This window comes from Sciurus vulgaris, assembly GCF_902686455.1.
Source record: "Sciurus vulgaris genome assembly, chromosome: 7".
NCBI lineage: Eukaryota > Metazoa > Chordata > Mammalia > Rodentia > Sciuridae > Sciurus > Sciurus vulgaris.
In genome coordinates, this window is record NC_136467.1 from 122,942,240 (window position 1) to 123,081,169 (window position 138,930).

Sequence of the window (138,930 nt, forward strand, 5' to 3'; positions counted from 1 at the left end):
CTGCCAGCCGACAGCATTTCTTTTTTTAACCCCTGAAAAATATAGCCTGCCCAGCCTTCTGTGACACAGCTGGCGGCGGGTGGGGGCAGGATAATTATGGCCCGAGCGCAGGCAATCCCGCGGCCAGGTTTGGGAGCGTGGCCGTGTTAGTTTGGACTCTTAGTAAACCGTGGCCTGTGTTATTTTCAGTCTCACTAATCCATTCATCCAGCCATTCATTCATTTATTAACAAAAGGATATTGAGGATTATGTTGTGTTAAAAATTGTGGTGGCTCCTGCTCACAGGCACCTGCACGGTGCACGCGTCATTTCACTCCCCCTGGTGAGGAGGGCCAGACCCTAGCCAGCCTCTATGGGACTAACCCCAGAGAAGCAGAAAAGGAACCCCATCTTTTCAGCAGACACGGCCTCAAGAGAGGACTCATCCCTTGTCAAAACCAAGGCAGGCGACTCTCAGCCTCCCTAGGCCCCCTCAACTGGGTGACCCCTTGCAGTGAACGACCCACAGCCCCTCTACTTAACAGTTCTGCTCCGGGCTGAGCGCCACAATCCTTGTTTCACGAGAAGCTGGTTCGGGAACCTGTGCTGGTTCCCAAACTGGTTTGAGCCCAAGAAGACTGTTCCCAAGGACACGGCCTCTCCAGGGATGACCAGTCTCCTGCACGTCCAGAGCAGGGCACATTTGGCTGGGCAGAGCTGCTGGGCAGCAGGAGTTCTCATGTTCTTCTCTCACATCTCCATAAAGAGCTTCCCGTTGAGGTCCAAATGGCCGTGGCGTGCGTTCCTCCAGGACAGAGTCTGTCCTGTGTTTTCCCAGGGCTGTGAATGGGCCAGGATCTCTGTCAGTGTCGATTACACAAAGACAAAAGGTGCAAATGAACGGATAAACAATCTGAGCCCTTCCATGAGAGGCTTCAGACGGATTTGGTAAATGAGACATATATTTGGGTCATTACATGTGACAGCTTTGCCAACAGCTTTCACTCACTGAGCACTCCTCGAGATCACTCTGGCCCAGGTGTGGCACCAGGCACTGCATAAAGGGCAGTGAACAAGGTGTGGTCCCGGCCCACTTAGTGTGGAGGCTGGAGAGGGTGGTCTTGTGGGGAGGAGTGGGCCATTGGTTAAGGGGCAGGGAGGGAGAGGCACTGTCTATTATTCTCAGACTCCCCAGACATTCTTCTGACCTAAAAATGGGGTATCTTTGCAATTAGGGGTTGGGTCGGGAGGGTGGCTGAGCACTCCCAGGCCTGGGCACAGGCAAGCACAAGGTGGTTCTCAGCCCGTCAGCCAGGAGGCCAGAGGTACTGATGGGAAGGGAGGGCCCTGGTCAGCCTCTCCATCTCTGTCACCAGCCACCCTCTTGCCCAGCTCTCTGGCCCTGTGTTGTGCACTCTCTCTGGGACAAGGACAATCACATCATGAGTCTAATTGAAGTCACTTCTGCAGTCTGGGATGAGATGCTCTTGCAATCCTAAAAGGACTGTGTGGCTACCTCCCTTGCTTCCTCCCCGGCCTGCCTGTGGCCAACCCTCTCCTGGGATTTTCCAGAGGCCCCCAGGGAAGGAGGGGAACTGAACTCCAGTTCAGCAGGCTGATGGAATCTTCTCTGGGCTCACTGTGGCCTGTGACCAGGCCACCTGTTACATTCACAAACCAGTGCTGGAAGGAGGCCTTCCTGCCGTGGACCAGCCGGCTGATGTTCCCTTAGTCTGGTAGGGTTCTGAGGTGTTAGGCGGCTCTGTAGGAAGTGCCCCCACCGCAGGATATGAGACCTGGGGCACGTGGAATTGCTTAACTGGGCCTCAGTTTCTCCCCTCGGGCTTGAACCCAGACCAGTGGGGTGTGAAGTCGAACATGCCACATGGGGCATACACCACGTGTACGGATGTGTGAGAAGCTGCCCTGCAGATGGGGCTTCTGGTGACGCAAGGGGTGGCAGTAGCGCTCCCTCTGCTTCGCTATGCTCTGCTGTACTTTTCAGGGTGTGTTGGGAGGGTCTGTTCCCTGACCCTTAACCTCCGGGGTGAGGAGGGGTCTCTGCCTTATCTTTGTAGCTGGTGGCCAGGCACGTGCACGGGAGGTGTGGGGAAAGGGGGCTTCCGGGAGAGGGCGACAGTGGGATGTGGTGGAGGGGGAGCCGTCGGCGGGGCGGGCGTGGAGGGGCGGCGGGGCGCTGCGAGCGTCCCAGCCTTCCGGAGGTGGAGGTGCGGGGTAGGGGGTGGGCTCCCAGGTGCTCTCTCTTTAAAAGGCCGGCGGAAGCGCGGCGCGCTCGGCCCGCACTTGCAGCGCAAACTTGCCGGGCTGGGCTCGCACCTCCTCGGGTGCGGCAGCGGCCGTGGGCGCCAGGGCGAGCGGCTGCGGCCCCCTCGCCGGTTCGCGCTCCCGCCCCTCCCGCAGCCTCCCCTCCGCGTCTTCCTCGCTCTTCCCGTCTCTCTCTCCCTCTCTCGCTCGCTCTCCAGCGCGCTCTCTGGCTTGCTCTCATTTTTTCCCTGCTGCTGTTGCTGCCGCCGCCGCCGCGGCGGCGCCGCTAGGCGCCCGCACCTCCGCCGGCTGCGCTCGCTGGTCTGCTCCCGCTCCGCTCCCTTCCTAGCCCGGAGCCCTTGGCAGAACCCAGCTCCCCGGACCGTCTCGCCCGCGCTCTCGGGCTCGGACTCTGGGCTCCGCGGCAGCGGGAGTCGGGCTCGCCGCTGCTCCCAGCTCGCTCTCTCTCGCCGGAGCTGCCACCGAACGCCGCGCGCTTGGCGGCGGCTCCGGCCGAGCTGCCGCCAGCTCATCCCGCTGCGTCCGGGACTCCGGGCGGCTCCGTGCCCGGCTCGGTCCACAGCGTCAGCGCCGCCCGCCGCGGCCGGGCTCTGGGCACCGCAAGAATCGAGCGTCCGGCCGCCGCCTCCCTGAGCCCCAGGGCAGGCGGGCGCGTACGGGACCCCTCGCCACGGCTTAAACCTCGCCGGCTCGGGGTGAGTTTTGGCCCGAGGGGAACGAGCAGAGGGGACTGTGCCCTCCGGCCTCCTGGGGCGCGGGCTGCGGGGGGACACCGAGGCTTGGGGAGGTGGCCTCCAGCGAGGTCCCGCGCTTGGGGTACCCTTAGGAGAGCCGGCGAACCAAAGCCCTCGAGGACGGAGGGTGCGGGATCCGGACATGAGGGTCTCCCCTCGGGGCTGAGAGCCCCCACTCCGATGTCCCTGAGGGAAGGAAGGGGGCAACGGCTTTTTGAGGGGCTGGGGGAAAGTAGTGTCTCTGTGGACAGAGGCTATGTCAGGTTCCACCGGATGGAGGGTCGTGCCAGCTCTCAGGTGGGGGCGGCGGCATTAGCGCACCGGCTCTGCGGAGAGGCAGGGCAGGCGGGGGCGCGGGGCATTATTTGCACCTCTCCTCCGCGGTCTCCCGGAGGGAGGGCAGCGCCAGCCTCGCGTGCCTCGGCTCCTATGCCAGGTACCGCGTCCGGCTTGGGTGCCCGCCCCAGCGTCGCCTTCGCCACCGGCCGGAGCCCGATAACCGCTGACCCGCAGCCGCGGTGGCTCAGGGCGGCGCTGTAGATCTGGGGTCTCCCCGAGGCCCCGGGACTTCAGGGTCAGGCTCTCTCCGGACACTCAGGACCGTCTCTCCCCGAGACCCTGATGAACCCGAATCTACGCTGCAACCCGGCGAGCGGAGCGACCGTGCGGATCCGTGTGTGCATGTGTGTGCGCGCGCGTGTGTGTGCTGGGGGGCCCTGCTCCAGGGTCGGTCTTCCCCAGCGCCCGCAGGCTGGAGGCGTCACCTCCCCGTGCGGGGGCGGGGCCGGGAGGTGGAAGACCCGACTGCGAGGGGCGCCCCCGCACCCCGGAGGTCTGAATCTGTTTGTGCTGAGATGGGGCAACGGTGGTGGCGACAGGGAGTCCTGAGCCCGAACGTACGAGCGCCCCCTGCCCCTAGGCTGTGATCGACACCCCCCACCCCCGCCCCGCGACTGTCAGTCCTTTTTGGAGGGGTGCCTCATTTCTTTACCTTCTCTCCTCACCATTCCTGCTCTCTGCAAAGGGAGAAAGCTGGCATTTTGGGACACAGACTGAGCTGGGTTTACCGAACTGGAAGACGCATGATTGTCAGAGTGGTGACTACTCCTTGTCAGTCTGGGAGGAAGCTGGAGGTGATGGGGGAAGGCATGGTGTGTGTGTGTGTGTGTGTGTGTTTCCCCATCCTAGACTCACCCCATCTCTTCTGGGGTGAGAGTGGGGTGTAGGGCAGGCAGGGAGGCCAGTGCTGTAAGGGCGGGTGCTGAGCACCTCAGTCCCACAGCACAGTACCCTGCAGTGTTTGCTTCACGTCCCCAGGGCCAGCCCATGGTGGAGGCAAAGAACCTTTGCAGGCCATCTCTCCACTGCTCAGGATGTGGCCTGGGCCTGCCCCACTTTCTCCCTGGCCCAGGCTCTGCATGTGCATGGAGGAAGAGCTTCCTTGAAGAGCTGAGGTCTCCAGGGGCCATTCCTGAGGTTCAGAGAGTGTTGATTCCCCCAGGAGCCAAGAGACTCCTGGGTGGGGCACCCACTGGCCAGAGGCACCTTGTCTGTCCTGGGCAGGCCATGGAGCCTGCAAAAGGGTCTGACTGCAGTGGGGAGGGGATCAGAGCCTTTGTCCCGTTTTCCTGTCCTCCTCCCCTTTACTGAGCCCTGGGATAGACATGCCTGCTCACTTGTGAATGAGGTGCCCCCTGTCTTCACCTCCTCTGGCTTTCACCCTTTTAGACATAAGCTTTCCCCATCTGCCAACACCTTCGCACCTTTTAGGAACAAAATGCCCCCAAAAGTTACCCCTCCCCAGGAGGAAGCCAACAATGCTTAACTCAAAGGCATGCTCTGTGAATGGTGCACATGAGGCGGGTGCAGCTTGTCACACAGAACAGGTCCTGAGCAGGTGGGGGTGGGGGGGCGAGTCAGGAGTTGAGCTGCTTCTCGGCCTCAGTGGCCCGGTGTGGGCAGCTCCTCTTTCCCTCAACCTACCTCCTCCAAAGACCTGTGACTGGGTGGGTTTAGCTACGCTCTGCTGGAGGCGGGACATCTCTGGGAGGGAAGGCAGTGAGCCAGCCTGTGACAGCGTGGTGTGCTAGCTGGAAGGGCCAGGGGACCAGGCCCAGCCTTGGAAGGGCTCTGCAGCCCACCCTTCCTGAGGGGCCCACAACCCAGCCCCCAGGCTGCTTGACCACACTGTACCAGCCCTGCTATAGGGGACAGATGGTAGGAAGAGATGGGAGAAGGACCCATGGACTCCTGAGCTTTTAATTATAGGTAGTAGACACATCCTCTCCCTAGACAAGCGTGGAGCCGGCAGCCCCTAATTACCACCCACCCCAAGACATCTCCCCACCCCTGCTGTCCTCCCCTGCTCAGCCTAGGACCCAACTTTCCAGTGGGCAGGCCCTGCTGGCAGCCTGGGCAGCTGGGCCTGCTGGCTGCTGGCTGGAAGGTTATCTCACTTCTGCAGAGTGGCAGCGGCTGTGGCTCGTGGAGAAGGCTTGAGGGGAGCTGGCATCTGGGCTTGGGACGTGCTCGCTGGGGTTGGCAGAAGGGATCCTGGCTGGACCCACCTGAGGGAGGAAGCAGAGGAGGCTGTGGGGGCTTGTCCGGTTGGCAGCAGGCCTGGGGCAGGGGAACCCCAGGTTCCCGTCACTCCCACCCACTCCTGGGAAGAGTAGGGAAGGCTTATTTCCTTGAGTGCCCTTGTTAGCCTGAACTATCCAAAGCCATCTGAGGAGTTTCTCTCCTTTGGCCCTGGAGCCCTTGGGCTGCCTTTTCTCTTGGTCGTGTGGGCTCTGCCTGGCTCCTCTGTGCACCTCTCGGGTCTCCCTTTGGCCTCTGTCCCTGCTTCTCTCCCTGCCTGGGCTGTGGCTCCTTATTCCTTTGTCCTGCCAGTTAGGTCACAGGCTCTGGCGGCTTCAGTCCCCTACTCCCCTGCCTCTCTCTCCATGCCTGAGCCTGCAGGGAGTGGAACTTGGTTTAGAGAAGTGGCCAGCTCGGCCCACCACCCCCTGCCTCCTCGCCCATGGGCCGAGAGACGTTGTTCCAGCTTGCTCCTGTTTCTCTTGGCTCCTTGGAAAAACGAGCACCACAGGATAGTAAAAATCACCCCTAAATTAGAGCTGATGACTCCCGTCGAAATGTTTTATTGTCAACCTCACCATTGAGCAATCTCATGGCAGCAGTGAGGCATAAATACATGTGTACACACGTACATTAAATAAATTGGGGAACGCAGTGCATAATGACATTATCGGGCCCCCATTCAATTAAGGTAGATATTATCTGCAGTAATTGGGAAATGACAGCCCATAATGACAGCCTATGCCATTTTGGGGCCAAGCAATGTCGGTTTAGTTAAGACACCCAGTTCCCCTGGAGAAGGCCCTGGCCACCCTGGCTGTGAGGAGGCCATCATTTGATGAAACAAGGAGCTCTCCTGGCTTGGTCCACCTGCATGGGGACCAGGAACTCTGGGTACCATCTGGTCCCCCACACCTGGCCTCCCATAACCACCCCTCCAGTCCCTAGGCTAGACCTGCTTTCTGGTTGGGGTGGGACTTCTAGTAAAAACACTGTTCTTGCTACAGGGTTATTTTAGGTTTAAATATAGAAATGGAGATCGGGGACTTGACCTGGATTCTGAAGCTTTTGGTGGGTGATTGATCCTCTGATGTCGCTCACTGCTCCGTCTGGGTGTGTGACTGGTGTGGCCTATGGGCAGGCGTCTCCCTGAACTGTGTTGTATCCTCGGCTGGCCACGCAGGACAGTAGTGTTTGGATGTGGGAGGGGCTGAGTGCTGGCCCAGGTTTCCAGGGTGCTGGGCTTGGAGAGCTCCAGTTGAGGAAGGAGGACAGGAAGAGGGGAGGAGGAGGGAGGAAGTGGACAAGCTCACAAAAGCACCAGCTGCAAACAAAGGCACTTGCCCACTTGAGTTCTGTGTCGGAAAACAAGGGTCACTGGTGGCAGTAAGGGCGGGGGCAGTTGGGGCAGGAAGGAAGGCTGGGGTCTGTGTGGACAAGGAGGCCTGTTGGTGGGTGGAGGCCTGGGCAATGAACTTGGGACCTGGCCCCCTGGCCCTGGGAGTTGAGGACGGTCAGTGCTGTGCTGATAGGAGCAAGGGCCCCTGACTTGGTCACCTCGCTGTGCTCCAGTCACGGGGCAGTGGGCAGGGCTCTCCAACTCCTGTGAGTGGCCATGCCTACACAGGAGGCTGCCTTTTGGGGCCTCAGGTTTCTCCTGTCCCCCTTTGTCACCATGCTCAAAGCCCTCGAGGAGCCCCTGTTTCTTCATCCACACAGGGACCCATAGGGTTTTGCTTGGTCTCAGCTGGGTGGCCTTTCTGACTTTATCCTATCTGCAGTCCTTCTGACTGCCCCCCAGGTACGCCGGACTCCTTGCCGTTTCCTAACCCTGAACGCTAAGCCTACGCCCACCTCATAGCCTTTGAACTTGCTGTTCTCTCTAGCTGGAATGCACTTCTTCCAGGCGTCTGTGGGGCTCATGCATTTTCCTGCCTTCAACTTCTGATCACCTCCTCAGAGAAGCCTTCCCTGATTCTTCTCTTCGGAAGCAGCCCCTCTGGGTCATTCCTTCTCCTGCTTTATTTCCTTTCATATCCCGGATCCCCTGAAGGGCCACACACGGGTTTCTCTTGGGCTCACGCAAGTGTGGGCTGTGTCACCCCCAGAGCAAGGCAGGGTCACACAGAGAGTGCTCAGACCACATTTGAATGGCGGTGGCAGAAGGGATCACCTTCTCCATTCGACCACACCGCAGACTTGTAGGAACTTGCTCGAGGCCCGAGTTCGCCTTGGTGGGTTGGAAATACTGCTGCAGATCCCCTGCCATGGCCCCTGCTGCGCTGGGCAGGAGTTTGACTGTCATTTATTTAGTGTTTTCTGTGTTCTGGGCCTTTAACTAGGCACAGGGAATGCAGAGATGAGGAGGGTTTGGGTCACATGGCCCTTAATGTGTTTCCAGGTCATCAGTGTCAAAAAACAACATGGGAGAGCCTGTGGGGGGCAGGAGGTGAAGGGAATTGGAAAAATCAGAGCAGGCTTCCTGGAGGAGGAGGAAGAGGGATTTCAGCTGCTTTTTGAAAGGAGGGAATCACAGGTTGGGGCACGGCCGGGACAATCGATTTCAAGTTTCTCCCTCTTTAGTTTCCACTGGCTTTAAGCCTCATCCCCACCCTTCCTTCCTTTCTTTCCTTCCATACATATTTTTCCACCAAACATATTTCTGTAGTGCATTTCACCAGGTGCCCAACACAGAACCAGTGACCTCTGTGTCAGGCCCTGTTGTGGCAGAACGGGGAGAGGGTGGCTCCTGAAGTGGATCCTGTGTTTCAGAGCTTGTAAGGGTTCTCGGTCCAGGTGGGGAGTATGAGCAGCCTGTGGGGGCGAGGGAGGGAGGCTGGGGAGCCAGACTCCTCTTGGAGCAGGGCTGCTCTTCAGAACGAGCCCTCGCCAGCCTGGGTGGGTCCAAGGTTTCAGATGCCTCCTTCTTGCCCATCAGTCCTGCGTTTACCTGCCCCAAACCCTGCGCCCAACTCCACCCTTAGAACCTGGCCCCTGTGGTAAAGAATTGTCCTAGAAGAGGGAGCTGAGAGTCCGTCCCTCCCCTCATGTCCCTGGTCCACTTCTCTCAACCCTGCTGGGGGTGCCAGCATGGGTTGTGGGGCATGGCTGGGCTGCTAGTGTTGGAAGGTGCTAGCTGGTCACACAGGTGGGGATCAAACTGGGGGCTTCTTGCTGGGGCAGCTGGGGTGAGGGATGAGGCTCTAGATGACTGGATATGGGCCCTGTCCATTTGGGAGGATACTGTCCAGCAGCAAACCACACCTCTGCCCAGCCAGAGGGTGGCAAAGAGAGCATGGAGAAGGGGAGAGTCCTCCAGTTCCCTCTACTGTCCCCATGAGGCATCTCAACAGCTTGGGACACTCAAACCCCCTCTGCCTGTTTCTACAGTTCCCAGTTTCCTGAGCACCTGGGCAGGGCTGGGCTCTCGGCACAGGAAAGGTGATAGAGATGGAAGGTAGCCTGGGGACAGGGATAAGGTGGCGAGCTGAGACGAAGGGGCCCGGCACCAGCAGGACGGAAGAGCAGGACTCAGGGAGGGGGTGTGGGGAGCGCCCCTGGCCGGCCTGAGAGCACCCTTCCTGTGGGGGTGGCCCTCAGAAGGCCAAGGGCAGGAGCCATGACTGACTCTGGCTCCAACCCTTAGGAGCAAGATACAAAGCTCTTCCCTCTTTATCTGCCTTCATTCTGGTGTTCCGATTTTGTTCTATTTCGTTGGTTTTGGAAGAATAAAAAGCAGCTCAGTGAAAAATAATTGGAGGTTTAGTGAGTCTCGGTGGTTCCCTTCAGATCTAGTTGTTGTTCTGTGGTTTGTGGTTCTGCCTGGCTCGGCTGGCGGGGCAGGGCAGGACGGAGTTGGAACAGCACGCAGCGCCTTTCCTGGAGACGGAGGGGGTCACTGCACAGGCCCTCAGATGCAGGGCCCTCCGCTGGCATGGTGGGGGACTCCCCTGCTCTGACTGTGGTTGAGGGGTAAGGGGCACCTGCAGCTGGTTGCCAGCTCTCCCCATGTCCCCATTCACTGATGAGAATGTTCTGGAAAACACTGTTGACCCGTGAACTGTTTGTGTGGAGAGGGAAGGCTGGCCTCCCCTCCCCTCTGCCCCTGGTTCCTGCTCCTTCTAGGTCCTCATCCTTCAGAGGAGGAACCAGGGAAGAGAGGGAGAGAAAAGAAAAGAGGGAAGAGGCCCCCCTCGGGTGGACTTGGCTTGGTTTCACATGGGGAGCGGCCCCCCACAACTGCCCCAGGTTCGACCTTTCCTGGTTATTTTGGATTTGGCCAGGGGGGTGGAGGAGAGTCTAAGAATTGGGGAAAGGACTTCAAAGAAGGACCCCCTCCAAGCCCAGGCTGCTCCCCTTCCTCTGCTGGTGGAGGCAGCGCCCAGGCAGTGCCGCGGTGGGAAGGAGCCGGGCGCCGCCTCCCCGCCCCACCCCCACCTGCTCTCTGTGGCTCCTTTCACTCGGGGTATTTTTACTTTTCCCTTGTTCCTGTTACATGATCAAAGGCAGGAGGGGAGGCTAAAAGAGGCAGCGGTTTGCCCAGCTCTCTGGAGGAGCTCAGAAAAGGCAGGCCCAGGAGGACGATGGGGGCTGGAGTGAGACCTGCTGTGGGCAGGGGCTGGGACCCAGTCCCCAGGAGGGAGGACTTCAGGGATCTGAGGAGCTTGGGGCAGGGCCTGGGCCTCAGGGCTCTTGATTCTAACTCTGTGGGTGTCTGCCCTTCTCTCCAAGGCCTCCTGCCCGTGGGTCCCTGTGCATACACACTGCTCAGCTCCGATGTACTCAGGCCTCACGGAGAAGCCAGCACCGGGCACCTACCCCCACCCCCGAAGGATCTGGAAGCCCGAGCAGGGCCCGACTGCAGGAAGCCGTGCGCGTTGGCCTCCCAGCCCGAGTCTGCCCTGCTGTGGCACATACTCTGTCACGATGCCAAAAATTCCTGCATTTGAAATTCATGGAAACCAATCACGAACTCACAGGGTGTCAGGGCTGGCGTGGACTGAAGGATCGGCTGGCAGGTCCAGTGCAGGGGGGCAGCAGGCGTGCAGCAGCCTGCACACCCGCCATGTCCCTGGGCTCCCTGTCACTTGAGCGCTCGGTGCAGCGCCTTCCTGGCCTGTGAGATGGGGATAAAAACACACAGCTCACAGGGCACTGAGAGCCGGGCCCTGGATGCAGCTGTGCGTTGCCATTTGCTCTCTAGGCCCTGTCACTGGACAGACAGTGTCTTGAGTAGACTCTCTCCCACCTGCGCAGGAAGCCTAGCATTCTTGAACCTTGCCTGAGTTCTTGATGAGTCTACCATCATTTTGTGACAACTGAAAATATGACCGAGGGGAAGTATAACCCCTAGGCCTAATTTTGCTCCAACTTACCCATTTTACAGATTTTGAAACTAAGGACCAGAGGGGCTGTGCTTTGCCTCCAGCACAGCAGTGGCAGACTATGAGTGGCCTGGGGCTTCTCCAGGTTCTCTTTTCTGAATTGCCTGTTGCTGGCATCAGCAGCCCTGTGCCCGCCTCCTTTCACTCTATCTGGGAAGGAGATCTCAAACTCATCCACAAGGTGTGAGTGACAATGACAGCGCAGCCACAGGTGGCCTCCCCGTCCCCTGTATTTTAGTAGCTCTTAAGCTTTCCTCAAAGCATCGGCCTTCAGCCCTAGGTCACTGGATCCTGGAAAGCGCTGCATTATGAAACCACCTTTGGGTTCCCTGAGTTCCCTCGGTGGCTGAGCTGGCTCCTATACCTGGACTCATTTGTGTTTATTTTTTTGCACTGGGGATTGAATCCAGGGGAGCTGTACAACTGAGCCACACCCCCAACCCTTTTTATTTTTTATTTCAAGACAGGGCCTCGCTAAGTTGCTGAGACAGGCTTGCTATTCTCCTGCCTCAGCCTCAGTAGCTGGGATTACGGGCCTGTGCCACTGCACACCTGCACACATCTTGATTTGCTGTGTGACATTGGAAGAGTCATGTTTTGCATTTGGGCTATTGGCCTGCCCACAGCATGTGGCTAAGGGGATTTAGTAGCCATATTCTTGGCCCCTGAGGAGCTAAAGTGGAGGGACCATTTCAATGAGCGAGGTGAGGATCCCTAGAGCCAGAAGTTCAGGAGCTGAGGCTGGATTCTGGGATGCCACACTCTGTCCTTGCCTCCTCTTGGCCCAGAACTGGAGTGGTCAGGGCTTCTGTTGCAGGGGGATAGTAGGGGGAGGGCTGAATCCAAGACTCCCTCCTGGCCTTGATGGAGGCACCACGTCTCTAGGGAAACCTCCCAAGCCAAATACAAGCTGCTTTTTCAGCTTCCTGGGGAGACTGAGGCACAGAATGGCTAAGAGGCTTCCTGGTCTGCATTTGTCCAACCCCTGCAGAAGGGGGCTTCTGGATGACCTTGACTCTGCTCCTTGAGGCCTCCTGGGTGGAGGGAAGGAGGCTGTTGGCTCTGAACAGGGAGACTGGGCGAGGGAAGGAAGCCCCCGGGGAAATTAGCCCAAATAGCAGTGAGAAGGAGGAGGAGCTGGTGTTCTCTCCTCTACCCTCGCAGATAAATATTTAATCACAACAACAATAATGACGATGATCATAATAATGCGCAGTAGCTCAGGCCGTAACCTGAGCCCCATTCCGGGGTTGGAGAAGAGCGATCCAGAAATGGAGAGAGAAAGTCAGAAAGAGCCCCAGGGACGGGGAAGAGCAAGCCAAAAGGAGACGCTGAATTTTACCCTCCGCCTGGGACAGTTGAACCGCTGGGGTAGAAACGTGGGTGTGGTGGGTCCCCCCTGTATTCCCGGATTCAGGAGGAAAATCCAGAGCCCCACATCCCTCTTCTCCCTGGTCTTCCCTCGGCCTTCAGCCTGAGCAGCTCCAGGCAGGACTCATCTGGCGACCTGCAGCCACCCTGGCTGATTTCTGCATGGGGGCCTTGTTGCCTTCTTGGTTTCTAAGTCCCCAAAGGGTCAACGAGTCTCCGATTCCAGAGCCTGGTGCTTGGAAGCCCGGTGCTTGTCAGTATTCCATTGTCGATTCCGGTGACTTGGGCAGTGCTCTCTCTGGGCCTCAGATTCCCCATCTCTACAATGGGGTTGGACCCAGTGAGACTGGTTTCTTTCTTCTGCTCCTGTGGGCATGTTGGGGAAGGCCCTCTTCCCCAGCCCTTCCTGCAGTTCCTGGGGAGTGTGCTTTCTGATGCCTGGGCCTCTGATAGCCATGGGCACAGGCCCTGGGAAGTCCTCAAATGTGACCTAATTTCTGCCTCAAACTCTCCCATTTCAACCAGAGTTCAGCCGCAGCTTGGAGGAAACCAAGTAGAGGAGATTTATGGAGTCTTTGGCGATAACCTCCAGCATCTCCCTCTCCCAGGCTCCTGATGAGAGATCAGAATAGCTAATGTCTTCTTTGGGCTTGTGTTTGATATTTTCTCTCTCTCTCTCTCCCTTTCTCAGGTTGGTAGGAGGAGAGGATTGGGGCTGTTTTCTCCTTGATGCCAGGATACACCAAGCTAGGCGCGCTCTACCCTGTCCACAGTCGCCCCCGAAGATCAGGCCTGCAGGACGCCGGGACCAGGATCAGAGCGCTCCTGCAGCCCCGGCCACTGCCTGCCGTCTGTGGGCCTGGACTGTGTGGGCCACGGAGCACTGCCCAGGGAGAGGAGGGCAGAGAGAGCTCCAGAATGGTCGGTCCGGCCGGACGCCGCTGGCCGCCCCACTGCTGAAGCAGCACTGCCCATGCGTACCCAGGCCGTAGGACCAGGGGCCTGTCAGGGCTAGGAGTGGGGCCCCGCCGTTCATGGGTCTCTAGGTGTTTCCGAGATGCCTGGAAAGAGAGGCTGGGGCTGGTGGTGGGCCCGGCTGCCCCTTTGCCTGCTCCTCAGCCTTTACGGCCCCTGGGTACCTTCCTCCCTGGGGAAGCCCAAAGGCCACCCCCACATGAACTCCATCCGCATCGATGGGGACATCACACTGGGAGGCCTGTTCCCGGTGCACGGCAGGGGCTCGGAGGGCAAGGCCTGCGGAGAGCTCAAGAAGGAGAAGGGCATCCACCGGTTGGAGGCCATGCTCTTTGCTCTGGATCGCATCAATAATGACCCGGACCTGCTGCCCAACATCACGCTGGGCGCCCGCATTCTGGACACCTGCTCGAGGGACACCCATGCCCTCGAGCAGTCACTGACCTTTGTGCAGGCGCTCATCGAGAAGGACGGCACGGAGGTCCGCTGCGGCAGCGGTGGCCCGCCCGTCATCACCAAGCCCGAGCGCGTGGTGGGCGTCATCGGTGCTTCCGGGAGCTCGGTCTCCATCATGGTGGCCAACATCCTGCGCCTCTTTAAGGTGAGTGTCTGGGGTGGCCTGCAGAGGTGTGTGGGCTTCCGCCAAACCCTGTCCTCCAAACCCAGGCTGCTGGCCAGCCGTTCTCTCTCTTCCCTTCCTGCCTCCTCGGGAGTTTCCCCCGGAGCAGCATCTGAGGATTGGCTTCAAAGTGCTGTCCTGTCCTGTGAACAGAGCGTGGGCACTGCCGCGAGGGACCGGCTTGGTGGTGCTGACCATGGTGCTGAAGCAGCACCGGCCCCTGGCAGCCCGTGATGGACGCCATCCCTCCCTGGGGAACTTGGAACCAGGAGGGGAACAGGGAGCGCGGGAGAACATCAGAAGGGAGGAGGAGATGGGCAGACAGACAGATGAGAAGATAGATGCGTGGATAGAAGGAAGGGCAGGCAGATGAAAAGGGAATGGAAGTAGGAACGCTGGAGATTGCCAGGGAGAAGCAGCAAGACTTTTGTTTTGACATTGTTTTCAAATACTTGCAATTCCCAAGAAAGGTATGTGTTTCTTCTGGGTAGTTGAGGAAGCCCCTAGTGGCCCTCCCTCCCGGCCCATGATTACGGTTAGAAAATGTGTCCTCATTTTTTGGAAGGGGTGTGGGGCTGCTGAGCCTGCAGAGAATGCAGATGAGGCCAGCGGGCCTGGCGGGAGCAGCAGGCTCTGTTTCTGGGCCCCGGGCCCTGCATCAAGCTTCCCTCGCTCAGTTCCTTCCTTCTGTCCTTCCTCCGCACACACCTTTCTCCCTTTCCTTCTGGAACCCCGCCCTGCCCCCTCCGTGCCGCCTCCCTTCCTCTCTTCCTGGGGCAAGAGCTGCTGATTTGCAATTCAATTGGAGCCAAGTGCTTCGCTAAGCTGCTAAAACAACTGAAAGCTACCGGGGAGAGAGAAAAACATTACAAGCATTTTACCAATAATTATGTGCCCGCGTCTCCCTCTCAGCCTGCCTCGTTTGCTCTGCGAGCTCGTGTTGGTGTGAGTGTGTAGGGGAGAGGCTGGTGGAGTGAGGGGGAGAGACGAGAGGAAGCTACCGGGTCCCTCCCTCACGCTGCTGTCAGATCCCGGCCTCTGCGGTGGGCCTTCTCTCCTCAGGCTCCAGAGTTGGCCGAGAACCGGGAGAAGCTGCTTGGTGCCATGCAGGGTGGGAAGAGCTGAGGCTGGTTCCTTCTCCCCCGGACCCTTCCTGGGACCCTTTAACCCAACTCCCATGGTGCATTAGTACCTGGGGGCATCTTAGGGTGTCAGGAAAAGAGGGGTGTTGAACGGAAAGGAAGGTCTCTGTATTGGAGGAGAGGGAGGGGGCTGTGGGGAGATGGGGGGGGTGGGGGGTAGAAAGCAGGCTGAGTTGTCCTGCCACTGGTTCTGGCTGGGGTAGGAGTTAGGCTTAGCCTGCTCTGGGACTCCCCGCCACAGCACACAGCCATCAGGAGTGTCCCCGCAGAGCCATGTGGTCCTCAAGTACTGTCCTTTTTCCTGGACTGTTGGTTTTATTTGATGATCTGGATGAAAACACGATTTTAATTTTAAAACCAATGAATGCATTATGAAGAACGTCAAATGTGCATGTGGTTCAAAGAGGAAGCCAGAGACTGGAAAGAAATTCTGCCCCTGCAGTGGACAGTTTGAACAGTTCCTGGGGATTGTGTTGCCCCTGGTTATCTCTCAGGGTTCCTCAGGGGGCAGTTTGGGAATGGGTGGCTGGACCATCCCTTGGGTGGATGGCAGGTGGAGGAGGGTCAGGACCTGGGGATACTGGGCCGGCTGGGTCAGCACTTCAGCTGCTGGGCCCAGGCCTGGGAGCAGAGGTGGCCTGGGGCATCCAGCAGAGGGGTCAAGGCCTGGACCCGCCATGCTGCTCCTCGTCCGATCTTCCTATTAAAGGCCTTTTCGTGACTCTGAGTCTTTAGGAAGTTGGAAAAACGCTGGGCCTAGGCCCCTCCCCTCTTCCAGAGGGCGAGTGGCCCATTGTACGAGGGGTGGCCAGGCTCAAGGGAGCTAGAGGCCAGGTCACTTGACACCTGCATGAGCTCCCACGGGATCCCTCGGTGTTAGGTGGTAACGTGTGTTCTTGGAACGTAGATGTTTTGGGATGAGGTGCTCAGGGTCCCAGACAGGCAGGGACTGTGACTTCCCTGCCATCTGCCTCCAGGATGGAGAGGGTTGGGTGGGGGAGGGGACGGAACCCCGGGTGTTTTACCAGCCCAGGGCTCATGGGGCTCCTTACCCTTTGTCCATCTGGTCAGCTGTGAAGGTGGCCTGGCCTCCATTGGCCTGTGCTTCCTCAGGTCACAGGGAAGGAGTGTGGGGCAGGGCTCCAGGCCCCCCGGCCGTGCAGGGAGTGAGACTGGACTAGAGGCCTGGGGTGGGGAAGGAACGGGCAGAAGGTCTGCCGGGAGGAGGAGGGGGCAAGGGAGCGCCAGCTGTGGTCTGCATTCCCTGGGTCCCTGGGTCCCTTTTAACAGCCTTAATGTTCCAGGCTGGCGACAAGAGGCCTCCTCAATAATTAAACTGGTAGAAACGAGAGACTGGGTGAGAAACGTAAAAGCCATTTACGAAGCAAAAGATTGAACTCTGGGGAGGGAGGTGGGGGGAGGAGCCCCAGGCGGGTGAGGGGGAGGGCCTGCTCCTCAGGGGTCGGTCTCCCAGGTGTTACTGCCCCTGTCCCTGCCCCAGTCCCGGTGGCAGAGGCGGAGGTTAGCGCCTGCTGGGAGCTTGGCCAGAGGCTGTGACTGCGGCTTTGGATTTTCAGTGCCCGCTCTAGGGGGAGACCTGGGGGGCCCAGGAGAGGATTTCCTGCCAGGAGAATGTTGGGGGGGGCGGGGGCGCAGTCAGGGCCCTGATGTGAGCAAACCTTGCAAGCATCACAAGCATCAGAGCCGGAAGGGGCCAACCCCCTGCTGTACAGATGTGGAGATGAGCCCTGACTAAGTGACTGGGCAGGGCTGCATCCAGGTCCTCTGCTCCCCGCGGGGCTGCTTTCTGCTGAAATGAGATGAGTAAGAAGTGAGACCTGAACCCAGGCTTTCTTTGGGAACCAAAGTCTTGACTCTGGGGACCATAGGTCTGACCGTGTATATCCCTGACCTCCCTGCTCCTGCCCCCTTCCTTCATCCTTGCTTTGCCTTGTTTTCTCAGGACAGGGAGTATTAATGGATATGAAGAATACCGTGCTGCTCGGGTGGTGGCATATGCCTATAATCTCACCTGCTCAGGAGGCTGAGGCAGGAGGATTGCAAATTTGAGGCCAGCCTTAGCAACTTAGAGGAGGCCTGTCTCAGAATAAAAAATAAAAATGGCGGGGTATGTAGCTCAGTGGTTAAGCCAGATGTCACAGTATAGAAATCATTTCTTTAGCCTCTCATATATCTTACAGTGGAGAAAACAGGCTCAGTCCGGAGCATTTGGACTAGGGAGCTAGCTAGCCTGGGGCCTGACTGCCTTGGCGAATGGATTCACTTTCTCTGCCTCAGCTTCCTCATTTGGAAAATGAGGATCACAATGGTCCCAACCTCACAGGCAGGCGTGGGAGGGAAGGGCTCAGGTCTGAGCAGAGCCTAGCACGGTCCCTGGCACACAGTCAGCCTGCAGGAAATGTCACTGCACAGCTTGTAGCTGGGCCTTCAGTCAGCATGAGAGACTCCACTGATGCAGAAGAGGATGCGGCAGGCGGGCAGTGACAGACGGTGACCTTTGAGGCTGATCCTGGAGAGTTCCCCGCCATCTGCTGGGCCTCTCGTGTCTTCCTGCCACGGGCTTCGCACTCGCGCCCTGGGACTCAGCCGCCAGCTTTACTTTTGGATAATGAGAGTTTTCTTGCTGTTGCACCGTGGGGCGTGGGAGGGGAGGGGAGGCAGCCTGGCCCCGGGTTCCCTCGTGGCACGTGGTAGCTCTCTGTGTTGGTGGCTCTTTCAGAGCAGGGTCTGAGAATGACGCTCAGTGCCCAGCCCCAGGCTCCAGGGGACATGTCTGCGGCTCAGACAGCAGATTTTCTGTTGGTGTGGCTCCCGTGCCTCTGAGTACTTCACGGCACCGCCAGGAAACTTGGAGCATCCGCCCACCCCCCTGCGCCCCCTCCTCCCTGAGGACAGCGGGCCTTTGACCCTGTCTTTCCCCTGGCCAGCCAATGCCACAGGCTCCAATTCCGGAGCCCAGGGCTCAGAGTGTGGCTTCCCGAAGGTCAAAGGGCTGAGCTGGGGAGGGCTTGTCAGATGGCAGGGCCACCCTGCCTGGCCCACCCATGCTGGCCCAACCCAGCCTTTGTCACCCACACCTGGTGCGCTGCTTTCCTTCTGTTCCTTGAGGCTGTGCTGTTTTTCAGCCCCGGGCTCTTTGCACTTGCTGTCCTCTCTGTCCGGAATCTCCTTCCCCGCTCTTTGCGGTGGGTCTCTCCCAAACTAAAAGGCCTCTTCAGAGGGACCCGGCCCAGCGCTGGTCATTCCATCTCCTTCAGGGCCGTCATCACGACTGCGCTCATGTACATATTTGTTCCTTTTTCTGTTTGTCCTTGGCTCCCCTTCCAGACCCTGGTTAGCAAAGGACTGCCCGGGGCCCAAACCCGGCCTGTGGCCTGTTTCTGTATAGTCCACGAACTAAGAGAGCTCTTCATGTTTTACTCGATTTGTTTATTTATTTAGAGGTGCTGAGGATGGAACCCAGGGCCTCGCTCATGCCAGGCAAGTGCTCGATCACTGAGCCACATCCCAGCACTATTTTATTATTTTTTTTAAATTTTGAGACCGGGTCTTGCTAAGTTGCTGAGGCCAGCCTTGAACTTGCAACCCTCCTGCCTCAGCCTCCCGTGTAACTGCGATTGTAGGTGTGCACAACCACACCTGGTTCTTTCTATTTCAAATGGTTGAAAAAAAAATCAAAATAAAGTGTCATGACATGAGAAAGTGACACACAATTAAAATGTCCCGGTGAAGTTCCGTGGGAACACGGCGGCCTGGAGCTGCTGTGGGAGCTGGGGCCGCAGCCTCGAGCAGCCACCCCGCTGGGCTCAGCTGCACCTGGGGATGCTGGGCCTCCTGGGTCCTTAGAGCTGTTCCTCTGCAGGAACTCGTTTAGGGACAGGGAACACAGGGAGGCTTGGGCCCCTGCGTCTCAGCAGCAGCAGGGCAGCGGGGTCTTGGGAGCCATTGCGGTGCCTCGTGGGTCGGGTGTGTGCAGTTAGGGCCACCTGACCACAGGGTCAAGCCAGTGCCCACTCTGGTGGCCCAAGTCACTGGGATATGTTTTCTCCCTGGAAACCCCTTCCCAGCAACCCACAGAGGTTAAATTATCCCCATTTATCAGAACTGACAACCGAGGCGCAGAGAAGCTAAGCATTGTGCCCAAGGTCACACAGCTAGTAAGAGCCTGGATGTGGATCCCACCTGTCTGGCGCTAACCCGCCCTCCTCACCACCGTTCTGTCTTGATCAGCACACAGGTGTGGGTTTGGGGCCTGGTCTCATGCTTACTCTCTGTGTGGCCTCTCTGAGCCTCAGTTTGCTCACCTGTGGAACGGGCGTGATGATACTCACCCAGCAGGCGTGGCAGCGTGTGCAGAGCCCTTTGCGTGCTCAGGGGATGTTGGTGGAGCGTGGGCACCTGAGGGATGGGGAGCGAGAGGAAGAGGTGTTGGAAGTGGGTCTCCCTGCGGGTGGCGGCCTCTGTTCTCCAGAGGGTTGACCACTCAGTCCTCTGATGTTACAGTGGCTGGTTTCCGGCCCCAGGGTCCCCAGTGGTGAGAATCTGGGAAGGGGAACCCCAGGACCAAGGCCAGGCCTGCACCTGGGTAGGAGGAGGCAGGAGGGGGAGGAGGCGTGGGAGCACGGTCTCTACGTCCCCAGTGCGTGATGAGACCTGGGCCAGGGCCTGTATTCACACACCCCTTGGAGGCTCTGTTGGCCTCCTCGGTGCTCTGGGCCCACCTGGCTTCTCTGGGGAGTGCCTGCCACCCACAGCCCCTCCATCCCGCCTCCTGCCTCCTCCCGGGAGCACCAGGGGCTGCAGGGGAGATTGGGGTGGAGCCTGGCAGGGGTCCGGCTTGTGCGCAGCAGACAGGCTTATTTCTGTGGAGGCAGGAGGAATGGAGGCCTCGGGGCCTGGGGGAGGTGAGCCTTGGCGGGGGAGCTGGGGCGGCCCCCGGCTCTCTCCCATCAGGTTCCAGTTATCCCGTAAACATCCATTCACATCCGTTCCATGTGATCTGATCACATCGGAGTCCAGCGCTCCTCCAGCTCAGTGAGTTCGAATCACCAGGGAGTTTAAAAATCCTGGCCTCTGGCCCCACCCTAGGGCTTCAGGTTTAATTGGTCTGAGATGGTGCTGGATGTGCTCCCCAGGGTAGAACCACCCCCTTAAGCCTCCCTGGTGGGCTTTCATGTCCTGGGTCAGGGGCTGGCCACGAAAACACATGGATGTCTAATATCAGGGGGAGCAGGGCCCTGCAGAACAGGGCAGGAACGCCAGGAGGGGAGGCTAGAGAGCCCTGAGGGGAAGGGATGTCGACTTGGACAAATGTGTGAAAATCTGAAGAGAGTTGGAAGGGTTGTCCTAAGGATATCTAAGGAAGAGTCCTCAAGGGAGAGGCCACCAGAAGTGCAAAGGCCCTGGGGCAGGACTAGCTTGGCTGTTGATTTGACCCAGCTTGAGAGGGAGACCAAATCAGCCCTGGGGCAGGGAGAGGCGGAATGAGGGGCCTCCAAAATCTACCTTTGGCTCCTTCTTGCTGCAGGGGGTGTTCTGGGAGGAAGAGTTCTGATGACCCTGGGCAAATTACTGGACCTCTCAGGACCTCAGTGTCCTTGTCTATAAAATGGGGACATCTGTGGCTCCTACCTCATGGGGCATTGTGAGGACTGAATGAGGGGTGCATAGGATGTACCCAGAGCAGTGCTGACATGGTGACCCAGGGGAGCCCAGGCTTTGGAGGCAGCTCAAGCAGGGGACCCAGATCCTGGCCCAGATCACTTAGCCTCTGGACCTGGCCCACCAGCTGTGACAGTGGCCAAGGCCTGTGACTCTTTCAGGGTGTGAGGGACAAGGTAGTGGGGAGCTGGTGGTGTGCTGGGCACACAGTAGGGCTTAGAGATGTTGGTTCTTGTCTCCTGCTGACAACACCCAAGGGGTGACCACGGGCAAGAGTTTGGTGATGGGGGGAGGGGCAGCTGCTGGCATTCAGTGAGGGATGATTCTGGTGCGTGTCCCTGAGTCCCCTTGCATCGCCACCTGCCCACCTGGGCCCTCTGTCCTCACCGTGGGCAGCCCTGCTGTGGGGGTGGCGGGTCTCTGGCTCCCCCTGGGGGAGGCTCCGGGTCCTGCTGCCGGTGAAGTCTTCTGGAGCCTGGGGCCCTGCATTCAGGGCCTGGCTTGGCGACAGCCTCGCTGTGACTGAGTAAGGCGCTGCCATCTCTGGACTGGGTGGGCACGGACCCCTCCTCACCTTGTCATGCTCTGTGCTTTCCAGACCTGCCCTGGGCCTCCACCTGGGCCGTGCCCCTCCGGGAGTGGAGTGCCCTTCCTGCTGTCACAGGCCAGCTGGCCAGAGCTGACCTCCGCTTCAAGGCCCTGCTCAGAATCCAGCAGGACTCTACTGACCCTCCAAGGGCCGGCGGGGTCACTCATGGCTGCTGCAGCCCATGAACATGCTCAGGGGCGGGGGTGGGCTGAACCTCCTCCCCAGCCCCCAGTGCTGGCCCAGAGACAGACAGACAGACAGGCAGGCACATCAGGGGAGCCAGCGGCCCTGGGGCTGCAGCCTGTGGGCCAGGCCTCCTGCCTCCCCGCCCGTCCCGTGACCTGTGTGCTTTTCAAGTCCCCAACTTATTGAACTTGCATTTTTATGACCCAGACATGTGGGAAAAGGACAGAAGGCGAGTTCCGCTTCACATTCCAGTTGATCTTCGGCTCCCTCGGGCTGGGCTGCTGAGGTGAGGGGCAGGCGTGGCCTTGTTGCCCCTCCTCCTGGGTGTCCGTCTGTCCCCGGCCCCTCTCATTCTGCCTGCGTCTGTGGCTCCCCCTGCTTCTCACGCCTCCCCCGCCCCTTCCTCCACCTGGGCCCCTCTTTCTGTCTCTGTCTCCAGGGATTGTGGACAGCCTCCTCGCTGGGGACTGAGGTTGGACAGTGCCTTGCCAGGCCTGAGGCCCACCTGTGCCACCCTCCTGCATGTCCCCCTGCCTCCTGCCTGGACGATGGCCTTGGCATCTCAGTGCCACTTCCTGGGCACCCTGACCCTCCTTCCCTGAGCTGGGTGCCCCCTCCCACACAGCCCCGAAACTTCTGGGTGAGTCCCTGGCTGCAGATCCGTGCTGGTGCGGCGCCAGCTCCTGACCGGCCTGCGGGACCGTGAGGGTCGCCTCTGATGTCTCCAGGGACGTGGGTGGTCAGGCTGTTGGCACAGGTGAGGACTTGCTGCAGAAAGGGAAATGGAGATGCGGGGTTTAGGCCGGACACGGGGACCCTCCGGAACCCTGGGCAGCTCCCCTGCCTCCCTCAACGCAGCGCCCAGATCTGTGGGGTGGGCGGTGGGCACCGTGAGTGGACAGCGCAGCCGCCGGCATGGGCGCGCAGGGAGCCTGGCCCTGAGGGGAGGCTGCGCTCTCCCCTGTCCCCTCCTTTTGTTCCTGCATTCCTGGACCTCAGTCTCTGCAGGCCTCTGGTCCCCCTCCAGGCTGCAGGGTGACCCAGGAGAGCTCTCCCTGGAGGCCCGTCCCCAGGGCCCGCCGGGATCTAAGACAGCCTGGCTGAAGTGTCCTGGAGGGAGCCAGCACTGGCCTGGGCTGCGGGTGGACAGGGGCCTAATGGGTCCCCTGGGTCTGGACTGGGCTGCAGCTGTGGAGAGAGCACTGGCCTCCTTCTGTGTCCCTGGGCTGTGGGGGGACGGGAGCCGCGCCTGGGAGCTGGCAGGGCCTCGGGGGGAGTCTCTGCTCCACGCCCCCTTCCCCTGCCAGGAATCCAGGGTGGTCCCCCCGCCAGACCAGGGCTTCACCCCGGGGAGGCCCAGGTGGAGACCCAGCCAGGGCGGCACTGGAGGTTGGGATGGGGTGTGGGTAGGATGGTGGCCTCGGGCCTGTTCCTGTCTAGAGAGGGGCTTTGGCAGGGGTGCAGTGCGCTCAGCAGTCACCGGCTGCCCTTTTGTCATGTTGGAACTGAGTGGCTTCCCAGAGTGGGCTTCTGGGCTTCTCGGGCTTCTGGAAGGCAAGCCTCGCGTGTTTTTATTATTTTACTTTTTTGGGTGGTGGGTTTGAACCCAGAGCCTCGGGAATGCACACAGTTCACCACTGAGCCTCAGCAGTGCCTGCACCTCTATCTGAATGAAGGATCGCAAGCTTGTAGGATTAGGAGAGCCCACCACTGGGCAGTGGGTGGCATCGAGACTTCCTCCCTCCCTCCCTCTTTCTTTCTTTCTTTCTTTCTTTCTTTCTTTCTTTCTTTCTTTCTTTCCTTCCTTCCTTCCTTCCTTCCTTCCTTCCCTCCTCCTCCTCCTCCTCCTCCTCCTCCTCCTCCTCCTCCTCCTCCTCCTTCTTCTTCTTCTTCTCTCTCTCTCTCTCTCTCTCTCTCTCTCTCTCTCTTTCTTCTTTTTCTTCAGTACTGGGGATTGAACCCAGGGCAGCTCTACCTCTGAGCTACATCCCCAGCCCTTTTTATTTTTTTATTTTGAGATAGGATCTTGCTAAGTCATTGAGGCTGGTCTCGAACTTGCAATCCTCCTGCCTCAGCCTCCAAGTTGCTGGGGATACAGATGTGCACCACTGCAACTGGCAAAGCTTGTCTTCATTTTAAGAAAGAAAACTTTGCAAAAATACTGGAAGGCCCCTGGGTGTGCCTCCTTGTCCCTCTCCCTTCTTTTCTTCCTTGAAGCAACTGTTGCCCCATCTTGGATGTATACAATTAAGAAAAAAAAAAAAAAAATTGATAATACTTAGTTCAGTTTTGTGTGTTTTGAGCTTGATAGAAGGGGGAACATCATGTGCTTTCTGCTTGCTATTTTTTTTGCTCATGCCTGTTGCTCTCTGGTTTGCTTTGTCCCTTTTCTTGGCTGCATAGTACTCCACCATGGGACTATGTCCCTGTGGATTTACTCCTTCATTCTCCTATTGTGGTCACCTGGTAGTTTCCAAGGATCTCTCTGGTGTTGCAGACATCTTTGCCAGTGTTCCCCTGTGCAGGGTAAAATCTCCTTGCAGGTCATGCCCAGGAGTGGAATTGCAGGCTCCTGGGGATAAAACCTCCTCCCCAGCGCCTGCCTCCTGGCTCTTTGCTTTCTGCACAGGCTGTCTGCTTTAGAGACCTGCCTTCCTGTTGGAATCCCTCCTGGCGCCTGTTAAAACACGGGTTTTCCCAAGGTGCTGCTGAGTGGGACTCTCTGGGTGTGGAGTCTTCAACCAACGCCCTGGGGTTTCTTAGACTTGAATTGGAGGTGCCAGCATCCTGTCCTTGCCTGTGGCTCTATAGAGAGTCCCTCCCAGCTCATCCTTCACTGGCGGTGGGACTTTGGGGAGGTGCTGGTTTGGGCGAGGTGGGGCGGGTGCAGGGAAGGCCTCCTATGGTGTGACACTCACGGGTCACAGATTAGCCGGTGGAGAGGGAGCTGCCAGCTGTGGAGGGCATTTCAGGGGAGGGGACAGTGACAAGGCCTGGTGGCAGAGAGTGTGATCTGCCTGTGTGTTGGGTCTGGGAGGCTGCTGGGGCCAAGGAGAGCGACAGGCATGTTGGGGACCTGAAGGCACCCACCTCCCTGCAGGGTGGCTCCTGACGCGAGGCCTGGGTCTGCAGCTGGGAGGGGCTTCTGGGCAGTCTGAAGTGTGAGGAATGGTAAGTGCCTTTAAGCACTTTGATTACCTTAATTGCTTAAGTGGTTTCCTAAGATGGTCCTAAGTATCCTGGGGACACAGACACAAAATTAATCAGGGAAGTTCAGCAAACCCGACCAGAGAGAGGCCGGCGCACCTGCTCCACCCTGCCCCTGCCCTGGCCTGGCCGGCCTGGCCCGGCCCCTCCCCAGCTCCGCTGGCTCCTGCAGCCTGCGGTCCTGCTTCTCTCTCAAGCACTGAGGCCTTGCTGGAGAGAGAGGGTGTGGGGGGACTGACAAGGTCATCCGCTTTAAAGATGCCACTCTCCCAATTGGATCTTTAAGCAGCAGCCCTGGGGGTCTGAGCGTCCCCGTAGTGACCTGGCAGGGCTGGGGGATTGTGTCAGTGTGTGAGGCCTTTCCCTGTGAGTGGCTGCATGGCCCTGCCTGTTTCCGGTCTCTTGATGGACCAGGTGGTTCCAGTCTTGTGCTGTGACCACCGAGCCACTGAGGCTGACTTGGCCTCTGTGCGCAGCTCTGGGGCGGGCCGTGACCTGGCGCGAGGTCAGAGTGCAGGTGTGTTTGTCGCTTCTGCAGATGTGGTCACCTTGCCATCCCATCAGTGAGGGTGCGATTGGGCTTGCTGGTGTCCTGCAGCGAGGCCACCACCTCCGCTGCCAGCCTGGCAGGCAGGGCCTGGCCTGGGACAGCCCTGTGGCGGGCCCTGACCTAGTCTCTGTGTGGTGGTGGCCTTGTGTATCACGTCAGGGACGGAATCACCTGTTTCTTTTGTGAATTCCCACAGAACCTAGAGGGAAGAGGTTAAAAAAAAAATGGAAGAGAGAGGCATCCGTGTGTGAAGTCAGTCTCTACTCCCGAAAGAACGCGGCCCAGAGCCGGTGGACATGAGCCATGAGCCCCTCCCTGCTCGCCGAGGAGCAGAGGGTTGGGTTTGCTTTTGTTTGCAGGGTCGTGTCCTTTGGTGAATGTTCGTTGAGAATCCAGCCCAGGCCTCCAGAGGCCCCCTACTTTGCTACTAGACAATGAGGCAGGATTTTCCCTAGTTTTTGGTTTCCTTTTTATTTTTTTCTGGTGCTGGGGATGGAACCCAGGGGCACTTTACCACTGAGCTACACCCCCAGCCCTTTTAATTTTTATTTTGAGACACGGTCTCCCTAAGTTCCCTGATATGGTCTTGAACTTGTCATCCTCCTGACTCAGCCTCCCGAGTTGGTAGGATTATAGGATGCATCCCTGTGCCCAGCTCCAGGTAATTTATAAAGGTCTTTTATGTACACCTTGGGGTTTAGCACCTGAGTGTGGCCCATGGTTTTTAGGACTTTTAGACGTCTCCTGCAGGTGGCTCCTAGGCATTTCTTAGAAACTGTGGTGGGGACACAGGACCTGGCAGAGAATGTCAAGAGGAAACTCAGGTTCAATTCTGATAGTTCACAATTTACAATCTTTTGGTCACTTTTGATCATTCCACAGGATCTACAAAGCAGTCAGTATAGCTATTTTATAGAGGAGGAAACAGGCCCAGAGAAGTCAAGGTGTGGGAGACCAACCGGGGCCGCAGCTATGCTTGGAATCAGGGTCCCAGCCTCCTATCCAGAGCTCTGCCCGCATGCGTACCTGGAAGTCACCAACAGGTCCTTCTGGTTGGCCTTCCCTCTGTCCCTCTGAGCACAGAACAGTCGGCCTTGGGTCCCCACGTGTGAGCATGGCCTGCTGCCCCTGAGTCCTTTCTGTTGTGGTTATAAAAGCCAGTATGTTCGTCGCCGACTTGGAAGTAAACAGAAAACCATAAAGAAGCAAGTAAACACGCTCCATGACCCTGCTCTCCAGGGTGATGCCCTTGGTGTTCATGTTTCCTGCAGCCCTCTGTATAATTTACCAGGGTGACAACGCGTCGTCTGTCCAGTGCTGCAGCCAGTGTTTGTCCACCCGGCTGTCTTGTGAGCGTTTCCCAGTATCCTTAAGCCGTCTCTGGGCTGCGGTGTTTAATGGCTACATAATCCCCCACGGGGGCTCGGCGTCTTTGATGTACCAGGGCCCCCGTGGCTGGGTGGATGTGAGGTCTGGGGGCTCCTTCCCCACCAGTGGCCTCTTTTTCCACCAGGGGACGTGACGGTGCAGCCTCCAGGGCCGGTTGGCGGGGAGCTGGAGGAGGGGGGCCCTGCTAATTGGAGCAGGTCCTGAGGGAGAGACAGGTGCTCAGGTGAGCTCCCTGTGGGGGTGGGTGGGGCGGTGGACATGGCAGGTGGTGCGTAGGAGGCAGAATGAGGTGTCCCTGGCGATGCCACGGGCGTGGGACGTGGGGGCCTGGGGAGACGTGCTCAGCTGAATTACTGGCATGGAGGCTGGCGACTGGGGCGTCACTTCTGCTCAGGAGGAAAACCCCCAAACCCTTAAGCCCAGGGACTCAACTTGAGTATGCTGGCTGAGGAAGGCGACGGGCAGGGGCCAGGCTGGCGGCGGGGGAGATAGCTCCCAGGCTCCTGGGCTGGACAGGTGGCATGTGTGGCAGGTGGGCCTGGGAGGAGGGATTGGGGGCCTCTGGGGCTCCTAGGTTGGCGCTGCTTGGAAGCCCTTTAGGCCTGGCCCCCGTGTCTTGTCACCTCGTCGGCACTCTCTCCCCTGGTCCTGCCACGTTCTGCTCCAGTTCCCTGGACTCCCGGCTCCCCATCTGCTGAACCGCATCTGATATCCCCTCAGAAGATTGCCTGAAGGCTGCTCTGTCTCCCTGTTTTGTTCCTTTACAGTGTAAGAAACTTGAGGTACAAGTTATACCCAGTAAAATATTCACGTTTCGGATGTACTTCCGGATGGGCCCAGGGGCCTTAATGGCTGGGCCACAAGCCCGGCTCTTTTTTTTTTTTTTTTTTTTAAATATTGTATTTGTAGACAGGGTCTCATTGTTTACTTAGGGCCTCGCTAAGTTGCTAAGGCTGGCTATGAACTCGAGATCCTCTTGCCTCAGCCTCCGAGCCGCTGGGATGACAGGCGTGTGCCACCGCGCCCATCCTTGATAAGCTTTTATAAAGGCCTGTGCCTACATAACTTATCAGCATGGAGAACATTTTCAGTGCTCCAGAAAGTTCCCTGGTGCTCCTCCTGGTCAGTACCTCTCCCACCTGGGGGTAATCATAGCCCAACTTCCAACAGCATAGCTTAGCGATGCCTGTGTCTGAGTGTCACTTTAAGGGAAGCAGAGAGTGAGTCTTTCCTGCCTGGTGTCTTTGCTCACATTGCCTGTGAGATCCGTCCGTGGGGCGGGTGTGCTGGTGGTATGCTCTTTTATATTGTTCTGTACTATTCCATTGTGTCATTATGTGGGAAGTTCATACTTTATTTATCCATTCAGCTGCTGCTGGACATTGGGCTGAATCCAGTGTTTGCCCATTATGAATTAAGATGCTCCTCTGAACATTTGTGATTTTTTTTTTTTTTTTTTTTGGTACCAGGGACTGAACCCAGCAGTGCTCTTACCCACTGAGTCACATCCCCAGACCTTTAAAAAAATATTTTGACACAGGGTCTCACTAAGTTACTTAGAACCTTGCTAAATTGCTGAGGTTGGCTTGGAACTTGAAATCCTCCTGCCTCAGCCTCCTTAGGAGGTACTGCCAATCATTATTCACAGAGATTTTACCTTCTCCCCACTTTTCTTTGCTTTGAAAATCCTACCTGTACCTTGGGGCCCATCTCAAATGCTACCTCTTCTATCATCCTTATGGACAACGCTGGCTTGGGGGCTTTAGCGTTCCACAGGCAAGACTGTGTCTTTCTTCCCTGTGCTTGACCACAGCACCTGGAACATAGTAGGTGCTTAATAAAAGACTGTGTCTTTCTTCTTCCCTTCTCTTGACCACAGCACCTGGAACATAGTAGGTGCTTAATAAAAGAAAGCATTGGATTTATATGCTGGCAGGTGCTAGAAGTTTCACAGAGTTATCTAATATATGTGGCCAGCTAGGAAGTCGGTGTCATGGGCCCCATTGTACAGGCTGGGAGACTGAGGCTTCTCCATAAGGCAGTGGAGGCTGCAGCGCTGCCGTCTCCGAAGCCTGTGCTCGTTCTGCAGTCCCAGGCGCCACGCGTCTGGAGTTTCTTGCTCTTTCCCAGCTCGCCCACTTTAATTTCACTAGCCCCATGTTCTAGCCTGGGAGCTGTTGAAGTAAATCTCAGGGGTGACCCAGTTAGCTTGTGGCTTAGCCAACTCCCAAAGTTCTGCCGGCTCCATTGCCATCCTCGGTCTGTGTCCTGAAATGGGGGATGTCCAGGTTGGGCTAGAGGCAGCGAGGCTCCAGAAACCCACTTTTATGCAATTAAAACTCTCTCCTGCTGTGACTGACCTTCGCACCCATTTTGACCTCTTCTAAGTCCCTTTCCATTGATGGTGGCTGTCCCTGGAGGTATCAGCCTGGCTCTGTCTTTTGCATTTTCTGAGTGAAAGACATGTGGCCCCTGTTGGGGGGTGTGGGCCGAGGTTCCTCCTGGACCCTGAAAAGCCCCGGTGGGGATCTGGAGCTCCGGCTCCCAGCCATGTGCTGTGGTGTCCTGGGGAGTCAGGAGCAGGCAGAGGAGTGGGGTTAGCCCCCAAGCCCAGCAGGTTTTGTCCCAGGGCCCTGCGGGAAACTGGAGAGGCCATCTCAGGCCATCAATCTCTAAATGGTCTTTGAGAGGCCTGAAAGGTTTGCAGGGTGTCTTGGGGCCTCAGCCTCTGGATTGAAGTTCACCAGGCTCCTGAGGCAGCTGTCCATGGTCCTGAAACAGGATCCGCCTGGGAGGCAGCGGAGGGGCTGGGTGCACTGGTGGCTGCCTGCAGGTCCTCTCCCGCTAGCTCGTTGTGGTGGGAGCTGGGCATGTGGCTGGGCAGACGGTGCGGGTGCCTTGATATTTTAATTGAAGCCTGGAGACACGGTTGCTCTCTCTACTGCACTAACAATGTACGAAATAAATAATTCAGCGGTGGCTGTGTTGTGGCTGCTGCCCTTGCCCGTGGGGGTGGCCACACGCAGGCTTACCCACGCAGGCTGCTGGGTGGGCCAGGAACTGCTGCTGTGGGCTGGTGGCTGAGTGTGGCTATTTTGACAGGGCCCTGGCCGCCTCTCAACCCTGACAAGTGGGTTTCCTTCCAGGCAATCCCAAAGGAGAGGTGAGCAGAGTGCAGGGCCAGCTTCTCCTGTGTGCTGCGATTAAGTAGCACTAAAAGGTCCACTGGTCCTCAGAGCCCCAAATGCCAGTGGCCCAGAGGAAAGGACCCTCTTAATGGGCACGCTGTGCTTGAACTGGTTCCCTTTGAGTCAGCAAATATTTATAGAGCACCAAGTTGGTGCCAGAAACCAGAGTGGGTGGTAGGAAGGGGAGAGATTGCCAGAGTGAAGCCATCTGGGTCCCTCCTGGATGGGAGGGTGTGACATGCAGGTGATCAGTTACAGCTCAAGTGGGGGCATGGGGGGCTGTGGTGGAGGTGCAGGTGAGGGTCTGGGAGCTCGGGGGAGGAGCTGGCCGTTCGGACCAGGTGTGCATGGGGTGACTCCTGGAGAAGGTGGCAGCAGAGAGGGTGGTGATGACTGGTGTCTGGCCATCGGTGCAACAGGGCCTGTGGCATGCAGAATCAGGTGATGGTCAGTGATCAGGGACTGGGGCAGATGGGGGGAATTGGGGGAGTAAACCGGACCCTGACAGGCAGGGCCCTGCTAGGATTGCGGGGCCGGGACATTCTTTTGAGGGTAGAATGGAGGGTCAGTTGCAGGGTGAGGCTCGAGGCTGTGAGGGTGATCAGGAGGCCGGTTTGGACCAGAAGTGATGGTGCCCAAATGGTGGTCTTCAGCCTGGTGACACTCATTCATTCCATCACCAAAGAGTTGGTAAACATCTTTTATGAGCCAGATGTTGGATAGGTTGTGAATTCAGCAGTGAAAGAAGAACATGGAACTGACCTTCAACAGGGGGGAAAGTCATGATAATTCAACTGGTGACAGGTGACATGGAAGATAATTCCACAGGGCCAGAGTTTCTAAGGTGTTACAGCAGGGGACGTTAAAAAGAAAAAAAGAAAAAAAAAAAAAAAAAAAGGTAGCCAGGGAAGCCCCAGGGAAGGGACATTGAACAGGGACTCAGGTGAGTGAAGAAGGGAGCTGGTGGCTGAATGGTATTTTGGATGAAGGGTATATAACCAGTGTAAAGGCCCTGAGGCAGGGATGTGCTTGACCCTCACAAAATTGCTGCACTTGCCTCAAACTTGTGGTTGTCCTCCTGCTTCAGCCTCCTGAGTTGCTGGGATTACAGGTATGTGTCACTGCACCTGGCCCGACTTATCCTTTGAAAGGCACTCTCTGGCTGCCACATGAGAACCAGATCTATAGCACTGAAGGAGCCTCCAGGTGCATGGAGTTTATTTTTTACCATCTCCCTTCCCCTTCTTTTTCCTTCCTTCCTTCTCCTTCTCACAGGGGATCATCAGCCCCGTACCCTGCTCCACAGAAAGTTCCAGAAGATGAGGCTTCCAGTGGGTCTGGCAGTTCTGCATGCCTGTCCCCTCAAGCTGGGACCTGTAGCCGCTGCTAGATAGACTCTGCCAGGGTCCCCGCTGAGCCTGTTTTCCTCACCCATAACCGGGGTAGTGACACATGTTCCCCTTCGGGGTCTGCGTTGGGAATGCGGGTGGAGGTCGTGAGTGGAAGACACATGATTACTGGTGTCAGAGCCAGAGGAAATGACCCAAGGGAATGGTTGGGGACAGTTGCTGGTGGTAGTTGCCCAGTGACCTGGGACTCTAGAAGGCGGCCCTGTCTGAAAACATACATGGATTCGACAGCAGCAGGGAAGAGAAGTTTGGGGAGGTCCAGGGAGCTCCTGACAAAGCCGGGGCTGTGGCTGCAGCCCTGGCCGAGAGGATGCCAGGCGCCCTGGGCCAGGGACACGGGCGGGGGTCTGTCTCGGCCTCCCCGCCTCGCCAGCACCTTCTTCCCACCAAGAGGTTGAGGGCAGGACAGGGCTTGTGTCTGGAGTGTCCTCACCGGTCAGCATCTGACCCTGGGGTCTGCTGGCCGCCAGCCCCGTGCAGCTTATAGAGCTGTAGCAGGGAGACACTGCCTCCCCGGGGCGGGGAGAGGCGGGAAAGAAGGGCCTCTTTAATTTAATTCTGTGTTTTATCGCTTGTTGGATAAATAACCTTCATTAAGATGGAAGGTGGGGGGATGGACAGGGAGAAGTTTGATTAATTTCGAGCTGGTTTCTCATTTGTTAATTTTCCCCCAGTTCAGCAGGATTATTAAAACAAATTACAAACACTGCTGTCTCCTCCCTGGGCAGGAGCCGGCACTCAGGAAGTAACTCTGGGCCCCCCTCTCCACCACCGGTGCTTACACGCAGCTCAGGGCCGGGAGGACACTCCCCCAACTCCAGGTTTCCGGGAAGGGACTTGCTTCCTGCTGAGGGCCCTGTGTCCCCAGGGACTGATGGAAGATCTAGACATCCAGGAAGTGGAACAGTGGGGTACCACCGGGTACCTGGGTGGGCAGGTGCCTGGGGAGAGGGCAGGCTGGAGCCCAGTCCTGCTGCAGCCACATCTCAGGTCGCTGTTCACCCGGTCACTGTCCACTGTGCACTCAGCCCTCGCCATCAGTTCTCCCCCTGGCTGAACCCAGCCCTGCAGAAAAGCTGTCCCCTGACGGAGAGGGTGTCCACCTGCCCCTGCTCACAGACGCCCCCTTGAGTTCCAGCTCCTCGCTGGGCAGAGGCTGGGCAGATGTAGGGGGTTCTGAACTTGTGTTTTGGGGGGGGTCCCGGGGACTGAACTCGGGGGCCTTGACCACTGAGCCACACCCCCAGCCCTCCTTGTATTTTATTTAGAGACGGGGTCTCACTGAGTTGCTTAGCGCCTCGCCATTGCCGAGGCTGGCTTTGAATTCCAGATGCTCCTGCCTCGGCCTCTGGAGCCGCTGGGATTGTAGGCGTGGGCCACCACGCCTGGCAGCTCCACATTCTTGTGCTCCCCAAAGCGGCTGTCCTGAGGGTGCGTGTGTTGGTGCCGTCGGGAGCCTCTCTCACGGCGAAGCTGCGTGCGGGTCCCAGAGAGCCCACGTGGGGCTCGGGAGTGCCCCAGAGGTGTGCACACACCTGCACAAGCCAGTGTTCCTGTGCGCACGTGGGCGGGTGTCCCAGGTGTCCTGAGTGCCCGAGTGAACGCACCTGCCCTGTGCGTGCCTCTGAGTGTCTCTACGTGTGACTCACTGTTTTCCTGTGTGTGTACCTGGTGTGGGGCTGGGTGTGGGCGAGCACTTGAGTGTGTCAGTGTGTGAGCCTTCAGGACTGCTCCTGGGGACGTGGGCGTGTGTGAGGGCCCTTCCGTGTGGGAGACCGACTCGGACTCCGCTGGCTCCTGGCAGGGCCAGATCCCGACGTGCTGTCCACCTGTGTCTCCTTCCTGGGACCCTGTGGTCACCTCTTGCCCTGAAGCCTGAGATGGGGATGTCTGGAGTGTCTGCTGGCCTGGGCAGCCCCAGGGATGCCCTTGGGGAGAGCCATCTCCATCTGGCTTGCAGCCTTGGGGCCCAGGGCTCCCCACGGCCTCCTGATTCCTCATCCACAGCCTGTCCAGGTGGGCTTCTGGCTACCTCCCCAGCTCCAGGCCTGTGCTGGACAAGGGCTGGTGGGGAGCTCAGGAAGGACAGGTGGCCCAGCAGCCTGGGCCCGGGAGGGCACCATCTTGGCCTCAGCCCCCATAATTCACAGCCCACACCCAGGCACAGAGACAGGGGGCGTGTCACAGAAAGTCGGGGTGAGAAGGGCTGTGGGCAGGGGCAGGGGGAGGGGCTCTGCTTCAAGCTGGATGTTCAGTGTCACCTCTCTGAGGAGGGACATGTGAGCTGAGAGCTGAACGGAGGGACGGGGGCAGGAGCCTGCGGAGCAGAGCCCATACACACCATAGCTATGGCGAGGCAGTGTGGCCAGCGGAGTGAGTGGAGTTGGTGAGAGCCTAGGTCTGTGGGGAGGCAGGGCCACGGGGCCCAGGGCTTGCTTCCAGGTGGGGAGAGTCGCTGTCTTGTGGAGGTGGTCCTGCCTGGGTGGGTGGGTGTGTGGCCACCATGTCCCCTGCATGTACCTGTGTGGATGTGACCACCAGGGAAGGAGGTGGGCCAGGTGGCTGGGCAGGGTGGGAGGCCAGGGCCCTCTTGATGGGCAGCACAGGCTGGATCTCCACAGCTCCAGAGAACAGACCTCAAACCCCTGGAAGGGACAGGGAGGCAGATTTCAGTTCCAAGCCCCCCAAACTCAGAAGCCACTGGAGCTGGACTGGTCTGCTGCACCAAGAGGCAGGCCACCTGTTGCGTGAGGCCCCTGTCAGGGACACACAGGGGACATCCCGACCTGTGTGAGGCTCTGAGGCTACAGGATGCCTTCCAGACGTGGGTGGGTTGACCTCAGCAGCTGGGTTTTGGACCCGGCAGCCGGTGTCGGGAGGGCCATGGGGGACTCCTCTGTGAGTGTGCCCTGCCTGCTGGATTGGGGGGCCCCTTCCAGGCCACCCCGTAGGAACCCACTGGGCCTGGGTTCATTGCGGCAAGGCTTGGTCAATTCTTTGACTTTTGTGGAGATTCAGCGGCAGGGGCCTGGCATGGTGGTGGGACAGGGTGGAGGGGCTTCCCTCGAAAGGTGTCAGCTTAGATCTTCAGTAGCTGGGAACTGGACGCATGGAGCCTGGGCGGGGGAGCCTGGGGCCCCTCCTGCCTCCCCGCTCATTGGACAGTGCCCAGACGTGCCGTAGCCCTTGCAGCAGGCCTGGAGCAGCTGGGCAGCAGGGGCGCGTTTCTGCCTTTGGTGTGCTTGGGCTTGGATTTTAATCAGTGGCTGAGCAATGGAAGGGCGTGCCCTTTTTGGGGTTAATGGGGTGAGACGGTGCTGGGCAGCACGTGGCAGGGCAGGGCAGGGTCCGGGGCATACCTGAGATGAGGACCGTGGCACCTCACCTGGGCGGTGACCCCAGGAGGAGAAGTAAGGACGGGGAGGGAGCTGGAACCTATGGAGCAGGCATCTCTGCTGCCAGGGCCAGAGCCACTGGAGACCTTCTCGGTACCAGCAGGGACTGTCCTGTCCCTCGCCATGTCCCAGCATCTGGCACACAGATGGAATGGGACCACGGAACATCCAGAGGTTTCTGTAGAAGGTGGGAGAAGCAGGAGGTCCTGGGCAGACCTCCGCCCCAGGTCCTAGCTGGCGTCCTTCAGGAGAAGCTGGGCCCTCCTGGCCAGGGGCAGGGCTTCTGGGCTGAGGTCCCTAGGAGCAGCCACAGGGTTCCAGGCCGATTCAGACCCGTCCTGTTTCCTCTGTGGAGGCCCCGTAGCATGCTGGCTGCCAGAGCCCAGCTCTGAGGCCGTGGCCCCAGGCCAGACACTGCACCTGAGTATCTTGGGAAGGTGCCTCACCTGTAGGCTGGGCCAGGTGTCCTACCTGTGCATGGCTGGTTTCTGTTGAAGGCTAGATAAATTCACACACAAGTTGCCAAGAGCAGAGCCAGGCACATAGTAGGTGCTCACTAAATGTGTGTGACTGTTAGAGTTGTTGTGATCATCAGGTGAGAGGCCTGGGGTGCAGAAGGATCTCGTCAGAGATCTTGTCAGAGGTCAGGTGATGAGCGAGTGGCAGACCAGCCTTCAGGTTCTTTCCAAGGTGGCAAGCCCGCAGAGCTGTGGAAGGCACAGCAATGGTGTGAGAGGACCGGGTGCCCTCTGCTCTGGGTTGGTTCCCTGGCCCCCTCCTCATCCTGGGGAGCTGAGGAGCCCTCTGGAGTCTGTTTATCTTGAAGATGAGCAGGGAGTGGGGACAGGCAGCTAGCCCTGGAGGACTTCATAGTTTAGCAAGGGTTCACTAAGTATTTGCCACAGGGCAGAGGCACTTAGGACTCAGAGGGCTTGTGGGGAGGGGCCTACTTCTCCCCATCTCTGTGGATCTCCCTAGTCCAGGCCACCGGCACCTCTCAACTGGACTGTTGCCTCCTGGGACCCCATCTTGCCCTCAGATCTGTTTTCTGTTCAGCCTCGTCTCACGCTGCGTCTTCCTCCTTTCTGTTTTTGCATTACAGTGGGCTTGAATCTGTGGCTGTTGGCCTCAGGGCCTTTGCACTAGCTGCCCATTCTGCACAGGATGCTTTTTATCTCCTCTTCACTGGGGTACTGCCCACATCCTTCGGATGGTAGCTCCATGTTTCCTTCTTGGCCACCCCGGTCAGATTTGGGCCCTTATTCAGGCCTTCGAAGCTCCAGCACTTCCTGGATGTAGTGCATGTGTATCTGTCCCACTGGACATGAAGACAGGGGTTTGTCAGCTTTTGCTTGCTATGACACCCTAGTGCCACTATGGCCCCAGATGCATGGGGCCACTCCATAAGTATGTTTCCAGGGCATGTGCGATGGGGTGGGGGCCGCATCGCCGCTCTTGCCGGTGTCCGGAAGCCCTCATTCTGCAGAGATGGGGCTTCTATAGTGTCCCCAAGGTGGGAGGGAGCTGCCGTGAGTGTGCCCACACTGAGCCCCTTCCTGAGGGCACCCACAGAGCAAGGGACTTCTAGCACCTCAGGACGGTGGAAGGGGCCCCCGGACAAGAGAGCCACTGGGCTTCCTCCTGGCCTCAGGGGCCAGCTCTGCCCTGGGGCCACTAAGGCAGTGCCTCGAGGATGAGAGGGACAGAGACCAGCTCCAGGCTGGGCAGCGGCGTCTCACCGCGGTCTGCTGACTCGCTGCGCCTGGCAGAGCTGTTCTCTGTTGCTTGCTCTGGACGCAGTCAGTGGTTTCAAACATTAGAAGCACCAGCTTTTCTCCCACAGAATTGTGTTGAGAAACCCACTGTGGGAATCAGGTAGCAGACTGCTGCTTGGGTTCACCAGGTCACAGTTATCATTCATCTTTACGGGCAGGGCCTTCACAATGAGGGTGGTGGCACTGGACACGGTCCTGAGTCCTGGGGCTGTAGGAGTGGGACTGATTTTCCATGCTGTCCTTGGTCTGACATTCTAGTGGGGAGGCAGACAACCAATAGGGTATGTGAATGAAAACTGCTGTTGCAAAGGCCCTGGGGCCAGCTCCTGCCTGGTCAGTTGGGAGGAACAGCATGAAGTCAGGGAAGGTAGCAGGAGGTAAGGTCATGGCCTCAGCGGCCATGCGGGGGGTCATGAGCACTGACAGACCTTGACTTTCAGCCCGGATGAGATGGGAGCCTTTTGAGGAGCGGAGAGACTGATCTAACTCAGGTTTTACCAGTCCTTATGGCTGCCACGTGGGGATGACTGTGTGTGTGGGGGGGTTGTGTGGGAGGCAGGAGGCTAGCGAGGAGCCACGGAGCTGCGTACCAGCCCAGCCAGAGGCGCTGGAGCCGGGTCTGGGCGGTGCTGGCGGAGTCCGAGAGTCGTGCCTGGATTCCGATCCATTTTCCAAGTACAGCCAATGACATTTGCTGACAAATCAGATTTGGGCAAGTGGGAAAGAGGACTCGAGGACGCGGCCAGCACTCTGGCTGGAGCAGCTGGAAGGATGCGGCAGCAGCTGCCTGGCGGGAAAGGCTTCCCGAGGACCTGGGGCTCAGCGACCTGCAACGTCCCAGACACTCTTTAGGTGGCCAAAGTGGACAGGAGTCTGGAGGGTAGTCAGGAGGGCACCCCGGAGGGAATCTGGGCTGTAGGTGGCCAGCGAGGCTGGTAGAAGCACGCCATTCCCCAGGGAGCCAGTGGAGAGATGAAGAGAGGGCAGCAGGCACTGAGCCCTGGGGTTGCTGGGTCCAGTCTGGAAGGGAGGCAGGGCCAGCAGAGGCGGCCCAGGAGGAGTTGCCCAGAGCAGGAGGACTGGAACCCAGGCAAGGAAGTGCTGCATGGGTCACCAGCTCTGCAGGGCCTATGGGGGGTGGGGTCTCCAGAACACAGCTGGCACCTGGGGGGATCACCTGGTCTTGCCTGGCTGGCTGCACCCCTTTGAGCTGGTTTGGGCTCCCCTCCCCCACCCAGAGCTCAGGTCCCCTTTCCCCGTGGAAGCCCCCAGAGCCCCAGCGGGACATCCTCCCAGCTCTCCTGGGCACCTGCTGGGCTCTGGCGTGGCCATGCCATACATCATGGCAAGTGAGGGTGATGTGACTTTTATTGGCTCATGTGTTCAATAATGTTAATACATCCCATCGTATCATATTACCTTAACACAGCGCCGTATATCACACGCGCAGCACATTAGCTGGCTTGGCCAGACTGGGCGGACGCTGTGGTAATTTTCTCTGGGTAGGCCACACCCCTGTGGCTGGCACTCCTTGTGTGAATGGTCATAGGGCAGAGTGACAGCTGCCCTGCTGCCAGGCCTCGGACCTCCCAGCCCTGCCCCTCTGTCTTGCAGCCTGTGGGTGGAGCCTTGGATTTTGTGGAAGAGGCGCTGTTTTTTTTTTTTTTTTGGCACTGGGGAGTGAACCCAGGGGTGCTTAACCACTGAGCTACATCCCCAGCCCTTCTTATATTTTATTTAGAGACAGGGTCTCACTGAGTTGCTTAGCGCCTTGCTAAATTGCTGAGGCTGGCTTTGAACTTGCGATCCTCCTGCCTCAGCCTCCTGAGCCACTGGGATCACAGGTGTGTGCCACCCTGCTGGGCTGGAAGAGGCTTTTGCAGGTGTGTCCCACTTGTGGGGGCCTCTCCCTCTGTCCTTACCTGGGCATCAGCAGGAGCTCATCAGCTCCCACTGATCAGATGCAGAAGCTGAAGCAGAGACTTGAAGAGCCTTGTGTCCAGGAATAAGCTGGGGAAAGGCCAGCAGGGGGACTCCTGCCGGCCCACCCTGGCTGCTTCCTGGGGGTGGATGAACGCCGGCGGAGCTGGGCAGGGAGTGGAGGTGTACCACTCAGGTGCTGGTGCAGACAGCCCCGAGTTCGAGTCCCACCTTGCCCTGGCGGTGCACCCTTGCTTGTTTTCTTGGTCCTCCGTGTTCTTGTCTGGAGAATGCAGGTAAGGAACAGTGCCTACACCCGGGCTCGTGTGAGGAGTGAGAGAACCACAGGAAGCGCTGGGCACGGAGTGGGTGCTCCTTACACGGCAGCTACCAATCCTGCTGGGATCACCCCCACCCGAGCTGCCTCTCGCCTGCTGCCTCCCGCATGGCCTCCTCAGCCTGGGCCCCGGTGCTGAAGCCTCCTGGGCTGGTGCCCAGCCTCCCAGCTCTTGGTCCTCTGGGTGCACAAGGGCAGGCACAGCTTTGCCGTCAGAGGGTCTGGGTGACCCCGGAAGTTCCTCTGCTCTCTGTGAGGCAGCTCCTCATCTGTAAGTTGGGTGAAGGCTTCCTACCTGGGACCATGGTGAGGATCGGCGAAAGCGAGCCTGTCTTGGCCGACCCTGGCCCCCGCCTGCGCATGGAACATGGTGACAGCAGCTCGGCCCTCTTGTGCATTTCCTAACATCCACTCTCCCACGTGACCCTCACAGTGAACTCCACAAAGCCCAGAGTCTCGTCATGGTGCCCGCTTGACAGATGAGGAGCCTGTGGCCCAGAAGGTCGCTGACTTGCCCCAGTCCCACAGTGGCTGCTCCTCAGCTCTGGAGCCTGGGCTTTGAGCCCTCCTTGGACAAGGGCGCAGGAGCGGCGGCCCTTGGGGCTGCCCTGTGGCCCCAGAGCCTTCCGCCCGCCCGGGTGTGGGCTCCTCCCGCTGGCTCCCTGCGTGTATGGCTCTTGACAAGGTGCCGGAGTCAGCATGTAAAACCTGCAAAAGTGAGTGTAATTTATTGATCTACATTTCGCTTATGAAATAGGACAAGTGCTGATTTGAGGATCTTGTTTGCTGGCTCCCTGGCGCCGCTCCCCCGCCCGCCAGCTCTTATCTGCCGTCCTGCCTCTGCGCCTGCCTGGCCGGCTCCTTTGTCAGCCGGAGCAGCTCCCCGCCCTCCAGCTCCTCCAGCTCCCACCGCGGGGCTGGGGCGCGGGCCCTTTCCTGGGCTCCTAAGGAAACAGACTGTGGCCAGGGGTGAGCTGAGGACTGGGTGGCAGCGTGGGGGTCGTGCAGAGCCCTGTGCCTGTTCTGCTGGTTCTGTCCTGGAAAACACGATTCAGAACAGGCCTGGAGATTCATCCACGTGTCTGCTCCTCTCCTGATAAGAGGCTGGAGGGCGCGGGACGGTCCCCAGTGGTCGCTGTCAGGGGCCCTCCGAGGGATGCCTGCTGTCTGGGGGCCGAGATCTCAGAAGTCACCCGTGTGCTGGTGCTGCTGGGGGGGTGTGGCCCACGTACTGCAGAGCCATGCCCCAACCCGCCAGGCAGAGCTGCACACCACGGAGGGTTGGCCCAGTGTGCCCGGGAATTTCCAGCTTCGGATCTCTGGGGAAGGGAAGCCTGCGGGAATGGCTGAGTGAAGGCCTGGTGTGCGGGGGTGGTCCTGGGTGGCAGGAGCCCTCAGAGGAGGCAGGGTGGCGTGGGCGGACGTGAGGTCAGAGGTGAAGACGGTCTGTTAAGGTGTCAAGTGTCAGTGGTTTTGATGGACCGCCCTGAGCGGAACTACTGGAGAGGGCCCTTCATTAGCGCCTGTCAGGGGCTCCCCAGAGAAGGCTGGTCTGAATTTTAGGGAGGAGGTTATGGCTCCTGTCCCTTGCCTACCTCAGGTGTCCTGCGGTCCTGGCTGCAGGTACTGCAAGTGCTTCCCAAACTGTTTCCCCACAGTGGTGTCAAGAGAACAGAAAGGCCACTCACGACTCGGAGGCCATGGTGTAGGGACAGGGGACAGGGAAGGGGCCCAGCGAGGGGCGCTGGCTGTGCTGGAGTGTCCGCACATCCCCGCCAGGCCCAGATCCTCAGGGGGTGAGTCAGGGGCCACCAGCCCTCCCTGGCAGCCTAGGGTGAGGTTGGTGATCCTAATTAAAACCTTGGATCCAAAGGCTCGGTGATGGGATTTCTAATTAAATCAATTTCATCTCGTCTGGGAGACAGAGGTTTGCATACGATAAGCATGAAATTAATAATTATGTTTATAAATTAGCTGTTGCTCAAAGCAGAGCCTTTCTACAACCCTCCGGGGCCCCTGGCCCCCAGCCTTGCTCAATCCTTTGGGTTGGAGACAGATGGGCCACTTTAGCCAGGATGACAGCCGAGTGGAGCTGGGGTCTGAGCAAGGAGAGGAAGTCAGGCAGAATCCCTGCTGTGACCATAAGGATCTACCTCTTAGGGTAGGAGAGGTGGGCTGCCCCTCCTCAATGGAGGCTGTTGGCCTCACCCTCAGCCTCTACTTGTGTACATGCACTTGTGTGCGTGTGTGTGGGCCCATCTGTGGAAGAGGGGACTGAGGTTTCTCATGAAAGTTAGTATCTTGGGCTCTGGAGTGAGTCCCCTTGGGTTCAAATCCTGACTGAGCTGTGTGGCCTTGGGCAAGTTACTTAACCTCTCTTCTCCAGTTACAGAAAAATGGGGAGAACAAGAAGGCCTACTTAATAGGGTTATTATAGTATTGGAGGTGTTAAAGTGTATAAAATCACTTAGGATAGTTCTTGGCACATAGCAAGCATTTACTGAAAGTTATGATGTGGATGCTGATGGTGTGTGTGTGTGTGTGTGTGTGTGTGTGTGTGTGAATTTAACTCAATTTGATTCATGCCCAGCCACCCTGCAATGAATACCAACCAGGGTCTGAGGTGGAAATAAATTAGAGTCATCCCTGGCTGTCCCAGAGCTGCAGCACCATGTCATTTCTGGCTGTCTGTCAGCACAGGTGAGGTGATGCTGCTGTAACAACCATGTGCAAACCTCTGTGGCTCATAAGAACATAAACTTGGTACTTACTGCTGCCTGAGTGCTCCAACCCTGTTTCCTCAGGGACCCAGGTTGGTGCTTGAACCTTGCTGGTGACAGTAGCAGGAAGAAGGTGTAGTCTGCAGGGTCTTGCACCTGCGGTTGAAGGTTCTAGCTCAGAAATGACATGCATTTCCTGCTCCCAGCTCCCTGCTGAGGACTCATCGTGTGGCTGTGGCAGACCACAGCATGTGCCAGGAAGGCGGAGAGCTGGAAATGCTCTCCAATGCTCGAATAACCAGAGCTCACCATCTCTCACGTGTGCATTCAATTCTTATTGATGGTCTCTGCCTTTAAAAAATCAGCTCCACCAAGTAGGGTTTTTGGCGCTGTGCTCATCCCTGTGCCTGAGAGAGTGCAAAGCACATAGTAGGTGCTCAGTAAGCCATTACTGACTGAATCCATGAACGGGCTACAGGGCTGCTGAGCAGTGTGGGAGTTTGCCAAGAGTGTGAGCAAGGGGTTGGCAGCCCACGGGAGCAGCTGAGGTGAAGGGACCACATGGGTCTTGTGGGCACAGTTTATTGTCCCTTATGATGTGTTGGCAGTCTGGACATCGATGTGCCCTCTTGGTCACAGTGGTCACTCTGCAAGCCTGGGGTGAGAGAAGGGGCCTGTGTGATGGGGCACTGGTGACAGGGGCAGAGGAGAGCCAGGGTCCCCTCTGGACCAGGCTGAGTGGAGGCTCAGCCTCTAGATCTGGGGAAGGGCAGGCAGGGAAGGTTCCCTGCCCCAGGGAGGTGACAGCACCAGGCCCCAGCAAGAAGGCCGAAGCAGTGCTGGCTCTGGTGGGCCTGGGCCGCCTGAGCGATGGTGCTGGTCACAGCTGCCAGCCCAGGGCCAGGCAGTGACACGTGCCAGACCCAGAGTGGCCAGAGGCTTGGGCTGGGAGTCCTCCGCTGGTCGACATCCACAGAGCAGAGTAATAGGTCTGATTAATGATGGCCAGGTCCTGAGTGTGCCACCCAGGCTGGCCTGACACGAATGCCCGGGACTGTGGGGAAGTGGCTGGTGCCCCTTGGATGGCGCCAGCGGGTATGGGGGCATGGCTGTTGGAGGGGAGAGGCCCCCAGCGTCCGGCCCTGGAGGAGGCCCTGGGCAGACAGTCTCCCCAGGAGGGGCCTGTCCTGCTGTTTCCCGAGACCACCCCTCTGCAAGGGTGCCCCCACCCCCGGGCTGGGAAGTCCACTCCCGTCTTCTTCCACGAGTGTGCGAGACCCCCTTGGGCTGGTCCCAGGCTGCGCGTGTCACCCTTGCTTTCCATGCTTGAGCTCCACGTCTGAGATGGCTATCCCCTGTACCCTCTCTGCTGTGTCCCTCTCTCTCTGTGGCTGCCCTTCCCAGTGCCCATGCTGGTCCCTCGCTGCCCATGCCTGGCCCTCTTCAGTGTGAGCACTCCGCTCTGGAGACCGCTGCTTGGCCTCCCCTGCTCTCTGGCTCCCTCTGGCCCTCCGGCTGCTCCCCAGGCCCCGGCACCCAGTCCTCAATCGTGAGTGCCCCCGGGCTCCACCCCTGCGGCCCCTGAGGCACTGTGGCCTCCTACCTGCCCCCACCACTGTCCCCTGTTCCCGTTACTGTAGACCTCTGGCTCCTGTTGCCTCCAGTCAGCCTCGCTCCCCGGGCACCTCAGAAACATCCCGGGATCCTCCCTTGTCTCCCCATCCTGCCTGTCCCCCCCGGACTCTGTCTCAGGCCTGTTTCCACTGTCCAGGTCCGAAGTCCAGACTAGGGCTCGCCTTAGCCCTTCCCACATGTACACGCTCCCGGATGCGGTGAGCCTCCCTCCAGCGGCCTCCTGATCTGCCTGTCTTACCTCAGCGCCCTGCTGTGGTCTCCAGGGTGCCATGACCCCTGCCAGGTGGTCCCTCCACACTCTCCCCACTGGAGGCCAAGGGCCGGTTCTGACCACCTGTGCCGGCTCGGCAGCCCCCCAGGTCCCCAGGCTCCCGGCCCCTTCCTCTCACTGGCCCCTGCCCTGCGACGGCCCCCCGCCTCCCTTGTCCCTGGACTACCTTTGTCCACAGCACACCAGTCTGACTTCCCTCTAGGCTAGTTCTCTGAAGCTATTTAAATCCGTGTGCTCAGAGCGCCAGCGGGGTGCTCCGGGGCAGGCGGAGGGGACAGTCTCCTGCCCGCCCTGCTGGGCTTTAGGTGAGGTGGCCCATGTGGCGGCAGGAGGGCAGCAGGGTGCTGACAGCTCTGAGTGAGCCCCTCTGGGTCCCCCGGGGGGACGCAGGACTCGGCGGGTGGGGGCTGCGGGGTGGGCCGCGGGCGGCAGGGCGTGGGGACACTGGCCTCTCCTGCTCTCCGCGGCTGCTCTGAACCAGGCATTGCTGCCGCCCTGGCTTTCAAGTACCTGAAAGCGTTGCTGCCTTTTATCTGTGAGGAAAATAGCTGTGCTGAGAGCCAGGCAGGCGAGGCCTGCGCAGCAGGGTCAGCAGGGCGGAGTGGCAGCCACCGCCGGGCCTGGGCCAGCCCATGAAGGGTCCCCACTCCCCGAGAGAGGGGCTGCAGCTTGGGGATGGGGTTCCCAAGGCCAGCTTGGGTCCTGGGTGGGCCAGGCTGGTTCGGAGGCTAGGGGTGGTGGCAGGACCCTGGGCTCATTCCGTGGCTGCCTGGCCTGGCCTTTGGGCAGAAGGGGAAGCACAGTCAGTGTGAGTGGGCAGGGCTGGGCCAGGTCCAGGGAGGCAGGTGGAGCAGCCAAGAACCGAGGCCTCGCCCATGCCAGGCAGTCGCTCTCCCACTGAGCACCTTGCTTCTGCTTCTCTGGGTTGGGATACTGAGCTCTCTGTCATCTCTCTGAGCCTCAGTTTCCTCATCTGTGAAACGGGCAGAAGATCTAGCATTTGCCCGGGGGGCCCAGGTGCCAGGCAGCGCTCTGGGCCCCGTTGGTGTGTCCGACACACAGTCCTCTGACGTGATTGCCTTATGGGGAGAACACTAAGGCCCAGAGGTCACCCACTTGCTCTGGTTGCACAAGCAAATAGCAAGCCTAGGTTGCCACTTGGGCAGGCTGCAGAGCGTGCTGGAGGCTCAGGTACTGTGCCGAGCACTGGGGAGGCGGGAAGGGCAGGTGCTGTGCGCATGCGGGTTCGCGGGGAGAACAGGGTGGTTTCTGAAGTGTTCATCGGGCAAGGGCCTGGGTGTTGGGTCACGTGGCTCTGGGGCCTCCAAGTCTTGTGGAACTCTGGGTGAGGGTTCGCTCTCTACTGCTCCAGATGCTTTCATCGAGAGCCCCAGCCTTCAGAGACCCTGGGGACCCTGTGCCCGCCCCTTCTCAGCCTCCCCTTCTGTGTGGACTCTGCTCCTGACAGGCCTCAGATTCTGCTGCTCCAGGAACCAATGGCCAGAGCCTGAGCTGGCCCTGCCTGTGTGCTGCCCCTGTTCCTTGCTTGGGGTGGGGGGCTACCGGCCAGGCCGGGCAGCCTGAGCACGGATCTAGTACTAAGCACATGTGTTCACGCAGCCTGTTCACGCACGGTGTGCACGTGCAGGCCTTGGCACAGCTCCTCCTGAGCCGACACTCTCCCTCAAGCACCCACGTGGCTCCCCCTCTCCCTCCTGGAATCCAGAGGGGCCTTGCTGATCTCTCACCCTACCTTAATTTTTCCCTGGCACCAAATTCTTGCCCAAGCCTTCTGGATCTCCTTGTTTGCCCCTCCCTGGCCTGGGCTAGACGGGAGTCCCTGGTGGGCAGGTGTCCATGGGGCCGCAGGCAGGCCTGCGGTGCCAGGGACCATCGCGGAAGGAAGGAAGGGAGGGAGGGAGGGAGGGAGGAAGGAATGTGCCGTGTACCCATGCACCTGGCACACGCTCCGACACGTGCTCACGCACAGACGTGCACACGGATGCACTGGGAACCCATCTTCACTGCTGCTGAAGCTTGAAAGCAGTTTTTGTCTTTCCCCATGTGCAGGGACCTGTCACTCCAGATGAGGGAGGGGAAGAGGGAGAGAGAGGAGAGAGAGGGAGAGGGAGAGAGAGGGAGAGATGGAGAGAGAGGAGAGAGATGGAGAGGGAGAGAGAGAGAGGGAGAGATGGAGATAGAGAGGAGAGAGAGGGAGAGAGAGGGAGAGAGGGAGAGAGAGAGAGAGAGGGGGAGAGAGAGAGAGAGAGAGAGAGAGAGATGGAGATAGAGAGGAGAGAGAGAGAGAGAGAGGGAGAGAGGGAGAAAGGGAGAGAGAGGGAGAGAGAGGGAGAAAGAGGGAGAGAGGGAGAGAGAGGAGAGAGAGGAGAGAGATGGAGAAAGAGAGGGAGAGAGAGGGAGAAAGAGGGAGAGAGGGAGAGAGGAGAGAGATGGAGAGAGAGGGGGAGAGAGGGGGAGAAAGAGACGGGGGAGGGGGGAGAGAGAGAGAGGGAGGGAGAGGGAGAGGAGAGCGTCTGTGTCCTCTCCTCGGCCCCCTCACCAGCCCCTCCTCAGCCCCTCCTTGGAATCTGACCCCTCCCCTGAGGGGCCCCAGCCCACAGGGCTCTTCGCACAAGCACTTCCAGCCCCTGTGCTGGCATCCCCCAGGATGCAGTGGGGTGGGATGAGTCCAGTTCACCTCTGCGTCTGCCAGTGTGGCCCTGCCCTGCAGGACGGGGACCTCAGAAGTCCTGTTGGATAGACAATGGAGCCGCGGCTGCACCTGGTGTTCCCTGGGATCTGTGGTGTGGTGGGAGGCCAAGTGGACCCAAGGGGACAGGGCCAGGGGGACTCCTGGAGGTGGCGGCTTCCGAGCTGGGTCTGGAGCGCAGGAGGATTTGTGTGTGGGGAGATGAGGTTGTGGGCTTGGGGGCGGAGGGTGACAGTCAGAGGGGAGAGGAGCAGACAGACAGGAGGACGTAGGGCAGGACGCCTGTGGTGGGCAGGCGCTGCCAGCCTCTGGGCCCAGGAGAGCGTGCCGTGAGTGATGGGGTCCTTGGCACCCAGAAGAGCAGCCTGCACGCAGTGGGTGCTCACTGTGGGGCTGGGGAAGGAGCAGCTGGTGTGGGGTGGGTACCCCTGCCTCCTGCCCTCAGGCACTGCCGTCCTGAGAAGAGGGGAGGTTCTGGGAGGAGAGCGTAGGTGGGGCGTACCCTCCCTGTCCAGCTGGGCTACAAGACATGGTGGTGCCCCACGCAGCCCAGCTTGTCCCTGTCACCTGCTTGCTCCAGACCCTCAGGCAGGGCCGTCCCTGCCTCACTCCAGGCTGGGTGAGGGGTGAGGAGGGAGCCCTGGAGATTCTTCCACATTCCCAGGATGTCCCCATGGCTATGTGGAGACAGCTGGGTGGGGAGGGCAGGTCCTGGGAGGAAAGAGGTCTGGAGAGGTGGAGGACAGTGCAAGAGGCTGGGTGGAGGCGCACCCAGGAGCGGGTGTCCTCGAGTGCTGCTGCCCAGGGGTGTCCCGGGCGATCCTCACAGCCTCGAGCCACAGCTACTGAATCAACCCACTTGCAGCTGGAGAGACTGAGGCCTGGGGAGGTGAAGACACTTACTGTTTTCCACCTGGTGAATGGCGGGGCGAGTGGTTTAGTTCCTGCACCGTGGCTTGAAACACCTCCCCAGGAAGTGGGGGAGATGAGGGAGACTGGGGTGCCGGGCGGAGGAGCAAGCAGCGAGGATAAGGAGGAGGTTGTCTCGCCCTGTGGACTCTGCTTAGGAGCCTGTGGTTCCTGCCCACAGGGCCCCGACCGGGGCAGGCCGTCCCATTCCAGGGCCTCAGGTATTGCTGGGCAGTAGAGCCCCACTTTCCCACAGGCCAGCAGGTGGACCCCCATGTGGGGCTCCCATCCTGTGTGGGAATTGGGGCACATGGGGGAGGCAGTATGCCCAGGTCCTCTCTGGGCGTGGGCCTGGATCTGAAGCTGCTGACAGAGGCTGGACCCAGACATCCCGCTGTCCATTATGGATGCTGGTAGCTTGACCAGAAGAGGGAGGCAGCTTGGAAAGAGGGATGTGGTGTGAGTGAGAAGCAGCAGCCTCGTTGGAAAGGGGCGATCTGGGAGACTTGGGTCCAGTCCAGACGCCTGAGCGGCCTCCCGCCCCTCCACGTACCTGCCACTCGTTGGTGGAAGCCCTCAGAGGTGGGACAGGCTTCCATCAGGAAGCCTGTGGAGACCTGGGCGTGTGCTCATCACTGCTCGTGAGGACGAGGCAGAGAGTAAATGCTCAACATGTTGGCCCAGCAGGGTCCATGTGGAAGAGGCTGGGGGCACGTCTGGTCTTTTCCATCTCCACCACTGTCTCCAGCTTCAGCTCCAAATTCAGAACATTCTGTTGTGAGGGGCAAGCCAGGGGTGGTATTTGTTTTGTTCGGTTCTGTTTAAAAAGTCTTTGTTAAAAAAATGGACATTTTGGGCTGGGGATATGGTTCAGCCGGTAGAGTGCTTGCCTCGCACAAGGCCCTGGGTTCAATCCCCAGCACCGCAAAAAAAAAAAAAAAAAAAAAAAAAAAGAACATTTCTTCAGGGCGTGGTGGCACACACTTGTAATCCCAGTGACTTTGGAACTGAGGCAGGAGGATTGCAAGTTTGAGGTCATCTCAAAAGTTTGAGGTCCCATCTGGGGATGGGACTCAGTGGTGGGGTGCCCTTGGCCTCAGGCAATACTCTGTACAAAAATAAAGACATTTCAGACATGTCCAGAAGTTCAGTAGAGCCACGAGCCACCCACATGAGCCACCGCGCCCGCCACTGAGCACGGCCAGCCCTTGGCCAGTGGTCTTGTCCACCCGCCCCCAGCCCACACCCTGGTCCCTGTGAGGCGGATCCAGGCACCAGCATGTCCCTGCCCCTCATGTTTCAGCACACAGCTCTGAAACATGGGCCTCAACAGGGGACAGTTTTGTCCCCTCTCGGCATCATTGGGCAGCCTGGAGACATTTCCAGCTGTCACAGCCGGGGAGGGTGGCACTGTCACCTAGTGAGTGGGCGGAGGCCCAGGATGCTGCTGAACATCCCACAGGGCACAGGACAGCCCCAGACCAGGATGACCCTCCCCTCAGGTGCCAGCAGTGTGGCGGTGGAAGGCCCTGCTCTAAAAGGCAGGCTCCCCGAGAACAGAGAAGCCTGCTGCACTCTCCCCTCCTCACCCCCACCACCCACAGTAGCTTTTGCATTGATCATGGAGCCTCTGGTCAAGTCGCACCTCACAGGGTGCTGTTTCCATACGAGTGTCCTTGGGGCCGGGCTCTCCACACAGGTGACGCGTGTGTGGCATTACATTCTAAGAGACACGGGTGGGGTGAGGTGCATGGTCCACTCAACCCTGCACCCAGCCACCTGGCATCCTCCCCTGGCAACCTAGCCTTTGTTGCAGGGCAGAGTGTGAGTACATACCCCTCCCCTCAGACCCAGTGAACACCTGGTTTCCTCTCTGCCATTGTTTTTACCCTGTCATGCCTTGAAGAACCATCCAGAGCGGCACAGGGAAACCTGTCTCCTCCTTTTTCACGGCTATGTAGTATTCCTTGTGTGGCTGTGATTTCTTTAAAGATCCCCTCTTGATGAACATGTACGTTGTTTCCAGTGTCATGTAGACCACAAGAGCTCTAAGGAGAGGCCTCAGGAGTTAACCGTCAGTTGCTCAGGAAACCTCCCCAAACTAATCAACTTTTCCCCACCCCAGTCCAGTCTCCTCCCTGAAGGGCCCAGGGATCTAGGCCTTTCCCACTAGGGTGTGTGAGGGAGGCAGTGGGGCCCGCAGGGCCAACAGGGGGGCATTTCAGGGGGCTACTGGGCCATGCCCTTTGGGTGATGGGCAGCCTCAGTGCAAGATGGATCCTGTTCTTTCCTTTAGTCATTTGTCCCTTTTAAAAAAATGACTGTTAGACCTACTGTGTGTTGATGCTTCCCTTCCTGCTTTGCTCCAGTTGCCCCGGCCTCTCACCCCACTGCCCACTGGGCACCTGCCACTCCCTGACAGGCACGCCTTCCTCAGCCTCGAGGGGGCCAGCTCAGCTCCGCTCTCGCCTCCCCCTTGCTTCCTGCACCCCAGCCGCCTGGTCCTCTGTGCCTTTACGGGGCTGCCTTGCTATGGAAGCTGTCAGGTTTTGGTTGTTGCTGTCCCCAGCACTCAGGACATAACGGGTGCTTGTTGAGGTGAATGCAGTGGGGTGGCTGGACGTGGAGTGGGGTCCTAGGTCCAGCACAGCCTCTGCTTGCCCCCTGACAGAGGGGGACCTGGGGACAGGGACGCCCTGGGCATTGGCCAGGTGGACAGCCATTGGTGCAGGGTCAATTGCTTGCCCTGGAATACTCCCTGCTCTCGGTTTCCCAGGACCCCAGGTTTCGTGGCCAGGACTGGATCCTAATGATTTCTTCAGGGGTGAGGTCTTAGATGCAGCAGGAGCACAGATCAGTGTGGCCACTCCCTCCACCCTGTCACCTGGACAGCTAAGAGTAGGGCAGCGGGCACAGGACTTGGGAGTATTGACCTGGGCTGGGGAGGGAATGGAGACCCAGGCCGCTGACTGGCCCTGTCACCAGTGGGCCTTGTCACCAGTGGGCTGGGGCCTCTGGGCCGCTGGGGCCGAGGAAGGTGGAGGGATGGGGTGGTGTGAGAGCATGGTCCACACTGCCCCTCCTGTGTCCTTGGGGGATATTGGCCACAACTAAAAAGGCAAGGGCTCCTGAAGGGGCCTGAGTCTCCCCCTGCCTGGGGAGTGCCCAGGTGAGGTGGTGGGGCTGGAGGGTGCTCTGTGGCTGGCGGGGCTCTGGCTGGGGACAGGAGGCCTGGGCCTGCCCTGCAGTTGGTTGAGAGGCAGGCCTTTGCCGTCCTGGGCCCTGCATCCAGGCTGTGGAGAGAAGGGACTTTGTGGAAGTCCCCCTGCCCTGGCGGCCTGGGCTTCCTCCTGTGGGGGTGGGGCTCCTGGGCTCCATCTCCTCTGAGCTGGGCAGGGGAAGGAGCTTGAGCTGAGGGAGCTGTGGGGACAGTCCGATGGGTGGTGGCCAGAGAGACTGCCTGGGGACAGGGGATGGACCAAATGACCCCTCAGGGGCCCTGGGACACCCACATCCCCACCCTTAGGGCTACATCATCTCACCCACTGGGCACTTCCGGGGTTGGGATCATCTAGTATGTAGGTGCCCAGGGCGTGTGTGCATGCATGTGCATGCGTGGGTGCGTGGCCATTTGGCAGGATGCGTGTGTGTGTGTGTGTGTGTGTCTTTGGGACCGTCAGTCCCAGCATCCCCGAAGGCCAGCCGGGAGACCTTCTGGGGAAGGAGCTTGGTGCAGCTGCGGGAGCCCCTCTCACCGGGGGTGGACAGGATCCCATGAGACACGCAGGAGGCTGCAGCCACAGGCAGGGCCAGCCATGCGCTGGCACAGCCTCTCTGGGCCTGCTTCCCCTCCATCGAGTGGGTCCCCTCCTGGGCAAGAGGAGGCAGAGCCCGTGGTGCTGGGGCGGGTTCAGGGGCTGCGGGTGGGAGCAGGGTGCCAGCGCACCCCATCAGCAGTCCCTCTTGCCCCCAGATACCCCAGATCAGCTACGCCTCCACAGCCCCCGACCTGAGCGACAACAGCCGCTACGACTTCTTCTCCCGCGTGGTGCCCTCGGACACATACCAGGCCCAGGCCATGGTGGACATCGTCCGCGCCCTCAAGTGGAACTACGTGTCCACGCTGGCCTCGGAGGGCAGCTATGGCGAGAGCGGAGTGGAGGCCTTCATCCAGAAGTCCCGCGAGGACGGTGAGTTGTGCCTGACTGCAGGGTCACGTGCAGGGAATGCGGGATGCATGGCACAGTGTGACTGAGCCCTGCTGAGAGCCGGCTGTGGCCCTGGTGTGACCTCTGGCTGCCCTGGCCACTGCCCTGGTGGCCTCGGTCTCGGGAGTGCCTGGGTTTGGGGGCTTCCCTGTGGTGGGTGACATGGCCGTGCTGATGAAGGACTGTGCGTTCCTGGTGTGGACAGTGGGACAGCTGCTGTCCTCACAGGCAAAGACAGGAGAGTGGGGCGTGGAAGGTCTTGTTTAATCAGGTATCAGGGACCCAGGAGCTGGCAGCCCGCAGGTGGCTCTGGAAGCAGGGGCGTCGGAGGGGTGGGGAATTTGGAGACTCTAAAACTGAGCTGCCTTGGTGCAGTGCTGTGCTGGTTTGGGCCTCAGTGACAGTGATGTCCCCCTGGGCAAGTGCTTTGCTCCACACGACACCACCTCCCCCATTAAGCTCAATGCATCACCTGAATGGCTGTCCTCACGGGCTGTGACAGAGCTGTCAGGAAGCCCCAGCCTTAGGTCAGCAGCTGAGATAACAAGGGCGCCGCCTTGGTGGCCCCCAGCCGGGACCCCTGACCCGCTCTGAGCTGACTGGGGCACTGAGTGGGCTGCCTGTGGGGCTGGGGTGGCAGGCAGGCCCCTGGGTTGGGATGAGCCAAGGACAGGACGGCTGGCTCCTTGAGGCTGCCCTGAGGAGCGTGGTGCCTGTGGCTTCCATGGGTCCCTGTGGGGAGCAGAGAGCCCTTCCCTCCTGGCAGCCCAGGGCCCTGAGGGAGGGCACTCTGCCGCTCCCGGCCTCTCCCAAGGCCCTGTCTCTAAATAGCTCACCTGGCGCTCTTGACCTTGGACGCTGGTGTCTGTACATTTATACCCGCGTGGCCCCAGGACTCTGATTGCTTTTCCCAAGGACCAGGAGTGTCTGAAGGCTGGCGCTGGCAACACCCTGCGGGCATAATCCCCCTATAAATCTCGGCTAAGCCCCTCTAATTGCATGGCTGAGGTTTCCTGGGTGCCTGTGACCTGGTGGGGGGAGTGGGGGACGAGGGGCAGCGTCGATGGATGGCCTGCTCCAGGCCACTCCCACCCCACACAGACAGAGGGACGCAGGGTGCAGGGCCCCACTCCCACCTCCAGGTGGACTGGTGGTCGGCACACTTCCCACCCTGCCCCCGCTGTTCCTCTGTTGCTGGCCTGGGGCTCTGGCCTCCCTCTGGCCGCTGCCCTGTGCTGAAGGTTCCTGCCCCCTCCCAACGCTGGGATTCTTCCCCAGACACGCCCACCGCCTCCTGTTTGAGGGGCGACCTCTACAGTAGTTGGAGACAGAGGCACTGGGTACAGGGACGGAGGGCCCAGAGTCTTAGTGGTTGGCCATGTTCGGTTCCTGCCTCAGGAGACCTAGAGGCCACCCTGGGACTCAGTAGCCTGCGCCCCCACTCCTCACATGCCTGACACCTGCTGTCCTGGATGGTCCTTCAAGGTAGGCACTGCTCACACGATTGGTAGCAGAGGAAGTCACAGGGCCACAGAGAAATCACCTAATAACTAGCACCAAGTGACACAGCACATTAGAGGTGAAGAGGGATTTGACCCCAGGCTGCAGGGCCGGAGGGCTCAAGTGGTTTCGTATCCTCGTCTGCTCCGTCTTCCGCCTCCACTGTCCCCATGTGTACCAGCCGGGTGTGAGTGCTGGGGCACGCCAGGGACACACACACTCCAGGCAGGGGTGGGAGCACTATGGACAGGGTTGGGGTCTGGGCACTGTGTTTTGGCTAAAGGTGAGACGGCTTGAATTTCTTTTTCTTTTTTGTACTGGGAATTGACAGGGTGCTTTATCACTGAGCCCCCTCCCCAGTCCTTTCTAATTTTTATTTCAAGACAGGGTCTCGCTAAGTTGCTTAGGAACTCGAGAAGTTGCTGAGGCTGGCCTTGTGGTCCTCCTCCTTCGGCCTCTCGAGTTACTGGAATTACAGGTGTGCCCCACCGTACCTGCCGTTGTTTGAATTTTTTATAAGCATCTAATCAGGTGCCAGGGAGTTAGAAAAAATAAAGCCCACTCAAGAGTTTCACAAAGGACCTGGCATCCAAGATGAATTATAGAGAGCGAGCTACCAGGCCAGCCAGCGCTGAGGAGCCCCTGCAGGGGCTGCCGCCGCCGTGTGACACTTGCCCCTTGCCAAGGTCTGTTTTCCCACCTGGCGGGGCCTCCCATGTCCTCAGACCCTCCTCTGCTCCCTGTGCCAGGGTGAGTAATCCCTGGAGCCTGGCTGGGCCTGGCCCTGTGTATGGACATGCGGGGCCCCTGACCCCACCTGCTAAATGAAATTTGATTTGAAAGCAAGTCTTTGGGCGGGTGAAAGGAAAAGGAGAGGAAGCGGCGCTCCGGCTGGCCAAACTGAAATCAGCATTGAGGGCTGGTGGAAAGAGGCCGCTGCACCTTGTAGCCTAATCCCTGCGAAAGATTAAAGATGTCTTTGGCCGCATACTGTATTGATTCGTCCTCTGAAGTATAAATCATCTGTGAGTTGCTCAGAGGAACATGGGGAGGGGCGGGGAGATGGGGAGGGCGCGTTCATGGGCTGGGCATGCACATCAGAGTGGTGGTGAGCAAGTCCCAGGCGCCTACTCTGGGCTGGGCTCTGGGTGTCTCAGAGGAGCATATTTATGATCATCTTGTAGGTGAGGAAATAGACAGAGAGGGCAAGTGGTTTTCCCAAGGCCACACAGCCAGAGTATGGAGGATCTGGAACAGGAACCTAGCTTTGTCCTGTGGGTGACCCCCGGGATGGCCCAGTGCTGACTGGGACATTTGCACAGTGCTTGGAAGAGGTCCAGCCCCCTCAGCATCACGTGCTCTCACCCTACTCACGCGCTCAGGCTCTGGGTGGTCCTGTGGCCTTTGAGCTGTTCCTGAACCAGAGCCACCGTCCCCCGACCTGTCATGACCTGGTGCCAGACCCGTTCATCCCTGTGTTTATTTCCATTTCATAGTTGGGCAACAGAGGCTCAGAGCAGTGAGGTCCAGAGCAGGGCTTTGAGCCAGGTTGTCAGACCCTGGCCCTTGACCTCGCTCTGCCTCCCCAACTTGAGTCACAGAGGCCACAGCACCTGGGGGTTCGGGCTCCCTGGACAGGCCTGGGCTCCAGGGCAGCTTCTCATTGGCTGTGTGGTCCTGGGAAAATAACTTAGCCTCTCTGAGCTCAGTTTTATCCTCCGTAATATGGGGCTAGGTTGTCAGAATGAAATGAACACCTGGCACCTGGGATGGGAACTCGGGGATGTGTCCGGAGCTTGGTTTCCAGGGTCCGATTCCCTGGGTCCCAGCCTGTCTGCTGGAACCCGTGGGGCGAGGGGGTCACCCAAGGGGGCCGTGTGGGACTCTGACCACGGAGGCACACATGGCCAGGGATGGAGCTGGGGACAAAACCACAGGAGCAGGGGCAGACCAGGGCTTACTGGAAGGCTGCTCTGGTGGCAGGAGGGCAGTGACGTTAGTTTCAAGGTTGGGCAGGGCGGGATGTGTGTGAGTGTGTTTGGGGCGTGTTGGGGAGCGTGCCCACATGTGCATTTCTGGACTTGTGACCGGGGTCTGTGGGCACGGCCGTGTGCGCCTGCGTGTGTGGCGTGAGGGTCTGTGGGGGCTGGAGCTCCTGAGGCAGGTGCAGCGCGGCTCCCCAGCCGCAGCCAGGACTCCCTCTTCCCTGCAGGCCCAGGCTGCCTGGGAGAGGCCGGGCACCTGCCCTTCCCGGCTCCTCCGCAGCACTATGGCTGGGGCTGGGATTAGACATGCAGAGCAGCCCCGCCTGGGCTCCTGAGATAAGGCCAGTGAGTCACTGGCAGAGGGACAGACAGGCGGAGAGGGGGCGGTACAGACGTGGCCCTGTCCTGGCGCCTCCTACCTGGGCACCTCCAGGGGTGGGTCTGGAGCATACATTCGAGCCCTCAAGCCTTTCCACACCCCCGGGCCTCGTGCGGGCCCCCGTTTACCTGCTCCGGTGCCCCCATTTCACAAAGGAGGAGAACCAAGGCTCAGGGATGCCAAGGTCACATGGAAGCATGAGTGTCAGAGCCCAGGGCTCCTGTGTGGGTGTGGGTGGCCCGGGAATTGGTGTGTGTGTGGGAGCCTCCTGTGGCCCAGGCCCTGTGGACCTGCTTCAGAGCCGTTCACGCACTAGTGCTCAAGATAGCCCCGTTATCCAGAGGACCACACTGAGGCTCAGACAGGCTCAGTAACTCCTCCAGGACACACAGCTGGAGGGTAGAAGGGACAGGATTTTGATCTCGCTGATGGTCTCCCAGCCAGTGATCTGTCCCACCTCTGGTGCATGTGATGGGAAGGACGCGGTGTTCCCACGTCCGCCATTGGTATTCTGGAGACGCTGGTGAGTCAGGCTGCCGCTGCTCTGACCTCCAGCTCCAGCTCCCGGCCCGCGGCAGGCCGGTGGCACACTTGCATTTCGATGGCCTCCGTCAGCCAGAGCAGCAGCGAACGGGGCTGCAGCCCGCTCGGAGCCTGTGTGCTCTGGCTGCAGGAGGCCGGGGCGGGCTACTCCTGGCTTTGGCTCTCCGGCTGTAAATGGAAGGCCGCCTGTTGAGGCTCCTGGATGAGCGGGGGAGCTTGGCTGGCTGGGAGCCTCTGGGCGCCCCTAGCATCCAGAAGTCCCTAAGGGTGGACACTTAGAGCCCCTGCTCTTCCTGCTGCCTCACCCTCTGTCTCTGCTGTACACACCAGCTTCCCCGATGTTGCTGGGGTGCCGGGTGCAAGCCCACCCCAGGGCCTTTGCTTGGTCTCTCCCTGCACATCCGGGTGGCCCACACCTTAGAGCATTCAGTCCCCTCCTGGAGAGGCCTCTGAGCCTTTCCCCAGCCCGTTACTCTCCACTCCTGTACCCTGCTCTCTTTTTCTCTCTAGCACCAAACTAATAACTTTTTGTCTGTTTATAACTCGTAAGGGCAAAGATTTATGCCTGTTTCGTTCTCTGCTGCATCCCCAGCTTCTAGCACATAGTAATTGCTCAATAATTGTTGAATGGATGATTGATCACAAGATCTGGCGCCCACCACTCACTTCTTCAGCCCTCCTCCCACCCCGGGGCCTCAGTGCTCTCCTAGACCATGGAGGGACAGACTGAGGCTGGCGGTGCCCTGGGTCAGGTCAGGCTGTCCTGGGACCCCAGCCTCCTCCCCTGCTGGGCTCTCCCACTGTCCCCCACCCTCTGCTGACTCATCAAGGACAGAAATCCTTCCCTAGCAGCAGAAGGCGGGGTGTGAGGACTCCGGCCTCTCAGTAGCTGTGGCAGGGGTCTCTTGTTTGAAACACGGGGCTTGCGTTCCTCTCCTTTCTCACTACTGGGCCTGCACAGGCGCTTTGTCCTGAGGTGCTGCTGTCCTCGGGGCAGGGGAGGAGGAGGTGCAGCCCTCCATGGCTCTAGTCTCCCAGTGACCTGGCTTCGTGGGTTTAGGTAGCACCTGCTCGGTGCCCAGCCCCTGTGTGAGGGGCACAGGCCATGGGCATCACTCTCAGGCCTCCTCAGGGCTGTGGGTGAGCACAGCAGAGCTCAGGAGAGCCTTCATAAAGGGAGGTGACAGTCCCCCTGTTGAAGTGAGTAAGCACCATTCCAGGCTGCGGGCCCCACCGGGCAAGATGGCGGTCCTGGGGGCTGGAGGAGGGCTCCTTGGAAAGGCAGAGGGAGGAGAAGGTGGGCCAGCGAGGGAAACAGCCTGAGCAAGGGCCTGGAGGTAGGAAAGAGCAGGGCAGAGAGGACCTGACGAGGGACCTGGCCGGTGCTGGTGACCCCAGGACAGGCTCCCAGGTGGTGGGGCTGAGGGGGCCTCTTCAGGCCAGCCCTGCATTTTGAAATTTTTTGGGCCTCGGGGTGCTGTCCGCTTGGCGGGAGTGTATCAGCCCACGACAGCGGCACCCCCGCGCCCAGCGCCCTCCGGGCAGACTCCCCCTGCCCTCTGATGCTCCCCTGGCGGAGCAGGCTGGTGGGAGGACTCTCCTCAGGCTCACTGTCACATCTGCCCCCGTGTCTGCCCGACCTCCCCGCTGCCTCATCCCCTGACTCTGGGCTCCCGCGGCCAGGGAGAGACAGGACCCCGCTCATCCCTGTGCCCCCACCTTCCTGTGCACACAGCGGGCCTCTGTAGATGTTGGTGGTGTGGACGGATGACCAGTGCCCTTCCTTTGGGCATGTGGCTCCCTCTGTGGCAGGTGTGGGTGGGTCAGTTCATCCCCAGGCTGGCTGGCCTGGGGCAGGACGTGGCCTCACAGTCGGAGGCCTGGGCTCCAGGCTGCCTTCCCATAGGCAAAGGCTCCTCTTGGCTCGTTCCCCACAATTTTGGTTCATCCAAACGACGCCTTCAGATAGTTAAGCTGAAAATGTTTATTTAGGACACTTCTCCCAGGGGGTGCTGGGAAAGGAAATGCCCGGCAAGGCCCATGGAGGGGGCATCCCAGGGCGCCACTTCAGGGCTGTGCGTTTTGGTTCTGGAATGTGGGAGGCAGTTGCATGGGGACAGTGCCTGGAGAGCCACAGTGTCCTGCCCCAGGACTCTGGCTGAGATTGGCTCAGGCAGGGGGCGGGGGAGGCAGGAGAGTGCTGCTGGCAGGTTTGGCTTGGTGTGTCTGCCTCCCGGAGTCACAGGGGCCGAGGCCCAGATGCTCTGCCCTCTGATCCTGCCTCCAGCACATCCTGGGCCCCGCCGCACGGCCAGGCCCCACCATTCCAGGGCCTCCACTGGGCCGCCCAGCACGTGTCTTCCCTACCCTTCCTGCCACCTGTCAATCTGCCACGGGCAGAAATTAAGTGGACCTGGCCCCGGCGCCCCCTGCCAAACCACTAGGCCCACCAGGCGTGGCTGGGCCTCCTTGCAGGGGCTTGGAGATTGGCAGGGTGCTGTTGTTAATGTGACTGTGCAGTGATTGCCAGGTCAATCCTGTCCCTTTATGAAGATGAACCCCTGCGCTGGCCTGGCCTGCCTCCGGGACTTCGCCTGTCTGCTCTGATTTCTCTGCCGCTCTGGCCTGTGGCAGAGCGCTGACACCTCTGTGCTTTGTGAGTCCCCAGGGCTGGGTGTCACTGGGCCCTGCCGCACAGCACCTTTTCCGGCACTCTGTGCCTCGTCTTTGATGAGTGTGTCCCGCTGGGGACACGCTCCCTCCGCCTTTGCCTCCAAGCTTGGTAGGAGTGGCAAGAGGGAGCTGTCAGAGGCTGAGCAGTTTTTTGCTCTGAATTTGCATCTTTCCCTCCTAGATGGGAAACAGCAGATTCTTTCGCTGACCTCCTTTGTGAGACGCGTTCCATTTCCTTTGGGGTTTAAAAACTGTCCCTTAGCGGGTTACAGCCCCATTGCAGCTGCGGCCTTTGGAATTGGTCCTTCTGGTAGAGTGAGTGGTTCAGAGCCCAGACAATGGGCCAACGGACAGCGGGGTCGAATCTGGACTCTGCCACCAGGAGACGTGCCACCACAGACAGCACCTCACGCTGCATGCCCCTTTCCACCTAATGGGTGGCTCTGAGGTAGGCTGAGTTGACGTCGTGTGTAGTACTTAGCACAGGGCTGGCACTACTTTAAACTCCAAGTGTTCCCAAAGGTGTCAGTTGTTATCATTATTAACCAGAGTAGAGTGAGGGCCCTGAGCTGGAAGGGGAGCAAGTTCTAGTCCTTACTCTGGCTCTGAGTAACTGTGTGACTCTGGGCTGGTAACTTTCCCTCTCTGAGCCTCAACTTCTTCACTGATGTGAAGGTGCTGGATCAGAGGACCTTGAGCTTCCATGGGGGCGGTCTTTGCCTTTCTTGGATTTCTCTCTCTCTCACTGATGGGGGTCCAGGCACCTTGGGTTGTCCCTGGCTCCCTGTCTGTCTCTTGCTCTTGGGCCCAGACTTGAGGCCACAGAGTAGAGGTCTCCTTGACCCCTTCCGCTCTTTGGGGTCTTTACTTCTGACCTTTTGGGCCTATTCTGAACCCCATGTTCTTCAAGTCCATTTTAGTGCTTTCCTTCCTCTTCATCCTTACCTGAGTGTGTTGGGCTGTCTCCCAGGCTCTCTTGGGACAGGGCCCCTTCTAACTCCTTCCGTGTTAAAGAGCATCTGGTGAAGGCCTCTGGCCTGCTCACCCCAGTGCCGGCTGGGCCTTGACCTCTGGGGAGCCCTCTCCACCGGTTTGCTGACTTGCCTCTCTGGGGCAAGGTCCCTGGCTCCCAAGTCCCTGTCCTGAGCCCCTTGGAGCTGTGGCAGAAGCAAGTCCCCTCTGCCTTACGTGCTGAGGCTCTGGAAAGAGCCTGTGGCCTCGCCGTGTCTGTCCTTGCCTCTCCTTCTCCCTCCGGGCTTCCTGCCGGGAGGTGTGCATGGGTCTACCCTCGGCCTGGGAGGGGCGGGTCCCCAGCAGCGGTGCCTGTACCTCAGTGAGACCCTCAATTCCAGGACCTCCAGTTCCACACCTGCAAGGCCAGGAAGGGGGCTCTGTGGCTTCCTCAGTGGCTCATGCGCTGGACACACGGACCCCGCAGCCTCTCTGCCTCCACCCCTCCTCCTCCCCATGCCAGCCACTCTGCTCAGGGCCAGAGAGGAGAGGCTGCTGGGCGGTCATAGGGGTCATGGGGGGAGCTGTGGTTTCACGTCTCAGCTGAAGACTCTGGCATTGAAGGGGAGTGTGTGTGTGTGTGTGTGTGTGTACGCGCGTGTGTGCACGCACATGTGCGTGAGACAGAGAGGTTTTGCAGAGAATATCCACACGATCTCTCTGCCTACAGCAGAGGTGGGTCAGGAAACACCAAGCCATGTATGGCTCTCACGTGGCTGTTCCTCCAGCCCCCCACTCATGGTCCTGGGATCTCGGGGCTCAGAAGGTTGGAATCTGGGTCTTCCAGTCACATGGAAGGGGCGGAGGATCTCTCTCTCCTGTTCTTCAGCCCTCTCACCCCTCCCCTTTGCACAGTTATTCATGTGCAGAATAAGTAACCATGGAGCACTCACGGTAAGCCAGGCATTGGTCAGGATCCTGGGGTGCTGTGGTGGACTCAACAAGACCTTTGGCCTTGTGCTTCACATCCAGGGAGAAGGCCAGAGGCCTCTTAGGATCGACAAGTCAGGACAGCGCTGTTTACTATAACCTCAGCTAGGAGCTGTAGAACTTCTGTGAAGGAGGATAAGCAGGGTTAGTGGACAGAAGGCCACTTTCTGCAGAATTGGCATTCAGCGGAGTCCCCAGTGCAATGAGAGGTGAGCCAAGTGGAGATCTGTGGGAAGAGTCTGTGGGTCCAGACCAAGCACCAGCAAGTGCAAAGGCCCTGAGGTGCAGCCTGCCTGGCATTTAGGGAATAGCCAAGAGCCAGGAGCAGGATGAGTGAGGAGAGAGAAGGAGCAGAGAAGGGGCAGATCATGTGGGGCTTTGGGGGCCACTGTGAAAACTGGTTTTCACTCTTGAGAGATGCGGGAGCCATTGGAGGGTTGTGAGCAGAGGAAGGACATGAACAGACTAGAGTTTAATAGGCCCCTCTGGCTCTTGTTTGGGGAGTAGCCTGGGGCCTGGGCCACTCGGGAGGTTACTATGGCCATCCAGGCAAGAGGTGACCACTTGGATCAGGGGTGAAGGCATGAGAAGGCACATATTTGGGGTGCATTTGTGGCTTGAACCCATAGGGCTTGCTCTGGGGGTTACACACGGGCAGGCAAAGTCCTGGACTCCTGTTCAGCACCATGGACAGCAGGCGGTTGGACCCTCAGGGTAGCGCTGGTTGGCTCCAGCCCCTTGGGTCAACCCATGGCTGCTGAGCGGAACCTCAGCTATAAAGCACAGGTTCCTTCCCCTGTGTTTTGTTATCAGCTTATTTTTTATTCACATATGATTATGTCCGGGCACTGCCGTGAACCCTTTTGGGGACAAGGCAGGTCTGAATGCAGTTCTGAAGCTGGGATGAAAGGCCAGAAGCAATTATCTCCGACAGTCCCACGTCTCTGGCTGACCCAGAGGCATAGGGGGGAGCCGGGGTGGGGGGCTTCCTCGAGGAGTGGGGAGGCCTGTCCCCCGGGACAGGGAGTCCAGGGGAGGGGACCTGCGACTATCTTCTGAGAGTGAGGCTGGACAGCATCTTCCTGAGCAGCAGGTCCCTGAGGTGGGCCGCCCAGGTGGAGTGCTGTCCCTAGGCCTGCCAGACTTGCTTAGTGTCCTCCAACAGGCCACAGGTCCTCCTGGGCTTCTGGCTTCTCTGTCTGTAAAGTGGAGATAACTGTCGTCTTCGCTGGTTATTGCAAGAATGGCCGGAGCAGGGGAATTAGCTTCAGGAAGGCCCAGCGAGGGCTGAGGCAGGGTAGGGCTGCCTCCCAGGCCTCAGACCCCAGGGTGGGTGAGCACACAGCCTCTTCCTGGTCAGGGTCCTCCCTCCTCGCCCGCAACCGTCCTCCCCTCCCTTCCAGACTCCCATCCTGCATCATCTCCGTGTCCCATTTTGTGGTAGACAGAATGATCATATGGATATTCTATGCAAATTCTCATTTTTAATGAGCCAGAGGAAAGCTAACGATGTCTTGGGGCTCAAGGGAGGCCTTGGGATGGGGGAAGGAAGCAGGACAAAGTGACAAGCAGGAGGAGTGGGGAGGAGGGAGGAGAGGCGCCCAGGGAGTACGGGAGGGGCCTCTGCCTTTTCCCTGCCCTGCCTGTGTTTACAGAGTCAGAGAGGAGGCCGCTTCCTGGGTCACCCAGGAAGGTGGAACAGAAAAGGAACAGAGAGATGTGGGAAGGTGGGGAGGTGGGAGAAGCTGGCTGGAGAAAGGGCAGCTGGGACCAGGCTCTGGCACATGGGGCTTGGTTTCCCTGGATGCAAAACGGTCAAGATACCCAGGACGTGGTTGGCTGGGAGGAGCTAGCGTTCAACCATGCAGTGCCCGGTGATCATGAGGGACAAATGCAGGAGGGGAGAGGGAGAGGAGGCAGGGGACAGGCAGGGACGTGAGCAGGGAAGACAGGAAGAGTGGGGCTGGAGCTGGCCCAGAGGCTGCTGGACGCCAGCCTTATGAAGTCACCAAGTCCTTTGCTCTTAGATTCGTTCTTTGGCTCTTTGGCATCTGCCTGTACTTCCTGGGTAGACGTGAGTCCCACGGGGGCAGGGTGCTTGTCTGTCCTCTTCCTGGCTATCCCCACATCTAGGACTGCTCCTTGCCCTGGGGTGCTGATGAATTGTTGCTGAACCAGGGGCTGTGGTGCGGGCAGTGCCCGTGGCTGGCCATGCCATCTCCCCAAACCCAGAGGCTCTTGTGCACAGAGGCACCAAGTCCAAAAATTTCCATTAGCAGATGGAGGTGCAGTGAGAGAGGTGTGGGGATTGTTCTGCTGCTGCCACCTAGGGGAGGAGGCGCCTGGGGACACCGGGAAGGCTTCCTGGAGGAGGCGGGTCAGAGCTAAATCCTTGAGGGCAGATGGGAGGTGCCTGCCGAGCAGAGGAGTCTGGAAGGGGAATTAGACATCAAAGGTGGAACCAACAGTGAGAACAAAGGCCCGGAGGTGGCGCACCTGGTATGTTGGAAACCGGGTGCTGCGGGAGTGGGTGATGGGGCTGAGCTGGAGAGTGGCTGGAGTCAGTCCTGCAGGGCCTCAGGACAGGCCAAGGAGTTGAGACTTGGTACAGAGGGAGCAGGTGGGACTGGGTTCCGGGGAGTTGGAGGGCCAGGCTGGCCAAGCTGAGGTTTGCAGGCCAGCCTGGAGCTCTGGGTGTGTGGGGTCAGGCCCTGGTGAGGCAGGACCTCCCTGGGCACTGAGCTCCCGCTGCTCCTGGGCCGGCCTGGAGAGGGCCTGGTAAGTGGGCCTGAGGGCCTTGGGCAGGTCGCTGTCCTCCCTGGTTCCTGGCTTAGGTCGGAAAGGAGCTGTTATCACTGAGCAGTCCTACCCTGCCCTAGGGACACTTGAGATTATTATCACAACTTGGGTCCCTACTGATATTCAGTGCCCAGATTCCCAGGATGTCCCTTGTATTGCATATGGACAGTTCCACAGTAGGAAAAATCGCGCCACCCCAAATGCCTGTGGAGAGAACCTGGAAGAGGCCCCCAACCCCTCCCCGCTCCCCAGCTGTGTGGTCAGGAAGGGGCCATGCCCCCACCTCGGCCCTGCTCCGGATGCCCTCCTGAGGCCCACCCAGGACTGAGGCCTGGATCCCCGCCCCCTGTCCAGTCTCCGTCGTGTCCCTGCTCCCAGGACTGGCTAAGCTTTGTGTCTCAAGCTTGTTCCCAACAAGGCTGTGGGAACCCTGAGCGTTGGGGCAGGGGTGGGCATTCCTCCAGCTCAATGCCCATGCCTGGGCCTGAGCCCCTGACCTTGGTCCATCAGCTCTACTAACCTGAGTCCCAGGCAGCCCAGGGTCTCCAGAGGGTCTCCCCTGGTCCCTGGGCTGGGCAGCTTCTTCTGCTCTCCTGCCTGCAGACGGGTGTCACCCTGGTCACCCAAGTGGGTTGGGGGACCCTGCTCCATCCTGGTGGCTCCATCCTCCATCACCGGCGTGGGTGGCAGCGCCATGGTCGGACCGAGGAAGCTGGTGTTAGTGGGGCGAAGGGTTCACCCCGTTACACAGGGGCCATGGCTCCACCCAGGCCCCAGCTGCTGCTCTTCGCCACCCTTCCCTCTGTGCGGGCGGGTGTGGGAGAGGGTCAGAGGGCTTGTCACCCACTGCCACGGGGGGACAGGTTGGGGGTGGCAGGGAGACCTCCGTGGCCTGCCTGTCCTTCTGCTGTCAGTCGCCACTTCCTGGGGATGTCAGCTCCTAGATATTTCATCCTGGCTGCAGCCGCACGCTCCTCTCTGGCCAGACCGCAGGCCTAGCTGCTGGCGCCTAACCTCAGCTCCTCCCCACCTGCCTGAGCCTGCACTCCTGCTGGGACAAGCTGGCCAGGGGTCATCTTCCCCGGCCCCGCCCCCACACTGAGGTCTCCACGACCAGTCCAGCCTGGCCCTTCTCCCAGGTGTCTGGGTGAAGGGACAGACGGACAACGTGGCTGGAGTTTAGGATCAGCTCAGCTAACACTGACCGAGCATCTCCTGTGTGCCCGGCACTCTGCTGGAACCTGGGGAGTTGGAAATGAGAAGGACACAGTGTCCCCTTGAAAGGGCTCATAGGCTGATGGAGGGCACCTACAATAATGTGATAAGAGCAAGCACTTACTGAGTACTCACATGGCAGGAACTGGTCTAAACGTCTTGTGTGTATTGGCTCATTGTCATACTCTCTTATGAGGAGACAAGATCCAGAGTGGTTAAGCAACTTGTCCACAGTCACACAGCAAAGAAGAGGCAGAGCTGGGGGTTTGAACCCTGGCCACCTGCCTCCAGCCTGAAGCAGGTGAGTTATGGAACTGACCACAGCAAGGGTGGAGGATGGCAGGTGCCCTCAGAGGGGAGCCGAGGGATGTGAAGCGAGCCCAGTGGGCAGCCAGGCATCCTGACTGTGGGGAGAAGCTGGGCTGTTTTGCAGGCGGGGGGAGAAATCACAATCCTAGGCAGGTGGGGTTGGGCCGAGGCTTTTCTGGCAGAGGGACCTGAGGGTGGGGAAGTTCCAGCTGGGTTGGAGAAAGCAGTCCTGTCATGGCAGGGGTGAGGCTGCAGGAAGGGGACCGGAAGCCCATGCGTGACCTCGCGGCCAGGTGTGTCACGGGGAGAGAGCGGAGTTCTGTTCCGAAGTGGCTTCCTGAGCATGGCCGAGGCAGGGCGGAGCCGGGTTCAGGCTGAGACCCTGCCCACCCAGCCCCACCTCGGCTGCCTGGGGCTGGGTGGGCCTCAGGCAAGTCCTCTTCCTCCTCTGAAGGGAGCCTGAGAAGTGGGTGGGCTCCCTCTGCCAGCTGAGTGTGGCCGCCGAGGCCAGGGACTGGCTGGGCCGGGCCTGGGGTGGGAGTGCGCCTGGACCCGGCATCTTCCTGTGCCTGGCCCTCCGTCCCCTCCTGCCACCAGCGCCTCCAAACGCTTCCCTCCACGTCCCTTTTCTATTTTTTTCTGCCTTTCTCACTTCAAAGGTGTTTTGCCTAAATGGGTTTGTGTTAAGATATTAGGTCGATCACTCAGCAAATTTCCCTCTGCTCAGAGTCTAGCGCCATGAATAATGCAACTCCCAGCAAAGCCGCCCGCGTGGCCTGGCAGCCTCCCGGCAAGGGGACGACAGGCCTCACTGAGGCGCTGGGCCCCCACTGCTGCCCTGGCGGGTGCCCCGGGGCCTACATCTTCCTGAAACCCCCAAGAGAGTCCCCAGGGCCAGCTTGCCTTCACCTCTGCCCTGCGGTTTGGAAGAGGGTCATGGAGGCTGGCCACTGGGCTCAGTAAGCAGCTGAGATGGGGCCTGGGGCCCGACTGTGTGAACTCCACCTCTGGTGTCACACCAGACCAGCTCTCTGTTACCTGTGTCCCCCTCCTTGTCCCCCCCCAGCACCCCCAGATCCAGCCTCGTTCTTACCACATGGACAGGACTGGGCCTGGGGCAGAGGGAGGGCCAGGGGAAGGTGAGGACTTCTCAGTGCAGGGCCACGGTTGGTGTCTGCAGCGGCCAGGCCTGGCCCCTCCTGTCAGCCTGGAACCCTGCCCAAGAGGTGGTGTGACCCCAGGTTCCGCCGGCCCTGCTGGCTGGGGGAGCATGGGGCCTGCGTGTGAGGGGAAGTCAGGAACAGGGGGCGTCCCCGGGGGGCTCGGGCTGAGGGGTGCTCTGTGCACATGGGGTGAAAATGGGGGACCCCAGGAGGCCGGTGGCAGGAGTGGGCTGCTGTGTGGTGTGCGTGACCCTGTGCCGTGTGTGGCTGGGTCGCTGCTGGAGTCATGGCGGGGCACAGGTGTGGTGGGTAGGCTGTCTCGGCCACTGTTGTGTGTGCAAGGTGTGTGTCTGTGCGGGCGTGTGGGGTCTGTGGCTGGGGGCTGTGTGGTTGCCGTGTGAGCTTGGGGGCCAAGGGATTGTGAGGTGTGACTGTGTCAGTGTCGGCGTGTGGCCCTGTGTGTGGGGCCTCTGGTGTGCGTGCCGGGATGGCTGTGGTGGGCGGCATGGGGAGTGTGTCCGAGGGTTTGTGACAGACTGTGTGCAGCTGTGGTGCTGTGCAGTGATCCTGTGAGGGTGTTGCTGTGTGTGTGTGTGTGTGTGTGTGTGTGTGTGTGTGTGTGTGTCTGCACACACACGTGCATGCGGGCTGGGCCGGGCGCTGAACAAGAGGAGGTGTGCACTGCCCTGACAGCCCCTGGGCCTCTGGGCTGTGGGAGTGCGCCTGGACCCGGCATCTTCCTGTGCCTGGCCCTCCGTCCATGCCCAGCACCCTGTTTCCAGGACAGTGCATGGTTGAGCCCAGAGCTGCTGGTCTCCAGAACCGTGGACCTCAGCAGCCTGGGCCTCTGACCCAGCTGAGCCACAAGGTCCCTGTCCTCCCAGCTCCTGCTGGGCCTGACCTGTTTCCCAGAGGCCTTTGCCTCGTGGGCAGACGCAGGCCCTCACAAGCACATCTTTGACCTTCACACCTTCCCCACCAGGTGGAGTTTAAGTCCTTCCCTGCTTTATGGATGGGAGGCCTGACATTCAGAGAGGCCAAGTAACTTATCCAAAGTCACCCAGCAGTGGGTCTGGCTTTCCTCCCCTTGCTTCAGGCTGAATGGGCCAGGGGAACTGGACACAGGTACAATATTCACGTTTTGTGATATTTATACTAAACCCACAGGGTTGCATCAGGATCCTCCAGGTAGGAAACTGGGGTGACTGACCCCTCTCATTGTCCCTCAGCACCTGGGTCTTCCTGGTACCTGCTGAATCTCTCTCCAGGGGACCCACTGTCTGTCATGGGCTGGAGTCACCAACAGCAGGGAGAGGACCATTCTACCTCATGCCCTTCTCTGCTGGTCGGCTGTCCCGAGGCTGGTCCTGTGGGACGGGCCGGCTTGTGTGGCCTGCTTGCCCTGGTCTTCAAGGTCCTCCCTCTGCAAGCCTACTTTTTGAGCACTCATCGCAAGGGCTTGATCTGGGTGGGAAAGTGACCGCCAACAGAAGGCAGGCCTGAGGAAGACCCGCCTGTGGCCAAGCTCACAAGGACCCAGGAGGGCAGCACCGCACGTGGGTTATGGTTGTGGCCTGGAGCCCCGTGCCAAGTAGGCGCCAGGCACTGGTGAGTGCCCAGTGCCCGTGCGTGTGACAGGTGGGAGCTCAGAGAGGGGTCAGAGTGGAGAGTGGGGCCGGGGCAGGAGCCCACCGGCGGGACGGAAACCAGGCCTCGCACCCTCTGGACCGCCTTGAGCTCTCAACAGACCCGGACCCAGCTAGAGCTGGGACCACCCTTCCTGTGAACGCACCCCAGCCTTGGAGAAAGGGCATTGGTCAGGGCCTGGGTGTCCTCCTCACCCGTGGGGACCCACCGCCCTGCTGCCTGGGGCCCGTCGTCACAGCCATCTGTTTAGGGCAAGGCTCGCCCCAGCCGCAAACACCAGCAGGTCTTCTCAGCCACCCGCCCGCAGTGAGGCTGATGTGGTCCCTGTTCTGAGAGCTGGTTTGGGGAAGGGGTCGGCCAGAGCTTGGCTTTGAGGGTAGGAGGGAAGGAGGTGGCGCCCAGAGTCCCTCGTCTCTGCAGGAACCCTGGGGAGCCTGGGGACCCCTCTCCGCCGAGGGTCTCCCACTCCCACTTCCCAGCCACCCTCAGGGTTTTGCCTTAATGTAGATTTCCCCCCCTGCTTTCTTGGGGTTTGTCTTTTCATTACTTTTCTCCACTTTTACTTTTTAAATTTATTTTTTATTTTTCAGTCCTGGGAATTAACCACTGAACCACATCTGCAGCCTTTTATTATAGTTTATTTAGAGACAGGGTCTCGCCCAGCTGCTAAGGGCCCCAGTTGCTTAGGGCCTCGCTAAGTTGCTGAGGCTGGCTTTGAACTCTCTATCCTCTTGTCTCAGCCTCCATTTTTAAATTCGAAAAGATTTTAAAGAAGATCGTGAGGGCGAGATGCCTCTCTGCAGGTCTCCAGGGCCAGCTGGCTGGGCTGCCGGGGTCCAGGCTGCACCTTGCAGTTGGAGGCAGAGAGTGCTGGGAAATAGATCGGTGCCCTGCAGGATTTCTGTCCTTCCTTGTCTGGAGTCCAGTGTCCAAGATGTCACCTGGGACTGAGCAAGCAGGCTGGGGGTCAGAGTGCGATCCCTGGGACTGGAGCAAGAGAGGGTGGGGCCCAGGCAGAGTGGGGGCTCAGAGGGTCCTGCCTGCTTCAGGCTGGAGGGGAGATGGACCTGTGTGCAGGACAGTCACACTGAGAGCTTGAGGGAGAAGCCCCAGGCATGGATAATCCCAAGTAGTGGAGAAGAGAAAAATGAATTCACTTTAGCAGAGTCTTCCCTTGAAGATGGGATTAAGAAGTCGCAAAACTGTTTCCATTTCCTTGGTCCTGACAAGGCAGGAGCTCCTACAGAAAAGTCAGGGTTGAGTTCAGGTGCAGCCCCTGCCCCTTCAATCACGTGACCCAGTTCCAGCCTCCCTGTCCTGTGGGAGAAATCCTGGTAGACAGGGTGCAGCCTGCAGCCTCCTGCGCACTATGAAGCTTCTTTCCTGCTCTGCTCCTGTTCGGGGGTATTTACCCATCACTCGCACCCTGGGGTGTTTGCTGGTAGGAGCAGAGAGTCTATCCTCTCGGCTGTGTCCCAGTGTCCAGCACTGTCCCAGGCTCGTAATAGATGCTCAGTGAACACTTGCTGGCTCAATGAAGGGAAGGGAATGGTGGCATCGCTCTCCCTTCTGGTCTTGCTTCCCCAACCATGAGCTCCTGAAGAAGGCTCTTACTCGCTATCGTTTCTTAAGGACTAACTGCCAGGAACAGAGCAGAGCGCTTTCGAAAGGAAAACAAAAGGAAGAATGAAAGAATAAATGGATACGCAGACCCAGCTGTGTCCTTGGGGATGTGACTGGAGGCAGACACTGACCCAGACACGTCAGTGGGACTGGAGAACACCGGGAAGGGTCACCTGACCACAGAAGGAAAGGGCGCAGAGACCACAAAAATGCAAGAGGAAACCGAAGCGGGCTTCACTAGCGGATTGTCTGTATCATGTTAGTGTCAGGGCGGCGCCAGGAGCTGGGTCCAGAGCCAGGGGCTCCCGCTTTGGGCAGGGGAGGGCGACCAGTCAAGAGCCATCCTCAGGGAAGATGGGATTTCAGGAGCCAGATGTCTGGGAGTGGGGACAGTCCAGGCAGACCTGGAGGAAGGTGCACTGTAGGTGCCCCTCTGCCAAAGTGACCGTGCGGTCCCTTCCCCGGATGAACAGGTGATGGGGCACCCCGGGAGACCCCATCAGGCAGTACTGCTCAAGGACCCGGTGCCCTTGCGGTCACCTGTTTCTAAGTTTCCTTGGGAGTGTGGCTCAAGGTTAGAGCACTGGCCTCACACGCCCGAGGCCTGGGATCAGCCCAGCGTTGTAAAATCAAGAGATGGGGGCTGGGGCGGGGGCTCGGCAGTGGGGCGCTTGCCTTGCACGGGCGAGGCCGGGCTTCCATCTCAGCGCTGCATAAAAATCGATAAATAAGATGGAGGTGTGGTGCCCATCTACAACTAAAAAAATATTAAAAAGAAACAAAGATTCTGCCCAGGCCGGTCAGGGCCCGGGTCTGAATATTTTCAGAAGGAAGTGAAACATCGGGGGCTGAGTGGAAGCCCCCCCAGGAGCCCTGCTCAGTTCTCTTCCTTTCCTTTCCTGCCTTGAGGTCACCGCGGTTCTGAAGCGGTGGCTTCCCTTCGTGTCTTTGTGTAGCTATTCGACAAGCATTTGTGAGCACCCACTGTATGCCAAGCAATGTCTGAGCACCGGTGAGAACGCCGGGGGCGCCGAGACGAGTCGCCTGCCTTAGGCAGCTTTCCCCATTTGTAGACACGCCTGTGTCCCCAGAAATGATCACTATGAGACGCGGCCTTCAGATGTCACATAAATGGGGCAGGTCAAGCTGCAACGGGCATATTTGGTCCATTTTATGTTTTGGAGGCTGGTCAGGCTGCTGCACGGAGCCACTTTAGTCATGACATCCTGCTGGGGACGTACCTGTTTGCCCCTTCTGTCGTTGAACATTTAGGTAGTTTCCATTCCCTTCACAGGCCCGGAGAATGCGACAGTGAGTGTCTTTGTGTGTGTCCCACGCCACCTGCCAGAGTCTCCCTGGGACTGAATGGGGATGGGGGGCTGGTGGGCTCGCAGCACACGTGAGATATCACAAGACCCTCCAAAGTGCTCTGACACACACTCTTTGATCAGATGTCCAGTTGAGGGATGGGACCAAGGACCAGTCAACGGCTCAGGGAGAAGGGGGAGGTGTTGGGGCGGGCAGGCTCTGGGTCCATGGGGTGGAGCTGGAGAGCAGGCAGCTCCCATGGCCTGGACCTAAATCTCCTGGGCAGTGCTCACCACCTCCTCTGGAGGTAGGCTCTGCCCAGCTGCTGTGTGCCCCCAGGTAAGGTAGAATACCTCTCTGGCCTCGTCTCTTAGCTCTCCATCCAGCTTGGCAGACGGGTCACCGAGATCCATAGCCTTCACGTGCTCAACTGTCCTTGGCAGGTAGCTGTGGCTTCCTGCCTCTGGCCCAGCAGGCAGAGGCCATGGCTTGGCTGGGATGGCAGGGCTGGCAGCTGGCATATGGCAGGTGGGTTCTGGTCAGGGGGCCAAATGGCCAGGGTCCTGGCAACAAGCTTGGCAGGGGCGGGGAATTGGTGCAAGGGGCTCCCCAGGGGGACCAGGAGGGAACCAGTCCAGACTCCTGCACCCCCACGGTCCGGTGCCTGTGCTGAGTTGGCGGTGGATGGTTCCCCAGGGCGCGGTGGGTTTTGACCTGCTGGTTTTGCTGCGGCTGGACTCCTGGGTTCCTGCTGCATTGTGGGAGCCTGGCGGGTGAACGGGGGAGCCTGGCGGGCGAGCGGGGGTGGGGGCCGGCTTTGGAGGGGGCGTCCCAGGGAGTGTCGCGTGGTTCCAATGGCGACGCTCCTGGGCGCAGGAGCACTGGGGGCTGGTGTGTGGCTTGTGGCCTGCAGCCGTGTGGGCTGTGTGTGGTCACGATCACGCGTGTTGGCAGGCGCTGGTGTGCGCAGCGGCGCTCGTGCGTGCCCAGGCATGTGCACACACCACCTACACAGCAGAGGCTGTGGAAGAGGCCTGGCCTGGGAGTGCTGCCCTTTGGTTGTTGTGGACGCGGTGGAGGGATTTTCACAGCTGAGGGGCTGTCTGGGGCAGGGGACTTTCCAGCGGTGGGGAGGGGCTGCAGGAGCTGGGGCCTGTCTGCCTGATCAGGGAGGCGCTGGACTCGGACAGGGATCACCATCTTGCTTACTGGCAGTGTGACCTTGGTCAGGCTGTTTGGCCCCTCCGAACCTCAGTTTCCACATCTGTGAGTTGGGGACATCAGCACCTGCCTGTGGGGGTGGGTGAGGACTCCTTGAGACTGGCTCAGAGTGGTGCCAGGCATGTGGTGGCTGCCCAGTCAATGCTGTCCCTCAGGGGTCACCCCAGTCCTCTCTGGTGGCAGGGAACCACAGGAGCAGTGGAGGCAGAGACTGTGCCATACCAGGAGCTTGTATCCCCCAGGATTGTCCCTGGTGAGCCATCCCTTGGTCCCCACTCACCTGAGCAGCCATGCGGATGTTGGGCAGAGGGGCAAGTGTTTATCCTGGGGGCAGTGACACCCATCTGGGTGCCCATGCTCCAGGCCCCATGGGTTCCCTTGACCCTGCACCCTGTCCCTTCCCCACAGGACAGGCTGAAAGGGGACCCTGGAGCCAGATAGCCTGAGTTCCAGCCCTGGCTCTGCCCGTCTTCATGACCTTGGGGAGGCCTCTCAACCTCCGTGTGCCTGTAAACTGGGATGTGGGTGTGGCTCCAGCTTCAGATCCCTGAATCCAGGTACAGTCTGCAGACCCGCGTCCACCCTGCATTGAAGGCTTCGCCAGCGAGCATGGCGTCCCGAGCTCTGCACCGACGCCCCCGCCCTCCAGGACCCCTCGCATAGCTGCGAGAACAGGGGACCCTCCTCAGACCCCACGTGTCTCAGCACTTGGGGACCCACGCACGCCCTCCTTGCCCGGCTGTGGTCAGCTAACCCTCTTGTGAGCAAAACGAAGCACACGCCACGTGCCCGGAGGGGCCAAGTGGGACCAGCACTCGGCTCCTCTGAGAGACGCGTCACCCAGAAACGACTTAACCTGACAGTTTCTCCCTGTTTGAGAGCAATTAACTCCCGTCCCCTGCCTCCCTCCCCTCGGCACCTCCTCCCTCCTGGAGCCAGGTGGCCGGCCTCCCTCTCCCGCCCCTCTAGTCCAGCCTCTTCCTGTTGTCCATCTGTCTCCCAGATGGGGGGAGCGATGTCGCAGTTGGCCCACTTTCTAACTGGAAAGAAACCATATGGAGGGGTTAGCTGGGAGCCCAGAGTGGGGCTGCTGCCATCAGCACATGGCCAGGGCCACAGGCAGCAGGCTACTCCCCTGGCTTCCTGTGGCCGGGACTGAGGGGCTGCAGACCTGCCTGAGGACCTGGCTCCTTCTCCCCTGCCCAGGACCTCCTGCCGACCATGCTCCTCTCTGGTGTTCCGGACTTTTTGGGGTGTCTAGGAGAGACCCAGGGTGTGCATGTGTGTGTGTGTGTGTGTGAGAGAGAGAGAGAGAGAGAGAGAGAGAGAGAGCGAGAGAGAGGGATAGGGAGAGAGAGAGCGTGCAAGGGCATGTGTGGCCTGGGATCCAACAGGGCGTGGCACAGAACAGCGCCCCCCTAGGGCTCTCCCTGGAGTGCCCCACCTGGCTGCTTCCTCCCTCCTAAGGCTCAGCTTGGCGTGGTTGCCTTCCTTGGTACCACCTCCCTGTCACAGTGGAGTCCCTCCATGAGTGGAGCTGGGTGCCACTTTCCTTGTGGGGCTGGTGGGGGTTGGTGTCCCCTCTGTGAGCCTCACAGCCCAGCCACCTGCACAGAGATGCCTGGGGTGGGGGGCATGGAGTCTGTGCTGAGGGCTCAGGGGGAGGCCCAGTGGCAGCTGGGGTGGTAGCTGGGACCCAGCCGAGGTGGGTGGTTGGAGCATTGGCTGGGCCTGGAACCAACCTGGTTTGAGAGGGACCCAGAGGAGGGAAGAGATGCATCCTGTGTACTCTTCCACGACAGTCCTGATGACACATCAGGCCTCAATCTTATTCTCAGAGGTGCCCACCCCTGGACCCAGTAGGGGAGGGTACCGTTCAGCCCTTCTCTGACTCCAGCTCTCCTCACCTGTCAGAGGCAGCGTGACACATGGTGTCCACAAATGCTTTTTTACCAGGGGGTCAGGTGGGATTTAAATACGAGTGACACCCACCCTCGGCCACACTTGAGTCTCGTCCGAGGCTGGGAATCACCTGGTGTGGACTCTGGTGAGACAGGATGGGCTCCAGCCTGTGGACGGGCAGGGCCTCAGGACAGGAGCCCGTGAGGTGTGTGGATGTGCATGTGGGGCACTGGGGGCGCAGGTGGCTCTCATCTCAGATGGTCCTCTATAACCTCTTTCTGAGGTGGTTCCAGTAATAATAACCAACATCTGCCAAGCACTCCCTCTGTACTAGACGTTACTGTATTTACATGTATTAGCTCATTTATTTTATAACGATCCAGTGAAGTAAATAATCTTATTATCTTCACTTTATAAGTGATGTGTCTTAAGTACATCACCCAGCTGAGGTCCCACAGCAGGAAGTAGCAGAGTGGGGATTTTTCTTTTCTTGGTACTGGGGATTGAACTGAGGGTCACTTTACCACTGAGCTACATCCCCAGTCCTTTTTATTATTTTTATTTGAGACAGGGTCTCACTAAGTGGCTGAGACTGGCCTCAAATTTGCGATCCTCCTGTCTCAGCCTCCTGAGTGACTGAGGTTACAGGGGTGGCCACTGTGCCTGGCCAGAGTTGAGATTTGAACCCAGGCAGTCTGGCTCTTGCACGTGCTTCTAACTGCTGGGTGGGGAAACTGAGGCAGAGTATTTAAGTGACACATCCCGGATCACCAGCTGGGGAGTGGAGCCGATATCTGCCCGGTGGCTGCTCTGATTGGATGGCTGGGGTCCAGAGACTGGGACCTGGGGGCTGGGAGGCAGGCTGGGGACCTTGGGCACCCTCGACCATCTCCTGGTTTGCGTGTGTGGAGGGGACAGTGGGGAGACTTGGGCTCCCCCTCCCACCCCAGCTGATCGCAGACTGTACCGTAGGGGGTGTGTGTATTGCCCAGTCAGTGAAGATACCGCGGGAGCCCAAGTCCGGAGAGTTTGACAAGATCATCCGGCGGCTCCTGGAGACCTCCAACGCCAGAGGCGTCATCATCTTTGCCAACGAAGATGACATCAGGTGAGTGCAGGCGGCAGTGGGGTGGGCACTGGGAGCCAGGCAGGGGCGAGCTGCGGTCTGGTCCATTGAGCCTTCCTAAGCAAGCCTGACCCCACCGGGGGTCATAGAGGTGGGAGTGGAGCTTTTGGGCGGGGGCCCAAGCTACTGCTAATGGGCCACGCTTCCCTCCCTACCCCGTTTCCTGCATCCATTCTGCCTTCCAGGGATGGCAAGCAGGGTACTTTAGTGGGGGGGTCAGAGGCTATAGGCTTGGGGCCAGACTACCTAGGTTCTCATCCTACCTAGTAGCTGGGTGACCCCATGTGACTTTAACCTCTTAACCTCTCTGGGCCACTTTGCTGCTAAAAATGTGACCTATTGATGCCTGCCTGAGAGTGCTGGAGAGCAGGATGCAGGACTGTGCATAAATGGCATGAAGGAGGTGCCCAGTACACACTGGCCACCTCACAGTCCCTCCCTTGTTTCCTTGGAGCTCAGGAAAGGGAAGAGTCTGGGCCAGGGTTCCAGGAATGGCTTGGGCACATAATCACTGTGGGCAGGATGGTCCCCTCCATGGACCTCAGTCTCTGCATCTGCAGACTGGGAGCAGGGGGGCTGTGGGTGCCCAGGTATCCAGGACAGAGACCCTTGACTGGTCCCTCTGCAGGTTCTCCCCTGGGTAGGGGGTGGCCTTAGTAGATGACACTGGCTGCCCCTCCTAACCTTCTTCCCTTCCTCCTGATTTTCCTTTAATCCCTCTTCCCTGAAACTGGGGATCAGGTCACACTGGGTCAGACCCCAGAAATTCCCTGTTTGGGGTGGGGAGACACAGATAGCCAGGAAGTGGTAAGGGAGGCAGGTCCCTGCCTTCAGAGAGGAGGGTGAGCCCACTGGTCCTTCAGCCTCTGCAGTCATGCCCTGGAAGGCTGCCTGGTCTGCAGCTCCCTCCCATTCCTAACCTGGGAACCACCGCCCCCTAATTTTTTGGCAGTGCTGGGGCTGGAACCCAGGGCCTGCTGCCTGCTAGCAAACACTCGACCACTGAGCCACATGCCCGGCTCTGGACCTTTTTCTTTCTCACTTGGTAGAGACCTCATTCTGGACTCCTGAGTTGCAACAACACAGAAACCCCCGAGGACAATTTCCAGGTCCTGGGAAAGCTGGATAGAGAAGGGAGTTCTGGAAGATCACTGAGGCCTCAAGCCAAAAGGACCATTCTGATGGGTTTCTCAGGCAGGGAAGGTGGGGATGTCCTCAGAGCCCCATTCTGACATCCTCTGAGTTTCACAGAGGCAGCTCCTTAAGGCAAACAGGTCCCCTAACTTCTGGCTCTGGATGTTACTGATGCTCACAGCCTTGCCTGCAGTAGGGGCCCCTTTTGTTTTTTTTTTTTTTTTTGTGGTGCTGGGGATTGAACTCAGGGCCTTGTGCATATAAGGCTAGCACTCTACCAACTGAGCTATATCTCCAGCCCCTAGGTGGGCCTTCTGAAGCACTGGTCCCTGTTCCCTGCTGCCACCATCCCCCAAAGCCAGTCACTACTCACTTCAGGTACCCCCCAGCTGTGCACCCTGCTGCAGGCTTCCTGCTTCAGCTCAGATAGACCCTCACACTGGGAGGGGAGGACGGAGGCTCGGGTTCTTTGTCCTAGAGAAGAGGCCCCTAAGGGAGGGACCCAAAGGAACTTAGATTGGCTCCAGAGCTGGCTGTGGGCGGTGTGGTGGGAGGAGGGTCATTTCTGGAAATCCACATGCATTTCCAGAAGCAAACAGAAGTAAAAATAAACCCAGGTGGCTTTGCAGGGACGATGGCTGGGAGCTCTGGTCACATGGGCTGACCAGATGCAGGTGGTATTAACAGGCTGTGGGCAGCCTGGGCTGGGGGCTGCCTGGTGAGGGACCGGAAGTGTCTGAAGTAGGGAGAGGATGGGGGAGGATGGGCCACAAGGCCAGCCCAGGTGCAGGAATTTCTGGAAGCCCCTGGGGCTTCTGCTTAGCTGGCACAGATCCAGCACCAACCCAATCCCTGGAGCTTGTGCCTGATCCTCCCCAGTGGGAAGGGCGGAGACAGTTATTGCCTCCTCTCTGCTCCAGACCCTCTGGTGGGGGAGCTGGCTTAGGGGCATTCTGCCCCCTCCTCCCTATTTTTCTCCTCCCAGATGTCTTAGCAGGGGCCACTCAATCCCTGCACTCAGTAAGCCCTGGTGGACTACTGAGGGCTCCTTGGTCCTGTGCTAGGCTCAGTCCCTGGTTTAAAAGCATCGTCGATGACGATCAGGGGTGGGGGCGAGCACCTGGTGGCCCTCCCCACATCTATCTGGGCAGGGTGAGGGGAGCCCTCTTTGAAGGACCTGGAGTTTGGGCACAAAAGGTGGTGGATGGAGAGGGCACTGCTGGCAGGGGGCACTGTGTGCAGAGGGGTGATAAGGGTGTGGAGGCAGGGTGCCTGGGTGACAATGGGTATGATGTGAGGATAGGCTAAGGGACATGGGGTGGCATCCTGCCAGGAAGGCATGAGTATGTGGGGACAGGGGCTGGCAGGCATAGTTCTGGAATTGAATCAGGTGTGGGGCAGGTGTGGACCTGGGGAGTCAGGTGTGGGACAGGGTTGGGGGATTCGTGGGCCTGTGGGTACAGGTTCAGGGGGTCATGGGCAGGGCATAGCCTGGGGGACAGCATGGGCTGTGGGAGGGCATGGTGTGGGCTGTGGCCATGGGTGGGGCAGTTGTGTGGCCAGACACGGGTGGGCTGGGCTGGCGTGTGCTCCGCAGGCGTGTGCTGGAAGCGGCTCGGAAGGCCAACCAGACAGGCCACTTCTTCTGGATGGGCTCCGACAGCTGGGGCTCCAAGATCGCACCTGTGCTGCACCTGGAGGAGGTGGCTGAGGGGGCCGTCACTATCCTCCCCAAGAGGATGTCCGTGCGAGGTAGGCATGCAGGCCACCACACTGAGCCTGCCAGCCGTCCCATCACCCCAGACCGTACCTCCTGTCCCTCCTCTACGTCCTTCTGTCTTTTGTCTTATGTCTTCCTATATCTTTTCTTTCCTCCTCCTTGGCCCACAGCCTCCTGTGTACAAGGGTGCTGGGCTGGGACGCCTCTTGGCCACACTCAGCACCGAGAATTCAACTGCAGATTCAGGACCTTTCTTCTTCTTCTCTCAGATACTTCTGGGTGTGGGAGGCGTGTGGCACGCACAGGAGGCTCCTCTCCCAAGGGTTCTCCTTCCCCCCATAGAATTCCACCCCTTCTCCCATCTGGGAGAGTCCTCTGCCAGCAGGGTGCGAGCTACAGCAGGCTGTGGGAGGCGGTGCCTCCAGAGCCTGCCTAGTCTGGCCGGCCCGACAGCCCTGGGCAGGGACAAACTGCTCTGGGTAGAGCCTTGCAGGGGGCTAGGTGTGAAGCTCCCATTAATGGCCTGATTTGGCAGGGACCTTGCGCTCTCTCGCCATGGGGGAGGCGGGCTCCTGGCTTCCTCCTTTGCTGCCCCCTCTGTTCAGTAGAACCCAGCGGGGATGGAGCACACATCTGGCTCTCCGTCAAACTTTCCAAGAGACTGAGGCCTGCGAAGAGGACAAACTCAAGGTCATGTAGCAGTGTCCTCTCTTCACCCTGAGGCAGAGCATGCACAGGCAACGGAAGTTTCCACACCACCCCTCTCAACCCAAACCTTAATAAGCACAAAATGACAACAGCCCTGACTTACTGGTGCCTACAAATGCCAGAACCCTTCCAGACATCACATGGAGTCTTCCCAGAAGCCCCATGATGCCCTCTTACCCACTTTACTGAGGGGATACAGCAATGCTCAGGGAGATTAACGCCTTTGGGCAGTGAGTGGCAGAGCTGGTATTTGAACACAGGACTTGCTGAAGTACCTTTTCTCTCTGGGACATTAGAGAAGCTTTTAGAACAGTGGTTCTCATCTGGGGGTGATTTTGCCCCCCAGAAGACATTTGGCAATGTCTGGAGAAATTTTTGGTTGTCACGATTAGGGGGCAATGCTACTGGCATCTAGTGGGTCGAACCAGGGATGCTGTTCAATAATCCTACAGTGCACAGGACAGTCCCCCACAACCTGACCCAAAGGGTCCCAGCACAGAGGCGGAGCAGCCCAGCTGCAGGCCAAACTTCACCATCCCTCAGGGGTATTTCTGCCGTAGCTCTGATAGTCGGGAGCTTCCGTTTAGACCTTTCCATGGACAGGGTGCTCAGCCCTTGATTGGGTGCCATTGAACTCCAGCCTGTCTAAAGCAGTTCAGCCACCTGTGCACAGGAGTCAGTGTGGCACAGGCATCCGGGAGAGGGGAGAGGGCACCACTCACCACCAGCAGCCTGCTTGGGCTGGAGCAGAGCTGTGGGTCTAGCAGAGCATGAGAAGACTGCACCTGACCCCAAAGGGGACATTCTGGACCTGAAGGGGAAGATCCAGGTCCTGGCCTTGCAATGTGCCCTGGGTGAACCCTCCCTTCTCTAGCCAGGGCACCTCTTCAGTTGCTCGCAGGCTGGCCATCCCCACCCGCCTCTCTGGCCTCATCTCAGGACCCCCAGGCGGCTCCTTCTCCGAGGCCTGCCGTTAGCATTTTGGTAGTTCTCGGCTGCAGAAGCGTCCTCATCAGTGTGCTTCGCCCCCATAAAAGCAGCAGCGTAGATTACACATGCTTCCCCTGGGACTTAATCCAGCTCTTTTCATTTTGAATGAAATGAAATGTTCCCCGTTTTGCTTTGACGGCTGGGCCCTGAATCAGAGGATGTGCCCGTCCCTCCCTCCCTTGGCCTGGGCCATCTCTAAGTCTGGGGCACGCGGGGGAGAGCGGGGCACCAGGCCCTGACGCCTCCATTCCCTGCTAGGTTTCGACCGCTACTTCTCCAGCCGCACGCTGGACAACAACCGGCGCAACATCTGGTTTGCGGAGTTCTGGGAGGACAACTTCCATTGCAAGCTGAGCCGCCATGCGCTCAAGAAGGGAAGCCACGTCAAGAAGTGCACCAGTGAGCACGTGCCCGGGGTGGGGCCTGCGGGGGCGGGGCTTGCTGGGCAGGGCCGGGGAGGGGCCAAAGGGCCCGGGAATTGCCTTCTCAGCCTGGCGGGAAAGAGTCAAGGGGGTCCAAGAGCAGATGGCCCCAGGGTGCGGGGTGATGGGTAAGTCTCAGTCTCCTGGCGGGAGGTGGCAGGTGTGGAGAAGAGGGAGAAGCTGGGGGCGGAGTTGGGAGCCCAGGGGCAGGGCCTGAAGGCGAGCCACAACCAGGTTAGGGTGCTGTGGAGGGCTTAGGTCTGAGGAAACCACGTGTCCTCAGCGGACAAGGGTCAGAGGAGCTCCTAAGTCTCGACAGGGGCACCATCCGGCCTCTGCTTTGGGTTTCATCTGCACTTCTCTAGCGCTAGTCGGGTGGGACTGAACTGACCCGACCGGCCCTGTGTCCAGTCCTGGCAGGCAGTGATCGGGACCCTACAGAAAACACTCTAACCTCTTGGGCTTCTCTCAGTCTTTCAACAAACACCAGTTTGACTCCCAGGATGACCTGGCCTTGTGTTAATCATATGGATATAGTAGAGAATGGAAGAGTCAAAATTCTCCTGGAATTTTTATTCTAATGAAGAGGCAGATGATAAACAAGATAAATAAATGATAGAATATGTCAGAAGGGAAATGTGCAGGAAAAGCAAAACAGATAAGAATGGGAAGCTGCAGAGGGAGGGAAACTGCATCTTTAAAATGGCCTGGGAAGCCCTCTCTGCAGAGGAGACATCTGAGGCCTGAAAAAAAGAAAGAAAAAGGCCCAAGGGGGCAATGATGGTCATTTTTTGAATGGGAAAAGGGACTCCCAGACGAGGTAAGTAAAGGGACCTGAATTCCCAAAGATGGGAGATGGTAGAGCAGGACTTGAAGCCAGGTCTGAACTCTAGGCCTTCAGCACTTAAAGTAGCAAGCTTGCTGTTCACTGTGGGTACATTTGGGTGTGGGTGCATGTGCCCCCTGGGTATGGGCAGCTCTGCAGTAGGCCCCCTCAGTGGTGGGGAGGGGGGGACTCTGGGTGCCTCTCAGCCTGAGCGGTACCCAAGTGAGGATGAGGATTCCATCCTCTGTCCTTCCAGACTGACCATGCAGCTTGGGCAGAGGCTTGGGTGGGACATTCTTGGAATCTTTGACAGATGCTGGTCCACCAAGGCCAGTGGAGGAGGGAGCCAGATGAGGTGGATGGGTAGTCAGGTGGAGAGTGTGCTGCCCCCTGGTGGCTACAGCTCAAGGGGCTCATAGCCTCCGGACCAGGTGGGGATCCCCTGGGGACCCAGTCAAGCTCACCTTGTCTATCTACAGAGCGAATGTGGGTGCGGAGTGGCTGACTGGCAGTGTGTGTGTGTGCACACTTGTGTGTGTTCTGAGCCAGAAGGGATGTGTAAATGTGTGTATGGGTCTAACCTGGAGGCTTCCTTGTTCCTGAGTAAACCAATGACCATAAGCACCACTGTTTCTTATGCATCTACTATGTCTAGATGCTTTAAAGACATTGGCTCATTTCACCCTCACAGCAACTCTTAAGAACCCTTACAATTGAGATGCAGCATGGAGAGTCAGAGAGGCCAAGCAACCTACCCAAGGCTGCACAGTGAATGCCTTAATCAGGCAGTAATCACACTAGAGGCTTAAGAGGTACAAGCATGCCCAGACAATGGAGGCTGAGCCTCAGGGGCAGCGTGACCACTCCTGTTCCCTCCTGTCCTGCTGTCATTACTGAGAACATCCCCTTTTATTTTCAAAATGCTTCCAATGGGGTGAAAAATTGTGCAGGCCCCCCTCCTGGGTCATCAGAGCTGGTTTGCAGATGGGAATGGGATGGGGAGTCTGGCAGTGGGGCCTCCTGACCCCTGCCGAAGTCACCTTCTCGTGTGTGGGGGGAACGGAAGGGAGGAGGTCCCTGTCAGCTCCAGGCAGACCTGGGTCAGGTTTGGAACCCTTTGTAGCTGCCCAACAGGGAGGTGCTGGGTCCGGACCATCAGAACAGGTAGGGGAAGGAGCATCCGAGCTGGTTTCTGAAGAGTGTGGTTTTGTCATGAGCCCACGGCAAGCTCTGTGACCCTCTTGGGCCTTTGCTTGCTCATCTGAGAAATGGGGTTGATGGCGAGCCAGCCCAGGGGTGTCTCTGGAAGGAAGGGAACATTAATGGAGGTACTTGCTGAACTGTAAAATGGTAGCTCTCAAGCCTGGCTGTGCTTCAAAATTGCCTGGGGAGCTTTTAAACTGCACAGGGCCCCACGCCCAGGCCAACTGAGCCAGAACCTGGGGCAGGCCTGGGCTGCAGGTGTTCTTTTTTAAGCTCCCTAGGTGATTTTAATGGTATTCAGGGCTGGAGCGGTGGTCCCAAGCCTTTTCTACATTGCATCAACTGGGGACCTTTTAAAACAATGGACCCCTGACTTCTACCCTGAACATTCTGATTTAATTTGTACTGGGTGTATCTCAACAGCAGGGTTTTTCTTCAGAGGAACCCCAGGTGGTTCTTCTGTGCAGAAAATTGGGGATTCTCTGACTCAGAGGAGAGCTGAGGGGTGGAGGGAGGACAGAGGCACCCCAGGCCCCAAGGGTGCTACAGAGGGGTGGAGACACAAGAGAACAAGGGCGGGTGGCCAGCACCTGACAGCTGACCCGAATCCTTCCTGCTGCATGTGGAACCTAGGCTGTGCAGGTCCCGTGCCACTGGGAGCTGGTGCCCCATGACCCTGCCCAGGGGTGAGCTGGAAGAGGACAGGAGGTACCCTGGTGCTGGTTTGGGACGTGGGAGGAGGGGCAGGGGAAGGACCCTATCCTGAGTCCAGATCCAGCCCTGTCTTCTCCCTGCTGTGTGACCTTGGGCAAGTTATTGAACTTCTCTGTCCCAGATGCGAGTCTGTAGAACAGGGACGTCACCTCCCATCCCTGAGGGCGATTGTGAGGCTAAAGCCTGTAAAGAGGCTGGCTGGCACGCTGTGCTTGGCAGGTGCTGACGGAGGGGTTATCCATATAGACAGGCGGTGGGGGACTGGAATCTAGACAGGCAGGTGGGTCATTCAGTCGCCCGTCTGTCTGCTCTGGGAACCTGGAAGAGGGACTGGGCCTCCTGGGCTGTTATGGGAGTGGCATGCATTTTACAGAGGAGGAAACTGAGGCAACTCGTGAGTGTCACTTGCTAGGAAGTTGGCTGGATTCTCAGGGCCCCTGCCCTCCCTGCCTGGTCGCTCCGCCTCCCTTCTCTGCCTTCCTCTGCTCTACTCCAGGCCTGGAGTCCCTGACCCCTGGGGTTCCCCACCGCCCCACCAGGTGTACAGTGCGGCTCCTGCAGACCCTCTCCTGGCCCCCGTGTCCCCTTCTGCGTTGGCCACTCTGCCTTCTTGGTGCCTGCGGGGTCCACAGTCTGCCTCTGCCTGCTCGGTCCCCGAGGGAGCGGGTGCCATTCCTGCACTTCTCCTTCGCTCTGCCAAATCCTCCCTTCTCACCTCTGTCCACAGATGGGCCTGGTGACCTTCTGAGAGGGAGGGAAGGTCTGTCTCATCCTGCAGGCTGACGCTCGGGGAGACTCCGTCCATCCTGCAGGGCTGCTTCCAGAGGCTGCCCCTGGGACAGGCTTCAAGGAGAAGCCATTTATTTGGGAAGGGATCCCAGGAGCGAGCAGAGGAGGCAGCAGTAACCGTGACATCGAGCAGGTTACTGCTGGGAACGCCTGGGCTCACCCCCCTGGGGATCGGGGATGCAGGGGAGCGAGCCCCATCCTCCCACCGGGCCTTGGGAGCTGGGGTTTGTGAGCCACTGCCCCTCACTGAGTGGTGCAGGACGCTCCCGGAGGCCGCGGGGTCCCCGGTACCTTAGCCTGCCCACGGCTGTGGGGAACGGGCCACGGGACTGGAGAAAGCCTAGGAGGAGCTGCAGGTGCCACGGTGTGTGAACTGGACCAGACCTGGCTGTGAATCCGGGTGCTGCCACTTCCTAGCCGTGAGGCCCTCGTCGCCCCTTTGGTAACAAGAATCCTGTCACCCCTGCCCAGCACCTTCAGGACCACGTCCCCACAGGGTGCTCCCTTGCCTGTGGCTTCCCAGAGAGAGGGGTGCTGCTCTGCAGGGGTGCTCGCCCCTGAACCACCCACAGCTGTGCGAGAGCGGGGTCGCCGTGAGGGGCGGCTCTGCAGCTGTGGAGCCCGTGGGAGGGCAGCGCCTGCCTCCCTCCTCTCCCAGCCCCTCCCTGGGAGCCCGCAGAGCAGGGTTTGGGAATTAAAGTCATAAACAAGGCAGATGTGGCATCCGTCTTTTTGACAGCACTGCCAGCCAGGTGATGGCTGAGCGGAGGAAGGCACAGTTTATGAGGAGACAGGAAAAATCTACTGCCGGCTGCTCCCAGGGGCGGGGAGCTGGGAGAGGGCGGGCAGCGCAGGATGGCTGGGGATGTGCAGGAGATGCCAGTCACCCGCCTGTGCTAACAGCCACAATAACAACAATGATGAAAATGGAAGAATAAGAACAGCTAATATTTACATAGCACTTACTAATTCTCAAGCTCCGTTGTAGGGTTTTGCAGTTTATCTTTACAACAACCCATTTTGCAGATGAGTAAACTAAGGCACCAAGAGGTTAAGGACTTGCCCCAGGTAGTAAGCAGCAGAGCTGGGATTTGAACCCAGAGCTATCTGGCTCCAGAGGTCTCCTGTCTCAGGCCAGCTGGTGTCCCAGCTCCAGGCCACTCCAGATTTCTCTGCAGAATCTTCCCAGCTCCACATCTCCAGAGGAACCAAGGGAGCCTCCCTCCTGGGGACAGGAAGGGAGCCCAACATTTGGGAGCACTACTGTGCACCCACTGAGCACTATTTGAAGAACTTGCAGTCACTTGAACCTTTAGCCACATGGTGGGGAGAGGGATGCTGGCCCTGCCCCTCGGTGCTCCTTCTCCTGTGTTTACCCAGGAGACCAGCCAGCATCGATGAAGAGGCTGACCGTGTGCCCAGCCTACACTAGGCTCTGTCAAGGGGACAGACCTGCCTTGGAGCGCCACCCCCTACCCTGCCCTGCAAATAACCTGGCCTTGCAGACAGGGTGTCTGAGGGTGGGTGGTCCGGCAGTCAGTGTCCTGGGCTCCAGGGCAGGCCTGTCCGTGAGGCCGAGAAGGCAGAGCAGGAAGCTGGGAGGTAAATGGAGTGCTGAGGCCAGGCACATTGCACCTTCAAGTCAGAAGGTCTCGCTGAAAAGGTCTTGTGGAGACAAGGAGGCAGTGGAAGGACGAGGCGTGGGAATCCAGGAGCGAGCACGCCAGGCAGAGGACAGACAGCACATGCCAAGGCCCTGAGGTGGGCTCATGCTCAGCAAGTCTGGGGAGCAGTGAGGAAGGACATGTGATGGGAGCAGAGCAACAGTGGGCACGGGAGGTCAGAGAGGTGGGGAGAATCAGGAAGGCCGTGTGGGCAGTTTGTAAGGACTTCGTCTCTTGGGCAGGATGAGACAAGCGCTGCCGGGTTTGCGAGGATGGAGGGCCCAGGTTTATATTCCAGTTGCTCGCCCTGGCTGCTGCCTGGGGAGCAGGTGGGGCTCAAGGACAGAGGGGAAGACAGTGAGGACACGGGCGCTATGACCCAGGTGGGAGGTGCTGGGGCCCGAGGCAGGGCTGCGTGGAGTTTGCTGAAGAATGTAAGGGGAGAGAAAGATAGGAAGTCAAGGGGTCCAAGGTCCAGGCCCAGCATGGAGATGGAGTGGTCAGTGTGTACCTGGAATGAGCCGTGGGAGGAGGGGCAGGCTGGGAACTTGGCCTCGGACCTGTGGGGAGGTGTCAGAGCACAGAGGGACCTGTCGGGAGCACCCAGGAGGGAGCACCGTTAGGAGCCTGGACATGGGAATGTGGGGGGCAGGGCGGAGAAGCAGGGGCAGCAGGCACCTGACCGTGGCCTTCCGGAAGTGCAGGGAGCACCAGGGAGGCGGTGCACCCTCTGATGCGTGCTGTCCAGGAGCCAAGCCAGGGGAGGACTGGGGCTGGCCCATTGGACTCGGCCATTTGGGGTCCTCGGTGATCTCCATGGGCTCAGTGTCCTTGGAGAGGTGGACGCAAACTCCAGAGCTGGTCAGGAGAAAATGGAGCAGAGAAATCGCTGCCAGTGAACTGACGCAGCCTGGGAGAGGGACACATCTGAGAGGGCTCGGGGCTGCTGCTGCCTGGGGTGTCCTGTGGGGAGAGGCTCTGGGGCTGAGGCAGATGAGAGGTCTCAGAATCAGGGTGGGGCTGGGGACCATCTTTCCTGGGCACTGGCCTGGGTGGGTGTCAGGTGTGGCCTCTGACACAGGTATGACCTGGTGGCCCCAGGTGCCAGCTTTGCTTCATAGACAAGGACACTGATGCTCAGAGATGCTGGGGGACTCGCCAAACCCAGCCAGAGGTGGATAGAGGGGGTTCCAGCTGGTTCCAGGGTGCTTATGTCCTGCTTCTCGAACTGGGGTCTGTGGGCATCTAGGGACATATTCTTGAGGTTAGACTCTTCAGGGACTCGGGTGTTTCATGAGGATCCTTTTCATTTGCATTTTGATGGTATCCGGAAGTGACTTCTCTCAGCTCCAAAGTCACCACTTCCTTGCTGAAGTGATCATTTGGAAGTCACTGTCCGAGCTGGGACTTCGGCTTTGGAAGCCATCCCGGGCCCTATTTGTGGGAGTCTGCCAGAGTCGTTTAAATCCTAAAGGAACTTGCAGCCAGCTCAAGGTTGATGAGTGCCCGCTCCACCCCACAGATCTCTGGGGGTGTGATGATGAACCCTGAGAGGGCTGGGGACTGGTCTCCACCGGGTATATCAATTCAGCTCCCTGAGCTTTGGTTTCCTCATCCCTGAGACGGTAACCCTCTATGTTCCAGCTGTCCCCCCAAACACTGGGGTGCAGCATCCTCTGGGACAGGAAGGAGTAGGTATAGAGCTGAGGCTGAGTTTGGGGGTACAGAGCCGGGGATAAAGGAGACAGGGCTGAATAGCTTGGAGATACCCCAGGCTGGAAAGCAGATGGCTGGCTGGTGTCAAGGGGAGGGACCTGCGGAAACCATGGTGTTACTGAGAGCAGGAGAGTGACTGGCAGGGGAGCCCTGGCTGGGGACTTCTAGGAATTCTGGGTAGGATCGGGCGACGGTGATCGTGGCCTTGGGCAGGACTGGAGGGCCCTCAGAATGCCCTGGTGCGTCAGGGAGGACACTCAGCTGCAGCGGGAGGGTGGTGAAGAAGAGGGAGCCAGCCTGGGGGCAGCTGAGTCTGTCCCCTCTCTGTGCAGCCCACCCAGCTGGCCTGGAGGCCTGGTCCGTGGGCATTGGGCATCTGTGCCATCTCATGTCAGCCTGCGTGGGTTCAGCACTAAAGCCAGCCCGCGCCAGCCGCACAGGCAGGGGGTGGGGGAGCCACCATAGGGGGCAGGCGGCAGGGGCCGGGCATCTCCCAACAGAGGAGTGTTGGGCGGACGGGGAAGCTGGAGGCCACCTGTGCCAAGGTGTGGTTCTAGGGGGCCACTTCCTCATCTCGTTCAGTGCCCAGCAATCCCCCAAGGCCAGTGTTACCAGTCAGCCTCACGTCCTTGGAGGGGACGGAGGCTTCAGGAGACTATGCTACTTGGCCAGGGTCACATAGCTGGTCCCTGGGCCAGCTGTGCTTACTCTCCCCCACGCATCCTGGGACCCGCTGAACCTGCTCTCTGAAAGTTTGCTCAAGGGACAGAAACTGGTGTTTGTGTTTGTTTATTTGTATGTAAGTGCAGCTTCATACGTGTGGACGTGTGTGGCATGTACATCATCTACATTTGTTCTCACTCGGGAACATGTGTGTTTATGCAGATGCTGTCAGACCCTGGCCACTGTCCCCAGGCCACCAGCACTCACCACCCTGTGGGTGCCAGTGGACTTAATGCCCCTGGGGGCATTCCCAGCCTGAGACTGACCAGATGGGGCGACCCCAGGCGCCCTCTGTACAGTCTCTTGGAGGTCCCCAGCGGGACTGACCGCCACCTTCCTGGCCCATCTTACCTCCCTCTCCTCATTAGTGCATCTGTCATCTCTTCCTGAATAAGACACCTCCCTGTTGTTCTCGTCAGGACCAGCTGAGGGGCTGCCCAGCCTAAGCTGGTGGGCAGCTGGATGACCCCGTTTGTTTCGGGCTGGGTCAAGTGTGCTGCTGTGTGCGCGTCACATGTGTGTGTAGGGATGCCTGTGTCTGGCCATGTTGTGTGTATGGACTTCTGTAACTGTGTGCAGGTTTGCACATTTGCTACTGTGTGTGCGTAGATGTGCAGACGTGTATCTGTGTGGTTGTTTTGTGTACCTGGCGCGAGGCAGCTGCTTGGTCTGTGCTTGTGTGTACACAAGCAGACACCGGGCTGGGGGAGTTGTGGAGAGGTGAGGGGGAGACGGGAGGACTCTGATTATTTCAACCTTGAAAACTCATTTCAATTACAATTTACAACCTGCAGACAAAGGCTGCAGTCACCGTAGTAACCACAGCTCCAGGGTTTGACGGAGAAAATCCTCCCCGATGGTTCCCTGCTTGCTGTCACCTGTGGCGGAGCCAAACGCATCTCTGCCTCACTGTGCCCCGGGACACAATTAGGACATCTCCAAACTGTTGCTGCTGTCACCACCGCCATGTGTCTGGAATTTATCTCCTTCAATAGCTCTCAGACATGCGTGTCTTGCTGGATCCTAGAGCTGAGGGTCCAGGCCCCAGGACCCCATCCATCCATGGGAGAGAGTGTTCTGGGCTCCTTCCCTCCACTGCTGCCTACCATCTCTGGACCCGCAGTTGGGTCGTATTTCACCCCTGCTGACTCCTGGCCAGACAGTTGGGAGCAGGCCTGGACTCCCGGGGAAGGGGCCTGTTCAGGATATGGCGACTCTTTTGGAGTCAAGAGATTTGGGTTCAAATTCCCCCCACCCGGGAGTGCGCTGTAGCCTGACACTGTTGTCCTATACGGTGCAGCTGGGGGGCCCTGGGCCTGGAGTCCAGGGCTACAATTGGATTGAGAGAGAGAGAGAGAGAGAGAGAGAGAGAGAGAGAGAGAGAGAGAAGGGCATGCTCATGGCTTGGTGTCCCTTCGCAGGGCACTCACTCACCGGGTTGTCTCATGTGACCGGGCTAGCCTTGAGACAAAGTCAGGTCAAGGTGGGCAGGTGTGGAGGTCTCCAGAGTCCCTGGCAGGCACTAAAACAATGGGTTGGACCATCAGGAGGGCAGGCACCAGGCTGCTAAGGGCCCGCAGGACCCTTTCTGAGGAGCCACCTGGGGGGGGGGGGAGCATTTCCTTGGCAAGAATGTCCCTATGGGATGTCCACCCTTTAGCAGCACCCTGGTGGCTCTGTGAGCCCAGAAAGAGCTCTCGGAGGGACCCAGGAATGGATGCTTCAGCAGGGCCCTCTGAGGAGGGAGGAGAGCCTACTGCCAGCTTAGTGGGGGAACTGCGTCTCCCCAGAGGGGCAGTCAGCCTCTGTCACCTGAGGTGTCCTTGGCCTTTGGAGAGTGCTGCCTTCTGCCTGCAGTGGACGCAGGCTCCGCTCTGTCCCTGCTTAATTATTGATCTCTCTTCCAGCTGAGTCGGGTGTGGTGGGAGCTGTGGAGGAGCCGAGTGCCAGCCCCGGGGGTCAGGCCTGGGCCACGGAGCGGCCCTGGCTCCAGGCACTGCTTTCCAGGTGGCCCTGCCCTTTGGGCACAGGATCGCCCCCTCTTTCCCTCCGGCTCTCAGAACCTTGTGATCAGAGGCCTTGGACGAAAGGCAGGATGTGAGGCTGGAGGGTTTGTTTCATGTCGTCCCTTCTGTTCGTGCTTGACCTAGAAACAGCGCTGCAAAGCGAGAAGCATCACATCAGATGAGGGGTCTAGGTCAGAGGCCGTCCCAGGGGAGGCAGGGTGGTGTCCGGAAGCTGGGAGCCCTCGCCCAGTCGCCACAGGCCCCGCTCCCGGCTGTGTGACCTGGGCTTCCCTCTCCAGGCTGAGTTTCCTCATGCGTACGATGTCGGGGGAACAGATGACCCTGCCTCCCTAGCGTGGTGATGCCATGATTGATTTACGTGTCTGTTTATTTTGTGCAGAATGGGAAGTGGAACCCAGGGGTGCTCAACCAGCTGAGCCACACCCCCAGCCTTTTTATGTTTTTATTTTGAGACAGGGCCTTGCTGGGTCGCTCAGGCTGGCCTTGTACTTTCTGTCTTCCTGTCTCAGTCCCGGGGAGCTGGGAGTACCGGTGCCATTCCGCGATTTCTAACATCCACTTGGCAATCTGCGAATATCTAGCCTGAGCTTGGCTGAGCCTGGTGTGGGCTCCTGGCCGGCAGGTTAAACAGAGTGATCAGGCTAGCCAAAGGGTGACATGCCACAGCCCAGTCAGGTGGGGTAGTTTCGAGGGCAAGGCAGCAAGATGCCCAGCACCCGGGTCTGCCTCAGAGATGTCCAAGGCAGGGGATGGACACAGTGATTTCTGCCAACGCAGCCCAACCTGGTCCCCCCGTGGGAGTCTGGGAGGGGGGCTTATGAAGGTCAATTTCCTTCTCCTGTCCCTGAGAGGAGGCTGTGAGCTGTGCCGTGTGCAGAAGCTGTGGCCTTGGGAGTGAAGCCAGGCTTCTCCAGGGCTCTGTCCATCCTCTCTTGTCTTCCTGCCCCCATTTGCTCTCCTTGGGGACCCCAGCCTTCCTCTCCTCCTCTCCTCACTTGCCTGCCCACCCTTGCTGTCTGGTGTAGCAGTGCCTGAGTCCAGATCATGCTCTGCAAGGTCCTGCAGTGTTGCTCAGCTTTTCTGAGCCTCGGTTTCTCCATCTCTACAATGGATCGATGACTCAGTTCATTGTTGTGAGGATTCAATGAGTTAAAGCCTGTGGAGACTCAGCACAGGCCTGGCACATGGCTGGTGCTCATTAGGAGTTGGAAGTGGGAGTTGTTTATTATCACTATTATGCAGGGCCCCTGCTGGAACCGCCTCCTTCTCCAGGAAGGCTTCCTGGGCTGCTCCAGCCCAGGGACCCCTGTGGCCACCTCAGCAGCCTCCCTTCTGACCACTTGCACACAGCAGGACATGGTCACCCACTCTGCGCCCAGCGTTTCTGTGACTTGCCCCTCTGCAGCCTCGCCCTCGTTGGGGCAGTTATGATCCCCTTTCTACTGACAAGGATGCTGAGGCCTCTGGCAGCCCAGAGCTTCACACAGCCACAGAGCAGAGTTTGGGTGGGCACCAAGGCTGGGAGGCCAGAGCCCTGAGGCCCCAGGGGACCGTGGCAGGTGACAGTGAGGGTGTCACAGTGAGGTGGCCCCCTGTTTTGCCAAGTTCTCCCACCCTGGCTACTAGGGGCAGGTTGTTACTGAGGTGGGGAAGGAGTGGCCTGGGGTAATGGTGACTTCCGGTGTTCGGAGTGACTGGAAGCCACTGAGGCACCAGGAGACCAAACTCTCGGTCTCCCTAGGCCTCAGTTTCCCCACCATAGGGGAGCTTGGCATGCTCGGGCTGGAGCGGCTGTCCATGGTGAGCTGCTTTAGGGGTACTGCTACCCTCATGACAGGCAGTCCTGCCCAGGCTGTCCCCAGGTCTGAGAGGTGCAGCTGCTCCACAGCCATGGGGTGGCCAGTGACAAGGGCTGCCCTGGCTGTTCCGGGGTCTTGGAACCCCGGGCATCCTTGGTGCAGTGGCAGAAGAGTGGAGCCTCTCCTCTCCTTGGTACCTCTACAGGGCCAGCCCCGGGAGCGGAGCGCGCCTGGTGTGCCTGGACTAGCTGGTCACCCCTCCCGGCCCCAGCGGGCAGCTCTGGTTCCCGCTGGACCACTTCGAGGATGGGGGCGGTTATGGGGGCTCACGGGAGCCCTGCCCGGTGTCTCCTTGCAGATCGGGAGCGCATCGGGCAGGACTCGGCCTACGAGCAGGAGGGGAAGGTGCAGTTTGTGATCGACGCCGTCTACGCCATGGGCCATGCGCTGCACGCCATGCACCGGGACCTGTGCCCGGGTCGCGTGGGACTCTGCCCCCGCATGGACCCCGTGGACGGCACCCAGCTGCTCAAGTACATCCGGAACGTCAACTTCTCAGGTGGGGGCCTGCTGCAGGCGCTGCTCGAGGCTGGGTGTCCTGGGCCGTGGAGTCGGGGCAGGCATCCTGGGGCTCGGCGGGTTGGGAACGGGAGCCTCTTCAGATGCCTCCCAGAGGCGGGACCCCGAGGTGCTCCCTGGGGGGCAGGGCCTCCCAGAGATGTCTGCCCGAGTCCGTGACACCTCCTGCCTCTGCGTAGAGGCTCAGCAAGACACCCCACCCCCAGGCATCGCGGGAAACCCCGTGACCTTCAACGAGAATGGAGACGCGCCCGGGCGCTATGACATCTACCAGTACCAGCTGCGCAACGGCTCTGCCGAGTACAAGGTCATCGGCTCCTGGACTGACCACCTGCACCTCAGAGTAAGTGGGGGGCTGCAGGGCTCAGGCCATCCCAGCCTGTGGGTGGGGACCAAAGAGAGCAAGAGCAGTTGAATAACCCCGATGTGGGACCACGGCTGCCAAGCCCGGCCTCCTTCCCAGGGCCCCTCCTGGACCTGCACCCCAAAACAGAACAGGGTACCTGGAGTTCTGCTGCCCTTTCTGGGCTCTGTCCTCTCCCACAGTCTGGATGTTCCAGCCTGCTACCCAAGGGGATTCGGGGGTCCTGGACAGGCAGATTCACATGAACCGAAATGGCCAGAGGCTTGGTTGCAGGGGAGCATGGGGGAAGGTTGCGCCTGGACAGAGATGGTCTCAAGGCAGGGGCACAGGAGGGGCGCTGGGTTTCTGGCATTGACTTGGCCAGGGAGTGAGTCCACATCCCCTCAAGCAGTCATTTTTTCTGGGTGCTCCTAGTCACACGTTCCCAGCTCACAGAATGTCCCAGGGATGCGGTGGGTTTCCCTCTAGCCCTCAGTGTCCCTACCTGTGAAATAGAGATGCGTCTGGGAAGAGAAAGTGCCTGCAGTTCCTTCCTTAGGGACACCCTGTGGACTCTGTCTCTGCTCTGCAAGGGTAAAGGAGTGAGCTGTGCTCTGGTGGGCACAGTGTGACATCTTAAAGGGCCAGACTCAGGAGACTGGGTCCTAACCCGGCCTCAGCCCTTTCTTTCAGGATGCTGGGAGAGCTTCATCGTGTCCCCCTGTACCCTTCTGTGACACTCTTTTCCAGCTGGGAGCCCCCAGCCCGCAAAGCATCATGTAGTCCCTTCTAGGCCAGAGGAAAACCAGCCCCCGGGAGGCAAAGAAGCTGGCCACACAGCAGGCCACACAGCAGGGCAGGAACAGAGCCCCTTCCTGTAGGGAGGCTCCTGGGATGTGAGCAGAGGTGGAGCAGGGTGGTGGGCACCCGGGCAAGACGGCCTGAGCAAGGCCGTGGAGGTGTGTCTCCGTGGGTGCAGCGGGTTTCGTGAGCACCGCTGTGCACCAGAGGTTGTTCTGAGCATGGTGCTTCCCTGCACAGACAGCAGCTCTGAGGTAGGCACTGTCATTGTCCCCATTGACCAGGTTGGTAGCTGAAGGCAGAGGTAGGTGTGTGGGGGGTGGCTCTGGACTTCTCCCAGAGTATGAGGCCCCTCCTCTCAGCCTGGCCATCTCCATGGCCTAGCCCGGCGCAGCCCATAATGCCCTCCTGGTTCTCCGTTCTCCGCTTGCGTGTAGCCCGGATGGTGGTGAGGTGGTGGAGCTGATGGGCTGGCCTGGGCCCGGCCTGCTTTCTCCTTGAGTGGCTTTGCTTGGGCTGCGCTGTGGGCCCTCTGGGAGCCAAGGGGGAGGTGTCTGCTACCTGGCACTGCCTTCCTGCAGGGCCTGAGTGAGGGCCTCTCGTTATACTCCTTATAGTGCCTGAGCCTCACTGCCCAGTGTTGTTATCTTGCCACCCAGCCAGGGCAATAAATGCCAAGTCCTGTCCCCCCAGGGCTGGTATTTTCATGAAATGTTGAAATTACCCCATGATGACCCCCAAGGAGTCCTCTTAAGTAACAAGGGCAAGGTGCCACCCTACCTGCTACCACTGGGGTCAGATGGGAAAATGAAGGCCCCAGAGGCCAAGGTCTTACTCTGGGGTGCAAAGCCCCCCAGCCACAGAACGTGATCGCAGGACTTGACTGCCTTTGCCCTGGAGCCACAGGGTTTTCCAGAGCGTCCACCATCATCCTGTGAGCTGGGAGGAAGGTCTTCCCCTGAGGGGAACTCCAGTGAGCAGGGATTAGAGGGCTCTTCACGCCTACGGGGCTGCTGTGCTGGTCACTGCTGTCCCTCTGGCTGCTAGGATGACACATTTTATAATGCCCAGAGCCAGGGAACAAACTTCTTATTGAGATTTTCTTCCTGCTTGCCATGAGGCTGGCTGTGGCTTCCCTGCTACCCAGCCCTGCTGCTTTTCTCCACTTGGAAACCCTCTGGGCAGCCCTCAAACAACTGGTGACATTTCTCTGGGAAGGAGCCCCGGGCACAATGCAGCATCGGGCCAGCTGGGCTGCCCTGGGAAGTGGCTCCACCCACGGCTGATTCTCCGTGCATCAGGCTCCCGCGCAGTCAGGCTCCTTCCACCCAGTGCGGCCGCTCTGTGGGGCCACTTGCCTACTTTCCAGAACGTTGTAGCACATTCAGTAGGGTGTGACAACATTCTTGTGACTTCTTTGCTCCCAGCGTTTTCTCTCCAGAGACGTGGAATGTGAGTGGTGCTCATTTAGAGCAGGATGTAAAGAAACGCTAACCCCTGGGTGCAGTTCTGTGTCCTCTGATAAGATCTTGGTTCCTCGCTGCTCAGCACACTCCCTCTGCTGCGACAGAGGCTCCACAGGCTGAGCTACGGGGGCAGCGCACCTTCTGCCCTGATGTGCGCCCCGTCAAGGGGTGGGGGTCTTGCTGGAATCCAGAGGCCAGGTTAGGAGGCCTGGGGTGGGGCTGAAACGTGCATTTCCCACAAGCTCCTGGAAGGTGCTGCTGCTGCTGGCAAGGCCTAGGGTGCTGGGTATCAGGATCCTGAGTTCTCTGCCCTGCTCTCGAGGCTCTGCATGACACTCGTTGGTCACTGCTGCTCTCTGGGCTCAGTTTCCCCATAGGAGTTTTGGAATCATGTGGGAGGGATATCCCCTAGGTCAGTAGTGTCTGAGTCCCGCTCGGAGCTTGTGTAAATCCAGCTGTCAGATCCAGTAAGTTCCGGTGGGATCCAGGCAGCTGCACTGCCAACTAACTGACTGATGTAGGTGTGGGGCAGCCCTCCGTGGGGTGGGTGGGACGCTGGGTGGCCTGTCCTGAGGTCCGCTCTGCGGTGCTGTCATTGCCAGACAGAGCGGATGCACTGGCCGGGGAGTGGGCAGCAGCTGCCCCGCTCCATCTGCAGCCTGCCCTGCCAGCCGGGCGAGCGGAAGAAGACAGTGAAGGGCATGCCCTGCTGCTGGCACTGCGAGCCCTGCACAGGCTACCAGTACCAGGTGGACCGCTACACCTGCAAGACGTGTCCCTACGACATGAGGCCCACAGAGAACCGCACGGGCTGCCGGCCCATCCCCATCATCAAGCTGGAGTGGGACTCGCCCTGGGCGGTGCTGCCCCTCTTCCTGGCCGTGGTGGGCATCGCTGCCACACTGTTTGTGGTGGTCACCTTCGTGCGCTACAATGACACGCCCATCGTCAAGGCCTCGGGCCGCGAGCTGAGCTACGTGCTGCTGGCGGGCATCTTCCTGTGCTACGCCACCACCTTCCTGATGATCGCCGAGCCGGACCTGGGCACCTGCTCCCTGCGCCGAATCTTCCTGGGGCTCGGCATGAGCATCAGCTACGCCGCCCTGCTCACCAAGACCAACCGCATCTACCGCATCTTCGAGCAGGGCAAGCGGTCGGTCAGCGCCCCGAGGTTCATCAGCCCCGCCTCGCAGCTGGCCATCACCTTCAGCCTCATCTCCCTGCAGCTGCTGGGCATCTGTGTGTGGTTTGTGGTGGACCCCTCCCACTCGGTGGTGGACTTCCAGGACCAGCGGACGCTCGACCCCCGCTTCGCCAGGGGTGTGCTCAAGTGCGACATCTCCGACCTGTCGCTCATCTGCCTGCTGGGCTACAGCATGCTGCTCATGGTCACGTGCACCGTGTATGCCATCAAGACGCGTGGCGTGCCCGAGACCTTCAACGAGGCCAAGCCCATCGGCTTCACCATGTACACCACCTGCATCGTCTGGCTGGCCTTCATCCCCATCTTCTTTGGCACCTCGCAGTCCGCGGACAAGGTGCGTGTGGGGGCTGGGGAATGGGGGAGGCTGCCCCTGCTCGCTGGTGCCTCCTGCTGCCCTCTTCCCCTGGTTCTGGGTTTTCCTCCTCTCTTCCCCTTCCCTTCCCCTCCCTCCATGCCTGCCTGGCCCCTCCCCTCCATCAGCCTGGGGTGCTGCATCCCCTTCTGCCTTCTTTCTAGACCCTTCCCTCCCTTCCCTTTGTGACCAGCCCTGTCTTCTCTGGGCCTGCTGCTCCCTTCTCCCTCCTCCATCCACCTCACACATGATTCCTGTGGGTCTTGGAGGTGACATGTCTCAGGGATTCGTGTCCTCTCTAGCTGGCCCCAGGCTGCCCTGTGGTGCAGGAGTCTGGGCCCTGGCAGTGCCAGCTGAGGACTGTTTGCCTGGCCCAAGGTTGGCACACCCGAGGGTCCTGTGAGCTCCGCCCACACCCAACCCCGGCACTGCCTGGGTAACTGGGGAAGGCGCGTCATCTTGAGGGGTTGGGAGTCGCCGGGAGTGGCTGAGGCCAGGCATCATGGTGGATCCAGGCTCCCGACCTGGGCTCTGGTCTAACTGTGGGCTCTGGGCAAGCCAGCTGGCCTCCCTGGCTGGCTTTGTCATCATAGGTTGGGACCATGGTCCTTCTCCCAGGTGCTGTCACAATCGTGGGACATAGTGAGTGCCAAAGCAGTGCACACTCTCTAAGGAGTGGGAGCCGGGGACGCAGGGAGGGTGAGGGACCCAGCTCCTGTGTGAGCAAGACGAGGGCCCTGCAGGGAGGGCGCACCTGGACCAGGGTTGGGAGGATCCGCTGGCTGCGGTGAGCCCTGCGCCAGGTGAGGCAGGAGCAGGGGGCTGGAGGAGGTCACTGTTGTGATGGGGACAGGAGGTGCTGGCAGCAGAGGTGGTGAGAAGCAGGGGAGTCTGGGTGTCTGGAGATGGGGCCGTCGGCCTCTGAAGGACTGTGCCTGAGGAGCCCAGGGAGTCTGGGTTCTGGTCTGAGTGATGCAGAGGAAGGAGTTCCAGTGGACTGAGAAGGGGAAGGTGAAGGAGGCTGTGGGGCAGGAGCTGAGGTCTTTTGGACGTGCTGAATTTGGGACACCCACAGATGTCGAAGTGTAGCTGTCACATCAGCTGTGGGGAGGGAGGTGAGGTTCAGTGGGCACATACCTGGGGAGGAGCATTTAAAGCTGGGGGCCCAGGGCTGAGCTCCTGGGGATCCCTGGCCTTTAGAGAGGCAGCTGCAAAACTGCCATGGATGGGGTGCCTGTCATGTGCCAGAAACTAAACTTAATGGCCACCAGGCCCTAGAGCAGCCAGCAAGAGTAAGTATCACCATCACCACTTATAGACGAGGACACAGGCACAGAGAGGTAAAGTGACTTGCCCAAGATCACACAGCCAGTAGATGGCACAACTCTTTTTTTTTAAATTTATTTTTATTGTAAACAAATGGGATGCATGTTTCAGTTTGTAGATGGAGTAACAGCATACCATTTGCATATTCATATATTTACATAGAGTAATGATGTTTGATTCATTCCGTTATATTTTTCCTTCCTCCCCACCCCTCCCACCTCTCTTTTTCCTCTATACAGTCCCTCCTTCCTCCATTCTTGTCCCACTCCCACCCCCCATTAAGTGTCATCATCCGCTTATCAGTGAGATCATTCGTCTTTTGGATTTTTGAGATTGGCTTATCTCACTTAACATGATATTCTCCAATTTCATCCATTTGCCTGCAAATGCCATAATTTTATTATTATTTATAGCTGAGTAATATTCCATTGTATATATATACCACAGTTTCTTTATCCATTCATCAATTGAAGGGCATCTAGGTTGGTTCCACAGTCTGGCTATTGTGAATTGAGCAGCTATGAACATTGATGTGACTGTATCTCTGTAGTGTGCTGATTTTAAGTCCTTTGGGTATAGGCCGAGGAGAGGGATAGCTGGGTCAAATGGTGGTTCCATTCCAAGTTTTCTGAGGAATCTCCACACTGCTTTCCAGAGTGGCTGCACTAATTTGCAGTCCCACCAGCAATGTATGAGTGTACCTTTCTCCCCACATCCTCTCCAACACCTGTCGTTGCTTGTATTCTTGTTGATCGCCATTCTAATTGGGGTGAGATGGAATCTTAGGGTAGTTTTGATTAGCATTTCTCTTATTACTAAAGATGGTGAACATTTTTTCATATATCTGTTGATTGCTTGTACATCTTCTTCTATGGCACAACTCTTGATCTCTGTCTAGCTCAGGACTGTCCCACCCCCAACCCCCGCTGCCCCTGCACTGCAGCTCTGGACGCTTTCACCTGCCCTGAGACATCCTTGGTAGGTGCCCACTTTTTTCCCTCAAAGGCAGGAGCTGCGCCCTTCACCCTGAATCCCTGGGCTTGGCTCAGGCAAGCCTGTGCTGTGTCTTCCAGTGGTGGGTCTGGGAACTGGAGCGCTCCAAGACAGACTTCGGGGCTGTAGCGAGTGGCCTGAGGTCTGAGGCCAGGCCTGGCTTCCAACCCCATGCCTGAGCCAAATTGCTACCTCCCCAGCTCACGGCGGGATCCAGGTCTGTGGCCCCCACTGTGGGAGGCCCTCCTTGCTAAGGGCAGGTGTAGGCAGAGGCCCCATGTGCCTCCGTGCCCACCAGGCCTGTGGAGCTGGCTGGGTAGGTGGTCCCACCCGCCAGGAGGCTGGCAGCTTGAGAAGCATCCTGGGCAACACCGAGCGGCCCCTTCCTGTCCCCTAGACAAGCCAGGTCTGTGGCTGGCAGGGAGCAGCCTGGTGGGTAAGCCCCTTTCTCCACCTGGATCCCCTCTGGCTGCCTGCTGCACCCCTCCTCAGTGGGGTTCCTGTCATCCTAAGTATCAGGACCCCTCACCTCCAGGTGGTGGGCCTGGCCTCCCGGCCTGGCCTCCCTCCCCACCTGCCTCTGCTGTCTCTTCCTCAGGAGGCTGCCTCAGCACTGAGATGAAAGGAGCCCAGAATGATCCCTTCACAGACCCAGAGCAGGACAGACTTGCTCCAGGCCACGCAGCAGGCTGGACCACCCAGCTCTGTCCTTGAGGGTGTGGGCTGCCGTACCCGCCCTCTCCCTCTCTGAGCCTCTGGATGGCACAGTGGTGGAGATGCGCTTTGAAGTCCAGTTTAGAGGACTTCTTAGAGGCTCCTCTGGGCTGTGTCACTTGCACCAAAGCTAGAAAATGCCCCAGTGCAAGCTGCAGGTGTGGCTGCCGCGTGCATAGCCTTGTGCACATAGGTCAGTGGGGGTGGGCGGTCCTCAGGAGTTGTGGCATGGCTACAGAGGTGTGTGTGGACAGTCTGAAAGTGCCGAGCGGTTCCTAGCTGCTGGTGTGCAGACAGGTGTGCAGATGGAGTGTGTATTTACACAGTGTGCAGGCGTGTGGGTGTGGGCGTTAGCGAGTGTATGGGGGGGACTGCGCGCAGGTGTGTTTGGGTGCATCTGTGTGGAGTGTGCTGAATGAGGAACGAGTGTGCACCTGTGAGTTCAGGTGTGCACGTGTATACAGGGGCGTGTGAGGAGCTTCGTGTGTGCCTGGGGTGCCTGTGAGCTGTGTTCGTCCCCGGAGTGCAGGCGCTGGTGCGGAGTAGAGCTGTCTGTGCCGCTCTGCTGAGCAGGCGGATGGATTTCCCAGCATTAGCCTGGATTTCCAGGGCTGAACGCGGCAGCCCCGTGGCATTACCCGGCAGAGCCGTCCTGAGCGGGCTTTCTCCACTGCGTGGGGGACTGCTCAGCCAGGTTTGGGCAGGAGGTGGCCACGAAGGCCAACCAGGGTGTGGGGGCGTTCATTGTCTGGTTTGTACAGATTCTAAGAATCTGTGTCCCGGGGGGGTGGCCTGGGAAGAAGCAGAGAGAGGCAGAGCTCAGCCCCTCGCCCAGCGCCCAGCCCCTCACACCCTGTGCCCACCAGGCTACTATGATCCACACAGATGGCTGCTGCTTTCTGTGTCCCTGTCCTCCATCAAGCCCAGTGTGGACGACCTCCTTCACTCTGGGAGCCCGCGTCTGGTGAGGCTCAGGCAGGGCTCCTCATGGAAGGTGGAGTGTGACCGGGTCGTGGCCCACTGGAAGCAGGGCGGGAGATGAGCCATGGGAGAGGGTGAGGTCACCGCCCTCTAGTGGTCGCCTCTCATTCTGCCTGCCCTAGGACCCTCCTGGTGCCCGGGTGCAGCCCCTCAGGGGTGGCTGCTGGTTCTTGGGACCATTGCCTCCTGGCGGCCATGTGCACCTTCTCACAGGGATGTGGGAAACGGTGCAGGAGCCAGAGGCGGGCTCCAGGGACCTGGGGGAGGGCAGCCCTTCTGCTGCGCACAGTGTGGGGGTGGCTAATGGAGCCTCCAGGGCTCATGGTGGTGCCCAGCAGGTTAGAGGGTGCCTTCGCTCTAGTTTGGTCCATTTGTGCCCTTCCTGTGTTTTGTCTTCAGAAAAGCTCTTGTGCTGGAAAACAGCAGTGCCGAGGACTATGACAGGCTCGGGGTTAGCGCCACCATTTTCAGGGCCCTTTGGGCAGAAATGATTCAGAATTCAAAATGGCGGCAGCAGGGCATTTAAAACCACTTGTGGGCCCTTCCAAGCAACAGTCCCCATGACGTCAAATCTGCCTGTTAAGGTGGGGACTGCTGTGTCCTGAGAGGGGAGGAGACTTGCCCAGCACCCACTATGGGCCAGGACAGAGTGGCACCTGGAACCCAGCCCCTGACCTCTAACACAGAGCGTGTTCACTGCAGGGGTCACTCTGCCCAGAGAGGCCTCTATCCCAACGCCATACGGGCTCAGGTGCAAGCCATTGTCGCATCAGCAAGGTGCAGGCAAGGATGTAAGATAGTTACCTGGCCTGGAACACACCACCTATATATACCCAAGAACCCTCGGTGTGAAAGCAGAGCCAGCCCCTGCCCTCAGGGAACCTCTAATTCAATAAGGGAGACCTCCCAGTCTGGAGGTAAAGACCCAGATGACAAGCCAGTTCTCAATTGGCCCAGCCTGCCAGCCTGTGCTCCAAGGGTCTGTGATGCTACTCAGGAATCCGTCCCCCAGGACTACCTGGCACCTCCGCCCACTGCCTGTCCTGCTGGGAGAGGAGCTATGTGTCTGAGTGAGCACAGGTTGTGTTTGAGGACTTGGACGGGCCTGTCTGTGTCGGGGGGCACCTGCTTACCGGGGGACAGACAAATTTCCCCTGGGCCTATGACTTTGTCCAGAACAGTGGAACAGCCTCTCCATACCTGCAGCCTCCCTGATGGAACTTGGATCTATCTGGGCTGCGCCAGCTTGGAGGACTGCCCTCTCCTGGGCTTGGGAGCATGGTGGCTGTGTGCCATGCCTGCAGGTCTCACCTGTTTCAGTTCAGCACCTGTAACCACTGAAAGCAGGTTCCATGTGGCCTTGCCATTTGTGCTTGGGTAACATCATAGTTTGGGTAGGGGCTATCACCCCAGTGCACAGATGGAAAAACTGAGGTCTGGAAAGGACGGACTCGTCTCTCAGACCCTAGAACTTCCAGGGACTAGTGGCTGGGAATTCAGGCCTTCTGCTCCAGTGTCATTAGGCACTTGTGAGGCTGGGGCAGGACACAGGGAGGAGTATAACAATGGGACATCTGGCCCCTACTTCAGGGGGGCCACCGATGGGGCCAGGGCCCATGACCTCAGGAAGCCAGTCCAGAGCTGTGTCCTGCACTGCTAGTCTGGGTACACGTGAAGGATGTCACTGAGGGATCAGGGAAGCCTTCCTGGAGGAGGCAGCACATCAGCCAGCCCCTTAGGGGCCCATCTGATGGGAGGGTGGGGCACTTTGGGCTCCTCCCCACCCTGACCTGGGAGGCACAGCTTCAAAGCTTTGGTCTTCCCTGGCCCCAGCCTGGCTGAGGGAGGCCAGAAAGGCAGGCAAGGCCTGCAGGCCCTGGAGGGAAGGGTGGGCAAGGGAGCCCCAGGTGGGGGCAGTGGGGATTGCGGGGCCCCTGCCTAGAAAGCGCCACTATTGAAGAATGGATTATCTGACACCTAGATTAATGGGCTTTCATTTTACTAAACATCTGTCACCGTTAGCGCTGGCGCACGAGCGTGAAATGAGCTTTGACTGTGCTGCCACTGCTGTATTGTGCCCGGTGCTGTGGGTCCCATGCCAAGGGCCGGCTCTGCACAGGCTGGCTCGTGGGGAGGAAGACAGTCACTGAACGAGGGGCTGGTCTGAGGGTGGTGGCACGGCCACTGGGAGTCATTTGAAGGTACCAACGTGTGCTCCTCTCACCCTTGGCCCTGTGTGGGGGACCACTGCTGAGAAGGTCAGCTGTGGTCCCATGAGAGGCCCCTTCAAGGATGTCCCCCCAGTTAGAATACAGCCACGGCAGACGCTGGCATGGCGCTCCGGTGCCAGACAGCGTTCCCACGCTCTTAGCATTAGCTCAGGTGGTTCTCCCAGCAGCCCCATGGGGTGAGTGCTGTGATTATGGTGTCCCATACCGCACATGAGGAAACCCAGGCACAAGGACATGCCTTGTCCAGGATCACAGCTGGAGCTGCGATTTGCATCCAGGAACTCTGGTCCAAAGTGCCAGTTCCATACATGACTCCCAGCTGCCTGAAGCCAGCAGACGCAGACTCGGGGTGGGTTCTGGGCAGGGTCGGGGCCCATGAGATCTGGGCGGAGCTGGCTCTGACGCCGCCAACCGGCCACCTGCAGTTGTACATCCAGACGACCACGCTGACGGTCTCGGTGAGTCTGAGCGCCTCGGTGTCCCTGGGAATGCTCTACATGCCCAAGGTCTACATCATCCTCTTCCACCCGGAGCAGAACGTGCCCAAGCGCAAGCGCAGCCTCAAAGCTGTCGTCACCGCCGCCACCATGTCCAACAAGTTCACGCAGAAGGGCAACTTCCGTCCCAACGGGGAGGCCAAGTCAGAGCTCTGCGAGAACCTGGAGGCCCCGGGTGAGTGTTGGCCCCGCCCCTCGGGCCTGCCCCGCCCCTTCTGGGGAGTTGCACTCCCAGCCACGCCCCCTCGCTGCTGGTCTGGGGGCGGGGGACACCTGGAGAACCCCAGGGCCACAGGTGAGCAGCACTCCAGAGGGAGCTCAGGGAGAGCTTGGGCATCAAGTTAGAGCCGGTTCTGTCCCGCTCCCTCCTGGTGGCCTCGAGAGAGCCCGAGTCTCCCCAAACCCAGAACTGCCCACACCCTTCTGCCTTGGTCTTGCAAGAGGCCATGGAGGCATCTGGTAATGTGGGGTGTGAGATCCCGAAATTTCCCTGTCCCGGGTCCACGTCTCAGCCTGTGCCCTTCCAGCCCTTTGGGGAGGACGGGTTGTCTCAGGGGTCCCCACCACTGGCCGTTTGGTAACCTGGGAGGGGCTCTGGTGCCAGAACAGCTGTAACACCCCGCTTGGCTTTGTCCAGCAGCCCCCTAGCAGGGCCCTGAGAGATGGGGACCCAGGACATGGGCCGGCCAGGACAGGTGAGTGAGGGGTGGGCTGGGGCTTTGGGACCTACAGAGGCTGAGGTTCTCAGGTGGCAGCATGTCCCCAGGGGTTTGTTAGGAGGCTCAGCAGAGGAAGATGATGCTTTGGGAGGGGGTGAGCTTTTCTCCAGGATGAGAAGCCTCAGCAGCAGAACCCTCCCGCAGACCCAGAATGACCAAGATGGAAGCAAGTGGAGACCTCATGAGGGGTGGGCCCAGGGTGAAGGACTGCGCCAGGGAGGCAGCAGGGCCCGCCTTGGCCAACTTCACTCTCCCCACTGGAGCCAGCCCCGCTGGGTGTGAGGAGTTGAGGCAGCCAGGAGGCGGGGCAGGGTTCGAGGACCAGGCAGGACAGGGCCCAGTAATCATGGCTGCCAGTTCTGCAGCCCCTGCAACGGGGCCACACCTACTCCCTGCTGCTTCCATCCTGCAAACACCCCGAAGGCGGGGCTTCATATTGTGCAAAAAGTGAGTCAGATGAGGACCAGAAGGAGGTGAGGGACTCCCGTGTCACAGAGCCACCTGCTGCCTCTGCCTTCTCAGACAGGTGGGGTCCTCCGTCCCGGGCAGCCGCGGGGCCTCACCGGGCCTCACTCCCAGCTGCTCTGGGGTCGGTGGAACAGAGGGGTGGCTGTGGTCACCCAGACCCACTGCAGGTCTTGGGTCCCTCCCTGGACCCAGATGGCTCAAATGGCAGCTCCTCCTGCATCCTCCCCCCACTCAAGTCATGAGAGGCTTCTGTTAGGCCGGGGTGAAGAGCCCCTTCCTCAGAAGTTTCCACCTTGAGGGGCCTGGGAAGGAAAACTGCTTCCTCCCTCTAGGGCTGGGCAAAGTCCAGAAATGGACTTTTTTTTTTGGTGTGGGGATTGAATCGGGGGGTGCTTAACCACGAAGCCACATCCCCAGTCCCTTGTATTTTAAGTTTTGAGGCACTGTCTCGCTAAGTTGCTTAGGGCCCTGCTAAATTGCCGTGGCTGGCTTTGAACTTGTGATCCTCCTGCCTCAGCCTCCAGCCCCTGGGATGAAATGGACATTTTTGATGGCTGCAGGGCAGGTATGGGCTGGACCACAGGGAGGCCCTTGGTTGGTCATTCACCTCGCAGTCAGGAGAAACAGGAGACTTTTCTCCCCAGGCTGTCTGGGTGGGGCAGCACCTCCTGCCTGGCCCATCCTGTGACCTTGGATGAAGCATCTTCCTTTCCTTCTTGACCATGTTTAGTGTGTTGTCAGAATAAACTGTAACTGAAAAGGAGGCAAGTCTCTTCCCACTTCCAAATGGGACTTTTCACCGTTCAGAGTCCTTCCCCCTACTGAGTGATCTTCACAGCAGTCCTCAGAGGCCCTCGTTTTGGGGGTTTGATTCTGAGTTGAGGCTCAGACAGGGTGAGTGCCTCTCCTGAAGTCACACAGCAAGATTGTGACTAGCTGACCCCACCATGGTGTCTTTTCCCTGGCTCTGACTCACGTGGCCTTCCTCTGGCGGTCCCCACCTTCTATGTGGAGCAGTATACCTGGCTTCTGACACCCCACCCCCCTTTAACTGATACTCTCGTGAGTCTAAGCTACTGAACCCTGGTTCCCTCTGGTCCTCCCCTCCTCACCCCACTATGACCCTGGCCCTGCATACTAAGATGGTAAGGGGCAGAGGGTGCTCACAGGACTCCCACTCCGGCTGCTCTTGTCTACCTGGGTGTCCAGAATCCCCAGGGAAGACCTGGCCAAGCCTTTCTATGCTAGCAGGGACCCCCTTCCTGCACTCCGTCTGTTTCCCTCCTTCCCGTGGGGACTTGTGCATCCCAGGCCTTTCCCGTGGGGGGGCGGGGGCAGATCGGCTCTGGGCTTGGGCTTTACCCCAGGGCTCCTGAGGACTGCATCAGCCCCTCCCAGAGGGGGACAAATGGTGCTGAGACGGGCCAGAGGGACCCTCAGGGCAGGGCCTTCACGGGGCTGTCAGGGCCCACAGGACGTCGTCCCCTGTGTCTGGCAGTGGGCGCAGCATCCCAGCCCTTGCTCCTCCGAGGGCAGGCTGAGCGCTGGCACCTGCAGAGGAGGCCGAGGTGCCCCAGCCCCCACTGTCTCTCAGGGCCATGGAGGCACCGAGTGAGGGATTCCCAGGACAGCCAGGCGGGGAGTTTAGGCAGGAGTGGGGAGGTGTCACTTCTGTGGAGCAGGGACATTTCTCACTCTGTCACTAGCAGGCCACGTATCTTTAAACAAACAACAAAATAAATAATTGAGGGGCCTGATTGCAGGCAGATCGGGCTCAGGGACACGGCAACAAATGGGGACTGTCAGCTTGTGCCTTGTGCCACCGGCTAATTGTTATCTGAGCCTCCAGTTCCTGGAAGCCAGCGAAGAGGCCTGTCATCAGCAAGGGGTGACTGGGGGCCTCTGCCACACTCCTGCCCTTCCACTCTACGGAGGCTCTCCCCCAGGCTCACTGTCCCCGTCTTGTCCTTGTCCATGTAGTAACTTCAGCCGCCCTCTGCCCAGTGTTTTGTAGGGATTAGAGGGTTTTTCTTCACCCTTGGTTGGGAGCCAGCTGCAGGGTTTATTGTCACCCATTTATAGATGAGCAGAGTGCACCCCTGAGAGGGTCACTTTGTTGGACAGTCTATGGCAGATGCTAGCAGTGAGGCCAGGGCTCCAGCTCCTGGGTGGAGTCTTGATTTGAGCTTCACGTGTTGCTCAGGGGGCCCCAGGGAGACTCACTGCTCCCATTTTCTGAATGGTGAGACTGAGGCTCGCCTGAAGAACTTGGGGCCCTGGCTTGTAGCTGAGGGCTGAGTGGCCTCCGGGCTCCAGAGCCTGTGAACTGGCCTTTCTAGAGGAGACCATGGTGGGTTTAGGGGAGAAGGCCCAACTGTCCCCGTCCTGTGTGCTGTCCTGGTGTGACAGCCTGGGCTGGCATCCCCTGCAACAGGGGGTCTGGCTCCTGTTGAGCTTTTCTTCCGCCTCTGAGCTGGACCTGCTGGAAGGTTTTACAGGCTTGGAAACTCCATTTTTCAGCTCCCCCAGGGGTGCTGGAGCCCTGGGGTGCAGCTTCTCAGAGCGGGGCCCACAGGCAGCCATTAGCAGAGCCAGCTGCAGGCTCTTTCTGGTTGTGGGGATTGGGTGTGTGAAGGTGGAGGGGGTGTTGACAGCCCCTCAGGAAAAGAAGCCAAAGGGGCCATGCTACTCGCTCTTGCTACAGGCAGGGAACAGGCCCAGCCAAGGAGGGGGGCGGGCCTGCAGGAGGGTGACTGACTGCAGGACAGTGACTGACTGCCCATCCTCTGCTTGAATACTGCTGCGTGGAGGGAGCGCGGGCCCAGCTCTGGCCAGGAGAGAGTTGTTCCTCCAGCCAAGCTGAACTCCGGTCCTCCTGCCTCCCCGCTGCCCCCGACCCCACTCGCCCTTCCCCTTGAGTCTGCTTCCTGCATATGTGATGGACCCCATGGGATACAGCAGTCTTGCCTGTACTTGTTTGGTTATGCTGCTGTGACAAAGACGTCCCAGACAGAACAGAGGCTCAAGTCAGACAGATGTCTGCTTCTCTGTGCCCTAAGTGTGCCTGATGGTGGGCAGGGGTGGGGCCCAGGTTCCTCCCATCTTGTTCTGTCAGCCCCAGGGGGTTGAGGCTGGCTTACCTGTGTCCATTCTAGGAAGGGAAAAGAGGAAGTACAGGGGACACACTGTGCTTTAATTAAACCTCGGAATTTGCACAAAGTCCCCTCACTCATCTCATTAGCAAGGCAGTAGCCTTCGGAGGCCCCACTTAGCTGCAAGGGATGCTGGGTAGTGTAGTCCTCCATTTGGCAGTCTTGTGCCCAGTGAAAGTGGGCAAGAGCCCCGGGGACATCTTGCAGACCAGCACACTGGTCTCCCAGCTTCCTCTTCTCTAGGCCAGATGCTCCCTTCTGGGTCAGCTGATGTGCTTCCTTTTCTAAGCTGACAGGACCCCAGCAGAAGATCAGGGCAGCTTCCTCCCTCTGAACCTGCAGACTGGCCCCTGGCAGGCAGGAGTGTGGCCTTTGCTTACTGACCACTCAGGACAGACCCTACACCCTGGCAGGACAGGACAGTGCCAAAGGTCTGGCCAGACCCTCATTCCTCTGGCTGTGGTTCCTCAACTGTCAAATGGGGCAGCACCTCTTTGGCTGTCTCACAAGCTGCTTTGAGTTCTGTACTCCAGTGTGGCAGGGGACACTCCTGTGAGCTGATGTCAACATCTGGCTTTAGCGCTGACACTGGGCTGGGCCCTGTGGGAAAGGGCCCCAAGAGGCTGTGCCCAGGACACAGGGGATTCCCAGAGGTTCCAGCCCATCCCCAGTTGTGGGTTAGAAGTCAGAAGTGATGACGCGCAGATAAGGAGGTCTCAAGACTTGGGGGTGGGGGGGCAGGAGCACCAAGAAATGGAAGGGCACATGCTCAGAGCTGTGGGGGCCAGGGGACTGTGGTTCCCTTGGGCAGAGGGCCACATCAGTCCTGCGCCCCAGTTTCTCCTGGAGCAAGGCCCCTCTGGCTTTCATTGTTTCCTCTGTCCCTGTTCCCGCTTGTTCCCTGGCCACCGTCCTAGTGTGCTTAATGCATATTCCTCACACGCTCTTCCCAAACGTTTGCAGTTGAACTTCTGAGAGACTTCCCTTTGACACGGCTTAAGGTTATATAGCTATATCACAAACAAAAATAATCACTTTAGTGTGCGATGGAGTTAGGCAGGGGCAGTGGCTCTGGCCTTCAGAGGAACTGGGGTGTTAAGGGCGGGGTCATCTCTGGATGGCAGAGTGGAGCAGGAGGGTCCTCCAGGACAGCAGCCCGGGCGGGGAAAGGGTGTGGAGGTGGAGACCCCGTGTGGGGAGAGTGGAACAGGAGCTGGGAGCAGGGACAGGGTCAGCAGGAGAAGCCGAGGTCAGCTGGGTGGAGCTGGCATGGGGCCTGGGCATGTGGGTGGGCTGGGTGCCATGGGTGGCGGAGGCACGGGTCTTGTGCAGGGGGCGCCCGTGTGGAAGGATGGCTTGAAGAAGGCAGCCCCTGACTCCTGGCTCCTCCTGGTCTCTCTCCTTCCAGCTCTGGCCACCAAACAGACCTACGTCACCTACACCAACCATGCGATCTAGCTAGGCCGCTGGAGCCAAGCGGATGAGGAGGAACCACGCCCCCTGTGGATGGTGCACCGGGCCAGGGCCGCTCCTGAGGGCCCAGCAGATGTCCTGCCTGCCCGTGGGTGCCCACGGATGTGGCTTGGTGCTGAGGACAGTGGAGGCCCCGGCCATGATTACTGGGCAGCCTGGGCAAGCTGGGTGGGCAACCGGAGGAGGCGGTGGGGCTGGGGCAGCCTCAGGCCACCGTGACAGCCTGTGTCTTGGATCATTGCCCCTCCCGGCCCTGAAGCACAGGGGCTCAGATGGTGGGCCCGGCGCTGTTCTCTCCCTCCGTCTGTCTGTCCCGTTGGCGACCTTCTCAGTCTGCCTCCATCCCGTCTCTGCTTTCTCTTCTGCCACCGTCTCTTCCCTCTGCCGTCCCAGTCTTCTGAGTTCTCAGCTGCCTCTCTGCCTTCTCTTTCTGCTCCCCCATCTGCTCTGTCCCACTCCTGCTTCCCTCCTGGTCCTCCATGTCACTTACACATTTTTCTTTCCTGTCCCTCTCATCTTCCTCCGGTCTTCCCTCCTCTCTGCCACCCTTTTCTGAGCCACGAAATCTTCCATGTCACAAAAGAGAAAAAAGGAAAAAAAAAAAAAAAATCAAAACGCAAAAAAGCCAAAACAAAAACAAATCTCGAGTGTGTTGCAAAGTGCTGCGTCCTCCTGGTGGCCTCTGTGTGTGTCCCTGTGGCCCGCAGCTTGCCCGCCTGCCCCCGCCCGTCTGCCACGTGTCCTGCCCGCCTGCCCGCCTGCCCCTCCTGCCGACGACACGGAGTTCAGTGCCTGGGTGTCTGGTGACGGTTATTGATGACAATGTGTAGCGCATGATTGTTTTTATACCGAGAACATTTCTAATAAAAATAAACACATGGTTTTGCACCTGGGCTCCATCCGCTAAGGGCCCGCGGTGGGACTACTGGCTCAAGCCACAGCAGCAGGCCGGAGTTAGGAGGTACTGGGGGAGGGAAATGCAGGGCCCCGGGGCTGCGAGAGGCTGCTCCCCGGGGTGGGGGTGGAACCCGGGGTGCTGCGCAGAGCCTTGGGTGTGGAAGGGCCGGGGTTCCAAATGAGGAACAGGGACATTGCAGGAAATTCCTGAAATTGGCACCTGGTGGTCCCCTAGTTAAGGGGGATGCTCTGTCCCCTGCCCCATAGCCCTATGAGGATGCTGCCTCTGTCTCCTCCTGTGCCTCCTGCCCTCACCCTGGGACCCCTGACCAGCCCACAGTCTGAACCTCTCCTCTTCCTCCTTTTGCCCTGGAGGAACCAGTCCTAGGGCTGCGGGTCCCAGCCCTGAGCGATGCATCCGAGGCCTGCCTGTGGCATGTGTGCGGACCCTGGGCACACGATCGGGTGTGGTGCGAGGCTCACCCCAGTTGTGTCTGTCTGTTCCAGTCACACCTCGTGTGTGCTCCTGGGCCCTCCTGTTTTGAGCTCCCGAATATGGGGTGCAGGGTGCTGGTTTCTGTGTCTGTTTAGACCCGAGAGGGTGTGAGTCTGCATCATGCCCACATCTTGAGGACGCCTGTCCCAGGGTGGTGGTACGCAGGCTGGTTTGTGTCGCTGCGGCTCGCTCCTCAGCAGGTTGGGAGGTAGGGAATAGGGGTGGCTTAGGGGCTGGGCTCTGCCAGCAGAAATTAGAGCCAGCGACACAATGAGGCCACAGCCAGCAGCTGGAGCCCAGGGTGCCTGTGCTGCCCCCTCCCTCCTCCATAGCCAGCTATGGCCACGGGACTGGAAGAACCTGGGCAGGGACCAGGGCAGGGACCAAGTAGCTGTGAGGCTGGGACACTGATGGCGCCAGGTGTTACTGCCCCTCGATGAGGTTGCCCTTAGTCCAGGGGTCTCACACAGCTGTGCTCAGGAAAATTCTCGAACCACAGGGTCTGTGCACTTTGCACATGCTGTCAGTGTCTGTGCAAGGGCGGGGAGGGGGTGTCTGCGGATCATCTTGCTTGTGCAGGATTGTCCCTGAGACCTCAACCCCGAAGAGTCCCCCAGTGCTGCGGCCCAGGCAGTGAGAACAGGTTGCCAGATCAAGGTATTTGCCAGAAGCTTTCAGGGTAGTCTTTGCAATGGCAGGGGGAGGAGGGGTTGGACACAGAAGGGCAGTGACCAGCTTTATCCCGGGATTCCCTGTAGCACCCAGGTCTGGGTGCCTTGTCCCTCTGTCCACGCCCCTCGTGAGGTGACTGATGCTCTGAGGCTCAAGGCTAGGTAGGCAGGGATCTGGTGCAGCCACGGATGTGATTAGCCCAGGAATGCCCCCCTCTGAGGGGCCCACATCTAGGTTCCAGGGGAGAATCAGGGGTGCTGCCCATGGGCTCCCTCAGCGCTCGGTGGGCAGGGAGACTGAGAAGGAAGCCGAGGCCAGCACCCACAGTCTCTCCCAGAGGGAGCCTATGGAGGACCTGGTGGCGTGGTGGGGCCTAGCGGTGGGGGTCAGAGAAGGTGGGGGCAGCTAGGCCCAAGGGGCTTCAGTCCTCTGTCAGCCGGGAGAAACAGCCCTGCCCTCAGGGGGCTACCCATCTAAGTAAGGAGGCAGTCCCCAGGAAGCCACTCTGAGTGGAGAAAGGCTGATGTCCCAAAGCCAAGTCAGTACGGCAACAAGGTGGGTTAAGTAGGAAAGCCTTGGGGGGTGGGTTTTGAGTCCCCAAATATGGGGTGCAGGGAGTGTACAGGCTCCATGGCTGAGGACAGGGACCCGGCAAGTCAGCCCTGCTCAGCAGGACAAGAGCGGGGGGCGGCCCCGCCCGTTGTCTGGAAGGCACAGCCGGTGGAGCCGAGGCTGGGCTGAGGTGGGCGGGGGTACCCGCTCCAATGCTGTGGTGGGAGTCCTGTGGGTGCTTCCTGGGCCAGGTGGCTGCTCCCATTCTAAATTACTCATGCCCAGTCTCACAAAGGACACCCAAAGAGGTGGACAGTTCTCAGGGTCTTTAGGACTTTATATTTCAATAAAATGGGGATTGAAAGATGGACAGGAGCCGGCAGCACCCAGAGATCTTTGCTCTGTTCCAGAGGCGGGGAGTCCCTCTGGGCTCAGTGCGCTCTCCTCCCCAGGGGCCGTGGGGCTCCATAAGCCAAAAGGATTGGGCTGGTGGGAATTCTACTTCACGGTGCACTTTCTTTTCTTTCTTTCTTTTTTGGTAGTGGGTACTGGGGATTGAACCCAAGGGTGCTCAACCACTGAGCTACATTCCCAGTCCTTTTTATTTTTAATTTTGAGTCAGAGCCTCATTAAATTTCTGAGGTTGGTCTTGAACGTGCAGTCCTCCTGCCTCGGCCTCCCGAGTGGCTGGGATTTCAGGCCGCACCGCCACGCTCGACCTTTGCAGTGTACTTTCTGACACGTGGGGAACGTTTAGGCAGTATGAATGCAGGGGTCTCCCCAGGACAACACATCTGGACCCCCATGGGTGCCAGTGAGCATGCTCTCAAAGCTCCCCAGGGAACGGACTGTGTGCCCAAGTGGGCCGGGTGGGGGCCAGACCTCAGGGTTTGTGAAGACAAGGAAGGAACACCAATGTCCCCTCACCAGCTTGTCTGGGACTTACCCCCAAGACTGGACTGCTAGCAGTTCAAGCACAAGCCCATAAGCTGCAGACCACTGGCACCCAGGACACCTGTGCAGATCTCCTGGGATCCTGGGGCAGAAGCAGTGGAAGAGCTGGAGACCCAGGTCCCTTCCAGCCCACCTGGACTGGTTCTGGGTTCTCATGTCTGTGGTCTGTCCCTCCTATGCTGCCTTCTGAAGCCCTGGAGGTAGAGGCAATGTGGGATGGAGGCCTGGAGCCAGCCTCTCTCTGTGTATCAGCACCATGCCTGGCCTCCAACCCCACCAAGGGGTTGGAAGGCTCCAGGCAGAAGCTCAGCCTGTGCTCCCGGTGGCCTCCCGGCCCCTCCTCCCAGTCCCTGGCTCCATCTTCCCACCAAGCACTGATGGGAAACTGAGGCACCCTCGTAGAAACCGAGAGCTCCTCCTGCCTTTCTGTCCTGTACCACCCTGGCTGCCCCCGGGGCTTGGCCCTGACACTCGGAGCCTCCTAGGGCTCGGGTCTCCCCTGGACAACCCAGCACCAAATGGCACTCAGCGCCCCAATCTCCCTTCAGTTGGCAAAAGCAGCAATTAGCATCTAATGAGGTTTCTTGCTTTATTTTTAGGGAGCCTCCGAGGCCCTGCCCGTGTAACTCAGCCCGCCTCGCTCGGCAGATAATTAAAGCATGTCACCATAATTTGCCTCTATTTTTTTTTTTTTTATAAAGCCCCGTAATTATGTTTTTATTGCAAGTGAGGTGGTGGGGGGATGGGAGAAAGGAAACAAAGAGAGGTGGAGGGGCAGGAAGTGGCGCTGGGCTCCTGAACAGGCGTCGCCCCTCCATCTACAGCCAGGACTCCTCTTCCCCGCATGCATCCGGGTGCAGCAACGTAGGAGCTACTTAACCCTCAGGGTTCCAGGGAACTTCTTGCCCAATTCCCTCCTTGTGACTTCTCCACCCATAACTTCCGCCCCTTTTCTCATAAAACCAGTCCTGGGTGCTTCAGTGAGAACGGGCAGGGAGGGGACAGCGGAAACGGCAGTGGCCATAACTTGATTCTTGAGCTGGGAACGGGCACATGGGAATTCTTTATACTACCCTCCTTCTGCTTATGCTGGGAAATTTCCATGACAAAAAGTTAAATAAAACTCCACTCCCAGGCAGGGCTGCTGACCGTGGCTGTGGTGTCTGCACTCTGATCCCTCGTTCTCTCTCTCTGGTGAAAAGCTCTCTTTATGGACCAGAAAATGCATTTCTGTCATTCATTTGGTGCTGGTGAGTAATGAGGGCCATCCCTCCTGGGGCGTCCAAAAACAGCCTCTCCAAACCCACACCAGGGGAAACTGCTGACTTGGTTTGTGGGGGGGAGGGGGCCCTGCCTCCAAACATCTTTCCCCACTGCCAGCTTTGGTGCCTTAAATTCTGTGGTAAAAGCCTCAGGCTTCTGCGCTGAGCACTGTCACCCAAAGCACATCAACCACCTGGCAAGAGTATTGGAGTCAGATGTGAACAGGTGGCCTGAAGGTGAGGGATGGGGACAAGTGAGTTTTGAAAGAGCTCCTTAGATTACCCTGACCCAGTGGCAGCCCAGACTGCTTTATGAATACCACCTTACCCTAGACGTCATGTCACACTCGACCTGTGTGTGCTCATTGTTTGTCCCCTACCAGAATGCCAGCCCCACCAGGATAGGGACTTTAGTCTGTTTAATCATAGCTGAATCCCAGGGCCTAGAACAGACTGGTGCCTGGTGGGCATACAGTAAATGCCTGTTGAGTGAATGAATTGGGTGAGGGCAGCTGGACTGGGCACCTAGAGAGCTGCACCCCTGGCCCCAGCACTCATCTCATCTCTGAGTCTCTGCCCCATACTTAATGGGTCATTACTTCTCTTGAGTTTGCCAGGCCTCTTCCCCAGAGGCCTGGGGAGAGGATGGCTATAGCATGCTGGTCACTGGGTAGGAAATGGCTCCCATCCTGAGGAGGGGAATCAGAAAATTCCTAGATTCTAGGTAAGACTCCATCATCAATTTTGCTGTGTGCCCCTTGGGCAAATTACTTTCCCTCTCTGGGCCTGTTTCTTCAGCCTTAAAATGAGGTATTGAGTTCTCAGTTCAGAGTCTGAGTAAGCAGCCAGCATTCCAGCAATACTGAAAAGGGGAGGTGACTTCAGAGAAGTCTTTTGGAGCCAGTTGCCATGGCAACTATGTCCATAAGGGGTGGGGGAAGAGCAAGAGTATGCAAATCAGACCCTTCCTTTGGTGTCCCCCCACCCCAGCCCCACTGTCTCTGAGGAGGAAGAGGCTTTGCTAATGTCATGGAGCAGTGGAAGAGGAGGGAAGGGGAGGGAGGAGGGAACAAGAGGGGTCCTCTGCACACTGCAACACCTTCCCTTACAGTGAAGAAAGCAGAGGTGAACTGTCTTAAGCTGGATGGGGCCCTACAGACCATCCTCTGTCCCCAACACAGACACACGTGAACAGCGGAGGAAACCGAGGACCAGAGAGTTAAAAGGCTTGTTCAAACTTGAGAGGCTTCAGAAAGATCCTCCTTGCATCCTGGTTGGCTGCCCTTGCCTCCCCCTCCCTCGCACTGATCGTTAAGGGTTTATGGTGTTCCTGGGCCCGGAAAGCCTCTCCCTGAGAAGCTTACAAGTTGCTCTAGGAAAAGTAGAGAGAAGAGCCTGGGGGCAAGGAGCGGAGATCACCTGCCCCAAGCACCTGCTGGGCGTGGCAGGAATGCGGCAAACAGAAGCAACCCCCAGAGATCTGGGGCTAGAGACTCTGGCTTAGGTCTGCTGCGGTTCTGTCCTGGCCATCTGAACTTCACTTTCTGCATCTGTGAAACAGATTCTCATATCTCGGGGAAGTGATCTTAAAACCATAAATATCGCTGTGAGAGCCAGGCGCGGTGGCGCACCCCTGTTATCACTCAGGAGGCTGAGGCAGGAGGATCGCGAGTTCAAAGCCAGCCTCAGCAACTCTGCGAGACCCTGTCTCAAAAATAAAAAAAGGGCTGGGATGTGGTTCGGTGGTTAAGTGCCCCTGGGTTCAATCCCTGGTACCAGAAACTGAAAATTAAAAAAAAAAAAAAAAAAATCTCCGAGAGACCAGAAGAGGACAGGTGCCTACCCTGGAGTCTGGTTGCCTCGCCTTCCAGGACAGATGCTGCCCACGTTCCTCGCCCGTGGTTCTGTGCTTCCCTCATTCCACCCACTCCCCAAAGTCTACGCCCACTGTGGGGCCGCAGGCCTGTGTCCGTCCACTCTATTCGTCCACTACAAAACTTCCTGGCCCTTCACTGAAGCGCATGGCTCGGGAACCTCGCCCTGTCTTCCGGATCCTCCCAGACAATTCCCAGCCTCCCCCGCGGCTGTGTCGTGGCCACGTGACTCTGCGGTCCAATGAGGTATGGGCGGAAGTGCCGCGAGGGTGCCTCCTCCCGCTGTGCGCGCTGGAATCATGTGGCCACGGTGGCACGTGGACGGAGGACTTGGGCCCCGCCTCGCGGTGGAGAGAGCCGCTGCCAACCCAGGAAGGGCTTTTTTTGAGCAAGAATCAACGCCTAGGCCCAGACGCCGAGATCTCAGGGGTTCTTGGAGCGACACCTTTTCCGATCCTAACACAGCATCAGAAGGGTGTCAAATTTACACCACTGCCATCCTCGGCCTCCCCGCACTCCGCCGGCCGCGCAGACTTGTCCACGGGGACCCATAGTCTCCTCCCTACGCTGTGCTTCTTCCTGTGCCCCGTGTCCCCCATCTGCGAGATCAGCAGCCAACTCACCGGAAACCTGCACACCGCCCAGACCCCCTCGGCCTGGCATCGGCCACTACTTAGTCGCGCTATTCTGTCCTCTGGTGGATTCACGTCCTGCCCACGTCCCTCCCCTGGCCCCTGACGCCGTCCGGTCTTCCTTTCAGTACTTTAGACGGTTGCTCCCTCTTCTCAACTGCGCTGTCTCCAAGGACCGCCTTTATCTTTGCGGTCAGATCTCTGACCTCTGTGTAGGAGGTGTCTCTCCCCTGCGGCTCCTCAGAGGGCTCTTTCTCACTAGTTTTAAACAATTTGATCACCATGTACCTCGGTGTAGTTTTCTTGTACTTGGATTTTGTTGAGCCTCTTGAATCTCCGGGTTTATAGTTTTTATTATATTTGGAAAATTTGGGGCCATTATTTCTTCAAAATTGTTTCCGTCTTCCCTTGGTCTCCCCTCCACCGGAGACTTTATTACACACATATCAGGCCTCAAAATTGTCCGGCAGGCAGCTCATTGATGCTCTCTTTTGGGGGGTGTTTCTGTGTTTCATTTTGTATTGTTTCTATTGCTATCTTCAATTTCACTAACCCTTTCTTCTGTGCCACCAGCCTGCTGTTGATTGTAACCAGGGCATTTTTTTTTAAGCTCAGCATTGTAGCTTTGATCGTTAGAAGCTTCATTGAGTCTTTTTAATATCTTCCACAGCTCTACTGAAAATGCTCATTCCCCCTACTTTCTTGAACATATGGAATACAATTATCATAACCATTTGAATATCCTTTTCTACTAATTCTGCACCTGTGTCATTTCTGGGTAGTTTCGATTGATTGATTTCTTTTCTCATTAAGTCCTTAGCTTCCTCCTCCTTTGTATACCTGGTAATTTTGTTTTTAATTTTTTTTTTTTTTTTTTTGTAGTTAGATGGACAGCATGCCTTTATTTTACATGTTTATTTTTATATGTGGTGCTAAGGATGGAACCCAGTGCCTCACACACTGTATGCAAGTGCTCTGCCACTGAGCTCCAGCTCCAGCCCCTACCTGGTAATTTTTTATCAGATGCCAGACATTGTGAATTTTACTTCATTGGATGCTATTTATTATTGGGTACAAAGAAATCTTGAGCTCTGACCAGAGTGTGGTTGTTAGTGCGAAATAGTTGGATCCTCTCTGCTCTTGTTTTTCAACTTTGTAGGGATCTGAGTGGCTTGTCCTCCAGGGCTCATTGCTGGTAGGGAGGACCTTTTGCCTACTCAAGGCTATGCCCGATGAGTTAGGAGGTTGCCCCTGTGGCTTGTGGATTGCGGGAGCTGTAGGAATTATTCCCTCCCATCAGCCTCTACTCATTTCCTTTTTGGAACCAGACACATTGATCAGTGTTCAGAGGAACATATGAGGGGACTCTCTTTAGTTCACTTCTCTCTGGACTTTGACCATGATGCCTGGCCACTTCTTCAGCCTTTCTGGACTCTAACTTTGGCTCCTTTGCCTGGGTCCCTGCTCCTGTGCCACTGGCTGGGAACTCCCTGACCACTAAGGGGGACAACAATTGTAGGCTTACTTCCTTTGTTTTCCTATCTCTTAGGGCTCATGATCATTTGTAGCTTAAAGTCTAATATCTTGAGAATGATAATCTCATGTTTTTTATCTTTTTTTTTTTTTTTTTTTTTTTTTTTAGTTGTTTCAGACAGGAAGGTAACCTGGCGCCTTTTTAGGGACTGAATGTGTCCCCCCAACATTCATATGTGGAAACTATCACTCCAAACCATTGGTGTTAGGGAGTGGAGTTTGGGGAAGGTATTAATTAGTTAATTAGATGAGGTCATGAGGTCTGGGTCTTTAAAAGTGAGACTAGTGCCCTTGTGAGAATCCCGAGAGACCTTGCTTCTGTCTCTAACGTGTGAGGATACAACATGGGAAGACGGCCCTCACCACAACCTGACTGTGCTGCCCCTGACCTCTGACTTCCAGACTCCAGAACTAGAACAAATAAATTTCTGTTGTTATAAGCCAACCAGTCTGTTTATCACAGCAGTGGGCATTGATGAAGACAGCCCGCTACCCCATTTCAGTTGGAAGTGGAAAGCATTCTCCTGCCCTAAGATGCAGCTCTGATCAGGCCATCCCTTGCTCAGTTCATCTGAGGTTCCTCGCTGCCCTTGGCCTATGACAAGAAGGGCTAACTCAGAGTCAAGTACTATTCTAAGTTTTACACGCATTGAGTCATTTATGACTAAATGAGGGAAATACTCTTTTTGTTCCCATTTTATAAATGGAGACTCAGAGAGGCTAAGTAACTTAATCAAGTACACACAGCCAGGAGCTCTGTTCTCCACCCTCAGCCTCCACTCCATGCTGCCTCTTTAAGACACGCTGGGCATCTTCTGCCTCTACCACGCCTTTCTCCGTTCAGTTGTTCTTAAGCACTGCTGGGTGCCCAGGACACGTGGCAGGAGTTTGAAGGAGTCATTTTGAAATATGGAGTGGAATGGTCCACACCAGGAGCTCAGAGAAGGGTCCCTGAGTCCATTTCCTGAAGGGTGTCCTGAACTGACCCCCCAGGCTGAGGGGTTATATGGTGGAGGCAGGGAAGGGTTTCAGGGATGGGCAAGGGACACAAGTGATAAACGACATATTTGGGGAAAGAGACCAAGTAGGGATATTGGGAGGAGAAAGATGGGCACTGCAGTGGGGAGAGATGAACTGGACAGGTGGCCAAGAAGTGGGGAGGTGCCATGTCCAGTGGCCTGGAATTTCTTCTAAGGAGGGAGTGGCCTGGCTGGAGCTGTAAATTGGGTTGGTCACTCCATGTGCCCTGGATTGGAAGGGTCTGGCCTGGAGACTGGGGCCCCTGTTAGGAGGCTGCTGCCGTGGCGTGGTGAGAGGCGAGGACCAGGAGAGGAGGCCCTTGATTGGATGAGAGGATCACCAAGGGGACAGAGTTGGGGGTAATGCCGGGTTTGATGCCTGGATGGTGGAGCTGCTGGGAGAAGAGTGAAGGCTTGTGCTTCTAGGTTTTATCTGTAAAAGGAATGGGAATGCACTCTATTTAATTCTCCCTTTTCTCTGACTGGGATACAGAAGTGACGGCAGGAGCAGGAGTAGCCACTCTGAACTCAGAGATTGAAGGCAAGTTTGAGGAATGGCAGAACCACACTGTAGCCTAGAAGCACCCAGGTCTGGAATGTTACATGTGGGAAAACACAATTTCTATTTTGTTTAAAACATCTCAGAGTCTCTGGACAGCAGCTTGGCGTATACTTGAACTCTATGCTACTGATTTTCCACCATGCCATTCCCCTATTTTGACCTTTGCCAACCTCGTGCCGCGGATGCCAGCCCTCTGGCACATCCACTCCCGCCTGTTTGGACTATGGACACCATTAAGTCAAATTCTACCTGCGTATTCCTTTTTCTACGAGCAGTCTTTCTGCTGTGCCTCTTTTTTTTTTTTGGTGCCGGGATTGAACTGGGGGCACCCAACCACTGAGCCACATCCCCAGCCCTTTTATGTATTTTCTTTAGAGACAGGGTCTCACTGAGGTGCTTAGGGCCTTGCTAAGTTCCTGAGGCTGGCTTTGAACGTGCCACCCTCCTGCCTCAGCCTCCCAAGTTACCAGATTACGGGCATGTGCCACCGCCCCTGGCTTGGTTGACTACCTCTGAGAAGTGGGCATGGACTACATGGCGGTGCCCAGGAATGGACCGAACTCGCCCTGGTAGGCGGGCCAGGCTGTGCTGTGTGTAGCAAAAGAAAGTGATTCTGAGCAACAAGCCTCAGGGATTGTCCTTTGCTTACACCACTTACCCACATGGGCCAGGGAGGGGAGCTGCTCATCACAGTCACTCAGGACTACAGATGATGGGGCCTCCTCCATCCAAAGTCCCGCTCAAGCCTTCCTGCAGAAGACAACATGGGACCTGCACCTCAGCTCTTAGGTGCTTCCACTTGAGAGTGACACAGGTCTTCTCTGTCCTTGGCCAGAGTGCGTCCTAGAACCCACACCTAACCTGGGGACTGAGGTGTGTGATCCCATTTGCCTAGCAGGAGAGAACCGGAACACACTGGATAGAGTGTTGATCAGCACATGGTCCGGATTGAAGGGTCCCATGCCAATACTAAGAACGTAGTCCAGCCCAGCAGTTGCTCATTTCCATTTCCCAGGTCACCCATCCTTCAACATGCATTCACCGTACATGGCATGAAAAACAAGGGTTCTTTGTCTCATGGAGCTTACAGTCAAGTGCGGAGAGTGGACAGCTGCTACTCACATCGGTACGCTGAGATTGCAGATGATTGCCGCTTTAGTAAGTACCTGCAAGAGGCTTTGCAGACAAAGGGCGCAACATGTGCAAAGGCCCTGAGGTGAGAAGGGGTCTGGCAAGTTTAAGAAACTGAAGGAGTCCTGCGAGGGTGGTGCAGAGTGGTGGTGGGTATGGAGAGGAGGATTCATGGGAGGCCCCCAGGAGGAGGGGGAGGAGGGGAGGTTCCACCTTCATCCTGGGAAAGGGGGTTCAGCCTTGGCTCCCTCCTTCCTCCACCTGTGGTCCAGCATGTCAGCCCCTCCTGCAGGCTTACCTTAAGATGTCCCATGACCCCACTGCTCCTGACTACATGGTCCAAGTCCCAGTCACCCTTTATCTGAAAACCCCTAAGTGGATCCTCACTTCCTGTCTTGTCCACAGCAGACAGAGATCCTGTGAAATGTAAATCGACTCTCACAATTCTGCTTCCAGGCATCCGGGCTGCCGTCACCCCAGGCTCCCGCCAAGCTTCCCCGACTCCCTCCTCTTCCTCCCTCCCTCCTGCCTTGGCCTGCAACTTCCTCCGGAGGGCCCCTGTGGTTGCTTCCCTGGATGCAGTGTTCCCCTCCCATCTCTGTGCACGCTCTGCCTAGGCTGAGGGGCCTCTGCGGGAAGGCGCTTCCGGCCGCCCACCTGGACAGCACCCGCCGCCACCGCAGCCGCTTGACTCTTCCAGCTGCTCCCACTCCCGGGGCACATCTACCCGCCATCTCTCCGCCATACAGTTCCTTGTCTCTCCCCAGAACAGAGCTCTGTGCGGGTGGGACTTTGCCCTGTTCTCTAGACCTGAAATGCACCCAGCTGGAAGATGCTCTGTAAACACTTGTTAAATGAAAGGCTGGCTGGCTGGAGTGAGTGGCCCTGAGGCTCTAGGGTTTGAGGAGAGGACCTTGCTTGGTTTTGTTGAGGGCAGAGCAGGTGGGGAGAGGGACAGTTGGGATTTGCAGCATTTGGGTCTCTGGAGTGAAGCGCTTTGCACCTTGGAAACAGGCTCTGCTGCTGCTTCCTTACCCAGGCCTGGGCCTTTGGTCCACCCAGAGCAGAGCCCACCGCCACTTTTCCCAGAGGAAACAGAAGTCACCAAGTCCCACAATTTGGAACCCACTGCCGCTGCCTGTTACGTGTGCCCTGTCAACACATGAACTGGGAACAGCTCTCCCCTCACTGTGCCCCTGGAGGCCTTAGGGAACTGCTTTTCCCCTAAGTGCACACTGGGACTGAGCTGCGCCTGTGAAGTGGAAGAACCCCAGACTCAGGCATCATGGTTCCAGGCCTCGCTCATTTCGCTCACTCATTCACACGTCAGTGCTGAGCTCAGAGCAACTGCAGGCAGGGGGCCACATGGACAGGGCGGTGCCGACCCCTGGAGGGGAGGAAGGGAGGCTCTAGCTGCAGGAGTTGCTCAGGCCCTTGGGCTTACAGTGGGGACCCACACTCCTCTGAGGCCATGAGCACGGAGGTGAGGAGGGACCTGAAATCCCAGGGGGCTGGAGGTCGAGCACTCAGGCTGTGGCCTCATAAGTGAGCTGGGGCCACAGAAGGGGGGGACTTGGGGTTTGAGAAGCCCCCCAGAACAACTGCTGCTGACAGGCATGTCACACACTCTTAGAGCTCTCTTGTCTTTGGAACCTTCAGTGACACATTCTCTAGGTTTCCAGGCATGCACTGGTGCATGGAGAGGAGATGGATAGAGAAGGCCATAGACCAGAGTGAGAGTGTGGGCTGGGGAGGCAACGCTGGGTAAAGGAATGGGGAGCCTGTGTTAGTTAGCTTTGCATTACTCTAACAAATTCCTGAGACAGTTGACTATTATAAAGAGAAAAGATTTATTGTGGCTCACAGTTTTGGAGATGCCAGTCTACAATCTAGTGACCCCATTGCTTTGGGGTGGGGAACAAGTGGTGGAGCAAAGTTCCACCTCATAACTGGGAAGCAAAAACAACAGACAGGAAGGGACTGGGGTTCCACTAACACCTTCAAGGCCACACCTCCAAAGACCTGAAGACTCCCCCTAGGCCCCCACCTCTTAAAGGTTCCCACCGCCTCCCACTAGTGGCACTCTATTCCTTCATTAAAGGGAAACAAGCCCTTAGCACATGGGCCTTTAGGGGATATTCCAGATCCAAACTATAACAGAGTGACAGTGGGTATCTTGAAAATCTTCAGCTGCAGACACACAAGAAGTGCTCCATCAAATAGAACAGCTGTTCTTTTAAATGCAAGGCCTGTGTTTGTAAAATGAATGAATAAATGCACGTAAGGAAAACCTTTAGGGTCAAAGAGGGTGCTGGAAGCCTGAGCATCAGGGAACTCTGGAATTGCGTGGGGACCTCCGGTCATTCACACATTTCCATGAGCCAGATCAGGGTTTCTCAGTAGCACCACAACCTGCTTTTTGGATCAGGTGATTCTTTGTTTTGGGGGTCTGTCCTGTACACTGCAGGGTGTTTAAAATCATCGCTGGCCTCAACCCATGAGATGCCAGTAGTGATGACCCCTACAAGCCCTCCCCTCCCCAGTGTGACAATCAAAAGCAAGGACATTAATCTACTTGTGTACTAGATGGCCAGGAGGGCTCTTTAAACTTGTGACCACAAGCCCACCCGCTCCTGGCTTTAGGTGAACTTTTGCATCACCTGTGTGTTCTGAGTGGTGGAATTAACTCCAAGTGTGTTGGTAGCACTTTTCCAGCTGACTGGCAGAAACAAAAAGTGAATTCTCTTGGGACACATCTTGAACTTTTGCTATTCTGGATTCCTGTGGCTAAACCCCAGCTAAATCTGAGTTTACAATTCAAAATTACAAAGCAACAGATCACAAATGAGTCAGTAAAAGGACAAATGACAGAATTAGACCTCCAAGACAAGATATGGAAATTATCAGGTCCAGAGTATATGTACACAATTTATTTCAAGTAAGATGTTTACAATGTTTAAAGAAACAATGATGCTGTAAGAAAAACCAGGCAAATAGGAAAGTGAACAAATAGATTCAGAAATGAAAATAATAATGTTGAAATTTAAAGCCCCACCAAAGGGTTAGGCAGCATATTAGATACAGTTGAAAAGATAGTTAGTGAACTGGAAAATAGATTTGAAGAAATCATTAGCCATAATGCAGCACAGAGAGACAAATAGGAACAAGAGCAAAAAGATCCAAGATACAGAATAAGGAGCTCATCTAGGAATTAGAGAGACCTTGAAAGAATTGGGAGAGGCAATATTTGATATGTTGACTGGGAAATTTTTCTGAATGTTAAGAGAAATCCTGGGAAGGAAGCATAAAGAATTTTAAGCAGAGTAAATAAGGAGAAATCCAGACCTAAAACATCATAGGGAAACTTGCAGAAACCCCCAAAGAATATCTTAAATGGAACCAGGATTATGAGTGACCCCAGAATGGATCTGTGGGACATGAACACTGTACTCGGGATATCCAGAAATGACAGAGGGGAAGGGACCCTGGGAGAAGTGCTGAGCTCCTGGCAGCTGGAGCAGGTGGGGCTCAGACTGTTACTGTTAAAAATATTTCTAAAATTTGATCTTAGTATTCCCTCAAGTTGGGGCCTGGTGGTTTTATGGCCCTATTCATTGCCCCCTGGGTATAGGTACATGTTGGGTATACTCTGTAACCCCTGAGCAGAGGGCTGGCCTGTGTCTGGGGGGAACTTACTTGGGTCCCCAGACAGGAAGGGCTGGCTTTGCAGACAGGAAGGGCTGGGGAGGGTGGCGGACACGAGGCAGTGGCCCTGGGGGAGACTGAGAAAGCCTAGAGGACAGTAGGGGCTACTTTCACATTCACAAAGACTTTAAGGAGGAGGTGACCCACTGCAAGATGAAGTCTTGGGATAGAGAAGGGTGGATGGGCCAGGGGTGTGCAGGGAGCCACAGAGCCTGGGAGAGGGGCTGCCCAGGGAGGATGCAGAGGGGAATCCCCAGGGAAGCCCTCATTTCTGGGTAGGGGAAGTATCTCCTGTGGTCCTCCCTCCACCCATGCACACCTCCTTCTCCATTCTTGCTATGAATTTCTCACCAAACAAGCTCCATTAATCGTCTAATAACCGGATTAATTAAGGACGTTGAAAGTAAACAGCAAGAAGGTAATTTGCTCCTGATTACTGTGTAATTGCAGGAGGATGAACTCATTTGCATATGCAAAGAAGGCTCCAGACCCAGAGAATGAGGACGGAGGGAAGTAACTGTGTCTCTGAGTCCACTCTTCCAGCTCTCCCTTGACCTCCTCCTCCAGCCGCCTGCCTCCTTGGTTTCACTGCAAAGCTGAGAGGCCAGCGGGGCTCCCTGTGCAGCCCCTTCTCCTCCCAGAGAGGCAGGTCTCACCAGTGGCTGGGAATTGCAGCCTTGGTTGTGCCTGAGTGACCTTGGACAACCAGCCACCCCGTTTGCAAGTCTCCAGCCTCCGTTTCCCCAACTGGATAGTGGCCCACATTCTTACATGGCCCTACAGGACCTCGAGAGACTTAAACTAAGATGCGCGAGGGCGCCTTTTGCGAATGCCTGGGCAGAGGCTTGCTGGGCATTGTTTTTAACCCCAGCCTGGGACTTAAAGGGGCCCCTCAGAAGCTGCCTCATCCGGGAAGCCCTCAGGGATTGCGCCCTCCGAGGGGAGCTGACATTCCTCTGGGGTTGCAATTTGCTGCTTTTTGTATCAAAGCCGGACCCCAACACCGGCTAGACCTGCGTGCCTAGGGGTGGGGTGGGGGTGCAAAGAAACCTCCTTTGACCTCACCGAGACTAGGCTCAGGTTTGGGGGGCTATTCCCTGTGCCGGGTGCGTCAGTCCCCCAGTGTCTCAGACGCCAAATTGTTTTCTGATGACAGCCTCTGTCTCCCCTGAACTCAATTTGCGTTTTCAAAGCAGCTAATAGACGCATTAAAAAATCCATTTTCACTGGGGATTGAATCTGACTGAGTGAGATCAATCTGCGGAGAACCCCCCTTCCTCTCCCCTACCCAGGCCACCTCGCGTTGCCTTGGAGACCGTGGAAGGCCGCCCCGCCCCAATTGGCTCAGCTCCACTTCTGCCCTTGTCCACACCGCGTGGGTTAGCTTGTCTACGCCCGACACACATCTTCCAGGAACTCATAAAACTTGAACCCTTCCAAAACAAGTATGCAAGGCGGGTCTGTGTATGTGGGTGGCTTGATTTACTCATTCAATGGCATCCAAACTTTAGCCCCACCCACTGTCCACATGCTCAGCCCGCTGTGGTAATTGCATGGCCTTTAGGTTTGAGAGATCCATAGTTCCTGGGTTCAAATCCTGGCTCTGTTCCTCCTTTGAGGCTGTGAGACCTTGTGCAGCTCAGGTCCCCGCTCTGGTCCTCATTGCCCCTCTGTACCAGCTGTATGCGTACCTCCCTGCAAGGTTGGGGTGAGGGTGGCTGTGGCTGATGGAGGTGGGACGACCCCGCCCCCAGCCTCCGTCTTCCCTTTTCCCTCCGAGATCAGCCTCAGCCAGGAGGTCCTGGCCTCCTGCAGCTCCCTTTCCAGGTTCTCTGGTGACCAGGAGCACAAAAGAGGAAATGTCTTGGTGGTTCCTTGGGCATTCTAGTCTTTGGGGAGCAGGATTTGTGTGGGGCCAGGGGTGTCCCCTGTGCTCCCTCAGTTCTGCCCTCAAGCCCTCTGTCTACACCCCAGGCCTCTTGCTTTTTGCCGGTCTCTGGAGAGGCCCTCCGTGGCCTTGGGGGCTGGGCGTTGGCTAAGGAAGGGGAATGGGAGGCTGGAGATTGGAGGCTGGGATTGGAGGCTGGAGATTGGGAGGCTGGAGCTGGAGGGACCTGGAGGGCCAAGGCCAACACCACCGGTGTCTCATCAGTGAGCACCATGATTTTGTGTGACTCAGCCTGGCACTGCTGTCCCTCCCGGAAGAGTAAACTGTCTTTGAAGCGGGAGAAAGGTGGTCAGGTGTCAGGGTCTCTCCCAAGCCTGCCGGAGCTCCCCAGCCTCTGAACTCAGGAGGGCCAGACACACACACACACACACCACACACAGCGCTTCTCACCAAAGGCTGAGTGAGAACCCCCTTCTGGTACTCACCATGGGAACAGGCTGTCTGGAGGGACAGAGATATTGGGATGGGCAGAGTGACATCAGGGTCTCTCAGTGGCCCCCAGCAGGGGTGCTGGGGAGGCCCTGACCCCTGGTGAAATGGACATTGGAACGCCCATGGTTCTAATGGGTTTGGAGGTCTGGCTTTGAGATGAGATCTGGGCCTACTGTTGAGCAAGCTGGCTCACTTCTGTGGGCCTGTTTCCCCACCAGTGAAGTAGGGACGTGAATGTCAATGCCAACGATAACAATGGCTGCCTTGAAAATCATTGTGAGGACCCAATAAGGTCCTAAAAACTCTTGTAAACCATAGGTCTTCCCTCGTGGACAGGGAGGGCAGGACTGGGGCTCCCTCTCTCCTGTGTCTGCAGTAAACACCAGAAGCTCAATGATGTGGGTGACCAGAGGCTCCAGGTGCCTGGGCCTGCACTCAAGTGGGAGATCGAGAGAAGAAAGGGTGGAGAGGGAGGTGGGGCTAGAGGGCGTTAAAGAAACCATGAATATAATGAATATAAAATGAATACATGTCAAAAACTTGAACTTATTATTTAATGAGGGAACCAGTTAGATGCTGCAGCTGGTTCAAGGAGAATCCAAAGAGCAGATCCTTATGTAGACCACCAGGAAACGAATTCACAACAGAGCTTGGCCGAATGGGCCAGAGTCACAGGCAGCTCAGTCACGGCACCTTTACCAGACGAGACTTCCTTGCACTTCCGTGCAAAAGATCATTTACTGTACCGTTGATTTTGTCCGTCTTAGAGTTGTAACAGTAGCTGGGAGGTGAGGGAAGACAGAAGTCCTTGGAGACCCGAGCTGCGCCACAGGAGGGACGTAGTCTTTCTCTCATTTCAACGTCTTTCGCCATTTCTTGTGGGTGGGGAATGAGGTGAACTGAAGAAAGGACGGGGGAGCAGGCCTGGAGACCCAGCGAAGATGCAAGACCTTACCTCTGGAGGTTCACCTCGCAGCCTCCCTGGACTCTGGGGCTTTCTTGAGGAGTTGAGCGCGATCCCAGGTAGACTCGGTACCCACAACTTACTTTCCTTCTTTCGGGGCCCTGGGGATGGACCCAGGACATCTGCATGTCAGGAGCTCACCTTCAGCCTCCTCCTTTCTTCTAATTATTATTAATTATTATTAATAGTAGTAGTGCTGGGATGGAACCAGCTCTTCCACTGAGCTATATGCCCAGTCCTAATTATTACTTAAAAATTTTTGAAACATAACCTATTTAAAGTATGTGAATATCAGTCTATAACTTGATTATTGCCAGATTATTTTATTCAGTAAAATATTTGTGAGATTCATCCACGGCGTTGCATATATCAGTAGTTTGTTCTTTTATTGCTGGGCGCTCTTCCGTTGCATGATACGTATTGCAACTTGTTCTTTTATCCTTTAGGTTCTTTCCAGCTTTGGGGGTTGCTCTGAATGAAGCCGCTGTGGAACATCTGGCACATGGTATGTCTTTTCCTAGGCAAGTCTGCACATTTGGATTGATCTGAAGTAAACCTCTAGCAGAGGGCTGGCTGGGTTATGGGCGAGGCACATACTTGGGTGCAGTAGATAGATCCAAATTGGTTCTCCAAAGCGGTCGGGTCAATTTACATGCCCGGAGTGTCGAGGGTCCGGCTGATCTATATCTTCAGCATGTGGGTGCATCAGAGTGCCTCACTTTGGGTTCCATTTGCATTTTTCTTGGTGATTAATGGCATGAGCACTTTCTCACAGCTTATTAGGAATTTGGATATCTTCCTTTGTGATCTGCCTGTCAAAGTCTCTTGGCCATTTTTCATAGACTTGTCTTTGCCTCTAGATTTGTGTGAACTCTGTTTCTTTCCAGAGTTCTGTTGGATACATGTGCGAGTAGGTATTTCTTTGTACTCTGTGGACTTTTTTGTTCTCTTACTGGTGTTGTTTGATGACCAGATGTTTTGCATTTCAAGAATCCATCTATTTAGCCTCTACAGATGAGGTCTCTGTGTTATGCTTAAGAAATCTTTTCCTCTTCCAAGGTCAAGAAGATATGCTTGTCTAGATGTCATGTCCTTGTCTACATCCTTTTTCGTTTAACCATCTGCATTAGGTCTATGATCCATTTGGAATTAATTTTTGCAGGGCTATAGATGGTTGTAGTTCAGTGGTAGAGTGCTTCCCTAGTGTATGTGAAGGCTTGGGTTCAATTCTCAGCACTGCAAAACAAACAAACAAATAAACAAATAAATAAAAAAGTAAACTTCGATTACTTGCTTGAAACTTTATAGAAATCATGTCATTTAAGTAGTTCATCTTTGTTCTTCCTCATGGTCGTTTGGGCTATTGTAGGTCCTTTGAATTTCCACACACATTTTATTTTATCTTATATCCTATTCTGCCCTCGTGCTGGGCTGGAACCCAGGGCTGTGTCCCTCCCTGCTATCACTGCTGTACTGCTGAGCCACTCCCCAGCCTACGTTTTGGAATAGGTTATCAATTCTCACCAAAACCTGCTAAGATTTTGATGGGCATGGTGTTGAATCTACAGGTCATTCAGGGAGAACTGACATCTTTACCAGTATTGACCTTTCAGTCCAGGAACATCGTGTGTCTCTCCCCTTATGAATGCTTTCCTTAATTTCTTCTGGTATCTTGGCTTATCCTGTCAACCCACTGACTTCTGGCACTTGATGGGAATTAACTTCCAGCCCTGTGACTGCTGTAAGGGGGTTGCTATGTGGCTGTTATCCCTTTAGGGGGACACTCAGCAACGGAGTCCCAAAGGTAGGGAAGGGGGCAGATAGAAGATCTAGAGAGGAGGCTAGAAACCAGGGCCCAGCACAGACCTGTCCCGGGAGAATCTGCTTTAGGGAGACCTCTGGTTGGGCAGACTCACGGGACAACCATGGAACCCCCCACGAGCATCGGTTCTATGAAACACCAGTTGCGAGGAGTGACCATTGCTGGGCAGTTAGTTAGGGCTCACTAAGTGCTACTGGTGTATATTTGCCCCAAGGGAAATACTGATGCCCTAGTAGGGGCACAGATCAAAACCTCTCCACTGATCTTTTTGGTGGGGGGTGGGCAGTGGCAAATGAATGTGTGCCTTAAAATCAAAGAGATGAAGAGAGGTGACAGCTGTCCAGGGGCCTTGGGGGCCTGGGCCCCAAGTGGTCGGCTGACCTTGAACTCCTCTTTCTGTCCTCCGTTGGCTTCTTTCTCAGGGTCCTTCTGTTTTGCCCTCCACTCTGCTTCCAGGCCTTGGCATCCGGTCGTCACTCAGCCCTGAGCTGTTGGGGGTCAGGTACCCATAGGCGGGGCCTCCGGATCACAGGCCCGTGCTCTCCTGCTTGAGCTCAGTCTGCAGGGTGCCCCCAGTCAGGGGTGCTGGCCCTTCCCAGGCTGGTCATCAGGGCCACCTGTCAGGCGTCCCTCTGGGCTGGACTTTAAGTGCTGAAAGAAACTAATTAAGCCCCGGGCGACTCCAACTTCTGTTTCCTAATCACTGACTTTCTGCTGACAGAAGCAGTTTCTCCCTAGATTTCTTCTTAAAGGGGGCCAACCCTTTTCCTGCTGTACATTTTAAATACAATTACAATAAAGAGTGATTTTAAAATACACTTTACTAAGCACTTTCCTTTTATTTAAGAACACTTTTATAGCCCTCTTCACGGGGAAGCACTGAGTAGATCTTACCTCATTCAGTCCTCGCCCTAACCCATGCTATCTCCCGGGGCCACCCTACAAGTGGGAGGCAGCTCCAGGGTAAATCAACTTGCCCCTGGGGGCAGTAGGGGGTGGCAGGGCCAGGACTCCAACATAAGCAAGGCCTTCAGTTCACCTGGCCCGTGTGGCCTGGGGCAGCAGCCCCCGTGGGGCTCATTTTAGGAACTCCTGTTGTTTTCCCTGACATAACCCTTCCGCTCCACCCTGCAAGCTCTCTGCACAGCCCTCACCCACCAGCTGACTCAGCTGGGGACAGAAGCTCTACCTTCAAGGCCTCCCCTCCGCCCTCCATGGGTCCGGTGGGAAGGTAGGAGGAGATGAGACTTGCCCTGGTCTGGTTCCACAGGATCCAGCCGGGGAGCCAGGTTCCTGGCATCATGACATTTGACTTTGAGTTCAAACAACACCTCAGGGGACTTTTGGCCTGCAGACCAGGCGGTGCTCTGGGTTCCTGGAATGCAGCAGCTCCGGTGGCTACCTGTTCACCGGGAGGGGCACAGGGGCTGGCGACGGGGCTGGGGCTGTAGGCTGGGGGTCCCAGCCTGCCTGCCTTGCTCCCCTTGAACTCGGTGCAACAGAATCTTTCCTCCTGGCTGCTGGCTGAGAGGAGAGAAGAGAGAGAGAGAGAGAGAGAGAGAGAGAGAGAGGAGAGAGCGAGCGAGCGCGCGCGCTAGCTCACACATGTGCTCCAGTGCCGAGCATTGGGGATCCCCTCGAGGTCACCTCAGGCCTTTGCCCTTGTTGACATTTGCTGCAGCACTTTCCCCGATGCCACATGACCCACCCTTTCACTTCCTTCCAGTCTCTGTGCACAGACCTCCTTTGAGAGGCCTTCCCTGACCATGGCCATGAAAAAACACCCACCATCCAGGCCTCTGCCTCCTGGCTTTGCTTTTTCCTCTCAAGTGCTGTGAAAGTTCCACCCGATCGTGGCTTCTTCATACTGCTGTCTCAGGCCCATGGTCGGCAGGCTCGGAAGGAGTGCCTCTGGGCTGGGCTGGAGAGTCTGACCCCGCACGTGCCTGTCAAAGCATTGACTATCCAGCCGTGTGGGGGCTGGGCCTGCAGCCTGTGCCTCTGGCCCGCCTGCTAGATCATATAACCGGGAGGCAGCAGCCGCTGGCCTCCTGTCTGACCAGGGACTGTCTGCAGGTGTCAGGATATGAGGGAACGCTATGGTCTGGGGGAGTGCCCCCCAAAGGCCATGAGTTAAAGGCGTGGTCCCCAGGCCACGGTGCTACAGGGAGGTGGTGGGACCTTCAGGAGGTGGGGCCTCGTGGGAGGTCTTCAGGTCTTTGGGGGCTTGGGTTTGAGGGGGCTCTGGGACTGTGGCCCCTTTCTCTTTCCCTCTCCCACTTTCCGGTTATGAGGTGGGAAGTTTTGCTCTACCACTGTGTCCTGCCTCACCATGGGCAATGGGATCTTGATCATGGACTCAGACCTTTTGATCACGACTCAAAACTATGAGCCAAAATAAACCTTTCCACTTTATAAGTTGTGATTATATCAGGTATTTGTTATAGTAACAAAAAGCTGAAACAACCCCAGCACTTCAGGGCTGGGCTCTGGCTTCCCTGCGTCTTTCAGTTCCTGATGATAAGGAAATACCAAGAGAAGGTCTTTCTGGATCTGTAGGTCATGAATCCCTGGATTTGCCATCCCTGCCCCACATCTCAACCCCAAGGGTTTTGCATCTTGGTGTGGACAGCTGTGTCCTCTTTCAAAGGAAGTAGAGAGACAGAATGTTCAGAATGTTCTCCCAGCAGGAGTCAAGTCTGTGTTGATGGTTGAAGAGGCTGCAGGGAACTCAGGGCTTGATTAGAAAGATCGGCCACCAGGCAGCCTTAGGAGGTCTCTTTCCTTCTCACCAAGAACAGCCAATGGGACCACCAGTAAAACAGGTGGCAATGCCCAGGCTTAGGGGTGGGGCTGTAGCCACGCCCACAGTAGGGTGGACATGGGGGGTGGGGAGTGCTCACCCTTGGGTGGAGGCTCAGGGGGCTTCCTGGAAGAGGTGGTGCCTGAACTGAATCTGGAAAGAGGGGCTCTGTGGGGTGTGGAACCCCAGCGCTGAAGGCAGGTGTGGGGAGGGAGCCCGAGACAGAGGGCGTGGGCTTCAGGGCAAAGCTTCTCTACAGATCCCAGGGAGAGTCCATCCCTGTTGGGCCTCCAGGAACCATGCCTGAGGATATATTCAGAGCATGGTAGACCAAGCCAGCCCAGGGACCCTGCCGCAGAGGGGAGGGGCTCATCAGGGGAATCTGACAAGCCTTTCGAAATTAGAAATGTCTTCCCCTCCTAGCCAGGCATTCACCTGTCCCTGACGGCCTGGGTGCTGGGGAGACAGACCCTGGGCCTGGGTGCTGAGGTGGCCTCTGTCCTCTAAGCCAGTGCAAGCTCCTCAGAGACCGCCCTCCATAGATGGCCAGTTCTAGAAGGCATGTTGCACCCGCCTTACCCTGGCATGTGGTCTCCCACAGCAGTTGCAAGGCCAGCCACGTGGCCCAATCACTGTTTTCTGATGGGAGAAAGATCTGGACCAAGAGGACTAAGAGGCCAAGGGAGCAAAGGGCGCAGGGTGGGGGCAAACAGTTTCTTAGGAAGGTCCCAGTGGGTTCCAGGAGGTGCTGAGGAGGTAGGGGGCTCTCAGGGGATCTGATGGATGGACTCACCAAGCAGGTGGGTGAGGGTCAGGGCCTGTTGGGCATTTGATGTTCAAGGTGATGAGGGGAGGTAGACAGAGGGGCTGCCACCTTTGGATGCTTAGGGCACCTCCCCAAGGACTTTAATCAAGGGCTTTTTCTCAATCGATGAACATGCAGACTAGTGGTTTGGGTAAGACAGACTGTTGGGTAGATGTCTTTTTTTTTTTTTTTAAACTGGAATTGAACCCAGGGCCCTCTATCACTGAGCTACATCCCTTTCCTTTATATTTATTTTGAGACAGAGTCTCGCTAAGTTGCTGAGGCTGACCTCCAACTTGCGATCCTCCTGCCTCAGCCTCCTAAGGATCTGGGTTACATGGCATTTTGACATGGCTGCACCACTGCCAATGGGATACACTAGAAGCAGGTAGGCAGATTTGGGTGGTTGGAATATGGGGCGGGCACAAGGGAGACATTTTTTCTCCCCAAATATTTTATGCTGAAAAATTTAAACATATAGAAAGGTCTAAAGGTGGGTGGCAGTGAGCACACCCACTTGCCTATCACCCAGGTTCTCCAAGGAACAGATCACTAGATTTACTTCATTTCACGTCTCTCCATCCTCCCTCTTATTTTCTGATGCATTTCAAAGTCAGTTGCAGACATCCTTCGCGTGCACATCATTAACCAGAGTTCAGTGTTTGTTTACAGTTCTTTTTTGTGCTCATTTAGTGACGCAGAGAGATAACAGTTATGCAAAATGAACGCACAAATCTTAACTAGATCATTCCATGAGCTCTGAAAAACATATGCCTCTGTGTGATCCAAGCTCTGTCAAGACATAGAACATTACTGTTACCCCAGAAGTGCCCCTTGTGCCCCTTCCTGAGGAATCCTCACTGTACATGTTTTTTCTCTGATGATGTCCCCAATATCCCCTGCTCTTGGTTGGGCACAAGGTGGCCCGATAAAGACTACATTTCTCAGTCTTCCTTGCAGTTCAGTGTGATCATGTGATTAAAATTTTGGTTTTGGGAATGTAAACAGAAGCCTGAAGGGGCAGCGTCTAGAAACTTTCCTTAAAAGACATCTGGGGTGCCCCTGGCCCCTTCATCTTCCCTCTTCCTTCCTGTTGCCTGGAACAGAGCTCTTACGGCCACCATTGTGGGTCATGAAGAAGGGGACAGGCAGGGGTGGTGGAGCAGGGAGCTGGAGGGACCTGGGTCTCTAAGCTCTTTGTGGAGCAGAAATATCCTGGATCACTTGGACTTTCATGTGAGAGAGAAATGAACACCTCCTTGTTTTAGCCACTAGTCAAATGGAAGTCTCTGTTACAGTCAAACTAAGTCTGAGTGACAAACATTTAAATGTATTATTTGCATGTATTGCCTATTCAAAGAAGTAAATTCTAATATAAAATTTAACATGAACCAAATGAAAAGACCCTTTGCTGCAGAGGCTGCAGCCTGTCCTTCCCATGCCACGGTGGGGGGTAGGATCTCCTGTGTCCTGTTAGCTAGCACACAGGATCAATGTCACATGGCTAGGACCCAGACGAATAGTGACTGAAACAAGACAGAAGTGTATTTCTCTGCACATAAAAGCCAGAGCCAGCTGGCATAGCAGATTACCCACCGACTCCCACCTCCCATATGCAGTCATTGCACGGCTGTGTTCGTAGTTTCTGAGCACAAAGCCAAGACGTGGGGCCTCATACTGATGTGGCCAGGGGACACTGGCAGCCTCCAGCAGACATAGGTAGCCCTCCAGTCCACGCTCTGAAAACCCCTCGGCGATCTGTCTGTAGGCTGGGCAGCCGGAGGTGGTGGGCTCCTAGCTTCCAGCATATCAGGGCTGGACCAGGTCCCCCATTTGTGTTTGTGTCCTGGCTCCAAGTTTCCATTGCCATCTCTGTCCCCAGGCAACCCCGTCAGGCCTCCAGAGCCCCCTCCTGGGGCCTGGGGATTTGGAGGCCCGTTCTCTTATCTGGCCCAGCAGCAGGTTCTCGCAGCCTCCTGCCCCGGCGGATGCTGATGACTGGTGGTGTTGACACACCGAATCTTAATCTCCTTGGGCCATCCTCACTTGACAGTCAGATTCCATATCCGCTGCCCTTTCAGACTTACTCATGCCTCTGATCCTGGCTGTCACATTTCTACTCCCCCTTGGATACCTCCTCACCCCCCGCCTGGCCAAGTCCAAGTCCAAGTTGGCCAATCTGCAGGAATCTGAGCCTTGGCTAGCAGTTCTCATTCTGGGGCCCAGGGGGCCATCAAAGGGCTGTTTGGTGAAACCATTCCCTCAAAACCACCTTGGATTTGGACTGTCATTAGACTTGTAACAATAACTTTAGTAGTCATGGTAGTAATAATAACAATAACTAGAACTTTTGCTTTGTCAATACCTACTAGGTGACAGAGGCTGTCCTCTCTCTCAGGTGGGGCTTGTTTTCTCCCGTTTTACAGATGAAGAAACGGAGGCCCCAGGTGTTAGCAAGTCTTTCAAGGTCACATAGCTCAGATGAGGCTGGGGTCTAGGTCTGGCTCCCTCCAGAGTGTCTCCTGTTCTGCAGTTATGTCTTCCCAAAGCCCCAAGAAAGGCTTAGAGTTTCGTGTGACTCCAACCCGAGGGTCCTTAGCCTCCCCACCCATAAAGCAATGTGGAGGCCCCAGGGTGCCATAGAACCCTTAGTGGTGCTGTGACTGATTTCACTTACCTCTGTCTCCCAGGCTCCCAGGGCAGGCCACTGTCAGGCTCCAGGACCTTGGTCAGCACTGGCTGAGTTCCTGGAGTCCTAGTGCTTCTGTTGATAGACGCGCCTCAGAAGGATCCAAAGGCAGGAAAAGATGTCCCGGGGTTTCTGGAGGGAGGTGAGGACAGGGACACAAAATGAGAACAGAGAGGTGTGGACACTGGTGGGGGTGGGACAGGAGCTAGGAGCCAAGCCAGGAGGAGTTTCAGAGTGGGGCAGAGGGACTCAGGGCTGGTGTGGGAGGGGACCCTGGGCGACACACTGCAAACACAGAGGCAGCCCAGAGGCAAAGGGCATCAGCATTTGGTTCCTGTGTGAGCCACTCTAGGCAGAGCGTGTCCTGGTCCAGCCTGGCTCCAGGTCACATCTGCCCCCCCGCTGTGCACCCCCAGGCCTGCCCACGCCTTCTGGGCCATGGGCCCTGCCCTCCTCAGGCTTCTGGAAGCTTGGCTGGCTCTAGGGCTCTGGGTAGCTAGTGCAGCAGCCATTCCTGACAGCCCAGGAGGCTTACCCTTCCCCAGTAGCTCTGGGGACGAGGTGGGGGATGGTGGAATGAATACAGATAAACCTGTCAGTCCTCAAGTGCAGCCTCAGGGCGGGGTGGGGTGGGTGCAATTTGGAGAGCAAACTCTGGGCTGTTTACCCGCTGGAGCTGCTGGGGTGGTTATTTACTTTTCTGTGATTCTGGGAGTGGGGAAATGAGCAGGGGGGCCTCAGGGGTCCTCGGCAAACAGCGAGAGGCGCCGGGTGTTAACTGATTCTGTCAGCCGCTCAGCCTGCCTTGCCTCCTGGAGGCCATTGGCATGCATGGCCAGTCTGGGGGAACCTCAGTGACAACACGGGGGCCCAGCACCTGAGCCAGAGGGAACAGCGGAGGTCAGAGGAGCTGCGCCACCACCCGCAGCTCCGCTTTCCGAAAGAGATGGCTCAGGAAGGGGAGGTCAGATCCCCAGAACTGGATGTGCTCACAGGTTCCAGGCCCCAGCATGTGGGAGGGGTGGGGGATTCTGGACAGGGAGGTGGCTAGAGTCCCCAGCCACTGGAACTCAGGGTGAGGCTGGTCCTGCTGCTGGAAGCACTGGGTCCTTCTCCGGCTGACGGGACAGCCCTGGGCTCCAGACCCAGGCAGGCTCTTGACTTGACTTCTCTGACCACAGGGCAGGGATGGGGACATCTGATGGCTGTGCCACGTGTCTCGATAGGCTTTGTAACTTGGAAGGACTGACTGTAACAGCGGGGTGCAATCTTTTCCCCACCTCGTGCCTGGAAGTGGGTTTGATTCTCTTCAGAAGAGCCACAGTTATCGGAGCCAGGTGCCAGCAGTACCTGGGTCCCTCATCTGTGAAATGAGTATGATAATAAAAGCACCTGCCTCAGGTGCCACCATGAGGGTAAACGAGATCCCCAGGCGGCGCCGTGCAGTGCCGAGGGATTCCTGGGCACCACCTTCATCCCGAGCAGTGGCGGACTCAGCAGGACGGAGGGCAGTGGCCCCACAACTGGGCCAGCAGCCCTGGCATTGTCACCACTACACACTCCCAGGAAAGAAAGAAAAAAAGCCAGTGCCACTTTAGGCTGTCCTTGGTAAGCCAATCCCAGTGATTGACTGTATTATAATATCCATCCTGTCTTCTCAGCTTCTAGAAAGGGTGGTAAAATGGGATGCATACCCCAGGCATTGCTGGAGAAGGCTGCAGAGTCTGAGCTGAAACCGCCACTTTCTCCCCCATGGAACACTGGGTCGTCTAGAGGAAAAACTAGGCGGAAAGAACTACAGTTCCCCGGTCCTCAGGAACGTGTGGACATTTCCCCTGAAAAATGAATGAAGTGAGGATATTGCTTGAAGGAAAGCAACCAACGGGATTTGCTGGCCAATGATACAATTTGAGCTCTCAAGCAAGCACATGAATGTTGGAAAACTTCTGTTGCTACGAGCGGGACAGCCCCCATCCTTAAGACTTTGACTTCCAAATAGCCAAGCTACGCCTGGCTACAAAGGGCGAGAGATCCCTTTGGAATGTGAGACAGATGAGGATTTAATATGATGGATATGAAAAGTTTTTGTGGTAAGTTTTTTAGATTCCAGGGAGCAAAGTAATCCTCAAGAATCTACCATTTGCTGAGGTCCATCCGGTGTGGTATCACAGAGGCGGAGTGTCCATCGGTAACTGCCAAGACTGGCACAATCCCTTTACCAGCTCCAGATGTTGGGAGAGGCCAGATTCCCTTAATCCACTTTCAACCAATAACAACATATTGCCGGAGACTCTAATGGGAGTAAGCCGATAAGAGAGTCCAGCTGTCTTCTATTAAGTCAGACACTTGAGAGATTTACAAAACTGTAAAGCAATACCGCTCTTCTCTCGTTTTCAAAATATCTTTCACACGAATATATTGCTTGTATGAACATGAACTGAAGATTATTGTTTTTATTTAAATGAGTCAATAAATGAACATTTAGAAGATTTTCTACTTTAATTTCTAATATGACATTTATCTATTTATTTGTTTGGTACTGAGGAATTGAACACAGGGGTGCTTTACCCTGGGCAACCTTCCCCAGCCCTTTTTATTTAGAGACAGGGTCTCGCTAAGGTCTTAAGGGTCTAACTAAGTTGCTGAGGCTGGCCTCAAACTTGCAGTCCTCCTACTTCAGCCTCTCAGTTGCTGGGATTACAGGTGTGCAACACTGAGCTCTGACTAATATGACAAATATTTATAAATCAACACTCTGGGAGTCCTTAGTAAGACTGAAAAGGGGTCTTGGCACCAATGTTTGAGAACTATTAATCAGTATGGGTAGGGTAAGAATAAGCACACAGTTGTTTGCAATTGGTGGAGGACGGACATTTTTGCACTGGGTGGAAGAGAAGGGTAAGCCAGAGGCCCCTGGAGGAGCTTCCTATAACACAGACCAGAGGTGGGGACAGGAGGTTGTCCAGGTTGCTGGAACTGGAGGCAGGCATGAGAAATCCCCCAAAGAGCAGGGAGATTGCAGAACCCAGATGAGAGGCTGAGACCACACTCATCCAAACAACAGATTGTGCCTGTTTCCCCCAGAACAAGGCTGTCCTTCCTCCCCGTCCCATCATGTCACACATGGTCCCCAGTGTGGTCAGATCCAGATGCCCACGAACAGACCCTTCTCACGACCTCTAGCCGAGAGGCCTGTGGAACACACCTGGCAGAATCAGGGTAGGGTCCTAGTCACCAAGATCATGCCTGCCCCCTCCCCCACCCTCGCCCCAGGCCCCATGCCTACTTCCTCTCAGGGCATCTTTCCCCAAGTCTTGTCTGGTTTCTAGTTTGCAACCAGCGTGGGCTGTTTGGACTGGTAGGACAGGGCAGGAGCAGCAGGTTTGGGCCCCAGGAGCGGAGCCAGGCCTTGTCAGTGGAAGACATCTGGGCTTCCACCTTCAGCTGGGGCATGAGGTGGGCAGGACCTGACGTCTCACAACCTTGGCACAGATCAGAGCTCCTTGCTGCTCGTGGAGGGGTGCCCCCGTTACCAACTGGTCATAGAAGGGAGGCCAACCTAGAGGTCTAAATGTCAACTGTGCATGCTCAGCCTCCCTCTGACTCCCTGGTCTCTGTGCCTCCTCTGCCACTGCCTCCAGCCCCCACCCCATCCAAGCAGCTTGAAGTCTCAGGTCATGTGTGCACAGGGCAATCCGTCTGCCCGGCCTCTGCAGTGCTCAGCTCTGCCACGTGAGTCGCCACTCACCTGCCCCCTCGTCTCCTGCGCTTTTGCTAGTGCTCTGGCCACATGTTAATGTCCCTAGGACTATCCTTGACCCCCCAGTCCCCCAGGAACTCGTGCAGCTGCACGTCAGGAGACCTTGACTGACAGTCTTCTATCGCTGACATAACAGGAGGTCAGGACGTGGCAGTCCTGGGCTGGCTCAGTCTCCAAAGGATGTCACATGGCTGGCTGG

The 138,930-nt window shown here is 57.7% G+C and overlaps 1 protein-coding gene across 4 annotated transcripts; it reads left to right on the forward strand.

Moving 5' to 3' along the window:
* The first annotated feature begins 2,313 nt into the window (after window positions 1–2,313).
* GRM4 (glutamate metabotropic receptor 4) lies at window positions 2,314–109,107 on the forward strand. 4 transcript variants are annotated; one of them, XM_079147213.1, is made up of 12 exons: window positions 2,315–2,961; window positions 13,027–13,911; window positions 50,917–51,133; window positions 74,332–74,467; window positions 77,217–77,371; window positions 79,296–79,436; window positions 91,279–91,479; window positions 91,706–91,842; window positions 94,712–95,647; window positions 102,336–102,582; window positions 103,045–103,102; window positions 108,155–109,107. In XM_079147213.1, the coding sequence occupies exons 2-11, from the start codon at window positions 13,393–13,395 to the stop codon at window positions 103,053–103,055; spliced, it is 2,700 nt and encodes an 899-aa protein (XP_079003339.1). In that variant the 5' UTR covers window positions 2,315–2,961; window positions 13,027–13,392; the 3' UTR covers window positions 103,056–103,102; window positions 108,155–109,107. The 4 variants fall into 4 exon arrangements, with proteins under 4 accessions (XP_079003341.1, XP_079003339.1, XP_079003340.1 ...); XM_079147214.1 differs by having other exon boundaries at window positions 2,316–2,961; window positions 103,048–103,102; XM_079147215.1 differs by lacking the exon at window positions 103,045–103,102 and having other exon boundaries at window positions 2,314–2,961; window positions 95,336–95,647.
* The last annotated feature ends 29,823 nt before the right edge of the window (window positions 109,108–138,930 follow it).

Excerpts from the sequence above, each read along its gene's own strand:
- GRM4 (XM_079147212.1), top strand. The coding sequence starts at position 13,393 with ATGCCTGGAAAGAGAGGCTGGGGCTGGTGGTGGGCCCGGCTGCCCCTT. Across the intron at positions 51,134-74,331 it reads CCAGAAGTCCCGCGAGGACG|GGGGTGTGTGTATTGCCCAG; the intron begins GTGAGTTGTGCC and ends ACTGTACCGTAG. Across the intron at positions 91,843-94,711 it reads CTGACCACCTGCACCTCAGA|ACAGAGCGGATGCACTGGCC; the intron begins GTAAGTGGGGGG and ends TGTCATTGCCAG.